Source organism: Crassostrea angulata, chromosome 7, assembly GCF_025612915.1.
Source record: "Crassostrea angulata isolate pt1a10 chromosome 7, ASM2561291v2, whole genome shotgun sequence".
Classification (NCBI taxonomy): Eukaryota; Metazoa; Mollusca; class Bivalvia; order Ostreida; family Ostreidae; genus Magallana; species Magallana angulata.
Genome location: NC_069117.1, coordinates 14,307,464 through 14,451,642, shown reverse-complemented (window position 1 = coordinate 14,451,642; position 144,179 = coordinate 14,307,464). Strand labels below are relative to the sequence as shown.

The following is a 144,179-nucleotide window of genomic DNA, read 5'->3' as shown; positions in this document are numbered from 1 at the left end:
GTTGATCGTAACAATATCAGTTTGTGAAACTCATTGCAACACCCATTGATGACGTAATTAGGGATTTGAGGGGACTAAAATCTTAAATCTTTAATGTGCTGTATATGAAAAAGCAAACACTTTGTTAAGCATTTTAAAGGATATTGACAATTGTATACATTATCTGAAAGGAAGGGGTTAGGGGGAAATTCTGAAATTTCATGGAGTTTTTAATTATATTGTTAAGAAATTGAACGGAAGACCTACTCTTTACTTGTAACGAGATCGTATCTAGTTTCTACTACTTTTTTCTCTCAGCTGTGCTGTATTGTAGAATAATTTGAACTGAACTATGATATGATTTATTTAGGGCAAATGCCTTGCCTTGTTTTATGATGGGATAATTGAATTTGATCTTACTGATCAAGTTGCTGAACAAAATAAATTATAATGGATATTCCCGATGAAGTTTTTAAATTCCTTTGAAATTGTTATTTTCTTTGACATTTATACATTATAAAAGCTAACTGTCATAATTTCATACCTAAAGGGAGTGAAATAAGCATTCAACAAGAATCTTTTGTCAATTATTTACATTCATTACAGAATCTCGCCGATCTCTGTGTCTGGTCCATTATATATCTCTTTGTTCATTACCATAAATGTGCACTCTGGAAATTAAAAAAAGGAGTATATGATTGATAGAATAGATTATGAGGAACAATTGGTTAGATATCTAATTGAGTTTTAATATTAATGGGTTTGGGTTTGCTGAATTTTTACCAGGTACTGTGGTTTCATTAATTTTCAAGGGCATCAATTTTCGTGGATAAAGTGAAAATCACAGTTTCAAGGATACGTAAATTCGTGGCCAATGACCCTATCAATGCAAAATGTTAATAAAAATTGCACTTCAATGAATATTTAATTTCGTGGATCAACTAAACAACGAAATCCATGAAAATTGGTATTCAACGAATATTGATGAAACCACAGTAATTAGTTTAAAGTTTGATCTTCGTTTTAGTTTTTAACATGCATATTAAACATGTATAAGCAAACAATAAATTTCAAAGAAACTCAAGTAGATCTGATTTCAAAACACTACTGCAACACTTTATCAATATTGTTTATCTATATAGATTGTGACAAAATATCTGCATCTATTCAGTGTCATACATGCACGACATATAAAGTGCTATCAAAATGCATGCAATTATCTAATAATTAATCAATTTTCTTTTGCATCAAATTATAAAAATCCCATAAAATGCATTAATTGCTGTTTTATCTTTTAAACTGTAAAAGCAATTTAATTCAATGTATATATTCAAAAGTTTCAAAGCATGATTAATTACTGTCATCTCCAGTTCTTTTGCATTTCATATTCCTCTTCCAAAGACAGAGGTTCAGAAGCTGTTAATCTCTGTAGGTCTTCTGACTTCATCCAGTCATGATATCTGTATGGAAAAAAACATTTCATTTACTATATGGTTTGCCATTATTAAAATTTGATAATTAAGGTCTTCCGTTTCCAAAGGAAGACCTTATAGTGATTGTAAGGTTTTTGAGGTCTTCCGTTTCCAAAGGAAGACCTTATTGTTTTCGAACTGTTTATTATTATTTTTTTTCCAAATTTTGTGCTCGCGATTTTTCGAAACTACTTAACTGATCTCGACAAGTTTTTTACAGATGATGGGACATTATCTGAATTTTATATGTTTTTGAAATTTTTGTCGTCGTCACTTCTGGTCCGGATTTAATGTCGATTTTGTAATTTTTTTGACCAATTTTGTGCAGAGCTGATCTCAAAAACTATGAGAGATGTGACTGAAATTTTCATGATAGATAGAGCATGGTTTGAAGTTGTGCACTATTTAGTTGTTTTGCACCAGTGGCGCTATTCCTTGGAGCTCGCTTAGGCACGAAAATGGGATAAAGATTTCGAATCAAAATGTTCATATGTTTTGATCAGTATTTTTTTATCAGTTGATATTTTGTTAAGACATATAGAACAAAAGTAGTAGAGAGTCAAAAGTTCTGTCCAATAAAATCAAGAAAAGGGACTGCCCCCTTTAATTAGGGACCAAGAGACTCGTAAAGTCTATTACGAATAACTTGAAAACAATAAATATTTTGTTATGCATTATAAAATCAAAGTTGTTGAACTCTACATTATCGGTTTGAAAAAGTCATCGTCAGGCCCATGTTTGACGTCATTAGGGATTTTTATTCATTATTTTCAAATTTGGGGGGGGGGGGGGGGGGGTTAATTTTGAAATTGTATCAATATTTCATGGTATCATTTAAAATAAAATAAAAATCGGACGGAAGACCTACGCGTTACTCGTAACGAAGTCGTATCTAGTGATACCTAGTACTGCACAATCTTCTACAGAAATCGTTATGTGCATGGCATTTAAGAGTGGTAGACAATATGTTAAATAATGTTGTCTGAGGTGGGATTGGAACGCACCTTTGGGTTCGCGCGTACGAATTTCATTGACCATGCAGAGAGTGCTATCAAAAACACTTAATTCATGGACATGAGAGTGTGTTAATGCCACGTTAAGTACATAAATAGAAAGGCCAGGTCTAAATAATGTTAGTAATCGCTTGAACAGTGGGGAACATGTCAGTTTCAAAAGATGCGATCGGAAAGAAAACAGAAAGTAGAAATCGCGGGTTCAGTTTACACCAACGCAAGGAAGTCCATAAACAATTAGTTAATATGAATTCTGCACATGTATTTCTGCCTTTAAAGTTTTTGTCACGTCGTTTACAAGGATAGTCTACTGTTTGAATTAAATGGGATTGATATATGCTTGATAAATGAAGAAATAACGAAACACGTAACGTGAATTTATTTAGTATAAAATCGATGACTGTAATTTTCACAGTTCCAACATTCAGAAAAATGCACATGCTTTCTGAGGTCTAGATTGAACAGAATACAAAAAATATACATGCATCTGAATAGATACATGCATCTGAATTGTTATATGTTTGCTTACATCCCATACACTGTGTACATTTTGATTCCCCGTACAATCACTATGTGCTGTTTGATTTCAGGATTTTAATTATAAATAGTTAATTCTGCTTAAGATTTGGCCGACAATAAGAATGAGGTCCGATGTACATTTACATGAGTTTTTATTAGAATTGAGTGAAAGGATCGGGAGTTCCATTTCTTTCCCCCTACAGAACAAGCCATACACGGCAGTTGAAGATTCAATAGTCATTTTTAGTCCCCTAAAACTCCTAAAAGGTGTCAAAAAGTAACCCCCCAGACCACATTTTTTAAAAAAAATTGTACTATCTCCTCTGTACAATAAACCGAAAAGATTTTAAAAATCAGATGAATAGCATAAAAGTTACAAATTTGAGAGGGGGGGGGGGGGGGGTTCAGCCCCTTCAAAACCCTTAATTTTTGGCAGTTTTATTCCCAAGACCCTTTCTAGGTCTGCGCATTACGTTAATCATTATATAGATGAAATATCAAAAGCTTCACTTTTAAACTGTGCGAGAAAACAAAGAACACGTGATTTCAATATTTTTCCCTATTAAGGTCTTCCGTTTTCAACGGAAGACCTTATTGTTTTCGTACTGTTTATAATTTTTTTTTTTCCAAATTTTGTGCACGCGATTTCTCGAAAACTACTCAACCGATCTCGACAAGTTTTTCACAGATGATGGGACATTATCTGAATTTTATATGTTTTTGAAATTTTTGTCGTCGTTATTTCCGGTCCGGATTAACGGTCGATTTTGTAATTTTTTACGACCAATTTTGTGTAGAGCTGATCTCAGAAACTATAAGAGATATGATATTGAAATTTTTAGGATAGATAGAGCATGGTTTGAAGTTGTGCACTATAATTTAGTTGTTTTGCACCAGTGGCACTATTCCTTGGAGCTCGCTTAGGCACGAAAATGGGATAAAGATTTCGAATCAAAATGTTCATATGTTTTGATCAGTATCTTTTTATCAGTTGATATTTTGATAAGACATATAAAACAAAGTAGTAGAGAATCAAAAGTTCTGTCCAATAAAATCAAGAAAAAGGGACTGCCCCCTTTAATTAGGGACCAAGAGACTCGTAAAGTCTATTACGAATAACTTGAAAACAATAAATATTTTGTTATGCATTATAAAATCAAAGTTGTTGAACTCTACATTATCGGTGTGAAAAAGTCAAAGTCATCGTCAGGCCCATGTTTGAAGTAATTAGGGATTTTTATTCATTATTTTCAAATTGGGGGGGGGGGGTTAATTTTGAAATTGTATTGATATTTCATGGTATCATTTAAAATAAAAAATAAAATTGGACGGAAGACCTATTGTTTCTCATAACAAGATCGTATCTAGTTTATTTTATTTTTTTCTGCCTATATGCTGTTAATTTTAACAGGTAATCAGATAATAACCCCATTCTGTCATTTCTGAAAAAAAATCTTATTGTAAATTTAGAAAAAAAGGATGAGAGAGCAGAACAATTAACCCCCTTTTTTTTGCCTGCTGCAGAAAATTTAGAGGCTTATCTCTATCTGTCATATGAAGATTAATGAAGACCTTTGTCTGCAACTGATGTTTGTTTTGAAGTTGAGGTCAACCCTGGGTGATACAATGTATTTGCATTCACTGAAGGCTTGCATTTTTTAAAACACCTGTTTAAATCTTTTTTAAATACATATTTATTTCGTATAAGACATGAGGTTATCCCTGTTTTATGCAGATACAAGGTTACTATTTAGAGTTTTTGGACATTCAGGAATTATCTTGAAATTTTAAAAATACAGTTGTTACTTATAATTTTCATATTTTTTTTTGAAATGTAACCAAATTAAACTCTCATTCCATGAGCTGCACCCTTGTATTTTTACCCCTCAGTTTAACACTTTATTGTTGGATGAAAATCATATCCAACTACAAATCATGAGATCATGAGTTCTTTACATCTTATGCTGAGCATTTATTATACCCCCCGCAAACGAAGTTTGGGTGGTATATAGGAATCACCTTGTCCGTCCGTCCGTCCGCCCGTCTGTCTGTCTGTGCAATCATGTCCGGTCCATATCTTTCTTATGGAGAAACATTAGAAGTTCTTACTTCACACAAAGATTGCTTATGACCTAAGGGTGTGTCATGACCTTGACCCAAGGTCATTTGGCAAGGTCAAGGTCACTGGCAGAAAAAATACAAAATTCGTGTCCGGTCCATATCTCTCTTATTGAGAATTATTGGAAGTTCTTTCTTCGCACAAAGATTGCTTATCACCTAAGGGTGTGTCATGACCTTGACCCAAGGTCATTTGGGCAAGGTCAAGGTCACTGGCAGAAAAAATGCAAAATTCGTGTCCGGTCATTATCTTTCTTATGGAGAAGCATTGATTGTTCTTACTTCACACAAATATTGCTTAGGACCAACAGTTTTAAAAAAATAGAGCAGTTGATATTTATAGAAAATGGACGGTGAAATTGGCATCCAATATTTTCTATAATTGGAAAATACATGCATTATGATTTTTATCTTCGCGGGGGGTATCACTTGTGAGCTTGCTCACAGTACCTCTAGTTTTTCGTCATTGTTAATATAAAGAGGATGGAATTTTAAGTTTTTTTCACTTCTCTATATTAATTGTCATAGCGGGGCCCTTCCTGACTGGTCAGTTTTCTAGTTCTAATAGAGCTTTAAGAGAAAAAAAAATTTAATGTTTGAACATTTGTAAAAATGGGGGACAAAGGATGACACATGATCTGTAAATATTATATTAATTTAATTCACCTTTACTTATTCTGCAGGTACAAATTTTTGCATCTCTTCCAAAGTCACATGAATAATCTTATGGAAATTCAAAATAAGCTCAGACTAGAACCATAAGTTATTCAATTTAATATTTAGGTTAATCTGATTGACTTAACTCTGATTACATTGAAACTTTTTCGTTTTAGGTTTTCATCGAGATATAGCTGAGGACAATGCATTGATGAATCCAGATTTTTTCAAAGTGAAAGAAATGGTGGACCTGCATACCTTGTTTAAGAACAGGGTGCATTTTGGTCACCACCACGGTTGTAGGCATCCCTTTGTGGTACCCTTTCTCTATGGTGTTCGTCAAAACACAGATATTTTTGATTTGGACAAAACACTACCGCGTCTGCACAATGCTTTGAATTTTATTGCCCACATGGTTTACAGGGGAGGTGTGGTGCTTTTTGTTTCCAGAAATGCACAGACCATGCCATTAGTTGAACACACTGCTCAAAAGTGTGGCGAATATTCTCACTGTCGATTCTGGAAAGGGGGTCTCCTTACGAACATTGACTACCTTTACAAGAATCTTACTAGGTATCCCGATGTTGTGGTGTTCATTCACACTCAGAATAATTTCAGTCATGAACATGCTGCCATAACAGAATGTGCAAAAATGTTAATCCCAACTGTTGGAATAGTGGACTCCAATTGTAACCCAACACTGGTTACCTATCCCGTTCCTGGGAATGATGATTCTCTGGATGCAGTGAAATTGTACTGTAAACTGTTTGAAGAAACCATATTAAGGGCCAAAGAATACAGAAAGAGGGATATTGAAGAACTGAGTGATGATAGTGATGAAAGCTAAGAATTGTGCATCTGGTGCATCCTTTTCCTAATGAGAATGAAATTTAGGCAAAAAGTGTCAGAAACATTTCTTCTATCTTCATCGTATTTTACCTTTGCTGAAAATGAAAATTAAAATGTACATGTTTAAAGTCGGGCTTTGATCATATTGACAAAATATCAGTGGTACATGTACAGCCAAATTGTGATTTTACACATTTTCATGTATTCTTTGTAAAATATGTTTGGTAACTGCAGATTAAAATAATATAAGTGTATGGATGTGTTCATTTAATACACTTTGTAATCAATAGTACTTATGGAAATGTGATATTAGAAAAAACCTAACAGGATTCACAATAAATGTATGAAAATTAGTTGTTTGAATGTCATTAACTTAATGACCAATCAAATGCATGGAAAATTTAAAATATAACAATTTAAGAAATAATTCGAAATACACTATTGATAGCAATAAGCCCAACTCTGTAAGGTAATTTAAAATGGGTCAATAAGGTAATTGACCGCCAGGTGACTTGGGTATTTCATTATCTTGATCAGGTGTAGATTAACTTGACTTAAAATTATAATTGCAAGAATGATCAAAGTTAAATGTAAAATTTATGGAAAGCATGATATAATCACTTAAATAGGCTTATGCCTGATGGGGTGGGGTTTAACTCTGATCAATAAGAATAACGCCTATATACAAGAATTCCATAACATGAATACTGTTTAATTTACTTAATTTCACATTTAAACTTCTATGAAACTGTTGCAGTACATTACGCATTTACTTTAAACAACTTTTCAATTTATCATTTAAGCACAAGGTTTTGTGCTTAAAAAGAACCATTTTAACAAGACCTTAGACCCCTGGTATGATGTAACTATTTTTTTCTTCCATCAAAACAAGTTTAAAAAATGCTGGTTTCCGGTGATATACACATAGATTGCGTAGTCCTTGCTCAATCTTGTTGATTTCAAGAAGCCATGGCTGTATGGCCAGCAATGAAATAGACAGGGCCACGTCACATTACTATTTGACATAACTACCCAAAGTTCAAACTCCTGTTATAATGGTTCTACTTACAATTTCCAGTATTTTTGTCTGTGATTACACTTCGCATAATTGTGTAACATATAGTCCAATACAGTTCACCAATGACGCAAATGACGTACTGTTGGGGCACAAGCGGGGTTTGCATGATGATACGAAATGAATAACGTAAAAAAGTCAATAATTCAATATTTAATTGTACCATTGCCTGAAATTTTATGAATAAGAAATCAGTTATGAATATTATGGGATGATCTGATCTATCATTAAACCCTTTGACCTTTATTGTATTTGACCACGCCCCGGCCATAATGACCACTTCATAATGGTCAATGGACGATTCCTTTAATATTCTTGAAATGAATATAAATACATGTATCTTTACATACTTTTTTAACTTTCTTTTTCAGTCAATTAAAAATGCGTTAACATGTTTATGAAAAATAGTTTTAATATGAAAATCAAAACATAAAACATACAATCATGTTTATTAATATGTTAATTTATGAGACAATGTGATACAAGATAACTATGTGTATATGTATGAATAATACTGACAAATCGAAAGGCTGGTGCACGAACCATTCCATGATGGTTAATGTAATTATTTATCAAAAAACTTAATATACATTGTAATGTATATAAAACAACATCGATCCATGATTCCACAAATTGCATGTATCAATGGTACAAAATATTTGTATGTTTTCAAATGAAATTTTTCCAATTAAATGCCATGTACAAATAATACTGTTTCTTGAGCTGAAAGACTTTGAGTTTACTATAACTTAAGGCATTTACACTGCAGGACAAAGTGATACAAACTGATATATAAATGTATTATATAGGTACGTACAATATAATTTAAAACCATAGGTTTGCATGCAGTATTTCACTTCCTGTAAGAAGTTTTCACACTGCCATCTCCTTTCCACAGATGGGCTTGGTAGTCGCTCCAGAGAGCAAGGTTCCTCCAACTGTAGCAGCGGTAATCCACGTACGAATCACTCTTATAGAAGCGACTTCGTTTGGCACGGCTCGACAGCGTCTCAGTCCGCATCCGGTTTACAATGTTAGGAAGCCTCGTGACCGACAATTTCTGGATCACGAACTGCGGCTGGTATCCGCCGGAAGTGTCCTGTCTTCCGTTAAAGACAATTTTGGTGTTACCGTTGGAAGTGACCACCTTATTGTGAGCTACCTGAGGGGGCGTGGTTTGTACGTTGGTAATAGCAGGTGCTTTTGCCACTGTCGCTGCCATGCTGAATTTTGCGTTTCTGAAAGTATACCGGAAACTCGATACTGTACACATGCAAGTAACGTTAGTTTTTAGTTTACATCTGCCAATAAAGAAATCAGTTAAAAGCGTTAAGATAACATGATCTCTCCTTCATCAGTGGACACAATCACCAAAAAGATATCGAAATTTGATTCTCTCCTCGAGAAATGTCCTCAAGAAATGTCCTCAAACGGAACCCTAAACAATCTCTAAAAAAATTCGGATCATTCAAAGAAAAAGATACATGTAAGCAAACATAGAGAACTCGTGCTGTTATTACCCTTCATCTAATTTTAATTGAATTATTTTTGGTAAGTGGTAAAATGGGGCACTATACCTACTTTCCAGTAAAATTTCTTTTGAAGGCACTAAGGGAAAGACGGGGTAGACTAATTTCTTCCATGGAATAACTACCCCTTTGAATTCTTGTTAAACGGTTTTGTATCGCTACGTTTGCACGAAGCAGTTGGCCTAATTGGGCACATAGGCCGTCCTCCGTCAGAACCACAAAGCTCTATCTCTCCAAGAATCTCAATTGAACATTGATTAGAAGAAAAGCTATGTAGGCTAAGTGTTTTTATAATCGCATGCACGAAAGACCCCCAAGTTATATTATTCAACTCCTGATCACTTTAATATTGATGAATTGAGCGAATGCTTTCGACAAACACATTTAATACATGTACTGGAGAAGAGGTTTTGTCAATTGTACCCATTTCTCTAGAGTGCATTTAGATCTCTGCAATTAAAGTGCCATTGAGAAAAAAAAAAACACCTTTGCAATCGATATTATGGAATTCGGTGTTTATATACATGAGATATAGGTGTATAACGAGATTATACGGAATCAAAAAGAAAGAAGAATTGTGTGTGGGGAATTAAATGAATGTAAATAATAGAATTTTTAATCACACATATATACTAATTTGGCTTGTAGATAGACAACACCTGCCAATGAAACAGGCCCTACTGTCATTAAACTTTTGTGTTCATTTCAAACCCAGTTTGACAGTTTTAAAAGGCCTATAATCGACACATGCATCAAGACTGTCGTGTTAAGCTGGCCAACATTTGGTCACAATATGCAATATATTTGTCTCACAAAACCACAAAACCCTATCAAGGACCGGCATTGTAAGACGAACTCCGTTATGCATTTTATGTTCGGATCCAGAATTTTTTTTCGGGGGGGGGGGGGGGGGGTTCCGATGAATATCTGTAATTGCCGGTGGGAGGGGGGTTAATCAAGGCCTATTTTGGGTAATTTTACTTCGTAAATTTGAGAAATTTGAAATTTACAGGGGTCCCCTTCCCCTGATCCGCGCTTGTATTTATTTCAATTACTTTAACACAGGATTTATTGGAAAACGATTTCTGTATCTCGGTTCCGAAGCTTTTATCTTTCATTCATAATGTATAAACCAGAACCGCTATGAAGACAAGTACCCGTATCTGCAAACCATCAACTAAAGTTTTTTTGTTTTTTTCTCGCAGAATATATTTCTTAAACATTAGAAAACAGGAAATAAAGGTACTGGTAGTTGCATTTGAAATCGTGTCAGATGTTTTTGCCAAAGTGTGTAGAAACATTTTGAACAATGTTTTTTATACATGTATTCATTTATTTTTACGAAATTCGAGCAAAAACTGCAATTCTAAATTTATATCAGCCGACGCCAGATGGCAAATTCACGCTGAAGTTGGTTCTTAGATACATTAATATTCAATTTTTTAAGATTGAAAATACTTACGAAGTTTTATGTTTGCGATAATATCTCTCTCTCTACCATTACAGCTTTAAATCTGATGCCGGCCAATACACAACCCGAGCAATCAAAAACCTTATTTACATGTATGCGCTTTCAATCACAGGATTAACACTGTAAAAATGAAAGCGGATTATTTCAGAGTCGAAATACTACTAAACGTGCAACCAGTTTAGCGCGCTTGGCAACGAAGTATGTAACTTTGTTTTAAATGTATTACTTCTGTAAGTGTACATGTAAAAAACCGCCCATACCTGGGTAAATACCTGGGAAATTCGTTAATTAAATCTGAGGTGTATGGTAGCCTTTGACGTGAATGTTTTGTGTCGGTGAATTATAAATGGGACTCTTTACCACCGCCGTGTTTCAAAAACTTGAACTACTTAGATGGCACAAGCGATAGCTATTTAGAACCGAAGATTGTGCTCATTTTTAAAAGACCGGTGTATATTTTTTACCACACAATTATTTGCACTTTATCTTAACAGTTTATTATTTTGAAAAATGTCAAGTGTAGTTGGCTTTATTAATGTTTAAAGTCACAAATCCGCAAATCGATATCGGGGCACGGGACATGAATGTTCAGAAAATGAGTTTGTTGCATAATAAAAAATCAAGTATGCATCGATTTTATTCATTTGTACGCCGTTTGTGTAGCTGTTAAGTCTCATTCAATCTTCCATTTTATATAAATGTATTGTGAAACCATACGATTTCAATAAAATAAATAAGCCGACTTTCTACGTACTGCCAAAGAGATGGACAACAAAATACGGCGACGGGGTTTCATTTTTAATGAAAATAAGTATAGTTAACTTTTGTTTTCACTTGTCTCCATCTTTTTTTTCATTTGGACAGGGTTTATAACAGAGTCGTTCAAAAAAGTCATTTTAAAACAAGTTAATGTTCTAAAGTTTTGACAGTCTAAGAGAAATCAATAGTTTCGTACCACATATATTATCGTTTTAGTATGTTCAGTTGAAAAATTCTAATTTAATTTACAAAACACTGTCTTCGAGCTATAATATATCTAGTTTTATGTGTAGTGTATACACTAAAGTTAATCATTAATCATAGAGAGTTGACAAGTTTCTGTGAGTTAACTGATCCACCAATCATCAGAATCACGAGAAAAACTATGGTTTCCAAGGTGATTAAAACAAAAGTCATGTAAAAGAACAGTCTGTCTAGCTTCCTAGACACTTCACTCCAAGACAAGCTGGAACTTTCGGGTTCCTGAGAATCACCATCAACCTTTTCAGTCTGGCTTCTTTCCTTGAAGTCTAGGTCATTGTTTTCATTGAAAGCCTGGACGTTACAAGAGGTTTTATTTCTGCTTGCCATTGTACAGTTGCTACATTTGGTCAACCAAGCCGATGGAAAGATGTTGCTTTTAGCGAGCTTTTCCGCCCACCGCGGAAGTGGCTTAGAAGTCTCCTGGAAACTGACGGACATCACAAAGACGGACAAAATACAGGAAACAACGCTGAAGCACAAAGTTATGGCTAGGTACACGGCTGGAAATGAAATAAATAGGTTTTAATATATACCTTTAGTATAATTGATAAGTAAATAAAAAAAAAATAGAGCATTGGAACTATTATATACATGTAGGCCTATATCCGTAAATGGTACAAGAAACCTCACTAAACAGACACACAACCACTGGGCGTTAATTAATTATAAAACATTAAAATCTCAATAAGTGTTTCAACGATAAACATGGGAATTACACTGTGAAAATTTTGATGAGTGTATTTTTCATATGATATAACAAGACTCAATCTGAATGGAATAAGCTTAATGTAATTATACTCCTTAGATCAGGACTATATACTTAAATGACCAAGTGCCGATGGTTGTTTACTTTGTTTAACGTACAAAAATATTTAATTCGAATTAACACAGGTGCAAAATATCAACCTTCAATAAAATTAAACAGATTACAGAGGAGGTAAGTAATAGTCATTGTTCTGCTCCAAATCATTGGTCCACTTTTACAACAACCTTGTCATGTAAAAGTCTGGATGCAGCGACTTGTGAATTGGGTTGTTGAAAAACTCATTTCTTTTGCTTGAATTCATGTAGAAAACCTTTGAAATGTAAATTTAAACCCTGTAGTTGAGTGTATGTGCCTTACACAAGATGGAGACTTCTATGGAGGTTGAGGGGATTTTGTCGGTGATGATGGTCAGCAGTACAGCCAGGGACAGAAGGACGGTCAGGATGAACCCAATCTGAACAGACAGAGGATTATAGATACAAAATTCGATACTGTTACAAACCAAACGTATAAATAAATAGAGCACAAAACCCATTACTGCATGTTGATTGGCTTCTTTCACTGCTTGTATATTAACTGCTCAAACATTTTAAAATATTCCGATTTCCGAGTAACATGAGAAATTCTCCAGGTTAGTATAGTTTCTGTATACTGTAATTGTTTTCGGAGGGCCTTAAAAAACACGCTGCATCTTGATGTGTTTCAGTTTGAGGTGGCCTTCTTCTCATTAATTTGAGCTATTATATTCATAAAACTTCTTAACTCTTATTAATTACTAATATGTTTTCATCATTTCACGTACTTTTTCCCCCGATTCAACAGGCAGAATAAACACAAGTGTGTTGAGGTAGGACAAGAGAAACACGGGCAGCAAGATGCCCGTGACGTAATATGACGTCCTTCTCTGTGTCACAATCGTGAACACAATCTCCCAGTGTTTCGTTATGACGCCATTGGCACCGAGTTCAATCAGCTCATTTTTCTTGGCACTTGTCTGAAGCAAAAGCCACTCGCCATTAGGCCTGTAATAAGGGAGACAATTAAGTATGGAGTTTTAAATGAAAGACAAAAATTGGGTCCTTTCTCTATCCTATACCGGTTTTAAAGCACATTTATAGAGTCAATCTGACTTTAGTCAAGCCATCCTTAAGCATAATTAAAAACAAAATGTTTTGATTTAACCCCATAACTAATAAAATACATATATAAAACAAGAGGCCAATTGGCCTTAACGGTCACCTGAGTAGCATATATCCCATACACAAACTTGTCATGGAGTCTCATATATGCATCTAATTAATTAGGTTTCATACTTGAGTAGAAAAATTATAAATTTGTAATGACGACCACGTTTCAAAAAGAACTGTGAAACCTATTATTTTGGTGAAAAACTAAAAGATTTGGTCTACAAAATCATGAATTCAGTTTTCCTTTCAGGTGTGTGGGAGTAAAGAAAATAATTTTTTAACGTTATATGCATTAACATCTATACATCCATTTTGGCCCTGCCCTAGAGTCAAAACCCATCCTTGAGGGGACATGAAAATTAAAATTTCAGTAGAGGACTTCCTGGTAAACATAATTATTAGTCAGTTTTTTTTATACAGATGTGTGAGAATAGAGAAGAAAATGTTTAAACATTATATGCATTAACACTATATTGCCATATTGCGCCCCCACCTCCCCTTCATGTTTTGAACCCCTGACTCAGGGGCCATGAATTTCACAATTTAGGTCAAGGAGATTGTGGATATCATAACCATGTATTCATTTTTTTTTGCCCGCATGTGTGGGAGTAGAGAAGATTTTTTAAGATTTAAAACATTTTTACTATAAGGCCATATTGGCCCAACCCTAGAGCCTGAACACCTAACAAAGGGGTCATGAATTTCACAATTTAAGTAGAGGCCCTCATGGACATCATAACCATGTATTCAGTTTTTTGCTCACATGTGTGGGAGTAGAGAAGAAGATTTTTTAAGATTTAAATTTTTTTTACTATATGGCCATATTGGCCCCACCCTAGAGCCTGAACCCCTGACCCAGGGGTCATGAATTTCACAATTTTGGAAGAGGGCCTCATGGACATCATAACAATGCATTTAATTTTTAACAAATATATATGGGAGTAGAGAAGAAGATTTTCTAAGATTTAATACATTTTTACTATTTGGCCATATTGGCCCAACCCTAGAGCCTGAACCCCTGACCCAGGGGTCATGAATTTCACAATTTTGGTAGAGGGCTTCATGGACATCATAATCATGCATTTAGTTTTTAACAAATATATATGGGGGTAGAGAAGAAGATTTTCTAAGATTTAATACATTTTTACTATTTGGCCATATTGGCCCAACCCTAGAGCCTGAACCCCTGACCAAGGGGTCTTGAACTTCACAATTAAGGTTGAGGGCTTCATGGACATCATTATCATGCATTTAGTTGTTGACATATATGATAATAGAGATGAAGATTTTCTAAGATTTAATACATTTTTACTATATGGCCATATTGGCCCAACCCTAGAGCCTGAACCCCTGACCCAGGGGTCGTGAATTTCACAATTTAGGTTGAGGGCTTCATGGACATCATAATCATGCATTTAGTTTTTGACAAATGTATATGGTAGTAGAGAAGAAGATTTTCTAAGATTTAATACATTTTTACTATATGGCCATATTGGCCCAACCCTAGAGCCTGAACCCCTGACCCAGGGGTCATGAATTTCACAATTTAGGTTAAGGGCTTCATGGACATCATAATCATGCATTTAGTTTTTGACAAATGTATATGGTAGTAGAGAAGAAGATTTTCTAAGATTAAATACATTTTTACTATATGGCCACATTGGCCCCACCCTAGAGCCAGAACCCCTGACCCAGGGGCCATAAATTTCACAATTTTGGTAGAGGGCTTCATGGACAACATAACCATGCATTTAGTTTTTTCCTCACATGCGTGGGAGTAGAGAAGAAGATTTTTGAAAATTTGGCTTTTTTTGCATATTTGGCCCCGCCCGTGGCACCTCAGGGGTGGTAGAGCCATGAATTTCACAATTTAGATTCTTCTTACCATAGAGATGCTTTACACCAAAAATGGTAACGATTGGCCTGGTAGTTTTCAAGAAGAAGTTAAAAATGTAAAATTGTTAACGCACGACGCACAGACGCACGACGCACAACGCACGACGACGAACGAAGACCAATAGCAATAGGTCACCTGAGTGACTCAGGTGACCTAAAAAAGGGCGAGAGTTTTAAGAAATTATGAAAATAGAGATTTTATACCGAGCGCAGCGAGAGGCGGGCGAAGCCCGCCTCGCGAAGCGAGGATTAATGGTAACACGTATATATATAAGAAAATCAGTGAAAAGTGAAAGTTGAATCAGGGGTACTAAGGCCAAAAAAAATTTCTTCCAGCCCTGGGCGCCGCCATCTTGGCAGCCATTTTGTTTTTAAAAAGTTAGTTCGATCATTGATTGATCGGTACTTATCGATGTTTGTTGCCCCTAAACTCGATTAAATAAGTTCCAGTGTTTCAATAGAAGGTCATTCGAATTAAAAGAAATTAAAAAGGAAACCAGATCATTTTCAATAGTGCTTTAATCAAGAAACACGACTTGTTCTATGTATGTCTTATCAAATTATCAGATGGAAAATAAAATATTAAGGTCAATTAACTGATCTTTTAGATACCGAATAAAGTATTTAATTTTCTTACAGCGGCATTCATATGAATTAAATTGATGAACAATGAAAGAAGAAATAAAATAAAAGTTCGGAATAACGTAACTCTCTTCGGCTATTTCCGAAGACAAAACGAACGTTTTACGTCTAAAATATGACGTCATAATGTAGACTGAGCACGCGACGTTTAGTTAAACTTCGGCTAATGATTTGAATAGGCAAACAGGCGGATCCTACTGTGTGCGTTTCACATAAATTTTATTCTACAAAAATCAAACTGCACTGTGTTAAATCTGCGCTCGGTCTAACGGTCACACCGTTTACATATTATTCAAAACAACATATTCACTGTAATAAAAAAAAAAATAAAGCTTGAAATATTCGTGTGTTATGAAAGTAATTCTATCATGAAGTCCCACGTGAAATTTTGAATTTTATAAAAACTCCGGAGAAAAAAGGTTCTGTGATCTCTTCTAGATGCTACACAATCCTTTTAAACAATGTATATATTGATCATTTTAACTATTCAACTAAGCATAACTCATTTGCTTGTAACACGGGTTTAAAACCATGCACATGTATAATTTATACCGAGCGCAGCGAGAGGCGGGCGAAGCCCGCCTCGCGAAGCGAGGATTAATGGTAACACGTATATATGAGAAAATCATTGAAAAATGAAAGTTGAATCAGGGGTACTAAGGCCAAAAAAAATTTCTTCCAGCCCTGGGCGCCGCCATATTGGCAGCCATTTTGTTTTTTAAAAGTTAGTTCGATCATTGATTGAATGGTACTTATCAATGTTTATTGCCCCTAAACTCGATTAAATAAGTCCAGTGCTTCAATAGAAGGTAATTTGAATTAAAAGAAATTAAAAAGGATTTCAGAAAAGTTCCAATAGTGCTTCAATCAAGAAACACGACTTGTTCTATGTATGTCTTATCAAATTATCAGATGGAAAATAAAAACATTAAACGTCAAGAAACGGATCTTTTAGATTCTGAATAAAGTATTAAATTTTATTACATTGGCATTCATATGAATTAAATTGATGAACAATGAAAGAAGAAATATTAAAAAATTCGGAATCACGTAACTCTCTTCGGCTATTTCCGAAGACAAAACTCGAACGTTTTACGTCTGAAATATGACGTCATAATGTAGACTGAGCACGCGACGTTTAGTTTAACTTTGACGAATGATTTGAGTAGGCAACCATGCTGGCGGATCCTACTTCGTGCGTTTTAAATAGATTTTATTATACAAAAATCAAACTGCACTGTGTTAAATCTGCGCTCGGTCCAACGGTCACACCGTTTACATATTACCGAGCGCAGCGAGAGGCGGGCAAAGCCCGCCTCGCGAAGCGAGGATTAATGGTAACACGTATATATAAGAAAATCAGTGAAAAATGAATGTTGAATCAGGGGTACTAAGGCCAAAAAAAATTCTTCCAGCCCTGGGCGCCGCCATATTGGCAGCCATTTTGTTTTTAAAAAGTTAGTTTGATCATTGATTGACAGGTACTTTTCGATGTTTATTGCCCCTAAACTTGCTTTAAAAGGTCCCAGTGTTTCAATAGAAGTGAATTTGAATTAAAAGGAATTAAAAAGGAAACCAGAGAAGTTTCAATAGTGCTTCAATCAAGAACACGACTTGTTCTATGTATGTCTTATCAAATTATCAGCATAAACGTCAAGGAACTGATCTTTTAGATACTGAACAAAGTATGCAATTTTATTACATTGGCATTCATATGAATACAATTGATGAACAATAAAAGAAGAAATAAAAAAAATTCGGAATCACGTAACTGTCTTCGGCTATTTCCGAAGACAAAACTTGAACGTTTTACGTTTGAAATATGACGTCATAATGTAGACGGAGCACGCGACGTTTAGTTTAACTTGACGAATGGTATGAGTAGGCAACTATGCAGGCGGATCCTATACTGTGTGCGTTTTAAATATATTTTATCATACATAAATCAACCTGCACTGTGTTAAATCTGCGCTCGGTCCAACGGTCACACCGTTTACATATTATATTTTATATCATCCATTAAGTTACTTTCTGCATTGTTTTTTAAACTTACTTAGGACCTACTTACATGTACATGTACCTATTGGAAAATCAAATACATTGTAATCATGATTGACAAAATAAAATGACTGATATTATATAAATAGTGCCTGTTTGGGAGGGTAACAGTTGAAATTGACACCCCGAGAAAACCATTGTCAACCGACGCGAAGCGGAGGTTGACAATGGTTTTCGAGGGGTGTCAATTTCAACTGTTATCCTCCCAAACAGGCACTATTTATTTTGTTATACTGAATGTCTTTTTTAAAATTGTTAAGAAAATTTTACTGCTTTTATATAGGAATAACGTGAATTCTACAGCGAACTGTACGCGCATAATTTTCGCGCATGTAACATTTTTTAATGTTACCCGTTGCCAAGTGCGTTGCTAACGCTGAGGGTAATAGTAAATATTATTAACTGCGTCTTAACCAATCAGATTTCAGTATTTAACATGAAAGTATAACAATTAGTATTATTACCCTCGGCGTTAGCAACATACTTAGCAACGGGTAACACAACGAATTGTTACATGCGCGTAAATTATGCGCGTACGGTTTGCCATATCATTTCTATATAAAACCAGTAAAAAATTCTCTAAAATTAAGACATTCAGTATGATAAAATAGATAGTGCCTATTTGGGAGGATAACAGTTGAAATTGACACCCCTCAAAAACCATTGTCAACCTGCGCTTCGCGTCGGTTGACAATGGTTTTCTCAGGGTGTCAATTTCAACTGCTTCGCGTCGGTTGACAATGGTTTTCTCGGGGTGTCAATTTCAACTGTTACCCTCCAAAACAGGCACTATTTATATACTATTACCCTCAGCGTTAGCAACACACTTGGCAACGGGTAACACAACGAATTGTTACATGCGCGTAAATTATGCGCGTACGGTTCGCTTTAGAAATCACTTCATTTCAATATAAAAAAGCAGTAATATTTATTTCTTTGAAAATAAGACATTAAGTATAATAAAATAAATAGTGCCTGTTTGGGAGGGTAACTGTTGAAATTGACCTCCCAAACAGGCACTATTTATATATTAGTTACCTGCGACTTTTTGCAGTTTTGAAAAAAAAAATCAGCCATAATGTTTTCTAAACACACGTGTTTGAAAAAATGACTGATACATTAAACTACACCTACTCTAAGTCCTCGGTAATGATCCCCGAGAAGGTAGGGTGTAGTTCGATTTCGTCCGTCGAGTAGCCCCAACTGGTGAGTTTAATTTGACAGAGCTGAGTATCAAATGGGTAGTATGTGATGTCGATCCGGCAGTGCGTGGTGAACATCTGGGGCTGTTCCCATTCCACTTCCCCCGTGTGAGTGATCCGGTACAGCAGTTGAGAGTCCGAAATAATATTCAGGTCGGAAACGCTGTGCAAACGAAACCAAAAAACAAGATTCTAATTATCTTTTTACATCATTTTCTCAATGGAGATCATTAATTTTTTTTATGAAATCTCTACGATAGTGAAGATCTATACTTTATCTCCAGCGTGTACAGTTATATTTTATAATTGATTAAGACGTAATAAGTTGTGTCTATATTTATGTTTTTCCGCTTAAAACCGATTTGCTTTAAATATTTTGATAATCTACTGGAGGCCAATTATTATTTTCATTGACACTGTAAACGAATGAGTGTATGTAGGGTAGGGTAAGTTGAAATATCTTTAATCAACACAGAAAAAATATCATCCTCCATTCGCTTGTCTTCTGTTTGTTCGATAAATGAATTTGTTAACAAGCTGCTGGTTGCTACAAGCTACAAAAGTTCAAATGTCTAAAAATTGATATGCAGTTCGTCTTTCCAATTTATTTTACTTTTCAAAGATGTTTCATCTAACTCTTCTGAAAGCTTTCAAAAGAAATGATTCATTTCAATACATCGTACAAAGTAGTTGTAGCTTACGAATTATCTATGAAAAACACTGGACGCCAGACTTCACTCTCGTCTGCAAATACATCAGTGATGTCCGGATATTTAGTAACATCCCATGCTAGCCGATAATCCTCCCAACTCTGCAGAGAAAAGCACCTTTTTTTAAAATTAAAGTAGTCAGACAAATTTCCTCATCCGAGAATTCTTTTTTATTTCTTTTGGTTTAGTTGAATTGTGCTATAATTGATATCTGCCAGAAATACGTACCGCCTCCAGCCATCCCGTGGTAGACAGTACTTGGTTCTTTATGTCCTGTGAAAAATAAACTTTTTTATTTCCTTAATATTTTAACTTGTGCTTACAACAAAAATTTCGATTTTTTTTACCACACAATTTGTTACCAATTACCTACTTTTTCCTTTGCTGATTTCGCGAGAGAGAGAAAGAGAGAGAGAGAGATAGATAGATAGATAAATCAAAATAAACTATATATAAAAAAAGGTCATAGAAGGCTGTAAAAGATTTTCAATTTAAAACTTACTTTGTTTTTTTAAATATGGAAAATAAAACAAGAAACTAGAGAAAAGTATATGAAATTCTTTTAATTCCAAAAGACAGGACAAGTGATCAATGTATATCTTTAGACCAATTCATTGAGGCTTTGATTTTGAACAATTTCGTCAATGTTAAAGAATTTCAATGAAAATTCGGCATAATGAAAATTATTCAAGTTTTTCGCGTTCAGATCCATAATCATTAGCACGTTTACATATATTTGGAATTTCATGTCTACATGTTATATACTCAATAAAAAAAAATACAATGATATACAAAATTACTGTTTATCAACGTCAGAAAATTGACTAGAAATAGAAGTGTAATTAATTTTACTTATCCTATAGAGGCGTTGTTTTTAGAAATTGAGTAGATATTTATCTATACATTACCATATAGTTAATGGTGAGGAGGTTCAGGGCCACACTAACGTTGGTTATCTTTGAGGGACGAACCAGTCGGTCATAATTGCTACTCAGTACTCCATTCTTCCTGATCGCCTGAACGTCAGACGAATTCCAAGCTGATGACAATGGAATTAAAGTAAGAAGAGTAAGACACACATATATTTCTCCCTCCTTGGTGTAAACCATTTCGATTCGCGCACTTGCAGGCGTTTGGCGCTCTCAGATATATGTCCAAAGTGAAGCACAGATTTGATACAGATCATCGTTCAGTCTCTCGCCTCATTGATCTCTGCATCTTAATTTCTTGCTGGGCGTAACAGAAACCCATTCAATTGATTTACTGGATGTGGTCAAAATAATCCAGTTCTGGCCATAATGAGGTTTTTTTATTCTCTCTTATTTTATAATTTTCAGAACATGGTTTCTCTGAACACCAAATCCAACACTTTAAAAAACCTAACCCATTTACTTCATTTTATCTGCGTATGAATTTACAAATGTTCCTTTTGAATCTGAAACAGGATTCTTCAAACACATTATTGAGCAATTCAGTAATTTTAGTGATAACGTTAACTCAAACACCTTCATCAATCGATGATTATATTTCAATGCTCCCCAACCTTTTGCCTGCTCGTAATCACAATTTCAAAAATACATGTATATTTGTTTTAATGAGAGAAAGAGCAATTTATATTGGCAAAGTCACATGAAGATAAAACCTCATATTAAACGGTTTTTTTTATTGTCAAAACGACTTTAAAAATTAAGAAAATGTTTGTGTGACTACGTATAAGTATGATGAAGAAAAACTGAAAGGGTGGATACCTCAATGATGCACGTTGATAAAGTTTCTGTAACTTTTTACTTGATTAAAAACACCTCAACGGATTTATCTCTTATTTCAAAACAAGCTCGAGTTATGGGTGGGTTTTTTTTTTCAGATACCCACACCAAATTGCCAAGTACTGTAATTAGGCAAATCATGTAAAGTTTTTGTATCAACCATCCGATAAATCAAGCATTGATTTATTCACCTTTATATTTCATTTTTTTTTCTTGATGTTCATTCCAACGGAATCTCAGAGAGAATGGTCGGTAACAGAGTATGTTTGAAGTTTACTGACCAGTTCCGGCAAACGAATTCATTGTTTGAAAACTTTTGAGAGAAATTAATCAGTAATTGTTAAATGTTAATTATTACTGGGGTATTACTATTGATTTAAACTAAAAAAACAAGTCCGTTTACTAATTGATTTTAATTGAGACGTGTAATTTTGAACTGACGGAACTATATTGTAAAATGAATACCTGGGGTTTGTTTATTTCAAAGGTGGATGACACACGGTCCAGTCATCCACATCAGAACACAATGTATCAATGTTATCCTGGGACAAGAAGTCTCTGCTCAAATACAATTATATAAATGTGTGCTATGAAATACTCATGAAGGACACCTTTAATTGGAATCACTCTCAGACTATCAATCTTTGGTCGATACGGAACCGATTATATTCTCTAACGCTAGATATCTAAGGGATTTCAAGCTTATAAATAAGATTATTATTGACAATTGAATCCTATATCTTGCGGAAATAATGGGATTTATTTCTCTGCTATTTATCAACGATGGTTTTTTTGTATAGCGCTGATTGATATCAAGACAGATTTAACACTCATCCAACTTGACCACCAACTTTTTCTTGTCCCTTGGGAATATTAGCTGTCCACCAAGGCCAGAAAATTGGATTCTGTTTTCGTCATTTATGTTTTGGTCAATAATTCAAAGTTCATGGAAACGTTGTCAAAGAATAATAAATGGCCAACCTTTTGGGGTTCAAAGTATATTCTAATAGATGAAAGGTACACATAATACAAAAATAAATAAATCAATAAATCGATCATACGGTAACGTATTCATACATGCATCTTTAAATCATATCACCTGATGCGCATCTAAAAAGTGTCATGGCATTTCGTTTGCAATTAAACGATGTCTGAGAGATGCATTATTCCAATATCAATTTCAAATGTACAAACAGTTAAGATTGTTTATCCTTGGATTCCAAAAAGTCAAACTTGGCGACACACACCTCTTTGTTTTTTGTGCCCTTGGCTTCCACTACCAGTTCCGTTCCGCCAAAAGTCATTCCGACCTCAATTTCTCGGTCACTGTTGGATTTCTGCAGTTCAATTGTGAGTTTTCCCAAGTAAGAGCACGAGGAGTCGGTCGTGAATTCGGGTTGTTCTTCTGATGAAATATAGATCGGAATATCAATCGTTTCATCGTCTTTGTGTAACGCCCTGTATCGTTTGGGTGGGAGTGGGGTCCCCACTTCTACGGTTTTATTGACCCCGATGTGGACACTGAAGATTTCTTTACATTTTTCAACATTTCCAACTTTAAACATTTTGTCTGGCGGATCTCCTGGTTTGAAATTTCTGTTGGTTTGAACACCATAGGTCCATTTTGTATTTCTGGAAATAATCATTTTCGGATTGTGGCCAAACAATACGGCGCCTTTAACAATGGCCAAACCTGCATCCGGGGGAATGACCACTCTCTTGTTTGGAAATCTTTTTTTGATTGCTTCCTGAATTATTACGCACTCAGAGAAACCCCCAACCATCAAAATTTTGTCCACATCTTTACAAAACGGATGGGCAAAAAGACTCTCTACATGTTCAACGATGCTTTCGCGGCAATGTTGGAACATTTCACTAATCATTTCCCCGTACATGATCAATTTGTCACCATCCAACTTTAGTTTACCTGTATGTCGAGTTTGTAATATCAACGAGCTCAAGTCTTCCTCGGATTCGGTTTCAAAAAGTTCGACCAGAGATACTGGGATTCGAAAGGTTTCTTTGCTGCTGGTATTAACAGCCCGCTTTTTAGTCTCGAAGCTTTGTACCAGTTCCAAATAATCCTTGGGATATTTTTCTTTGAACTGTTGAAAGACTGGAGCCCCCACGATGCTAATGATCAGTTGAAGGAAGGCCTCGTCGATTTTGGTCCCTCCCCAGGCCCCTCCGCTGGCCTTGTGGAGTTCCTTAAGGGTGTGGTCAGGCAGGACTTCCTGTACGGTGACGTCAACGGTTCCCCCTTAAATTGTAAAAATATCATTTAACCTTGACAAGAGTCATCTTCAAAGAACGCTTAACATCTTGTTAGGGTTTGGTAAACTTGTAAATAAAATTGATATGTGTTTAGACTTCTTATAATGCAAAATAAATATGTAGATTGTTAATTATGTTATTTGTGTACTGATGTTTGATTTCAATATTTTTCACAAAAATTTGTACTTTTTCACATTAAAACACACATAAAAAGATTGGACTTATGAAAAAAAACCCCAGAAGAGTTTGAGTAATGGGTACTTGTCTATTGTCTTACAACACTTTCTGTTTTATATTGTAATACATGCGAATCACCTCCTAAGTCGAGCACCATATAGCGAGTTCCTGGTTTAAGCATGGACAGATTAGTTCCGCTTTCTGTTGTCTGTTTCTCAAGAGGCAGTATCTTACAGAACAAAGCAGCCGCCTCGGGCTCAAGGGCAAGGCTGAGGTTGGTGCTTTTTATTCCTGCCTGTCAAATTATGAACAATTTTATTCTAGGATATTAATTTACATGTGCACTTTGCTCAGCAAAGATGCCATCTGAAATTTACGGCGAAATTCATATCACAAACAAATCAATTTAATTTTAATATTTCTTATTTCTTTAGCAGGGTATGCTTTTTATTATGATATTGAACATCAACATATATATGTAACATTGCAATATAGCTCTAAGTGAAAGTGGACCAACTGATGTTATTCAGCAGCACTTTTTGTTACATCTTGCTGATTTTCTTTGTGCATGCATGTGTAAGCATTTATCTATTAATTTTTAACTTGTTTTATTTCCATTAGTTTTTTATACACTAGTGTGTGTGTGTGTGTTTATATATATATATATATATATATATATATATACAAAGCACAGTATAACAATATATATGTACAACAATACAACAATATATATGTACAACAATATATATATATATATATATATATATATATATATATATATATATATATATATATATATATATATATATATATATATTTGTTATACTTTCATGTTAAATACTGAAATCTGAGTTAGCAACGCACTTGGCAACGGGTAACATTAAAAAATGTTACATGCGCGAAAATTATGCGTGTACGGTTCGCTGTAGAATTCACGTTATTCCTATATAAAAGCAGTAAAATTTTCTTAAAAATTTTAAAAAAGACATTCAGTATAACAAAATAAATAGTGCCTGTTTGGGAGGATAACAGTTGAAATTGACACCCCTCGAAAACCATTGTCAACCTCCGCTTCGCGTCGGTTGACAATGGTTTTCTCGGGGTGTCAATTTCAACTATTACCCTCCCAAACAGGCACTATTTATATATATATATATATAGATGCTTTGAGCAAAATTGAGTATATATAATTAATATGACTCCGTCTCTTATAAATGGATCATTACGTTACTAATTAAACTGAAAAGTGAGCCAATAATTTACATGTAAGTTGTACTTAACCGTTCTGTGTATTTATATGTAATCATAATTGTATCGCATGGCCCATGAGGCCCAAATTTGGAAATAAATTTTATTCTGTTATGTTCATATCACACTACAGACCTACACTATTAGTAAAATTTACCTTTTTCGCAGCCTCTCTCATGAACTGTTTAGCCCTATCATTCCATATCGCGGGAATAGTCAGTACCCAGTGGATATATTCATCACCTTCTCCTCCAATTAAGTTGGCCACACTTTTCTTTTTCAGGTGGTTTAAAAGATGGTTTTTCAGATATCGTATGGAATGGACAAACACATCTAGGGCAGGGAGTTCCTTCCCCTTCTCTCGACTCTCATCGCGGACTTTTGTGTCGCGTGTTAGCTCCTTCAAAAATAATGCCACACATTCTAAAATTGTTATACTTTCATGCTAAATACTGAAATCTGATTGGTTTAGACGCAGTTCATAATCTGTTCTATTACCCTCAGCGTTAGCAACGCACTTAGCAACGGGTAACATTACGAATTGTTACATGCGCGAAAATCATGCGCGTACGGTTCGCCTTAGAATTCACGTTATTCCTATCTAAAAGCAGTGATGTTTTCTTTAAAATTAAGACATTCAGTATAACAAAATAAATACTGCCTGTTTGTGAGGATAACATTTGAAATGGACACCCCTCAACGCTTCGCGTCGGTTGGCAATGGTTTTCTCGGGGTGTCAATTTCAACTGTTACCATCCCAAACAGGCACTATTTATATAATGTAGTTTATAAGGGAATATAAATCTTGGCGCAGGATAACTATAAGTAGAAAAGCGATTTCTTTTTCTTTTTGGTGGTTTAGTGCATGTAGATACTAATTGTACAAAATGAATTAATATAGAAAAGGCTAATGGGATATTAAGAGGGCTGGATGGCCGTAGCTATTTTTGGACTATACTTTCCTTTAGAAGGAGAGGTTTGTATATAAAGATATAGGATAATAGTCAAATTTTAAAGCTTTAAAAATATCTGGACTTTTAAAATCAAATCTAAATGTTAAGGTAGATCTGATGGTTAATTTATTGACCATCTAGCCTCCTAGAAAAAATAAATAGGCCACAAAAAAAAATTTCCATACCATGTTATTATGCAGAAGCATCTTGAACCTGCGGAAGTAGTACCACGAGTGATGCTCATCCTTGTCGACAAGACTTGAATAGTGCTCCTCGGCCTCGAATCCAAACGAGTGAAATGTTTGGTCAGGACGCAGCAGAAGACAAGTCGGGGTTTTCTGGGAGAATAGACTCTTGCTTCCGGTCGTCCACGTCGTGTTAGCAGTAATTTTAGAAGGGTCATCTGTGTAATCAGCCTTGAAGGAAAAGGCATAGCCAGAGTATGTTGTACCAAAGTCTAGGGCAGCCACCAGCACCTTGAACCTCTCGTCTGACGATGCAGCCATCATGAAAACTTTATTTTGCCTGTTACAAACATCCCACCTAGTAGATATCCAAGAAATACAAGTTTATCTTGAAGAAATTTTACAAAATTTCCTAAGAAGCTTAATACAATCTATATAAAACTACCATACAACTCAAGTAATCTTGAACTTTCTTAGAAGATTGCTTAGATACATTGTAGACAAAATTCCTGTTGCTTAATCCATTTTTCCCATTTTCCTAACAATGTGTTGGGTCATTCTGACACGCGGTGTTCTTCTAATATTCTTCTAAAGAACTTTTGAAAATAAATTTACGTGTTTAATCCTATGCTGAACTTTGGCCCTCTATTTTTTTGTAGAGGATGAAATAGTGAACACCGACAACTAAAGACAATGGGAAACTTGATCAGAAGTTTTTAAGGTCATCCGGCATGATGCTATGTTAAATTCTTTGAGTCGGTTCATTTTAGATATACTAATATAGTATTTCTTCTTTAAATTGTGCGAAATAATGAAAATAATTATGTGGTTATTAAAACAACAGGATGTCAAAGGGAAAACAAGTGTGTCATATTTTGAGTTTTATATTTACTTGGTGGGTGTGAATACAAATTGCACAATATAATATTTTACATTAACATCGATTTCAAAATCACAATCATGATACATATATTTGCTTTTATCTTGCAGCGTAGTCAGTGTGTTTGTGTGTGTGTTGGGGGGGGGGGGGGGGCGTTTTAACAAGAACTTGGACTTTTCTGCTGTGGGATGTTATAATTGTCTGTGGTTCGCTCATCAAAACAAGTTGTCAGATATTGACCTTATTTCTTCCAATTCGCTAAGAGAAGCTCTCAATATTCATAGACTGTTCAAATAGGAACTTTTTGGCCAAGATATTGTAAGAGGGCAAAGTATATTTAACATCGGGTTCGAGATTCACATTTACATTTTTTATAAAAGTCAAGATTTGGAAATGAAAAAGTATTTTTGTTTAAATCCTGTCCATGACGCCATTTGTAACACATAAGAATAATTAAACGTTCCTTGTGTTGTTTTACAGTTCTTTTATTCTTAAGTTGATTGTTCAATATTGTTCAATTATAGCACTTATTAGTCTTAATAATGCCATTGTTGAACAGCTATAAACTGACGAATAAGCTTATGTTTCTTTGTTTAACGTTTACCCCACAGTATAGTACTATAAACAATCTGGGGGTAAACTTTATCCAAAACAAGCGCATACATGTGTTATATAAATGTGATTTTTACTTGTTCATAAACTTGAAAACTTACATTAGGAGAATAAGAGCTTCTGGTGGTAGCCATGATCGATTCACAGCAATCTTGGCTACTTTCGTTTTGACGCATGTTTACAAATGGCTTCCCGGGTAGTGACATGCGAGTAATCTATTTAACCATTTTTCTTCTTTGAAACTCTAACATAAGTAAGTAAATGGATTTTTTTATCTTTTACAATATAAGTAACCTTTTCTTGTAGGCCTAGAAAACCGCTTTCATTAACGACGTATAAGCGTAACTATACAGACCAAAACAGAAGTGCATGCATGTTCATTTTTATTGTTTACAATAGTTTAGTAATGCATATCAAATGGTCAACCGAAATTTGAGTGTCAGTCATAGAGTTATAAGCCAGATACAGAGCTCACAATTGTTTGTTATTGTTTCTTGTTTTTGTTTAAATGTTGGATCAACATACCTAAAAAGTTATTTTAAGTCTAAAACCTGGAAATTTTTTGTCAACATGCAAACTGTAAACAAAAATATTACCTAGTAAGCTTTGTGTACATAACAAAGAATTGTGTGCTCTGTATCGCTCATATAACTCGACGACTGACAATAAAATCTTGATCATTGTGATCATTAAAAACAGAAAGATTTTGACACATTACTATGAAATCATCCAGTTACAGAAGGTTCTTAATATTCTAAACATAAAAATATCTGGAGACCACGTCTCCCCCCCCCTTTCGTGATTTCATACAAAAAGGCCATCGCAAGGTTATTTCATAATTTGTTATTTTATATAGTTCAATATAAAAGTTACTGTTTTAGTGATTGTGTTCTGTGAACACGCATAAAATGTAATATTGCATGTGTACATGTTAACAACTCAATAACGACTATGCGCCAACTAAGTAATGAGAGGGGTTCCAAAATCTGTTTTAGAATCAAAAGCCAAAATAAACTCATCTGCATGCGCGGATCCAGAAAATTTTTCAAGGGGGGGGGGGGGGTCCGACGGTTATTTGAGTTTGCGGGGGGTCCGAAGCATATTTTTGGTAATTTCATAATGTAATTTAAAGAAATTTGAATTTAACACGGGGCGGACCCCCTAACCCCCTCTAGATCCGCTCATGGACTGATTTGATTGGTATTTGACGAGTACAGTTCTTAGTATCATTCCGCTAATAAAGGCATTGTAGTACATTTTCTTTATTGGTCAACAGCTATACAGCTCATAGGTAGGAAGTCCCTATGCATACACTAAATACAGCCCTATATGGTTGGCGGTTTACAGTTTCGATTCTTATCTACTGTCTACCACAAAAAACTGACAGTCAGTAATTGTATTCTTTGTTTACATATCACTTGTACCTCGGTTGACAGTAGAACGTGAAAGGGAAAGTGCCAAGTGTCAAACGTGGACCTGGCCTCCAGTCGACAGTATACAATTATTTTATGCTTGACCAGTCAATAGACTAGAATATTTTTCCCCGAGGTGCAGGGAACAGCTCAATATGATCTATTGCCCGAGGCCAACGGCCGAGGGCAATAGATCATACTGAGCTGTTCCCTGCACCAAGGGAAAAAATTCTGGTCTATTGACTGGTCAAGCATTAAATAATTGTTTTATTACCTAATTCCTTTATTAGTTTTCGGGGTTTACAATTTGCATATTGCAGATGGTTTTCGTGCCATTATGCAATATACTAAGTTGTTTTTTTCATCTTTTACATGCACAAAACCTGTTGCATGCATTTCAACATCTCAATTTAATATTAGTTTACACAAAGAAGGGGGAGTCTTCAACCAATTAGATTTTAGATAGTCTTTAACCTTAAATAAAGCTTTAAAACTGTTGATTATTTGATACTCCATTTTGAAAACATTGAATTTGGTTTCACCAAGTACTAACAGCGTCTATGTAAAGGAATATACATTCCCTGAGAACTATCGAAAGGATTAACATGTTATGAAAAGTGTCAACTGTCCAACATGGACCTGTTCCCCGGTCGACAGTAGATTATGTTACGGAAAAGATTTAAGTGTCAACTGTCAAATGTGGACCTGTCCCACAGTCGACAGTAGAACATGCTAGGCGTTTATCGTTTTATCGTATGTACTGCTGATTACAATAATATATATTAAAGAATTTTAATTTTTTGTTGTTACAGAATGGCTTCAAAAGTGTCTCAAATTCAGAAAGCATTGGATTTAGCTAAGAGAAGTAAATGTAATCTAGTTATACAAACATCTGCAGAAAAGGAGTATGCCGAGCTAAAAGGAACAACAGACTATTTAAAAGTTAACAACAATGATAAAGTAAATAATTGAAAATTCAAATAATGGAATATGTGTGATTTTCCTAACGCATATAAACTGTATAATTATGACATTGCATTAATGTTAGATTAATGTACTGTAATCAAAGTGCGATTAATCAAGTAACTTAAAGGTTTAAAAAAAATACTTTTACATTGATTTCAATGTAAAATAACAAGATGAAGAAAATGAAGATGCGTTGAAACATAATTATACAAATTATAACAATTTATTTTCCAGTTTATGCTCTTTAAAAGTCAAACAAGTGCTATTACAAAAACTTCATTCAAACCGAATATGGTAGAAGACTCTTCTATACATCTATACATCATTTTACAACAATTTGGTGAAGGATTTGGAAAAGGGAATGTATGGAGCAGTTATTCGTTGATGTTGAAGTGTAATGAGTTCATAAATAAGGGTCAAATGGACAACGGCGCTAGAAAAATTCAGGTAAGAAAAATCGCTCCGTAGTCACCAACAAATTGTTGAATTTACTGAGAATTGATAAAATATATATGTCTATTCAAATCAAAGCTAAATATGTGTTAATAAAATGTTCGTAAACAATCGTATTTTCAAATATCGTCCCAGAATACTCCCAAATTAAATGGTGATCGAGTTCTTTCACCGCGGCAACCTGACATAAGTACAATTCATCAGAATCATCCAAAATCTAGTGACTGGAAACATATGCAGGAAAGTTACGAGGAGAAGATTCAAAGTTACGAGGAGAAGATCCAAAAACTTAATAAAAAAATTAATAACCTGGGGTCAGAAACAGCTAATCAAAGAAATCAACTAGAGGAGAAGGAAAAGAGAATAGAAGAATTAACGACAAGGTATAGATCTATGTTGTAATTAAGCAGCAATACTTGACTAGCGGTTTATATTTACTGGTACATCCATTGAGTTTTTTCTCAAATATTTCTTTTAAGAATCTTATAAACAATGAATAGATCTTATCACGATCTGACTATATACTTTTCATTCATTCGTCCGTTAGTAATATGCGAGACGCGTTTACTTTTTACAATTGCTTTAAATGCATTATTCAGCTTACTAAATCGCATCCTTTATTCAAATTAAATACACATGATTAATTAAATTATTTCATCGTTCCTTAAATTGATGTCTTGTTTTAAACTTTTGGCATTAATTCGTAAATTAGTTCACGATTGATCGAATTTTAGGCTACATTTATTAATGGCGATCTCTGCTGGCTTCAATATTTTATGAATTTCACTGTTTTACAGCATATGGTACAAATGACTTTTGAATATTCTTGTTCGGTTTTGGTACAATAAAATGATTTTTAAAACTGGTTTTATTATAATGTGAAATATTTATAAACACGTAAAATATGTAAATGCATCCATCTCCTTTATTTTTTGTAATAGGCTGAGTCGGATTGCAAGTCAACAGTTAATACAAGGAAATCCAAACATCACCGATTTGAGCGACGGAAACAGGCCAACAAAGTTAGGAGAGAGGTTTTCTCAGGTCTATGATGACCAGTGGTCTGAAGCGTTTGAAGCCCTGAAGGCGAAAGGAAAACAGGAGAAAGAAACTGTCACAGAATTGTCACACATAGTTCAGGTAACTGTTTAATTTTATATATGCAATGTATGCATACATGTAATCATATTGCTATAACATGTACAAACGGTTATTTGAGCAATCCTTTTTTCGGTTTTCTAGATCTATTCTCTCCTCTCGAGAACACTAGTTATAGCCTGAACCTTTTCCGGGGGGGGGGGGGGGGGTGTAGAACATACACCCATTTTATCTCCTTCCTCTTCCACTTTAGTTTTCGGAATGACTCCGTTAGATTTTGCATTTTGACTAATGAAAACAGTTGTAATTCCATCTTGTTGTTTTCTCATCAATCGCATTAAAAGGAGAACGACCAGCTGAGCTAAATTTTTATTCCATATACATCTAATTACCTAAATAAAATAAAATATACAAATGGTTTTGGAAATGTAAACATTCATTGCTTTTTCCTGCAGAATTTACTTTCCAACAATTAAAATAATTGTAACTCAGCAATGATTATCATGTTATTAGTAGGGTCAGGGCGCATATAATATTAAGTTGTTGAGCTCTTTGAACGTCAAAAGAAAGTGGAGTTGCAACAATCAAAAGATCTCTTAGCAGGAAGGCTATTGTATGGCGGATGTGATAATCGATCTGACATTCAGTCAATTGTTCATACTATAGAGGAAAATAATTGTTCTCAGTTAACCAAGTTTTGTTTTCTTAATGTTGCACTATAATCTAAAATTTGAAAGATTGGTGTGACAATACAGTGTATGTAATATGACGTGAGACTGATGCTTTTAAGCGATGTTTCGACAGCAGAAAATTGTATTATATTTGTTTACCTTTTAGAGTATTTACGGGTTTATGCAGAAGAGTGTTGGAGAACTGATGCAAAAACTAGCAAGTGAAACATCTAAAGTGATTATGTGTCCATTTCAGGTATATATCATGCATACATGTATGTCAAATTTCAACACCCAGTTTAAGGTTAGACCCATTGGAATACTCTTTATGCAATAGTAATACCCTTCATCTAATTACATAAAGTCGACGTCGTTGCAGCCAGCCTCTCATCGGGAAGTACCACTCAATGGAACAGAAGGAATCATTAGAGATTTAGTCAAAACACAGGGGCATCACGCATTAAAATCAGTCCAAAAAGTATGTTCATTAGCATTTCAACATTCAGAATAATATGTTTTACGGTGCTACCGATCTGGCGAGCGCAGCAAGAATTACACATACCTTGCATCATTGTCAACTTATAGTTTTATTTAGGTATCAACGAACGTCAAAGAATTTTTGAGAGAGTATTGCTCTACAATAAGTATGCCAAAGGTACTAATTTTAATGGTTATGATACATAGAGCGCAACCCTCTACCCAGAGAGAGAGAGAGAGAGAGAGAGAGAGAGAGAGAGAGAGAGAGAGAGAGAGACCTGTTTGTAGGTGTGTATTTCCCACATTTAAATATGTGTTTATTTTTTCATTTCATTCCTTTTTATTTAGTTTAAAATGTCCTATTGTTTATTTCCTCCCTACTCATATACTTACCTGCCTACTGTGCATGCATGCACAATTAGCGTAAAATGGATCGATATGACAGTAAAGTATGGCTCTTGCTAGTATATATTTATAAAATCTCTATATTAAAAAAGGATTAAAAACAAATCATCTGTCAATGAGGCAGGTATCGCAGTCTATACTGAAATAGCCAGTACACTCATTACAGATGTTTGATCCACCTCTAAATTTATCGCGGGAAATATAGCGCGAGTGCACTGTGACGTCATCCATGACTTTGTTCGTCTTTGTTTACGTTTCTCGAATCAATATACGAAGGTATGGAAGCATGTAACAAATCTTTTGAGTCTCGCCAAAGCATATGCGATACTCAAAACGTGTCTTCAAACTTAAAGTCACCGTAAATTACGAGTTAAAAGTCGGCCATTTTTGCCATAGCACCACGGGTGAAAACATTAGAGAGCATTATGGGACGTAGACAAAAAAATTTGTTTGATGAACTGTAGGTTTAGCTCGTTCTTTTTCCCGCGCACACTGGTTCTTAGAGCTCGCTTCGCTCGCTGGCGTGCTGCGCTCGCTATAACGTCCTCTGTACGTCTTGTACACTTGAATATAAAAAAAATGCTTTCGTTTTTCAGGAATTAGGTCTTACCAAACGCGGAGGAGATAAAAGAATAGACAAATATATTGAGATTTTGTCTGAACTTATCTGGTATATGGTCATACAAGATCCTCCAATGGTTCTTAAGTTCATCAAGAATGGTGAGAAAATGGATAAAGAAGGTCCCTTCAAACCCTACAGCAAGACGGGTAGTGTGGCTGAAGTGTGTGTGTGGCCCGCACTGCTCCTACACGAGGGAGGGCCATTGATTGCTAAAGGATTTGCTCTTCCTCAGTAAGACATTCGGTTACTTGTTTGTCTTGTCCAAAAACGGACGTGTGCTTGTGAGTGTGAATGTGGTGAACAGGGGGTGAGCATGGTTTTTATTGCAAGAAAAAGAATCGTAATTCACATAGCAACATGTGCTTGTCATAATGCAAAAGAAAACAAGCATTGGTTTGTACATGTTGCATCTTGATTTACCAAAAGAATTGAAATTCTTTTAAAATTATTATTTGTATATTTTATTGTATGGCAATCTTTTTTTGTATATCAATCTTTACTCACCATCTTAATACTTGATATTGAAGAATTCTCAAAAGGCGGTACTTTTGTACAGTCAGAATAATCTCCCGTCTATAAAAGCAGACTTCTGTGTTTGACAATATTTGTATTTTATCTAGCATTGTATAAGACAAAGATACTGTTGTTGTATTGCGTTTTGTGCATTGCACACATTTCCCATCTTCACAAACACTTTGCTGTCTCTGAGTATTTTTCCAGGAGAAATTCGAAAAACCATTTGGAATAAAATAAATGTTTCATTTGTGTAAAATGGCCTTAGGAATCAATTGGCTCCTAACAATCATGCTTGTGGATGATCGATTTGTCTGATGAAGAATTTACAGTAGAATTTAAACAAACTTTGACTGTTTTTCACTCGCCTTGGGATTATAAGAAAATGTATTTTGCAAATCATAATATTGATTTCACAGATATATATAGCCTGGTCTGGGACTTATGTTACTAGTAATCACACTCACTGTGAAATTAAGAAAATTAATAATCATACATGAAGATAAAAAGGAATTAATCAATGTTCGTTGAACAGTTGTGAATGATTTCCGACGTTTTAATACAGTTATCGTCATTATTAAATCCATCTAAGCTTTGTTGTTGTTGTTGTCCTCTGTTGTTGTCTTAAGGATGTATATCAGATTTACAATTACATGTATGTACAATGCAATACTTCAATGAAGACTTCATTAATAGAATCTGGAGCTATTTGTATTATCACCAATCATCATGTTTTAGATACTGTTGTGATTTGAGCAACTATTGTGCACTAGATGTATCTAATACACCAAAGATTAAAGTAGTTATGTTTTTTTATTTCAATTTTGTTAATGTAGTGGATAATCAACATACATTCGTGATTTTCTAGGGCTCTGGAGCCATGTTAATATCACTGTCCTCTCAGTCACAGACTTCACTTACATGTACAGTTTCATTTAGTTAAAATGTCACACATAGTAGATTACCGATATCTGAACGTAAAGTGTATCTTGAACTGATGAAGTATACCTACATGTACTACTGACGTACGACCTTATGTGATAAATAAAGTGCAGACTAGCTGATAGTGTTTAGATAGAAGAGATTAAGTATCAACAAACAAGAGAATTGTAGAAAATCAAGATGGATGCCCATGGACAGGTAGAGTTATTGTGATAAATTATTTCTATATATTTCTCCTTTTACGAGTTTGATAAGCAAAAACCCTAGTTGTCATCGGAGATACTCTTGTTGTTAACGTGTTATACAAATTCCATAAAATTACATTGTAAAATGTGCTATAGACATGGAATTTATATATTTGACACTGATAAAATTTTTACATCTTTGTCTTCTTTGTGATTAAAGTTTAGAAAACTTCACGATCAAACATTATGAAGTGAAGTGTATTGAAGCGTTTTTAATAATTATTGTTCCCACTATAGCAGAGTATGAGAACATAATGTATATGAAGTTATTGAAAAAAATAAATTTATACATATTTGCGGATGATCCACATGCACAAATGTGATTAAATTGGCAGCATTGTAAGTTTGTGACAATAAAGAAAAGGAATGATATGTGCAACTAAAGCATTTTGTTGAAAGTTTGGTCTCTTTAGGAATTAAATTTTGTTTTCCTCAAAGAAAAAACTTTTAAGTATAGCAGACGTTTTCAAAGCCTTTGGAAAGAAAGTGGATGGAAACCATTACCAAAAAGCCCACAAGCAATACAGAACGTTAAGCGATCATGCTCGGTATTTGGCAAAGAGTGATAAGCAAACGGTAAAAAGCACCATAGCATTACAGTGATTAAACATATTGTCAATAGTTGCATGCAGTTTTAACTTTTTCCAATGCCAGATAAATATTTAAAATATATTGGGTTTTTAAAAAAATAATTGTATTAATGTTACTTGTACCAGCACGACGCCCTTATGTCATACTATGAGGAAAATGAACAAATTTACCCAGCATGCCTCAGTGACGATCAGAAACAAATATGTCTTCCTTTGTACGACTTCCTGTGTAGCGCCGGAACCGTGTTTGACCTGACAAACGTCTGGCCGACATATGTGTTCTTGGTGGAAGTCTATAACAGACAACGGACAATTCTTCGGAAAAATGTAGGTCACGCACCTTTTAACATGTGAAATTAAAAAAAAAAATCATGTTTTATAGTACTGTTATGCAAACCTTACTATACTCTGTCCCGAGTTTTTGCTTCCACCACTTTTCACGTGATATTTCGATAATAATAAATACCTTTGTGCTCAAACTACGTTCATCCACTAATATGAAAAATGTCCAGATTATCTGTTTTGAAACGCCCCCTCTTCAATACACATCCCAAAATAGAAAGTCTACGGGGATTTTGCATTGCATCAGCCATTAATAAACCCGGATGGTATCGTTGAAAAATTGCGCGAAGTGTCCCAAGTGCTTCCGAATGGAGAAAAGATGTAAACATTTCCCATTATAAATCTCCATAAGAAAATTGTTTTTGTTCCTGTAAACTTTTATGAGTGAAAAGGGTCAATGTGTCAATGAAGATATCTTGGATATTTTCCATTTCATCGATTTTAACTGTGCTCCTTTCACATGTATGTGAATTTTTATTAAAAATCATCAAAAAGTGATGGAAGCAATTACTTGGGACAGACTACAGACTGCAAAGTGAAAAAAAAATCATTTTTTTATTTTGGAGTACTGTTATGCAAACTTTACTAAGCAGACTGTTTCTTAATTGCTTAAGGATCCGCACTTGAACAAGTCAGGAGATTACATATCTAACATTTTACAATGCATGAAAACTGGAATGGAAGAAGAAATCTTGAAAACGGCCAATACTGAGTATCTAAACCTGCTTGGGGACGAGAGGCAGATGAAACGGAATCCAGATCTGGTACAAAGATAAGCTGATAATACAAGAACAACCATTGTCGGAAACTCAGGGCCAGTGTAGTTTACGTATTAGCGATTGTGGACCAACTGGGCTATTTTAATTTTTTTCTTGAATTATGATTTTTTTTATTCAACCAATAAGAAAGTAAAATTCTATAGTTATTTTGAATATATGAAAATTGAAAATCAAGCAATAAACTATAGTAAATGCACATGTTTAATAAAATGGATGCGTACATGTAAGAATAAACTCAAACACGATTGGTGAAATTTCTTTTTAAGTTTAATCGAAGAAATTGGACATGATTTATTCTTAAAGTGAGTTTGTCTACGTTCAATAGGCGTATGCAAGGATGGCTGTTTGTTACCGACGATCAAATACAACAAAAATGTTAAAGAATTGGACAGACCATACGATGACTTCGGCATATTTATTACAAATTCACCACTGAGTATGTTTATAGGCAAGAGAGAAAGAGCTGTGGGTTTTGAATGGCGACGTTGCAGCCCAGAAATTCCTTGATAACATTGAATATATGGACAGAGCTTTGTATCGTACAATAAAAGAAGCAGTGCTGAGAAACGTCGAAGGAAGCCAAATCGCTTGGTGCCAGTATGGTTCGCTCTTACATTCATCTGAACTACTAAAACGGGATGAACAACAAATGGTGACATGTCATTAATTCTCTTCATTTTTCCGATTTCAGTTTTGTTTTTAATTTTATTGACAATGAACTGGACACCACGACCTTTTTTTATATAAAAAAAATATATAATTTCTCTCATTCCTTAATAGGCTAGACGAAGTGAAAAAGGTATCACTGACTTACAAGAACAATGCGAAGAATTAGAGCGACAGAACGAAATAAAGTCGCGTGAAATTGAAGAACTTTCAAAAAGGTAATTTTTCTTTAATGTTAAACTAAGCTTTGTTTTTAATAAAATATACAAGCACTGTATATATCTATTATGTTCCTTGTACATATATATATCTAATATGTTCCTGGAACGATCGAGGGGTACTATGATGGTTGGTATATATAAAGTAGTTGTTAAAAGAATGGGTATCGAGTATTGTCTTTCACTTGCAATTTTATTTTGATGTTTCAAGGCTATGTGAAGTGGACAAACTCAAAGTGACAGAAAACTCAAGCAATGCAGATGTCAACGATTCGGATGAGGTGAATGATATTGGGAAGAAGTTTTCTGATGTGTATAACAACGAGTGGGCCAAGCTTTTTGACAGTTTGAAATCTGAGATAGAGGACGAGACAGCGAGGATAGAAAAGCTCTGTGGTTGTCTTCTGGTAAGCATTTGTTTTGCTGCAGCGTGATGTTTTTATATTGCATTATATTTGTTTGTCGTGAATTATTTTTCATTGTATTTTATATAATGTCATTTTTTATTAGTTAATATTTCACCTAGATTTTAAGAAAATTAATAAAGTTCTTATAATACTTTGGTTCATAAGTGAACGTTTCTATATTTACTAAGACTAGTGTTTTAACATTCATTTTTCAATTTTATGTCCAATTTGATAGATGGCATTCAAATTTTGCAAGGAAGAGAGTGAGAAACAGATGAATAATCTACAGGTCGCGACAACAAATGTTTTATCATTCAGATCAACTCAGAATGAAGAAAACGAAGTTTGTCAATACTTTATTAATTTCAAAGTTATCAGATAAAAGTATTTATTGTTACTCCCTGAAGCATAGAATTCAATCGAAAGCATTTGTTATTTCGTTAACATGGAATGATGTTCTCTGAAAGTAAAATCGCATCCACAGTTAAACCAGACAAAATTACTGACAACTAGATGATTGATTTTTACATTTCATTAAATCTGTTCTATTTCATGTAGGAAGTGGGGGGCCAAAACAATTCAGTCGCTTTGTCCCAGGAAGCTTGTGTTCACTTACAGAAACTAAGGAAACAGTGTTATTCTCTATCCCTTCCAAAAGTTCGACGGGTAAAGTGATTTTATCTTAGATGATGATGATGATGATGTTGTGTATGTCAATGATGATGATGATGAAATAAGATGTTCTCGTATTTTGTTTAGATGTTTAGGGAGTCGTGCACATCATTGACAACAACCAATGAAGCAATATTGAGGGACTTTGAAGCATACTTGACACGATGTGTCGACACATGCTGGTATATGTGTATTCAGGATCCACCATTGAACATTAAAATTCCAGAGAAAGGAGATACCCTCGACACAAAACAGTTTAATCTGTATAAATCAGAGGGAGATATTGTCGATATTTGTGTGTGGCCAGCACTTCTGTTAGGTGGAGATGACAGTACTGACATTGTATGTAAAGGACAGGTGCTGACAAAACTTAGTTAAACAAATTAAACAGCAAATATTGTTTATTGTGATTGCCTAGCGCCTGTTACCAGTCGATCTTTGAAATCTTGATAATTGTCAAAGTGTTACCATGATCGGTTAAAGTTATAGAGAACGAAATTAATAGTTAATTTTCATAGATCAATAATCTTGAGTTATTGGAAATGGGAAAGAAAATATATACCAATACGATTCTTTTTTTTAATTTAAACAGGTTAAATGTGTCATAAGTCTTAGATATCATTATTGATTTCCCTTTTGAATATTCTCAGATTAAAAATAACAATGAATTAATTATAAATGTTTTATATTTAATTCATTTTATGTTTATTATATGTATCTTGAAATAATGAAATATAGAAATGAGCTACATTAAAAGTTTACGTTTTTATTTAATTAAATATTATATTGCTTTAATGATATAGAGCATATTCCTATATTTTTTGTAAATTGTGTTCAAGGGCAGTAACTCTTAATGTATTTCATGAATAAAAACATAAGCTTTCAATGTAGCTCTTTTGTATATTACATTATTTAAAGATTCATATGATAAACATGAAATATTACTTTGCAACGATCACTTGTTTATGGAACAAGGTTTCACATGCTTAACTGCTGAATATTCTGATTACAGTACTCTCTGTAACTACAAGTATTAAATATGTAACTAACCTTTCACATATTAGAAATAAAATATCATAACTTAGATATCAAGACTATGAATTACTGGGATATTTTATAAAAGACATTCTTTCATAAATAAGATTTATAATATCAAAATACAGAATTAGCCAAATGTAACCGGCAATTGGTCAGAAAGTATCATAAGTATTACATGTAATTAAAGTTCAAGAATACCAAAAATAAAACGCTTGCTATAACTGATTGCTTCCTTATAAATGTTGGACAAATAAATAAATAAGCTAAATTGTCTCTTGAAGAAAACAGGTCTTTCTCGTAAGAATCTTAGCCTTGCATGGTCTGTCATAGCTGCAGGTCTGTAGCTCCCGGTCTGATGTGTCAAAGAGGAAAAATTATAAATTATAAAAAATTATAAAAACATACTATTGACTAGCTGTGTAGTAAACATCATGTCCAAATGCATGAAAGTGACCATACAGGTGAAATGGTTTAAGGCTATATCATATCAGCTCTAAGTTAAATAATGTTTACTTGATAGACACATATTACTGAAAAGGCAGAGAGTTATAGGGATAAATATGTACATGTAAAATATAGATAAATATAGGATGATGATGATGTTGATGATGAAATATAAATGATGCATGAATGTAATTATCATCATAAATTGCACCCTATTTATTTACACACATTCAATATATTTACAATAACATCCATGTAGTGACCGTGGATAATACCGTGAAATTTATTTTTAAAATAAATTGTCTTTAAACCCTTCATTAAGTAATTTTCAATCTATACAAGAAGTGATAAAATGTACAAAAATACATGTTGGTACTATTACTAAATTTAACATATAAGAATGATACATTAAGGAATTACATGATGAAATTTTAATAATCAAACGCAAAAAAGCTGGGTTAACTTATGAACGGCCGATAACTCTGCATATATTAATTTGACACAAGTAACGACAACTCGTACAGTGTATTGTAAATGTGTCTGTCACTTGTTGTCAGCTGCACTGTTTGGTATGTACACAATAAATAAATTGATTGTAGTTGCATTGTTTTACACCATGCAGTTCATCACGTAAGGCAAGTTGAAATTGAATGCGACAACTTTTGTGTATGAAATTCTACTTTCGTTTTCTATGGTATTTATAACGTTAACGTTAGACTAAAACCGATATACAGATCAATCAGTTCAAACGAGATGTCTTCGTAGGAGCATTTCTTTACTGTGTTTTTCATCAAAACGACTCCGAATGTCTTCTCGAAGTCAGACAAAGGTAGAGTTTTCCTGTTTTATCCCCCTGTTTACATGTATATTTCATGTACAAGTAAATACCAGACCTAAGCTACTTGTATATTAATTAGGGCACGCCAAATTCACAAAAATAGCTAAACATAGCACAGGGGCTTGAAACACAAGCCCCTGTGAACATAGTTGTATTGTTGATATACTAGGGTTATTGACTGTTAGCTATAGTTAACGAATCGTAGTTTCCATCTGTAAAACCATGCATATATATAATTAACAGTTGTTAACTATAGTTTACGAATGCTAAAATTTGTCCCATGTTATTATTTCCGACACTTTTTGACAGTTTTTAACCAAAATACACATAACTGTCAAAGAGGTACAATTGAAATCGATATAAGGGAAAAAATCCAATTTTTTTTTCACTTGCACTTTGTTATTTAGAACTAGATGGGACTGTTTAAAAAACTTTGAGATATCCGAGTTTGAGATATTGGGGGTAAAATACTTAAAAAATTAGTGGTTGGGACTTTCAAGTCACCTCGGCATATCCATTGTATTCGAGATATCAGTGTTCAAGATATCGAAGTTCAACTGTATTGAACAAAATATATATGCTTAAATATAACTAAGCAATTTCTCACATCCATGGCACCTTGTTATATGGCATGTTTTACTGTATATTCTTAGGTAGCAAAACAGCAACCTATCAAAAGTCAAAAACAAAATAAAAAATATATATGATATACATGTACCAAACACTTGTTTAATAAAATATATATTTCTAAATTTTCCTATGAGATTAGAAAAATTAATTGATCCACATAGATTTGAGAAATAAAATCAGGAAGTATTTCATTCACTTACCAGTACTCAGTGCTAAAATTATTATACAGATTATATTTAGATATATATCTATGGTACTTAAAAAATGTAAACAGGCAGTACTATATAAGCAAATAAATATAATCCTCTATCATTGGATTATTACTATATTTTATATACTTATATAATTTTAACTGCAAACATGATACATGTGTTTATGTTTTGTTTTTCCAATGAAGCTCCAAACTGTAAAGAAAGCCCTGGACCACTGTGATGGATCAGTGAAAGAGGCCACGGATTTGTATACCACTTTGAATGATTGTGCCCAAAAATTGGATGAAACAGTAAAAGAAAAGGTAACAAATAATAACCAATATTTTTCATATTTTAGGATACATACACTAAAGTAGAAGAAGGATTTAAAGTTATTAATTAAACTTAATTAGGTGAAGACAAAATTTATTTACATGCAGGTTTTTTAAGAAGAGGGATATGCATTATTTTTATTACATGTAGTTACAATTTGAAAAAAGATGGTTTAAATGTTAAACTAACTGAATTAAGGTACATGTATTACCGGTATATTATATAAGAACAGCAAAATCGGCCCTGTTGTCAAAGTTACTGAAATTTTAAATAAAATATCTGGAGAATTAGCCAATTTAAAAACAGCTGGATTTTTGAAGATCAATTTTAAAGTTAGGCCCCCGAAAGTTAATTCTACGTTTAATGTCACCTTCAGAATACTAAATCTATGAGGTATATATATATATATATTAGTTTCTAGTTTCCCATACAGAATACACGTACTTTAGTTAAGAAGCATTTCCCCCCCCCCCCCCCCCAAAAAAAAAAAATGAAATAAAATTTTTAAAAAATTCCATATCTTACATACAGATATAAATACAGTCACATAGAATTATTCTGTAGAAATGTTTTACATGTACTGTTTGGGTTTTTTTTTGGTTTTTTTGGAACATATCTTTTCTGTTGAATCTGTAGCTGTTGAGTAAAACGAAAAATACAACCTCAATCTACCGACTGGCAAGGGAAGATCAAAAGCTTGGAGGGGCCCTTTTTGAAGCTTTAAAGAAGTTAGAGGATAGTAAAAAATTTAATCTGTCTGATGTCTGGCCAAAATACCATTACCTAATTGAAGTTTTGAAGCATGAACAATCATCCAGAGATGTGAGTTGACCACCTAATACATGCGCGGATCCAGAAAATTTTTCCAGGGGGGGTCCGAAGGATAATTGTGTTTGCCAGGGGGGGTCCGAGGCATATTTTCGCGATAATTTTACTATGTAAATTTAATAAATTTTCATTTTCCAAGGGGGGTCGGGACCCCCCGACCCCCCCTCTAGATCCGCGCATGACCTAATATATCATATATATATCATGAATATAATATCTCTCTTTAATGATTATATAATTAGAATTGCAGACCATGCAAGTTTTAATGTGATGATTTTTCTGAAGATATGCTACTTTATTCAATTATGTCATTGTTTAAATTTTGTGTATGTATTGCATATACCTTAACTCTGTCATTCATCATAGATATAGCACTGTAAAGTAATAGTGGAGCTTAAGGTATCAGAGGTTGCTCACTGTTTCTTTCCTTATGTAAAGTTATTGGTGATTGAAATGTTAAGTATGGTTATTTAGAAAAAAAAGTATTTTTTATTTCAAATTCACAGAAATTTGAAAAAGAGAAAGGTGTAGGTATGGAACTAGAAGAGAGACAAATCCTATTAAGCCCTAGTATTATAAAAATATTAGGTGAAACACAAAAACTTAAATCACTGGGAGTTGACTCTAAAAAGCTGGAAAAGGCCAAAGAGCAGTATGATGGTATCAGCCATCAACTGAACAGTAGTCCTGAGGTATGAATTTAACTTGTAATTCTGATTCAGACAAGAAATGAATGATTGATATTTTCTAAACAGCCTATTGTAGAGCATTTTTTCTATAATTTTATACAACTTGCAGTTACATTCCTTGAAAGAAAAGCAAAAGAAAACCATAATTGAACCTCAACACATTAATGCATCACATCGCAAAATAGCACCAGATCTTTCTGAAGTTCTTGAGCTGGCATGGGGACGCCAAGTTGATTTTTCACAGGAAGCAATAAAAGAATTATTTTTCATGTTGGAGACATATCTTCATGTCAAAGAGGTGAATACAATATATGGAATATGTTTATAAATGTGTGTCTATAATGTATTTGAATTAAAAATAATTGAATATACTGCACTATGCATTAGTACTATTTGCTTACACTTTTGATCATACAGAAGATTTAAGAACATGTTTTTAAATACTTAATATTGAAAATTTTGGCCACCATAAGGTGCTATAAACTCTGTTTACAATGATATATAAATTAGTCTAAAATCTTTTATTGTAATTCTACATTTTTCACTTTTCATCCATTGAATTTAAGTACTATAACTATTGTAGTCTATAAAACTATTATATAATTAATTGTCCATGTTTTTAATCGTTTTGAGAAATAAATGAACTATAACTTAACAGATTTGATGATGAATATGTTTTTGCTCCTTTGTTGTTGGCAACATTTCTATATATTTACATCTACCGAGTATGATTCTCTCTTTTTCTTACAGAAACGTATAGTTAAGGTCAGATGCAACTTATCTTCCATATCTCCACAATGTGAAGATTTCTACTTCGTAATTTCATAATTATATTTTTATGTAATATGATTCTTTTTTCATTAGATATCATGTGTTCAATTGAAAATGTATAGTATGACTTTACTTTTAAGCAGTCAAATGCATTTTGCGTGCTATATTAAGGAAAATATTCTAGCTCCAAAATGAGCCTGGTAATGTACTCTGAAATTTGGGTAATTAACAGGTATTAATGTTAATAAATAAGGAGTAAAATATCAAGGAAAATTATTTAAAATTGAGGAATGTCTCGTGTGGCCTTAATTCATAGCTCTATAGAAACAGCCAGAAATTGATTTGTCGAAATCTACAGGGACCTACTGTAAGAAAAATCTTAAACAGCTTGAAATATATTTTAAAATCATGATCTCAGACTCAAATTTTGATAGGAGATGAATTGGCTGTTTCTTTGAGCTATCGTACTGATGTACATTAACAGTAATTTAGTAATTTTACTTACTTTTTATAATCAATTTATTACTTAGTTAAAAGAAAGATGTAAATATGAACAGTAAAATGCTTTTTTTGTTGATTTATGCAGGTTATGAAGGTAGCGATCATTGCAGAAAAATTTAAAATAACCCGCTAACGCGGGTTATGTATATTTTCTGTAATGTGGCCACCTTCATATCCCGCATTAATCACCAAAGAAAGCATTTTATTGTTTCAATAATGTATATAAAGTACAGTAAAACTCGGTTATAGCGAAGTCCTAGGGACCGATGGATTTACTTCATTATATCCGTAATTCGCTATATCTGTATAACGAATTCGTAATAATAACTATAGCGAATTCACTATATACTTGTATTCTTGGACCAGACTATAATATTTGCTAATTGAGGCTTAGAATAAAAATACATTACTTTGATACATTTAATAATTGGATTGTAAGTCGAAAAAATTATATGAAAATGAATTCATTCAAACTATTATGTTAAAGGGTAGTGCAAACTTTTTAAAAATGTAAAGACATTCGTTATAAAAATGTGAAATTTTGTTATAATCCACCACTACGGGACTCAAAATCAGTTCGCTATATCCGTAAATTCGTTATATCCAAATTCGTTTTAACTGTAAATATTTGCAAAGATTTGTTAAGAATTTTACAGGGGACTCAAAAAGACTTCGCTTTATCAGAGAATTCGCTATATCCGTGTTCGTACTAAACGAGTTTTACTGTATACATCTAACTGTGATTACATGAACTCAAATATTATTTTCAGAAAAGTCGTTCTACATCAACTGGTGTCGTGAGTAGTGGGGACTTACATTCATCATCAACAAGTACATCACAGTCATTATGTCTCTCAACAGAAAATATCCATATAGTTCTAAACCAATCTCCTACAAAGTACAAGAAGGACCTCATAGAAAAAGCTGTTAAAGAATTGGAACAACTTGAGACTTATGTTAGAAAGTTTTCCAACAGGGAAGAAAAGGTAATTTTAAAAAAAAATCTCTGCTGTGATAGATTTTTTTTTTACATACATTAACATAATAACTTCTTTTTAGCTCACCGAGACGAAGTCAGGGCAAAGTCGGGGAGCATATGCTATACCCCTGGCGTAAGCGTCTGGACCTGGTTAAAGTTTTTGTTGCAGGTCCTGTATCTAAGTTACTACTTGTCCTATCTTAACCAAACTTGCATGGATGATGCATCTGGACCTACAGGTGTACTTATGGACATATAAGACTTGGATGCTGATTCTGGGCCTTAAATTTCAGATGCTGGAGGAGGTTAAGGTTTTTGAAACAGGTTAAAGTTCTTGGTGCAGGTGCCCTTTGATAGCAATTTCTAAGTAACTACTGGTCCTAACTTCACCAAACTTGCATGGATATTGTGTATTATGATACTGATGCACCAGACAGGCTTGAATGCTGAATCTGAGCCATAGGTTTCGGATGCTGGAGGAGGTTAATGTTTTTAGAGCAGGTTAAAGTTTTTGGAGCAGGTGCCCTCTGATGATTATATCTTAGTTTATACTGGTCGTAACTTCACCAAACTTGCATGGATGTGTCTTATGATACTGATGCTGATCTGAGCCATAGGTTTTGGTTGCTGGAGAAAGTTTAGTTTTTTGGAACAAATCACATGTTTAATAGATAAAAGAACTATTTCAAACTTGCATAGTTGATTTAACTATAATATACAGATAAATAGTGGCAGAGGTAGCTTCAGATGCAGAGCCTGATCTCTATTATCAAGGATGCTAAGAAATATATCCTAGTTATTACTGGTCCTAACTTTACCAAACTTGCATTGGTTATTACTGGTCCTAACTTTACAAAACTTGCATGGATGGTGCGTCTTATGATACTGATGCACCTGGCAGGCATGAATGCTGAATCTGACCTATAGGTTTCGGATGCGGGATGAGGTTAAGTTTTTAGAGCTGGTTAAAGTTTTTAGAGCAGGTGCCCTCTGATGATTATATCTTAGTTACTACTTGTCCTAACTTCACCAAACTTGCATGGATGATACATCTTTTGATACTGATGCACCTGACAGGCGTGAATGCTGAATCTGAGCCATAGGTTTTAGTTGCAGGATGAGGTTAAGTTTTTGGAACAAGTCACACATTTTATAGATAATACATGTAGCTTGCATAATTGATTTAACTATAATGTACATGAATTGCAGAAGTAGCCTCAGATGCAGAGCCTGATCGATATTATCAAAGATGCCAATAAAATCTCCTACCTCACTCAAACCTGCTTGATAGATTTGTTTGTTGTTATTATAATAAATGATATAACATGATTTCTATGATATTGTATTCAATGATATGATACGCTTTTGTTTAATATGATACAATATAATAACATAAATAATATTGTAAAAAGTTAATATGATAAGATATGAAACTGTATAAATTTTTTAAAATAAATTATGATGTGATATTGAATTATGATATTGTAATGTATAGTTTTGTATATTGTTATACTATATTGTAATTATATATTGAAATTATATTGTTTCATATTATATTGCAATATATAATATTGTATCTTATTATATGATATTGTATGATATATAATATCATATCATAAAATATGATATTGTAATATAAAATTATATCACATGAAATTGTATTATATGATTTTGTAATATATAATATTTTATCATATGATATGATTTAGTATAATATGATATTATATAATATGACATTGCATTATATAATATATTACTATATCTCATGATATTGTATTATATAATATGATACAATGTTTTACAAATTATATTGTAACATATGATACAATATCATATAATGTATCAAATATATACAATATCATACAATATTATTCAAATATTGACTGGGGTTGAGGGCAACATTGATTATATTAGCCCCCGAGGGACGAAATATTGCCCGATGCGAAGCGGAGGGCAATATTTTCGTCCCAATGGGGCTAATATAATCAATGTTGCCCGAAAACACAGTCAACATTTGTTTTGTTATATGAAGAAACAAACCAAAATTTAAGAAAGTATTTAAAAACAGATCGCCGTAATTTTCTTAGCTCAACAAAGAATTCACGAATTCAATTTTGTGCAAAGTTCATTTCCAAAATATCCTCAGCATCAAACGGTCACTGCTGATATTCTGCCGACCGTAAGAATTAAAATACAGATGTTCTACCTGATTTTACTTCACAGTAATTCTCAAATCCTTATATCCGTTATCATAGCAAACCGTCGCATTGCGCATCCGTTGTTTACTTGCCTTGACTGACTGTCTATTATGACGTCACCTTGTTTTGGAGTCGCGAAGAGTTATTTACGTCATCGTTTACAATCAACAAATCAGAGGCGATTATTTGAAATAGAGGGAATGTTCTCTAGATACTATTCCTAGCCGGTCAATATCAAAAAAATATTGACCGGTCAATATTTTTCGGACGAGCTAATATTACAGTTATTAAATATTTGTCTATATAGAGTTATATAGTGAGCATATACTACTGAATATAACAATATACAATATAATATTATATGTAACAATATTGTGATGAATTATGTGGTATGATATAGTATCTTATAATGCTACATTGTATCATATATTAAGTATTATGATATTGTATTATGTGATTAAATACAATAATGTATAACATGATACAATGTTATATTATATGTTACAGTATCATATTGCATCATCATTTATTACATTGTGATATTGTATTAAATGATATTTATTGTAAGTATCATCGGATCCAATATCATATTTTATATTATTGTATTGATAAACATTGTATCATATAATACTGTATGAAAAGAACATATGATTATCATACATTTTTTAACATATGATATACAATATTGTGTCAAAACAGTATCCATGAATATCTATGATTTTCATATAATATGATAAAGGTGGTCTTTTAAAGATGATGCCTTAAATGTTGATGCCTTTCTGTAATTACCTATGTTTTTAGTAAATTAAGGTCAGATGTGACCTATCTTCCATTTTTTCTATTTTTACCTATCTCCACAATGTAAAGATTTCCACTTCGTAATTTCATAATTATATTTTTATGTAATATGATTCTTTTTTCATTTAGATATAAAGTGTTCAATTGAAAATGTATAGTATGACTTTACTTATAAGCATTCAAATGCATTTTGCTTGCGAATGCTATTTTAGGGAAAATTCGAAATATTCTAGCTTTGAAACTAGCCTGGTAATGTACTCTGAATTTCTGGGAATTAACAGGTTTAAATGTTAATAAATAAGGAATAAAATATCATGGAAAATTATATAAAATTGAGGAACGTCTTGTCTGTCCTTAAAGCCTCGCTCTGCTGGTGCTCTGTAGTGATCAATCTGTCCCTCCAGCTGTCCGTCTGAGACATCTGGAGCATAATTTTATTTTTCTTCAGGCCCAATCTGGCTCATACTTTACCCACAGAGTGCCTTTAGTCTAAGGCTTTGCAGTTACCTTGAACAAAGTTTCTGCGTCAAGAGTCAAGGCCACATTAAAAATCTTTATCCCTAGCATATATTCTCTTTTCCTAGCCCTATCTGGTCCACACTTCACATAACCAGAGCTTTTGAGTAAAGAGTATGCATTGACCTTGAACCTAGTTTCTATATCAAAAGTGAAGGTCATAGATATCTCAGTTTTAGACCCTTAATTCTTTTTTACCGGGTAATTGACTTAATTGTGCTCAAATTTTTTGTATGCACGAGGTTTGCAATGATATTTTATTGATAGTTTCATGCCAATTGGAAAACATTTTTAGTCATAGGTTAAGGTTAAAGCAAAATCCTCTTAAATGTTTTTCATTCTAATGTCCTTTATTTGATGGAGCTTTTGGTCAACACCTCAACAATGTGTAATATTATGATAATCTTACCTGTAGATGAGAACCAATCATTCCTAAGAATTATATGAAGGCACTTCATTGTTGATAGCTAATTTTCTAAAAAGCTATGTATTTCTGTCAAAATTCGACATTTTTGTGCAAGATCAGGTGACCAATATAGCCAATTTGATTGTGATTTTATAAATTATCAGACATGTATAAATAAATCTTGCAAACCATGAACAATGTATGTAAGTAGTAGCTAAAAGCATCTGGGCCATGATTTGAAACTATAGATGATATATTTTACATTTATTCATTCCATAAGGTTTTCATTTCCCAAAAACAAAAAAGAGAATGGTATGAACAGTGCTTACATGCAACTAAAGACCTGCTGGAATCTGCACCATGTTCAAAAAGACCATTATGCCGTCTGCTTCAGACTGCAAGAGATGATGGAACTCCCAACAGTAACAGAGCACTAAATGAATATTGCTCCCTCCTGCGCCTAGAAATGTTATTTAATGGAATGGAAAATCCAAAGGTACTGGTCAGTCACAATTTAACTGTATAATTGTATTCATTGGTATTATAAAATTTGCAAGAATACAGGTATCAAAGACTTTGCAAGCAAAAGATAAGGAAGTGGAGAAATAACTTCCTAGTATCAAAACATCTTTTATCTTATTTTAAAAATTCAAATTCAGGGTGAGAGTCAGCCAAGGAGGGACACTGCAACTCCAATTGTCCATGTCCCATCAGTGCAAATGAGTATGAAAGACATAATTCACAGCATGGAAAAATATTTTCCCCATGATTTATTAAAGGAAGCTCTGGAAGACTTCAGGAAGCTACAAGACATTGAGGAAAAGATTGCCTATGATGAAAATTTGGTATAAATTCATGCATTGTTTCATACTTTAAAATTCTTTGCACAGGGGTGATTGACTTAATAAGTATTAGCCCAATAGATCATAGGCTTAATTCCATGAATGTACTATATTTATCTAAACTATCTCTAGAAATTTTTTCAAAATCTGATGTCAAGATGTCAAGATTATGTGAAAACATTGATATGGAATTGCCACTTTCGAGTTTATATGAATTATTGAGATGTCACCTGTAACGCACTGTACAAGAACAACTTTTACTGGTATCAGCCAGAATTCATGATGGTTTCTTTAGTTAGTATTGGGTTTGCATTGATTTGGGTTGTTTCTGTCTCTTTGTTATTCTGTATTCTTAGATTTTGTCTGAGTGTGTAACACAAGGTCATATCTTAAATATCCGTTGTGCTTTTTCTATGAAATTTGATATAAATGTATATTGTATCAACAATATAATGATCAGATTTTTATAATGTTTTGAACATGTAACTTTTTCCAACATTTTCAGTACCATATTCTTTTGTGAACATGATTAAAATTTTACTTAAGATGTAATTTTGAAAATATTCATTAATTCTTATTTCACAAAATAATGATTGAAATACATGTACACAATATTGTTGGCATTTTTCTGAACCATGTAGTAAATTTTTAATTTAGAAAATTTGTTTTCAATAGAGGTCAAGAAAAGTTGCATGGAAAGAGAGATCGCGTGGAGGAAGTAAAACATACGTCGATGATAAAACACCAAGCAGGCCTCTTCATGCAGTTCTTCTTCGTGCTCAGAAAGAAGGAATTAATGGAAGTGAATCGGCCCTGATGGAATATGGTTCCATGCTCCATTCAGAGGTGCTTTATGAAAGCAAAGATAACTTTACACAGGTATCGGAATATGATAAGTAACAATGATTTAGAATGTATTAATATTATAGAGAGTTGATGTAAAGTATGTAGTATGATGATAAAGGAAACTATCAATTTATTGTAGATTTCAGCAGAGTCTCTGGAAGTGAATGAAACAATGAATTCCCAATCCAAGCACAAAAGTGTAGTTAATGTTGGAATGGAATCGTGCTCAGTCCCCACAATTAATGAGAGGAAAGAAGAGGAGCTGCGCCGCAAGAGAGAGAGAAAAGTAGAGGCAAAATCAGGTAGTGAAGAAAAACCAGGTGTTCGGGCAGAATTAGGAATTGATCCAAAATCAGGTGGTGATGTAAAAGGGATGCAAGGCAGGGCAGGGTCCCATTACAACAAGGAACAAGACTATGATCTAAGGAGACGTGATTTTGATGAAAGTAAAGAATTTGCTCTACAGCAGGAAATAGACAAGCTCCAGGATCAACTGAGAATCAAGAACTCAGAAATAGAGGACCTGACAACTAGGTATGATATTTTACAGAGAGCAAGCTCATGTCTAATGGAGTTTTAATTTAGCATAATACTTAAAACTCGACAATTCATTTATTTACAGATTGAGTCAAGCTGCAAGTAGAAGTCTAATGCATAACAATCCCAATATAGCTGATCTGAGTGACAAGAATCGTCCAACAAAAATAGGGGAACGTTTTGAACAACTTTTTGACAATGAGTGGTCAGATGCCCATGAAATCTTAAAGTCAACAATTTCAGAAAGGGAAATTTATATTATTCTAATAGAAGTTGTCAAGGTAAGTTATTTGTTTTTAGCATATTTTAGATTTTAATAGATATTGTTTCATTTCAAATGTGTTTCAAATGTGTTTCAAATGTGTTCAATGAATCATTGAAGGAAAAAATGACTACACTGACCAAATAATTTATGTATTGATTTTTTATTCACTACAGTATAAATCATCAACAAAAACATAGAAAATTGTTTTAAAATTGTCTGGCCATCATCTGCAAATTTTAAAGTGTTATATATGTATACTTATTTTAGTAGGATTCAGTTATATAAATTTTGCTTAGCTAAGTTGACATGTAAAATGTAGGCTGTGGAAACTCAGATAAAAATTGAAATCCTTTTCAGCATAAAGTAGTGTTAAACCACCAACTGTTAATATGATATTTAAATAGTGTACATCTATTCTAAAAGTAAAGAATAAGTTCATTGTAAGTTGGAAATAATCTAATGCTATACAATTTCCAACATAAAAGCTAAATCCAAGATGTTTGCAGGTATAGTCTATTTTCCAGATTTAAGATTGCATGTCTCCTAAAACCTTATAATCCAAATGTGAGTATTCTATTTCTGAGTATTGATATACTGTATTGTTTTTTTTAATATCAGGATGTGTACAAGTTTTGTAAAAATGCCCTACAACAACAGATTTTGAATATTAAAGAAAAGCTAGAGAAACAAATCAGGGAACCCAAATTTGAAGAGGACAAAAAGGTATGTTTATATTTATAACAAATTAACATATTTCTGTGTTCGTTCATGTCACTGTTGCCAATTTCGCAATTTCACACTATATGTACTATATTCAGGAATTTGTTGCTGCTGCTCCTGGGGAAAAGGATGACATGTTGAGTTGGATGTGTGAAAAAAGTGCATCTGAGTTTCAGAAAGGAAATGCCATCCATTCAGTTTTAGGATTATCAAAGGTAAGAGTTCAAATATTTTATTTAGCAAACATGCAGATTTGGTTTGAAGCCAATTACACTTTTAACACCACAGAGCTGAACAATTATTTTATTTCAAATGAATCTTTTTCAGTAGATCTAGGTCATAGTCCAGTTAATTATTTCTCTCATTTAAGATCTACAAGGAATATTGTAAGCACAGAGCTTTCCTCCGAAAGGAACTCAGATCTTCAAAACTTGAAAAAATCTACCCTTTTATCGATGCAACTGTTGAACTTTGTTGGCTGATGTGCGCCCAGACTCCACCAATGCAGTTAGTCTTTGCAGAAAATAAAAGTACCGTCAATAAATCATACTTCCGGTGTACTGGGCACACCGGTAACAAAGTCGACGTATGTGCCTGGCCGGCAGTTATACTTCACGACGGGGGACCTGTCGTCACGAGGGGACACGTTTTACCGTCGTAAAAAAAAATTGTTGATATTAACTTTTTTTGAGAGAGAAATGGAGTGTTTACTTTTCAAAAATCTTCATTATTTTCATAGCAGTTCAACTATAATGTCACACTCATGAAAGACAGAAATAACTCATACTATATTCCAAATATACACTTCTATTTAAATTGTCAAGTTGAATTTCATGTTTGCCGTAATTCGAACTTAGATGCTTTTAAAATTACGGATGTAGATACGGATATTTAAACTTTACATTGAATCAATCTTAAAGTGTGTCCTATTTTTTACATTCTTTTTATGGCGGGTTTCCATTGCCTATGAACTTTCATCATGTAGAGTCGGCAGAGCTGTCTTGATGTACTATTTGATGCATTTCTAATATGGGATAAAGATGCCCAAACACAATCACACAGCGGGCACGAAGCATCGTTTTTGAAAGGGGGAAGACTCGACCAAAAAATCTTGACAAGCAAAACAAAAAAACAAAAACAAAAAAAAGGAAAATAGGCCTCTTTCATAAGTCTGAAAATCCTAATCCGGGGGGAGGGGGGGGGGATATCCCAATTTCACAATTTATCTTCAATTTCACTGCTTTCTTCCTTATTTTCAATTCAATTTTTTAATGGCCCCATAAAAGGGCGGGGGGGGGGGGGGGTTGGCATCTCCATGTAAATTGATTTTTTATCTGTAAATTTCAGATGCTACGTGCCTGCACAGATATGATAAACCCTTTTAGGAAGCCATTGTCTTTGCCATTTATACTTGTATAACATTGATGTCTATTTATTTCTTATTTGGTCTACAGTATATATAAGTAACTTTACAGGACAATCTGTAAATTTTCATGTGCTATGAGTAGTTTCTTCGATCTTCTTTCTTACCGTCCATATAAAAGTGTAAGACTACTTTGGTCAACAAAAGTTGTTTTATTATCATTTTGGATTGCTGTAGACATGGTGATGAAATTATTACGTATTGGTTTCTGCCTGTACTATTTACTCTGTAGACAATCGTAGCTGGCCTAAGTGTCATTTGATCTGGTCTCTAAGACTCCGTTATAATATGTAGGTAACATTGTATTATATGCATTGATTTTTCATTGTACAAAATGAAAAACAATTTAAATTTCCTTTCTAACTAATCTATGTATTTTCATATCACTACTTCTATTACCAATTAACTTACGTAAAAGTAGATATAATTTAAATGATATATCTTGGACAAATAGACTTAAACATTCAAAGCCTTTGTATGTATTGGTTGTTAATTGTAGATGGTAGACAGATGGACACACTGAGTTGTTAATTAATTGTAGATGACATAAAATATTAGAAAAATATTGGAAAAATGTACGCGTAAACATGTTGTTGCCTGTAAATATAATTACCATCTAGACATTTTACATAGCGTTCTGTAGATTCAAATTTCATTTCAAATGACATTTGTAAGTAGAGCAAAGATACTGTAGCAGTTCATTTATGTATATATTTATTTCATTTTTTTTTATTTAGAAGAGATATCTGGTATTTCAAACCTAGAACCAAACCTGTGTGTGTATGGGTGTACAAAACAAAAGACACAGTTGTTTGACAGTATATTGGGTGATGAATTAATGTTTACCAAAGCCTGCCGAGCACGACCATGTATCGTGTTTACGTTTAGTGCTCCTTAATTATGAAACTGTCTGACATCTTTAGTCTGACTTCAGTCCTTAAATTTGCACTTTTATAAAAAATCTTACGATTGCTCTTGTAAGGGTTCGATGGTCTTGGCCATTTTTGGACTGTATTGTCCCTCTTAGAAGAATTCTGTGTAAAAATATAGAAAAAATACCCAAATTCAAAAGATTAAATATGTGAATTTTTTCTTTTCTTAACAAAAGTGTATAGCTTAACAATCCATATCCAAAAATTTTAAGTAGATGTGATAATTAATATGTGGACCAGCCAGCCTCCTTAAAGAGGGTTACAGAAAAAAAATATTAGCTTTTAAGATTGCTACATGTATCAGGCAGACTTAATGATGAAGATTCTTACAAAGTAAGTTTAAAATGACAACACTCTAAGTTTTCGCTAAAATTTCTTAGTAATCTTAGCTAAGTTTAGATCTTATGATTAAGTCTGGGATTACAGACTTAAGATGGTTTCATGATCACGGAGCCAGACTCATTATAGCACAACATCACTAACGTCATTCATTAGTTATTTTTATAGGCCTGTCTATTAGGTAGTTTCCTCTATTTCTGAAAAAACCCCTGATGTAATTCATATAAAAACTGACAAAACTGAAATCTGTGCGATCCAGAGAATTGACCCGCCTCTGTGTCTCTGTATGAATATAGGCATAATCATTCCTTAACTTTAAAAGACTGTTTTACTTTAAAATGTTTCGTGCTCATTGAATGTCAAACTGTAAATTCAAGTAGTCTTAATAAATAATGTTTACAATATTCAATGATATCTTTTTTGTTCATTTTTTTTGATTTATGAAAACTTAGTTACATAGAGAGCTAGAACTCCATAGACGGACTTTCTGATCTTAAACTTCCAAGTAAAATTCTAGTAAGCATCTCAACCCTATCATGCATTGAAATATTGTCCTTTCTTTCTGATCGACGAAAATGATAATTAAAGTTAACATTAACTCATTGTTATGGATCTCTGTCTATTACATTGAAAAATCACAATCGTTGCAAGAAAATTAACATTTTTAAGCAATGCTAGCTACCTCCACTCCCGCATGAAACGCTAATAAAAGCATTTTATTGTTACAATAGTAATCTCAATCTTGGCGTATATATTGCATATATTGCAACATCTGTACTGCATAGTTAATTTGATGATGTTTGAAGACATCTGATAGTGAGATTTTGCACGTCTTTCACGTTATTGATATTATCGATCTTTATTACATAAAATACATTAAAACTAAAAATTATATGTCAAGTTTAATTCATCATTACATTCTGATGCAGACAATTTAGGACACTTATGTTTGATAACTATTTTTGCAGTTCTAAAATGTTGACGATCTTGCTAAACCACTTGCACCACCCTTACTGAGCAAAGTCACTAACTATGGAACTCTGATTTCGAAGGTTGCGAATTGCTCCTTATATCGCTTCTTAAGCTTGTCGGTGTAGGGTTCATTCCAAAAACACAGCAAACATTTCATCTGATAAATTGCCTCTTGAAATCTCAGAATGTACAAAAAAGGATTAACGGCACTGTTCAGGATTAGAAGACTTAGCAATACAGTGTGTGCGATTTTACCATTCTGCGTTTTATAATCCAACAATGGAAATAATGTACATGTAGTTAACACATACGGAAGGTAGGAAAGGATGAAGTAGCCCGTTATCAGGGACACTTTTCCTAATAGCCTAATAGTTGATTTGACGGCGCTAAAATTAAATTCTTGCGACTGGTTGTGCCATACACACGAATGAAGCGATTTCGAATGTATACGACGAAATAAAAATACGTCGCCAGATTGACAGCAAGGATGAGTGCTATTGTCCACTTCGTGATTCTGTCACAACATTGTTTTCTGTGGCGAATACGGGTTTGCATGAAATTGCCCAGGGCGTTGTCGAGTCATAGAAACGGCAGTAAGTAATGACAATGGCCAAAATCCAGACCACAGTAAAGAACATTAATAGACACTTTCTATTGATGTATCTGTCTCTACTTGACTCCAAAATACAAGACACATCCCCTGTCCACATTGAACATCGTGATTATCAGTAGAGTCACGTGTGTGAACAAAGCTGTGAAGTATTTTCTTATGATACAAGTGCCTCCGATGCTTACAGATTTCACGGATATGGAAAGAAGTAGTCCCACTGACAAGTCCGAAAGGCACAAATTGATATTTAGAAATCTTATTTGTGAATTTAGTCGGTTACAACGTAATAATGTGATAAAAGAAATACAATTCTCCACGACAATGAAAATGCCCATGGGAATGAGAAATTCGTCCGAAATCAGAGGCTTTGGGACTCCAAAAGTCCGATTGTTGCTTAAACTTTCATTCATCCTTTTTTCTGATTATTTCAATTTCGTTTCAAAAGAACGTCATTCTTTAATTGTTTAAGGTACCGAACGTTCAGATCAACTAAGTGGTTCCTGGGTCACTCTGAGCTGTTAAATCAAACGACGTGAAATATATACGCAAGTAATATAAATGGACACACCTGGCGTTCATTTTGTCCAACAAAACAATCAATAATGGATTAATCAAGAGACAACTACAATCTTAAAGTAACATGAGTAACCCATCTAATCACTTTAATTGATAGGGAATTCGTGAATAATGGAGGAAATCAGTTATTGATTGATGAAGACCTCAGATAGAGAGACCTATTTGTAGAATGCAATGGAATTTTTTGTAGCAATATTAAATGGTAATTGTCTTTTTGATGATACTTACTATTAACTGTGTACAAATTTCAACTTTTGATAATTATAATGGTTGATAATTTGTTTTTGTTTGATTTTACTTTCGGTATAATATACTGCAATTTGTAGTTTACGGTACATTATAGGTTAAACGAATAAAAAATTATTGAAGTTCGAATTTCTTTCTTTCTGTAATAGATTAAATACTAGTAACTCTATATTATCTGTAATAAAAACTGTTTTTTTCGGAATGAAAATGGTCTTTATTTTTTTATTTGTCAAGTCACGTTAATCTGTTTACGTGTTGTCTGTCTGCAGAGTACTTTTTGGAACCAAATATCTTCGCACGTGGACAAAAACATTGATCTTTTTAATGTTAACCGCGATATTGTACTCTATTACAAGCTCTCTCTCTCTCTCTCTCTCTCTCTCTTTCTCTCTCTCTCCACGTGGGCGTATCACCATCGCTATTATAGGTTTCATATATCATTCTCGGACGCAAAAGTGTATGCTACACATGCTAACACATTTAGACAAACTGTGCTAAAATCCATCATCATTTACTAAATTTTAATTTTGAGAAAAGCACAAAGTTTGATAAAATGCTGTCTCATAGATATATTCACTTAAGTATGATCATTAAAATGTACATATTATTACAAAAGCTAAAAGGCCATTCGATCGATACAAACACCTCCCATAACGTCAATAGGTTCATCGCCTTGATCAACAACTACGTCCTTGCAGAATTATATCTCATTCGTTTTCAACACCCACGTGACTATATAATTATATATTATCAAAACCAGTTGACATTAGTACCCCCATTAGCAGAAAGGATGGTTAGTGGAAAAGAAGAAGAGGCTTATACTCTACCTTTTTAAAACGTTTTTATGATAGGTTACAACTTCAGAGTGTAGACTTGTAAAAATGGAAAATATTTCCATCTCCAATACTGCCAACAAATCTCAGCCAATTCTGAAGGATGGTATGTTGATACCCATTGGCGGAATAATTGTTCTTGAAAATATTTTAGCAATTGTAATTTTATATCGTTGTAAAAAGCTTAACTTTCAGGTGAAGATTCTTTCAATGAATCTAGTTCTGTCAGATATTTCCACTGGGCTCATTTTGTGTTTGCCTCTTTCCTTTTATCAGTATGGAAATAACTGCGAGTTCAAGAAGTATTTGGCGTTTGTTTTTTTAAATGTCTCTTTGCTGACAGTAAGTATGTATGACCTGGACATTTGCTGTGTGTTTGCTCTTAATATGAAGTATCATAAATATGTAACCCAACGTCGTCTTGTCATTCTTTGCCTCTTGTTTTGGACTTTCGGAACAATGGCGTCATACTTGATGTTTTACAGTGAAGAACAACCATACGGAATTGGCTGTGGCTTTATGTACGAGTTGAAAAAGAACTATGTAAGTCAGTGCACTAAATTCTTCTTGTTGATGATTATAATTTCTAACATTCTGATGTATATTTACGTGCTTCGTTGCATTATGAAAAGTTTACGCCAGGTTGGAAACATCTCACATCATCCTTCTGGAATCACAAAGGAACAAGTTGGAATGGCCAAGAAAATTTCGGTTATAACGGCTTGCTTTTTGGGTATAGCCACGCCGTTTTACGTTACTCTAACCTTTCCAATACTGGACTATGAGACTGATTGGGGGAAGGCGATTCACAACATCAGCGCAATGCTGCTGTGTTTGAACAGTGCTATGAACCCGGTCTTCTACATCTGGAGGTTAAAGGAGCCGCGATACCACATGAAACTGTTACTTATGTTCTGGAATAAGTCATACTGTGAAGAACTGAGACAACAATTCAACGTTGATTCTGCAACGTTCAGCATGGAAAGTTATAAGAACTGAAACATAGAACTAACCTGGCAAGAACGTCTTATCGAAAGGTTGGACTCTTTGAAATAATTGCTCTGTGTAGTTTTTTTAATACTGTACGTATAATTTTACTTATGAACAAGACAAACAGGCACGTAGCATTGGAGGGGTAGAGGAGAGGGGGCACTTTTTCTTGCAGCAAATATTTTTCTTAACTTTACATAAAAAAAGTAAGATAACTTGGAGCTGCACCCCCCTTCTTTTTTGGAGCATGTAAAAACGAAGTGAATTGAAATAAATGAACAGTGAAATTAAAAGTAAATTGAAGTTTAACGTATAGTATGCTATCCCCCCCCCCCCCCCCCCCCCCCCAAGAAAAAGATTAGGGTTTTCACAATTTGGAGAAGACTTTTTCTTTTTTTTGTCGAGAATTTTTTGATAAGTCTCCCCCCTCCTACTTTCAAAAACGATGCTACGTGCATGAAAAAAGATGTATATTGTCTACTAATATTTTTTTATTAACTTAATATGAATGGTTTATATGTCCATTAAAACAGAATTGAATAAAGTACATCTCATTGATTTTGGTTCCGTGCTTATAGTAAACATGTTGTTAAAATCAAAATAAGACCTTTTGTTCTCTATTTAATATTAAGACATTACAAGTCGACTTAAAAGTCAGACAAGTCTGACACTATCTGATAGGTGTTGGCAGAACTCCACAAGCAGATTTGGTATTTAATTAATATTTTTTTAATCTGACATTCTAAAAAGAGACGAAGTGACAAAACTATTAGAAAGATTGAAAAAAGATGGGGGAATAAGACGGCGCAACTGCCCATTTAAGTCGTAAAATACAATTTCAAATTATTTAGTTTACAAAAGGGTGATTTCTAACTATATTCAGTTAGAAATATTTAAAAAAAACGATAAGGAAAAAAAATATCCTAAAGTTTTGGTGGTATCGAAACCACAACATAAAAACCCAAGTTCTATAAAGTTACCTAATGTCTGATGCTCTAACCACTGGGCCATTTCATTCACAACATAGTGGGTTGTTTAAATGCTATATGAGACGTTGGCAACGAATTTACGGACTTGTATTATTTTTCTAATACGTTCAATTGTTGGGCTACAAAATGACATTTTTGAAGTATAGTGGGTCATCTCTCCACATTTTTGTTGATTAAAATCGGTGTAAATTCCATTTAACCGCGTTAAGAATATGACAAAAATATGGAGCTCAGACCCACTCTATTAAAGAAAAGGCATTGGAGTTATAAAAATTACACTATTTGGCGGTTTTGACACGCATACGCCAGTTTAAATCAACCTACTTCAAGTATTTAAAATATTTAAGGGTTACAACCGATTTTACGTTAAATATACATTGTTTTTAATTTTTTAAAATTAAAATTATCAGATTTAATGATATTTTACTTTTGCAGTATTTTTAAAATCATTCCTCATATGGGCATTTTACACGCCTTATTCACCCATCTTCTTGTACTGGTCTTCATCCTAGCATTTATTTAAACAATAAAATGCTCACTTTGGTGATTCATTTGGGATATGAAGGTAGTGACATTGCAGAAAAAATACATTTTTTCTGCAATGATCGCTACCTTCATAACCCACATGAATCACCAAAGTTAGCATTTCATTGTTTATATTAACATCTTTATTTTAACTAATTAATAAATTGAGCTTAAAAAGTAAGTAAAATTCACTAAATTACTGTTAATGTACATAAGTACGTTAGCTAAAAGAAACAGCCAAATTGTCTCCAGTGAGACTTTGAGTCTGACATCATCATGGTTAGTTTGTGCAGTCCGTGATTTTTCTTAGGTAGTTGTAGGTCTCTACCAATCGATAAACAGGGCGTGTCAAATTCAATCCTGTCACTTTCTTGTCAGTTTTAACCGCCGTAGATTTCGACCAATCGATAAACGGGGCGTGTAGATTTCAGTCTGGCTGTTTCTATAGAGCTATGAATTAACTATAAGTTTCCGCAAGAAATAGAGGGAATAATATTTGGTGGATGTGAATATATTTACCGGTATATTTATATTACAACTTGTCAGATACATGAAACTTCTATGTCAAAAATCGTGATGGGAAAAACAAGGAAAATTACACAAAACCTAGCTCTCATATAACAGTACGAAAGTTGTTTGAGGAACACTTTTGCAAACACATTGCTGTGAATTCTGACAAAATTCTATGATTTACAATCGATTCGGGTTTCCACGATGTTCTGTGGTGCAATATGATCTGTATTGACTCGTCAAGCTAATTTTGAAACACGACGTTGTTCTTAATTTGCAGGCTCTCTTGGAAATGTACATTCCAAATGGTGTTTTCAAAGAAATATTATTAGAAAACCGTACGTATAAAAGTTCACTTGACAGCTATCGGAATCATAACCATATGAATCTGTATGAAATTTAAGAAAAAAAACCTAAGTTGCCGTCCTTTAAATATGGACTGCAATATGTGGACCATATATGCATGTGTTTCTGACGGAAACGTGAAAGCCTTAAAATTTTCACAGATTCCATCGACTCTAGCCCCCTGCTTTTCTATCAAGACATCTACAGAGGAGACCTGTAATTGCAAATGTGTTATGATCCATATTATATTAGGAAGCCTGGATTTAGTGCCTTTAATAACTAAATTTGTACATTGTTTCACGTATAGCAATGTCCCTTAATCTTAGAATTAAACATTATTATGAACTATATTAATGAAGATTGCATTTAATATAGTATCGGGCATTCTGCGAATTCATTATTTGCACACACCTTCGTGTAAACTGATTTCATATTTTGATGCATTTCTCTTGAAATGTAAACTTTTATACAGAAATACACAAGCTATTTCGGAAAACAACAAAATATCGTGATTTATGCTATAGTTTTGGCTTAACATAAACGTATTCCATGAGCCTGACAATTCATATCACATGCCGATCATGTCTTTAAAAGGAATACTTTGAAACTGCTTCTGAATAATTTGAAAATCCTTCCCTGTGGGATAAGAGGGGGGGGGGGGGTTACTGTACCTTTAACTTCAATTTCACTGTTTATTTCATCCATTTCTAATTTTTACATGGTTCCAAAAACTTTGGAGGTTGGGGGGGGGGGGGGAAGCACTACTTCATGTCAGTTCCCTGTTTTATTTGTGAATTCATTTTTCATATTAGTGGATGAACGTAGTTTTAGCACAAAGGTATTTATGATTATCGAAATATCATGCAAAAAGTGGTGGAAGCAAAAACTCGGGACAGAGTATAGTAGTTTCGGCCTTATAAGCTCGGCCCACGAAACAATATAAGGCCAAAACCACTACTAGGCCCGAAAGGCCGAACAAACATGTAACTATAATAAAGCTGAAACACAAGAAATCATTTTCTGTTATTTGATCCCAAAAAGACGTCAACCGATGTGAAATTTTGCAAGTATTTAAGACTCCCAAAACGGAGTCTGACTGACTGTGCTTTCACACCTGAATATAATAAAAGAAATTATTTTGCAAAGTACTGCATGTGTTGACAGACTTTTAATATGTTTAAATAGACCCCGATATAATTTACTTTCAATGCTTTTCTTGTACTCGCAATGATGAAGTAAAAATCCATATATACTAAATGATAGACCTTTGCCTAAAAAGTATAATACAATTTTTTGCTCACCGAGACGAAGTGGGGAGCTTATGCTATACCGCCGGCGTCGGCGTCCGGTGTCGTATAATTTAAGGTCCACCCTGTAAAATGGTCCGGCCGGACCTTTAATGTTAACATTTAGGGTCCGGCTTTCATCTATAAGAAAAGGTCCTACCCGTAGTCACTTCTTAAAAGTTCTCTTAAAGTATTTCTTCATTTTGCTCATGTACATGTATCTTAAAGATTTCTTTGTTTATGTAATCAAATCGAACATTTGCGTATCGTACAATATGACCGTATTACTAATTGAATTACTTTTGGAATATTAAATTATATTGATAGCGGGTTCGATTTTGACCAATTGTTTAAGAATCTGAAAAAATGAAAACCAGGAGTATTCTGACAATAATTTGCACACACTATTAAGTCCCTTTGTTTTTAAACCTCTTCCGGTGTATATGTATTAACAGAGGGTTTCACGGCAGGTGAACACGGGTAAAAGAAGCCCTGCAGGCATTCACACATGTATCAGAACACACCCCTGCACTGTGAAAAGAAAAAATATCTCCGCTGTAGTGTTCTACACAACTTAAATTGTCTTTTTAGCTCGTGCTTTTGATTATATACTTATAATTTATACGTCTCTAGGTAGATTTATCTTTAGTGTAAGATAAATAACTAGAGCAGAGCTCGTGGTAGAGCCACGAGTAGGTCTTCCGTTGTCGCTGCGGGTTAAAAATATATGTGATATGGTGTCAAACGATTATAATGACTGGACTTTCAGTTCTGCTTTTGTTATAAAAACGTGTTGTGATTGAAAGCCTGTATATAAAACGTGTCTAGAAAAAGAAAGGAAGAAAATGTTTTAGGAAAACTATTTGTCGAACAGTTTGTGTAATCGTTTCAAAAATTCTTTAAAAAATGAGATGTTTAATGGCGAGTTAAATTTTCAAAGGGTAGCAAGCATTGCTATAAACAGTATGTACTCATGATTCATATCAGGAATTGTATTATTTTTTTTTTAAACCCCAAACCCGCCTACAAAACACGTAACTTTTTCTATATATGGGATAACTTCTTTATTTAAATCTTTATAATTTTTTGAAGACTATGTGCAAGTTAAGACAAAATTTAGTAATTAGTCAAAATTGATGGCTTCTCTGAACTTTTCTACAGGGGAATGTGTGTCGTCTGATATTATTTAATGATACGAGTAGACTTGGACATTCAAAATAATATATAATCAGCTAAAAAAAAAAAAAAAAGCGGGAGAATTTATGCAAAAGCGAGCATCTAAATTTTACACCAGATGGTGCTGTTTCATAGAGACACCGCTATGTAACGTGAATTAAATAACCTTATTTACAGAAATGAATATAACTTCTCTCGACAATGTAATAATATGCAAAATCCTTATTTTTATGTCATTGAAAAAAAACTTCAATTGCGCTTGCGGAAATTGGAATTCTGGGAAGGAATTAGACAGTCCGTGTTAGAGAAATTAGAAGAAGTTATGAAACTGGTCACTTTCTAGATCAAACTGCGCATTGATGTATTAAAGGACTATCATGGGTATCGTCTGTACCCACGGTCCGAAATCCGTATGTGCAGTCATACATTGTATGTACATCGATACACCTTTACCTCCCCACCTACAGCCATACAAATCAGGGTGCAACCTTCATATACACATGCAAACTATTATAGTTCTGGAAACTATTCATCTTGTATTTTAATATATTGGATATTCATTGTTCAGCTTAAATTAGTATTCCTCTGGCTGTAGCTAACCTTGTAAATAAATTAAGCTGCATTAATTAGCCATAAATTAAATCCCCAATAACGCACATCTATCTCACTTAAGTGTAACTTTAAGAAGCGCATATATTTTTGGGTTGGAGGCAGATATGTCGCTATATGTCTGCAGGTCAAGTGAATTATTATGGTCTTTCAAAAAATTAAGAAATCTGTCGACACTTGCAGTACTTTGATGATTTCTATGCCGACTGCGATCGACTGCATTGCATAATGTAGTCGTATTTCCCAAGAACAAAATTTCCTTTGACTTCAAACTTTTAATTATAATACATTATGAATTATTCTGTTCATAACTATAGAAGTTTAGCGTGTTTAACAGGTTAATTTATTAGCCACATTCTCAGGTTACGATTTCACATCTTCAATGTGAAGATGATTGACTTCGAATAATAGTCTTATTGTTTATATAAGCACCCTTCCAACTGTTACTCAATTACATATGTTCTGAGAAGCGACACAAGATTTTCGGTCGCACGTGGCGATTGAATTAACACAGACTGACCGAATAAACAAACGGGTGGGAAAACGAAACATGCTGAGGAGAAAATGTTACACAGAAGGAGAAGTCACTAAAAATGATTTTCGACAGATCTGGATATCTTTTCGCCAACTTAAAAAAAATCCAGCGCGAGCACTTGTCAGCGGGGCGGGAGGAGGGGGGGGGGCAGCAATGAGTTCGCTCCCACACTGAAACGAACAACCATGTAGAAAAAGTTAAACTACACAGTGATTAATATGTGGCCGATAGAACCTTATCTTAAGTTGTTTAAAACTCATGTGAATATTCTTTAAAATAATCATCAAATGCCTCAATTCAGGACAAATCGTGCTAGCACCTACCGCAAACATGTAACATGGAACTTTGATTATAATTTGATTTGATTTTTAAACTACCATGTACGCTATCGTATAATTAAATTAATGCTTAATGAACTGTAAAAGTAAAATAAATTTATCTTTTCATCTTAAACCTATATAATAGTTGAAAACATAATAAAATATAGTTCTGTCCGTGCAAAATATGAAACATGAACACGTGATAAGGTATATGTAGAAGATCACGAGCCGACCGCGGATCACTTGTCCACTCACGCTGGATCTCCTCGGCCATGTGCGAGGGATGATCATCATTTAATATTTGTGGGGGGGGGGGGGGGGGTTAACATTTTTAAGATATACAAACCAACCATTAATTCATGTCTGACGATGTTTCCGATTTGGAGTAATATCTTTCATTAATATTCACTTAAACTTAAATTTTTAATAAAATAAATACAAGATGGACAAATTTTTATAACATAAATTTAAAACAGTTCTTGTATTTACGGCTATATAAACTCAAACACGTTCATATTCATCTAAGTGTGCGTCGCGGTGTGCGAAACTTGTTTGTTAGATGGGTCATTATCAAAATATGCAGACTTTTAAATATGTAAAACATGAGAAAATTATTGGTGAAAAAATTACTTCGATTGCAAAAAACACATTTAACAAACAATGAAGTATAACATCTAAAAATTTGCAAACATTGGAATCTACCATTTGGTTGATAATTAAACTAAAATTAAATGAACTGTGAAAATTTTGTCAGTGGTGTAACAGGCATATAGTATAGGAAAAAATTCTTAAATAAAATTAAATAATTCTTTCAAAATGATGGACATAAAGTTTATATCAACAAACTTCATTTAAAGTTATTAGAATTAGATAACAGAAAATACTTGACACATTTACATAGTGACCAACATTACATTTGAGACAAAGTCTTGATGTTACTCAACAAATTTTTAATTTGAGCATTAAAAAGAACACAACTGGATTTTTCTTTTAATGGAGCATAAAAAAGACATTATTGTAAATGCACTGGTGTTTTCAAATATACATGAATCATTGTCAGTTAATTTTATTTGGAGAAAAATGTACACGTTACACCACTGATTATTATGTTTTACCACTGACTAAAAGTTACACCACTGACCTAGCGATAATAGATAAGAGATAAGCGTGTTAAATTTTGTAAAATAAACTAATTTCTTTTTTTGATTGCATTTAAAACATGATAAATTTGATCTTAAATAAAAGTTTCCGTGCCTCCTTCTTTCATAATCTGAAGATAGACACACTGTTACACCACTTATAATCAGTGTTACACCACTGACACAAAAATGGCATGTAGATGTTTTTTTTACATGAATTCACTCATTCTTTGATGTTATATTTTTTACTATTGGCATCCACACACTTTTATCCACCTAGTACCGAGTTCGAACTTTCTTCGGCTCATCAATCTCACAAACAACATCTTCAATACTATACCAGCTCATATTAATCATACACTTTGGATAATAAAATTGAAATTTCTCCAATTTTCTCCAAAATCTATGCATACAATGCATATACACTTCCTCTTTGTCTATATATGTTTTTTGAAGCTCAGCTAGCATTTGTTACCTTTAAGTATTTGAAAGATTTTAGTATAACATAATAGGGAATGTGAAATGTCAGTGGAATAACATATATTATTGTACACTATAAGTCATTAAAAAATTTGATTTTTTAAAAAAAATATGATGTGGATAATTTCATTTCTTTATTAGAATAAATTTGTTTTTACTTTTATCTTTTAATCAAGTATTTAAATGGGTAAAACATAATTAGAGCATACAAAATGTCAATGGTGTTTCAAATAATGTCAATGGTGTAACAGGTCTCATTTTCCAGATTAAGAAAACACAATTGCAATTAAATAGTCAAGCTTTCTTTATTGTGACAGTGTCTAACTTGTAAAATTGATAAATAACAATTGTTCAAAATGCTCAAAATATAAATGAAATGGAAGAAAAAGTAAAATAATTAAATAATGTCATGTGGTGTAACAGTTTTTTTCAGTGGTGTAACAACAATTTTTGGTTACACCACTGACCGTTATACCACTGATGTATCCATAGTAAATGTAGCAGTATGACCCAAGAGAACAGATACTACACGAAGCTACATAGCCTATGTTATAATGTGATAAACATTCATCATTTATGTGAAAATTTTTTTTGTTCTTTCATAACAGAAAACCTTAAATAGCACGTTATCCCACTGACACAGTTTACATTGTATTTTTTGGAGCATACTAACATTTTCTGCCATATTTTCTATCACAATGATGTCATCACTATTACATTTATCTTTTTAGTAGCAGGGAATGATGTCACTATGATCTGGGGGATTCCAACTGTAGTACAATATTATTTACTTGATGTATTTTAAGATATTTTTATATAATTTGCCTTGTAACACCAATGACAAAAATTTTTTGTACAAGCATATATCTCATCAAATTCATTGTTTTTAAAAGAGAACTTGTTAAGGAGCATAGCAGAAATTAAAATATGAATGTTGTTTTGAAAATTAACGGCGATTTTTGGAATAAAACATCAATATTATTGAAGATATTGTAGGTTGAAGACGTTGGAAAAATTTAATGACAACATAAATTCTCTGAAATCTCATAACAAATAATATTTTTTTTATACTTTAAGCAGTAAAATTGTCGATTTATTTGTTCAACAATATGGGTTTAAGTTTCTAAAATCCAATGGTACTGTATATATTCCCCAGAACATTATTTTTCCCCCTTTAAATTGACACTGACACAAAAGGCTGCATATTTTGATAATGACCCAGATCTATAACCGCTTACCGCTATGTAGTGCAGCCGAGGCTGATCTCCTCGGCCGTGGACGAAGGATAGATTACGTAAAGGTACAACGCACAAACACGCACAGCTCAGAATCCAGGAAGATTTGAAAAGTTTGCAGTATAATGACCATATTCTGTCAAATAGAAGTTCTTTATTTTAAACTTGAAACCCACAATTGATCGGTACTGATATTGCTTTCATTAATTAACTGAACGATTTTTTAATTGACACCTAATCGTTTAGTCCATAAACTTTTATGTGTACTCAAAACTAAAACAATTCTTGAGTTTGTGGCTAAATAAACTCATATTTGAGAGACGCAACTCTCGTGTATTAGATAACCGCTGACCGCTAGGTAGCCCTGCCGCGACCATGGTGACCGATTTTCTCGGCCACGGGCGAAGGAGAGTTTCGTTAACTTGGCCAAATTGCCGCGAGAACTGGTCAACACGTATTACTTTTTACCCTCATATAATGCAATACCTGAACACAAAAAACAGTTTTATGAGATCAATAAAGTCACAAACAATATTTTTGCAGCGACGCCCATATCGAAAAATTTACCGTTTTAGAGTTATGAGGCAAAGACTTTTAAGGGATCTAGACCCCTCATTTTAGGGGCTAACTCCTACTTTTATGGTATCAAATGAAAGCTCTTAATATTCTGCACAACTTTTGTTCTATGTGTGACTAGAAAAAAATTACAACTAAAAAGTTATTGAGCAAATATAAGCAAAATTTAACATTTTTTTAAACATAAATTTCGATGTAATTTTTCAAGAAGTAAACGTGGGTAAATCAAACATGTAAAACAAGGAGGACAACGTTCAAGATGTCTACATTAAAAATTTGTAAATCAAAACTACTTGCTACTGATCAACTCGGAGCCTTTGCAGGTACACGAGACCCACTAAAAAAATATTCAAAGGGGAAAAACCGGAAGTAGCGATTTCACAATATTTTGTGCTATAGTAAGCTATTGTCATTTCCAATAATCCCTGAAAATTTGAATAAAATCTAATGACAAACAAGCGAGATATTACAGTTTAAAGAAACGTCTAGAAGAAAAAGAAGATGAACTAGAGCAAAGCTCGTTGCACAGCAACGAGTGGGTCTTCCGTTAATGTCGGAAGTAAAGCTGGAAGTTCCTGTAGGAAGCAGAGCTCCTAAACCAATAACAAGAGTAACTTGAATAAAAAGATGAAAAAAATCGAATTATTCCTGGTACGACTTAACAAAATCCGAATTATTTTAATTACGAATTAACAAAAACCTTTTTAATTTCAAGAACGACTTAACAAAAAAAAATCCGAATGTGTTCAAGTACGACTTAACAATTAGTTTTGGTACGAGTTAATTTTACTTTGAACATTACGCTATTTTTTAAACCAAGGACGCGGAATCAAAATTTCCGGAAAAATCAATTTTTAAACCCCAATATCTCTGTAGTGCATCGTCCGATTTTTAAACGGTTTTCAGTATTAGATTCAGCTTAATAAGCTCTACAAAACACATATTCATTTTTGATTTGATCAGAAAATTCATTTTTTCGAAAAATTTGTTTCACTTCCGGTTTCGACCTGAAAGGACAGATTTTCATTTCGAGCCTTATTACAGAGGTAAATCGATTAAATCATAACCATTGAAAATTTCAAGCCTCTACCTTAAAGGTTTTTTAAGAAACGCCGCGGACAAAATGACTTTTTGAAAATTTTAAAAATGACGTAACGTAAAAGCGGAAGTGACGTTTTCGAAGAAACTTCACAAACTTTGAGGTATTATAGTTGCACACAACCTCTAAAAATTTCATCAAAATCGGATGTAAACTTTTTGAGTTATAAAGCCGAAAAGGAGTCAGAAAAAAAAATAAAAAGAATAATAATAATAATAGAAAGAAACCGAAGAATAACAAGAGGGTCTTCCGTTGGAAACGGAAGACCCTAAAAATAAAAATGAAGAATTTCCAACAGAATCAGTACAAGGTCTTCCGTTGGAAACGGAAGACCTTAATAAGAGGCCGCATATATGGATTACCTGAACAAAAGGGATATACGTTGACAGTATACGTAACTGTGGTAACTATAAGGGCGTGAAAAAACAAAAGGAAATTAATTAGAAGATACATGTACAGAGTGTACCCATTATTATAAAGCATGATTTGATTGACTACAGGTACATATAAAGTGTTCATTCATTCATTCTTTATTCACTTTACTAGGCTTTACAGCCCATTCGTAATCATATACATATAACATACAAGCAAGCAAGTGGAACAGAAGAATAGACAATATACTTAAATTATGGCAACAATTCATTTCGTAATTTTAAACTATTATCTACATACTTTACAAGGTTATTCATAATTTATAAATTTTCTCATCTTAAAAGTTGCACAAATTTGAACATAGAAGATCTCCAAATATATGGTTTGGTATATTTTTTATGAACAAGATCATACGAATGACACACCAATAGAAAATTAAATTCATCTTCCACACACTAAATATTACAATATATACAATGTACATTATCTTCGAATTCTGAGTGTTCTATTCAATCGACCAGTTTAAAAAAGTAAAAAAACGTCTGATAGTGTTTAAATAATCTCTCTCTCTCTCTCTCTCTCTCTCTCTCTCTCTCTCTCTCTCTCTCTCTCTCTCTCTCTCTCTAATCTGTGATATGTTACAAAGTGTTTTGATGCAGAAATATAAATCTCATTATAAACTGCCTAAAAAATAACATCCTTGCTAATTTCAGAAAAATATTTATCCCCTTGAAGTAAAAAATTGACGTCCTTACTAAAAGAGACAAAGAAGAGCACTCTCTCTCTCTCTCTCTCTCTCTCTCTCTCTCTCTCTCTCTCTCTCTCTCTCTCTCTGACTTTTATGTTGGAAAGGGGCCTAATTTCACATCCCAAAATGAGATCTGCCCCGATGAAATATGATTTTTAATTTAAGAGTAGAATCTGATATTAAGACTCAAGAAAAGAACTGGTCATACATGGATGTAGATTAATATTCATTCGATTCTTGTTGTGATATTTTTTAATTGATCTTCTTAGTGTTGGAGTGGACATGAAATTGACTTCAGGGAAGTTTTTTTTATTTATTCAGAGTAGTTATTATTTATAATAGTATTTAAATAATTGATTTTCAAGATATATTATTTTAAGATAATTCGATTAAAGGAATGAGGCCCGGTACATGTATATATAAATGTATTGTGTCCCTATAAAGATCGTAAAATTAATGTAATATGCATGTTAAGTAAGAGAATTTACTGTAGTAAAACATATTTATAATTGAGTTTTATCCGACGACTTTTTAAAAATGTGACAAAGGCCTGCACTCCATTGCAACGATTGTCCGTCTCGTTGAAATAATCTTAAAATATTAAGCAATGTTTGTATGGGCAGCGGAAAGGGCAAAAAATACATTTTTACAAAATCAACGATAAACTAAGTTCAGCAATCTAAAATCATATTATCAATGACCATAAATGCAAAACCAACAGTCTTCTTTGCAAACTAAATGTACATAAAAATCAACCAAAGATATTTAAATACAAATCAAACACAAAAAGTAAAACCAACAGACATAAATGTAAAACGAACATACATCAACATGAAACAAGCGGACGCACAAATAAACGCCAGGTGGCGTTTTTTGGGAAGCAATATACGTCATCGATTATTGGAATCCGGGATGGTTCGCACCTATTTTGTTTCGCCCTGAGATGTTTCGCACCTGCCTCGGAGCGAAACATCTCACTGTATTTAGATATTTTTCTCGTATTATCATTCCTCTGAAATTAATTATTACCTATACAAGAATTGAAATATGTTTTTTTAAAAACTATTGAAACAGTGCTTGTCTTTATGCGTGCACGGCCAAGAGAGCGTTCTTGCTTGATTAGGATTTTTATTTACTAATTTTATTAAGCCATGTCGTTTTATATGGTTCAGAACAAGAGGTGTGAACTGTGTTGTAATAACATTTATAGCCTGTCATTCACTTGAGAATTACCTGTATTTTTAAAATGAAAATTTGGGAATGTTAATTACAAATGTAAATTATTATATTGTTAGCATAGCTCTGTTTTGGGGATCATTTAATTACATAAATTATCAGCTTGAACTTTACATTACCCACCCCCTCCCTAGCTGTATCTATTTTTTAAACTACGCCTATTACCAGTCTTATTCTTATGGCAAAAGTCAAACTCGTTAAAAAAATTATTTCTATCCGACTTTTTTTTATTCTATAAATTGTTTATTTACCGGATGGCAGTAAATACAAAATTTACAAAGATGTCAAGTTGTAAATTTTGCATTACTTCCACCCGGTAAAATTAAAGTGATACGAAATGCAATAAATGACTGACAAATTTTACGTGAATAGAGGCGTGAACATTTGGTTTGCTATAATTATCTATATAGATGTGCCTTAGCCTGACGGAAACGGAAAGTCATAAAATAAACATTTTGTTTAAATTGTTATCATCAAAATATGCATTAATTAATGCATACAATGTTTTCTATAACGAAGTTTGATTTATTTTCCTACAGTCTTATGTATTGCCTGTACAAGTAGTTTGAAGAAAATTTTAGGCATGGCAGTATTCATGTCGCACTGGCGTCGGAAGCAAATTGAAAGTGGGGGGGGGGGGGATGGGGGGCTAGACTGATGCTCAGAAATATTGAGAGAAAAAAACCTAATTCCCAAAATCATAAAAATCCTAATCCGTGGGGGGGGGGGGGGGGGGTGAGGGGGGGGGGGGGGAGTAAACCTATACTTCCAAAAGAAAAAATCTAACCTACATTAAGAATTATTTTCCCCCAACCCAAATCATGAAAATGTTAATCCGTGGTGGGGGTGGGGGGAGGGGGGGGGGGGGGCTAGTATGCTTAAGACTCTAAATTCTCAATCTTTCAAGGTACATTAAGGAACAATTATATTTCCTGCGAGAAAAAGTGGGGGGGGGGGCTGAACCGTGTATTCTGCTTTGTGCCTATGGTTAGGTCTAACTTTGCAAAAAGCCCCCCCCCCCCCCCCCCCCCCCCCCCCGGGTTCCGAAGCCTATGTGTCGATAAGCTTGAAGTATTCTGATACATGCACTTAATTTTAATCCACAATGTACATGTATGTCTTGTAGCATTTTAAAAATGTTTTTTTTTCCAGATATTTGTATATCATCATGTTTATGGGTAACAAATAAATGACTTTTTTTTTTTATATAAGACTGTACAATAATTGATAATACATATGTTTTCATCCGAATAGGAAATTTGGAACAAATGTACGAGTATAAAACAGGTCATTAAAATATTATTTATAATTTTAAATAAATCATAATAAATAAATGGGAATGGAAATAATATTTAACCCCACGTTTGCTATAAGAATAAGACTGGTAAAAATCGTTGTTAAATAGTTGATGCAGTTGGGTAATGTAAAGTTCAAGCAGATACCGGTAATTTATGTAATTAAATGGTCCCCAAAATAGATCTATGCTAACTATATATACATGTACATTTCTAATTTCATCAACACTCCATTACATTACATTACAATACAGTCAGATGTTTTGCTCCGAGGCAGGTGCGAAACATTGAGGTGGGAAACATCTCAGGGCGAAACAGAATAGGTGCGAACCATCCCGGATTCCAATAATCGATGACGTATATTGCTTCCCAAAAAACGCCACCTGGCGTTTATTTGTGCGTCCGCTTGTTTCATGTTGATGTATGTTCGTTTTACATTTATGTCTGTTGGTTTTACTTTTTGTGTTTGATTTGTATTTAAATACCTTTGGTTGATTTTTATGTACATTTATTTTGCAAAGAAGACTGTTGGTTTTGCATTTATGGTCATTGATAATATTATTTTAGATTGCTGAATTTAGTTTATCGTTGATTTTGTAAAAATGTATTTTTTGCCCTTTCCGCTGCCCATATGTTTGGGCTATTTGTCTGACGGTATTGATTTTCATCTAATGGCCTTTTTATTCTTTTTATTGGGGGAGGGGCCAAGAAATGCATTTCATAATGTTTATATGATACTTGTGAAAAAAAATAATGCTATATGTTAATATAGCAGGCAGGAATCTAGAATAAGATTTTACCGGGGTGTCAACATTTGCCTTTTTCACACAAATATTTCTTTTAAGAAAAAAGAACCCCCTTAAACTCTATTAAGATACAAAATGCTAAGACAGATGAAGGATGCTCATGGTTGAAAAGATTGATTAAAGGTAAAAAGTCATGGATAGATATTTTTGAAGCTATTAATGGTGTACAAATTGTTAACAAATTACTTGATTTTGGTGATGCATTCATATCAGAATGTGTAATTCCAAAAAATAATGTTTTTTGGCAAGATGTTTTCAATTCTTTTCTCTGTGTTATAAAATCTTTTAATGGGAGTTTCGTCAAAGAAAACCTCCCTAGTATTCCTGTTTGGTATAACACAAACATTAAAGTGGGTATGAAAACACTATTTATAAAAAGCTGGTATGAAAAGGGTGTCAAAATAATTAGTGATTTTCTTGATGTGGATGGAAATCTTTTACCACATGATATTTTTCAACATAGATTCAATATGAATGTCTGCATTATGCAGTATAACAGTGTAGTAAGTGCCATATCAAGATATCTTAAATCTTTTCTTACAAAAAATTCATACCAAAGGTTTATTACTCCATACATTCCAATATATTATAAATCTTTGTTGTTGTATAATAAATGTACTAATGTAGTGTATAGACAATTAAACTCTTGTAATGTAATTCCTACTTCCATATCCAAGTGGGAATCAGAGTTAGTTCAATATGGAGCCAAAATATGTGTTAATGATGCTTTTAATGTATGCTTTAAAACAACCAAAGACACTCAGCTACAATGGTTACAATTTAGATTACTTCATAGAATTCTACCTGTGAATCATTACTTAAAAAAAATTAAGGTGGTGTCCTCTGACTGTTGCTCATTTTGTAAACATGAAGTTGAGACAATTCAGCATGTCTTCATAAACTGTGAAAAAGTATCCACAATATGGAGCAACCTAAGATTGCATATTTACCATGCAACTTCCTTAAGACTTGGTTTTAATGTAGTTAATATTTTGTTTGGTGAACTTCCAATGTCTAAAAACAACAAAGTTATTAATTTAATTATTTTATGTTCGAAACAATATTTGTTTACTTGTTTAAAAAAAGGCAAACTGCCATGCCTTTCTGGACTTTTATCTTATTTATTTAACAAATACAAGGTTGAAAAATATATAGCTTGTAAAAATTTTGAAATGCAAAAATTTGTCAATACCTGGCAACCCTGGTATTCTATCTTTGACACTATGATTCAATCTTAGTCATGTTATTTGGCTTAACTAACACTTTGTTCATTAATTACCAATTTATGTGCTTTCATCCGTTCTAATATTCTTACTCTTTATATTTACCATATGATGTTTTTGTTTTTCTTTTGTTTTTTGTTTTTTTGTTTTTTGGTTTAATTCTTTTGGTATTTTTTCAATTTAAGCAGCCTCTACCAATTAGATTGAGTGTGAGAGAGTGAGCATGCGTGAAAGAATATTTAAAAAACTGTATTGAATTTATTTACTATGTTTCTTGAGAGTAAAATAAAATACAAAAAAAAAAAAAAAAAAAAAAAAAAAAAAAAGACAGATGAAGGAATGTGGCTCTTTACTAATCTTACATGTGTTTAATTTCTTATAAGCAACTTTTGGTGGAGTAATCGTCCTGGAAAATTTCATGACAATGCTTATTCTATACCGTTGTGAAAAGCTAAACTTTCAGTTGAAGATTCTCTCAATAAATCTAGTACTGTCCGATATTTCACTTGGCTTCATTATGTGCCTGCCTCTCTCCGTTTTTGAGTATGGTGATAACTGTGAATTCAAGAAGTATTTATTGTTTCTGTTCGTAAATGTGTCTTTGCTTACAGTAAGTATGTACAATCTGAATATTTGCTTTGTGTTTGCTCTGGATATAAAGTACTACAACTACATGACTCGGCGTCGATTTGTAATTCTTTGCCCGATATTTTGGATTTTTATGGAACAGCGTTGTCGTAATTTATGTTCTACAGCAAAGATAACCCATTAAAAAATGGCTGTAATTATCTATATATTTAAAAAAAGAATATTGTTAGTCAATGCACTTAATTTTTGCTTTTGTGTAAGAGGGTGGAGTTTGAATAATTATTTTATTTTGATTTTTATTGAACGTTTATAAAAAACAAAAAAAAAGTGTCTGTGGTGTTGGGAGATTGAACCGGGTGCCTTTGGTGTGTGGGCTTGTGATTTATACCACTAGGCTAAGTCAGATTTATATTTTTAGTAAGCCTAACATATTATCTTTATTTAGGTTTTTGGTTTCGTGATGTCATAGAAAGAATAGCATTCTGGGTAATTCTTGCCTAGCTCACATTCATTGTCCAAGAGAAACGCAGAGAGAGAAAATGTAACGTTGTGTCAGTGTCAAGAAATTTAACATTCGCAGTGTGTCCTTGCTTAGGTATGTGTATTTGTTAATTTCTTTGCTTATTGCAATGATTGTGGGTGTATAAAAAAATTTTATTATCTATTTAATATTGAGATATATAATTTTGTAAAGTTTTTGAATGAGAATAGACAAACCTGTACTTACATGTATTAGACAAAGGAAAAGGGTAATACTATAGATGAGTGAATAATAAAGAGCATTGGGAGTACATGTATAATTCAGATATTTACATTGTTTATTACAAGTGTGATAAATAGATTTTATTTAAATTTTTAGGATCTGTCAACATTTATGTATATAAGGAAATAAAGAACCTCAACACAATATTCAGAGTGTTACATTTGTTAATTATATAATCAAGCATACTGATGTTGATACACGTTCTACGTTGCATTATGAAACGTTTAAAAAATGATAGAAACCTCTCGCATTGCCTTTCTGGAATCACAAAGGAACAAGTAAGAATGGTCAAGAAAATTTCAGTTATAACGGCTTGCTTTTCGAGTATAGCCACGCCGTTTTACGTAACTCTCACTTTTCCAATACTGGACTATGAGACTGAATGGGGGAAGGCGATTCATAACATCAGCTCAATGCTGCTGTGTTTGAAGAGTGCAATGAACCCGGTCTTCTACATCTGGAGGTTAAAGGAGCCGCGATACCACATGAAACTGTTACTTATATTCTGGAATAAGTCGTACTGTGAGAAACTGAGGCAACAATACAACGTTGATTCTGCAACGTTCAGCATGGATTGAAACCATAATTGAAACATCTTCTGTACGTCTCGTTGGAACCATTCCGATGCACAGGTCTACACAATTATTTAAAAAATTCTTATCCTTTAATATCCGATAATTCAACTAGCTTTGCAAAATATTCTCTAAAGTTGTTGTACATGTATCCTTGTATTTCATTTGTTGTCCATACTTCGTATTATTGATTAACAATTTGTTTTAATATAAAAAAACCACTATCTTTGTAGACAGACAAAGTATCGAATATTGTTGTATTAGTGATCTATGTTAGATGAATTATTCAAATTGTATCACTGTGATCTGTTCAATAAATCAGAGAGCAGAAGTTGATTTGCGTCCACTTGAACTTTGGCAGCACGTTTAAAAACAACAACAACGACAGTCAAAAACGCACCGAGTTCAAAAGAATATGACATTTGATAGAAAAATTATCTAATGGTGTTTGACAGTTTATTATCTTTATACAACTCTGTTAGTTCTAAAGAAAACATACATCCATTGAATAAAAGTCATTTACCAGCACAAACCATGAACTATCCTGTATAAATCCTGCTTACTCGCTGAAAAAAAATCGACAGGAACTTCATTGCTGGATAATTGTTGAAATCGAATCGTATAAAAGTCTCTGTCTTACATTTTGTGTTGATTCATAAATTTCACTTTTAAGACTTCAATCATCCACCCATTATTCGACTCTGCCATACCTGAAAAGTTGAATTCAAAATTAATCTTGCGTTTATGAACTAAATTTAGGATAAAAATTGAAATTTTTATCGAATGAAAATTACTTATTTTACAACAAAACTGACCAAACAAAATGTGGTTTATAAACTTGTTTCCTCAACCACAGAATTTGTTGAAAAATCCATATAATAGTATTAATACATAATTGTACAATAATACTAATAATATTAGTACATTTTTATAACTGGTTTGTTAAATATTCTTTCGCAGTAAAATATGTCTTCCAATTAAATAAACAGATTTAAATAGATCTTATTAATAAGAAAAGTTAAAGTTACATGTACATGTAAATGCATCGTATTAGCCTTCGGCTCGGCGAATAGTGTATTTCTTGGGTAGCTAAATCATTATATTTACATCCACCAAGTATTATTCCCTGTATTTCTTACGGAAACTTATAGTTAATTCATAGCTCTATAGAAACAGCCAGACTGAAATCTACACGCCCCATTTATCGATTGGTCGAAATCAACAGCGGCTGAAACTGACAAGAAAATGACAGGACAGATATCGACACGCCCTGTTCATCAATTGGTCCAAACCTATAGCGACCTAGAAAAAATCACGGACTTCACGAAATAATCATGACGATGTCGGACTCAAAGTCTCACAAGACACAAGTTGGCTGTTTCATTTAGCTAACTTACTTAAGTACATCAACAGTAATTTAGTGAATATTACTTACTTTTCCTTATCAATATATCGATTAGCTTAAAGAAAGATGTTAATATAAACAATAAAATGCTTTCTTTGATGATTCATTCGGGTTATGAAGGTAGTGATCATTGCAGAAAATTTTTTACATAACCCGCGTTGATTAAGAAAAGTAAGTAAAATTCACCAAATCACTGTTAATGTACATAAGTACGTTAGCTAAAAGAAACAGCCAAATCATCTCCTGTGAGACTTTGAGTCTGACAATATCATGATTATTTCGTGCGGTCCGTGATATTTCTTAGGTCGTTGTAGGTTTCGACCAATCGATAAACAGGGCGTGTCAATTTCAGTCCTGTCACTTTCTTATCAGTTTCAGCCGCTGTAGATTTTGTATTTTTTCTGCAATGTCACTACCTTCATATCCCGAATGAATCACCAAAGAAAGCATTTTATTGTTTAAATATTTACATCTACCAAGTATTATTCCCTCTATTTCTTAGGAAACTTATAGTTTATTCATAGCTCTATAGAAAGAGCCAAACTGAAATCTACACGCCCCGTTTATCGATTGGTCGAAATCTACAGCGGCTGAAACTGATAAGAAAGTGACAGGACTGAAATTGACACGCCCTGTTTATCGATTGGTCGAAACCCCCTCCACCCGGAATAGATTTCTTGATCCGCGTATAAAATGATTAACAATGTAATGCAATGATCAGAATTTTCTGAACATACATTATTTTTACTTTTTACCACTGATCTGCGTTACTATTGTAAAAAAAAAAACAATTGTAAAGATAATCTTTATCTTGTCATGGAATTTATTCTACAGGGTATGAATTACTTCAAGCTGGAAAGTAATATCTTTTATACAGGACCTGCTCTAAAACTTTCACCAGGTTCGGACGCCGATGCTGCTGGTAAAGCATAACAACCAACAACCCCCCCCCCCCCCCCCCCCCACTCGGCTTCGTCTCAGTGAGCCAAAATTCAAACCACGTACATTCATCAGGAACGTATACGTTCCTGATTCATGATATATAAGAAATTTTAGGATTAAAAAGGGTATCCATTGCATCCGGATTTTTTTTTTATGAAAGTAAGCCTTATTGTTGAGAAAAAAGTATATAATGGGCATGTTTCTATATTGTAAGCCTACTTCACGATAATTTTTTTTAAATTCCTTTTTTCACCTTTTTCATTGGTTCTGTAATATTCTCAGCCCAAAGTAATTTCTATAAACTACATGGAAAATAAACGATTAAGTCTAACCATGCAAGTAATCATCAGTTTATTTAAAAATAAAAATGTGTAGTAATTAATTTAAGCACTCAAAGATTTTTTTTACCGGCTTGATCCTCTTATTTCCTATATAAACAAGATATCTGTGAGCCAATGCTCACTAGTGATACCCCCGCTCTGATGTGAATATGCAAAATAAGCAAAGTCGACATTTAACAGAAAGCTGGCATCCGATTGGTACAGAAATATATCCCACAATATGGCATGCCTAAACAAATTCTGTGTTAAAATTTCAATCATCTACAATAAATAGCTGCTGAGAAATCTTTGAGGAAAATTTGTTTGAAAATTTTGGCTAAAATAAACAAAGTACTCATTTAACAGAAGATATCCCACGATATGGCATGCGCCTAAACAAACACTGTGTAAAAATTTCAAGCATCTGCGATAAATAGCTGCTAAGAAATCTTTGACGAAAATTTGTTTGAAAATTTTGGCTAAAAATAAACAAAGTCAATATTTAACAGGAAGTTGACGTCCGATTGATACAAAAATACATCCCACAATATGGCATGCCAAAACAAATAGTGTGTTAAAATTTCAAGCATCAGCGATAAATAGTTGCTGAGAAATCTTTGACGGAAATTTGTTTGAAAATTTTGGCTAAAAATAAACAAAGTACTCATTAAACAGGAAGTTGACGTCCAATTGGTACAAAAATACATCCCACGATATAGCATGCCTATACAAATACTGATAAAAATTTAAGCATCTGCAATAAACAGTTGCTGAGAATTCTTTGACAATAATTTGTTTGAAAATTTTTGCTAAAAATTAATAAAGTCATCATTTAACAGGAAGATGACGTCTGATTGGTACAAACATACCTCCCACGATATGGCATGCCTATACAAATATTGTGTAAAAATTTCAAGCATCTGCGATAAATAGTTGCTGAGAAATCTTTGACGAAAATTTGTTTGAAAATTTTGGTTAAAAAATAAGCAAAGTCGTCATTTAACAGGAAGTTGACGTCCGATTGGTACAAAAATATATCCCACGATATGGCATGCCTTAACAAACACCCTGTTAAAATTTCAAGCATCTGTGATAAATAGTTGCTGAGATAAATGCTACAGAAATTTTTGTTATGGACGGACAGACAGACAGACAGACAGACAGACACACCAGGGTAAAACAGTATACCCCCTCTCCTTCCGAACGGGGGTATAATAAGGAAATTCTATGCATTTACGAGTGCAATAAATGGGCTTTTTTATGTAGAAAATATAGTTGTATATCTCTATTCATCACTCGAATTAGTCTTAAATTATGTTAGGATTCTTAAAGCAACACACTGATATTTACTTTGATAGCTGCTCTGTGAACAATCGTGTGACGCAATGCAAGCATGTTGATGTCTTTATCGTAGCCTCCTCCGATCACCGTGGCGACTGGAATCCCACGTGACACGCACAAATTGATTACATAAAAGTCTCTTTGAAATAACCCTAAACAAAAAGAAAAAAATATACCAAAAAATAGGATTTTTAAGACTGGCGACAAGTTTTTGCTTTTATTTGAAAATGATGATTTCATTAAAACAAATGAATATTCTTTTGGTGATTCATGTGGGTATGAAGGTAGTAAACATTGCAAAAATAATTCATAACCCGTTTCTTTTCCAATTTGATGGCTTTCTTATAGCCCACATGAATCATCAAATTTTTCATATATCTTAAACTACCAGCAATGCATAACCACATGTAAAACTAAATAGAGCATTACTCTATATAAATGACTCCCCGCCAAGGGACGGTTTGTTTTTCTGTTTTTTAAAAGCAAATAAACAAATTCATAACATGTATCTAATTAAGAGCAAGTATTCCAATCGCTTTCTTAAGATCGATATTCATCATTTATAATTGAGCTTTCATTTATGACTAAGAAAATGTATGATTACCTGTTTCATATAAACATACACTAAATTCTGGAGCTAGAAAATTTGATACTGTGGTTTCATCAATATTCATAGAATACCAATTTTCGGGGATTTTATTGTTAAGTTAATCCATGAAATAAAATGTTCATTGAAGTGCAATTTCTATTAACATTTAGTATTGATAGGGTCACTGGCCACGAATTAATCCTCGAAACTGTGATTTTCACTTTATCCACGAAAATTAATACCCTCGAATATTAATGAAACCACAATATTATAACTAGAATCAAATGAATTATGAGGAATGACAAGGTATTACCATAATAGGATGTTATGGATAATTTGAGTTGTTTTTAATGCCATATTGATGCAGGCACAGTATGAAATAAAACCCAGAGTGAATATCCCTATAAAACATCTTTAACCAGTCCTAAAAAATAATCTCTCTTTTTTTAATTCAATACATGTAATTATCTTATCATGAATCTTATCAAAACACTACTGCTATTAATTCTAATCATGCAATTAAAGTTCTTTTATAAATTAAAGTTCTTTTATACATACATGTACACACACACACTATGAATTCTGGAAAGATTTTGATTCAAATTTCTCGTTAAAATAATAATTTTAGTACGTATTTTTGGACAAAAATTTATATTTTTCAAATTATTTCATAAGAAAGGCATTGTCTGTGAAACACTTACTGAAATAAGACCTCTTACCATTAATCTGTGAGGTTAAGTTTACCCAGCTCATCTTTTTCGTGTGGGTCCACCCCGGCGTCGTAGAGGACAATGTCTGGTCTGAAACTTTCCAACAACCAAGGAAGGTAGGAATGTAGGTGAGCTAAGTAGTCCTTGTCCTGTCAATAAAGAATTTAGGCCAAATAAAATGGTCCTAAAGGGACTGTTACATTCCATCCACATAACCTTCCCAAAAAGCAAAATTTGTCGCAACCATTGCAAAAAAAACCCCGTATCTTTTTTAAAGCATTTGGTATTCCTTTTGTGTTTAGAAATTTAAGTATGGGATTCATTTTATCTAAGCACTTTATTGTTCTTACCAGTAATTCTTAATGCCAAAAGAAGGAAGAATATGTATGACAAATTCAGTATAAAAGCACTCAAAAATCCAACTTTTAACATTTTTACACATCAAGCATACATTTCTTCCAATATCTCTTCAACAAGCTGCGACAGAGGATATCAAGGGTTTTTATTTGGTGGGGGGGGGGGGGGGGATTATGGTTGCAAAATGTGTCATTTTTTTTTTAACATTAACTGGTAAAAGTATTTGGCACTCATTTTACATTTATGTCATTATATATGTAATATCATCTTCTGGAAAAGGTGCTATATATCACCAATTTGAACTGAAAATCAAAGTGATATCACCAATTCAAATAACTGATAAGACCCCTCATGACAATAACAGCTCCAAATATGTAAAGACCTTTAAGTTAATATAAACAAACTATTAAGATTTTGCTCATATTAGGCTAACAAAATTTGAGAAAAAATAAGTTGTTTTTTTTTTGAAAAGTCAAGAGCTTCAAATAGGTAGTAATGACAAAATATTATAATGTTAATTATGTTTTATATATACAGGTAACTGTTAAAAAAACTGAATCATTATCTAAAGCAATCTGTCTGCATATGAGTAAACATGTCAACAGGTTATGTATGTTTGCATTACCAAATACCTTCATACCCAACGGCATATGAATCCCCACCAAAAAATTTTATTGTTGTATACACAACTTGTAATTTGTAATTACAACAGGAAACATACTTATAACATACTTACAATTTTGAACTTGTTTAAAAATCTTTTGTAACTTCTGGTAATTATACACTAATTATACACTATAAATTTTGTTTACTTCATAACATACACATAGTACGGTTTACAATATGTACAAAATCTAATAAGACATCTTTGAGATGTCAACCATCTCAAAGGCCCTGCTTTAATAATGGACATTGGGATGAAAAGCATTTCAGGGACTTTTGCTTTGACCTTAACCTCTGACTTGGAATTTTCCAGTAAGTTAGAACTTTAATTTGAGCTCCTTGTGCACCCCTTATGTACAGGCATTCTTTTGGTTTAATCTGAGCAAGATTAAGCCAATGGGAAATAATGTAAATGTTTGGACTACCGGTATATTACTTCAACTGGATTTTAAACAAATCTGTATTTCCTTAAAACGTGATTCAAGGTCACTGCACACTCTCTACCCAAAAGCTCTGTTTATGTGAAGTATGAGCAAGTTAGGGCTAAAGTGAGAGTGTATATGTTCTGATTTAAGACTTTGTTTAGTTTTCTGTTATGAACTTGACCCTTGACCTATAAACTTAATTTAAGGCCACTGCACACTTGTAAACCATTAAGACACTCTGTGAGAGAAGTTTGAACCAAGGGGAGAGAATATATAATACAGACTGGATTTTTCACATAATTCTGCTATGACCTTAACCTTCGACCTAGAAACTTGGTTTCATGTCACCGCACGCCCTTCACCCAAAGGCACTCTGCGATTGAAGTATGAGCCAATTTGGGTCAAGAGAAGATATGCTCCAGACAAGTGATCCCGAATGGACAGACAGATGGACGGACTGATTACAATAGGGTGCCCACAGAGAGAGGGCCCTAATTATGACTGCATGGTTTCATTTGCTTACTTGGCATTTTTACTCCAAGATTGTACTTTAATTGCATTTTGTTTCTACCAAATTGAATGTGATACATGGAATGGAATTTATGTGGTACTCACAGTTATTCCAGTGACAAGACCAACATCCATATCACTCATCTGCTTCTTGAGGGGATAATTTTTCTCGCAGTGCATAGAAAATGTGAAGACTGCACAGTTGTCGCTGAATATGCAGGCTGTCCCATCACCCTGTTAAAAATAATTCGAATGACAAGAGACAGAGTTGTACAATCAAGTTCCTTATAGTTTAAAGCAATATGAGCTGCATTTTTCATGTTTAATTTTTTTTTTTAACTAAAATGTTCTTTTCTACTAAAATGACCAAAATATCATGGTTTTTAAATTTCTGTTAGCCATATTTTTGTGGAAAAGGCCGTAAAGAAGCCTTATTTGGAGCAAAATTGAATTATTGTTGTCCTGTACAAAAATTGATTTGCTATATATTCCTTAGAAGAGAAATATTTCCTTTGACAAAAATTAATGATTTTTTCAAATCATTCTTATCATAAAAGTTTAAATTATATGCAGACTTATCGTACTAGCAGGTTTTTGCAGCAAAATAAAATTCTAAAAAATACAGCTCATATTGCTTTAATATGAAAGTAAGATGTTTAGCAATGGGAGGGATTCTCTTCAATTATACTTTTTCTCCTCCCCGTCCCGACTCAGTTGGAATAATGTGCAGAATAGTTATGACAGTGTCACTTTGGCATTTTTGCACTATAGATTGATGTATAGTTTCCTTAAATCCAATTAAATGGAATTTCATTTGATAAACTGTTGCTTAGAGAATATAAAATTATTTTTTTGTTTATATTGTGTCTCATCTGTGAAGTGAGAGTTTTAACTTAAAAATTTGCATCCAATCTCATAGGTGCTTGAGGACAGGACCCCCTCCCCCTCTTTCGGTTTAGACCCATGGGGTAGATGAATTTCCTTACAATAGAAATTCCTATGATGTAAAATATCTGAAGATTAAAGGAAATAATCTCTGTAAGCAGTCAGTGAGTTACAAAACAATAACTCTACATTTTTAAGGAATGAGATCAAATGAACAATGTCTGCTTAAAAAGTAATCTCATATACATGCATGTACATGTAGATTGGAAAAGGTGTAAATTTTAATAATGCTGACTGCACAATAAGCTGGATTTTAATAATGAAACCTCATTTGGATAGCTTATTATTAGATAAAACACAACATTTTGCAAAAGAACTACACTTCAGCTTTGAGGTCCTCCTTTTTATCCCACATGGACTTAAATGCTCATTCTCCACATGACCACCAATCATATTGTGATCAATGATATATGCCCATTTTGTTAGTGGGAAAATTGAAGAGGAGCTGAGGAAGACTTAAGATTGAAAATAATTATTTTTAGTATATAAACAAATGTAATTTGTAAACAAATACATAAACACAAAACACCTGATGAACATCCAGATCTACGATGAGGACCTTTTTGACTTGGCATTCTTTGAACAATACTGCAGCTGTTACTGCAAGGTCATTAAGAAGACAGTACCCAGCCCCGTGACTGGGGAAGGCGTGGTGGGTTCCTCCCCCTGTGCTGCAAGCTATCCCATGCTCCATTGCTAACTGACCTGCCAGCAGGGTCCCTCCTAAATAACCAAATTTAAAAGCAACTTGAAATGTTCTACAATTTATGCTCCCTGCAGATTCTTATTTATACAGTTGTGCAATAACTGACGTCATTAAGGTATACACTTATAACCAATGAAGTCATAAAACTCAAGGGGAGATCATTTATCTTGTACTGACTGTGTATGAAATATACATGTTTCTTATATTAAATTAGCAGGAGGTAAGATATCTGTATAAACCTGTTTCAAGCCCGCATCGTGATGCAATTCCAGTACTCCACTGAAAGCCTGTAAGCCTCTGTTCCTCAACAGACGTGTTTCCACTGAGGAAGCGTTCTACATAATCAGGAGTGTGTACCAGTTTCAGAAAAACAGGATCTATAGCAGACGGCTCTAGGACTTGTTTCATGGATATAACGTTGTCAGTCTTCAAAAATCTCAAAACTCCATGAAATTTCCTCATGGCGAATCTATGCTTCATGGGGAATTCACAAACATAGCCATCATGGTGGATAATAGGAAGCCCATTTATCTCCATCCTTTTTACCTTAATTATAAAAGCATAATTGAAGTATGTGCTAGGCATTAGCATCATTTTTGAAAGGGGCGCAGACTCCTTAAAAAAAATCTTCACAAGCCAAAAAAATTAAAAGGGGGGGGGGGGGGGGGGGGACTTCCCAAAATCATGATAAACTTCAATTTCACTGTTAATTCATTTCCTTATTTTTACTTCTATTTTTTACATGCTCCCAAAAGGGGGGGGGGGGGGCAACTTTATGATCATTCAATGTTTTACAATGTACGTAAATTTAAAATGGTACTTGTTGCAACAAAAAGCCAGCCCCCCTCCCCCCCCCCCCCCCCTTTATTGATGCTACATGTCTGCGAACTGTAAATCAGAATTAATTTAAAAACAGGATGAAGTCCACTCCAATTAAAAATGAGAATAAACTAGCTTCCATACAACATAATCAATGTGTAGAAAACATTTCGTATCGGATAAGCCATTAACAACATTTTGGAAATAATAGCTAAAAGTTCTTAAACTCAGATTATCAAATATCCATGCATGCACTCTGACAAGGACATTCAAATTTGACTGCATGCATGTATATATTTGATTATTTGATGGATTTACCTTTAAAGAAGCGTGACATCATACTAACTTTTGAAAGAGTGTCCTTGCTGTCTATAAAGCTGTCAAGATTAGCAGTACATAATCTCCTTTCCACTGCACAAGAATTATTGCAAGCTAGTACTCTTGGAAGTCTTTTAAACATCTTAAATAACATCTTAAATAAATCCTCATCTTTTCATTCTCCACAAAGCATTTGGAAATCTCAAATCATTACATAAAAGTTTATCTACAATCAATATTAGTTTTGCGATTGTCATATAGGCTTAGTGTTAAACAGGTAAAATGATGAATCAGGGGTCTATAACCGTACATCAACCACTTATATAAGCCTAACGTTATTCTTTCAATTAAGCATGCACTAGTTAAAATGTCAAACGATGCTTTTGTCCTGATGATGGGTATAATAATTCGTAAAGATTGTCTTTACAACAAAAAGCAGTTTGCAACACATGTCATTAAGGAAAAGCATAGAAATCATCAACATTAACAAGTCAAGTGTGATGTGGTTACTTTGGTTTGTTTATATTTTGGCGTACAAAATAGCTCGTACCTAGTTACAGTTCACAATGTAAATATTATGGATGAAAAAGCAATAAAACTTTTCCAATCTATATTTTTATCATATCGACTAAGTCCTATTCATTTACTGATAAGAATTATATTTGATTTACTTGAAAGATTCCGTACTTACGAAATATTTAGTGAACAACCTACCAATAAAAGGCAAACTTGTAGGTAGACATAAGACAATCTGAAAAAAAGTCACTTGTCATAAAGAGAATTAATGCTGTTGTCTGAGCTTGGAACGTTATGATGATTTGACGCTATAACATATACCTTTAATAACTTATGAACCATATTTCATGGACAACGTTTTGCAGTAAGTTTTAGCATGATAATATTTATAGCCTCGGTCAACCGGGCCAAGGAAAGAACAGTTGTTAACATCCGATTGCTTACATGTTTCTGAAAGTTGAGGTGCAGGTTGTTTTGAGGTAGACTACTCTTCTTTTATTTTTGGATTTCAAGTTTGTTACATTCGAACAAATGTTTTTTTTTAAAAGACCATTTGTAAATTTACCCCTCCATTTCGGCTTTCACTGTTCAGTGACCAATGAAATTGCAGGATTTGATCACACCTACCAAAACAGCTGATGTCGAATTTTGCATGTTTTCCCTAAATTCTTTTTTTTCTTTTTTTTTTCAATTTTAATTGATTTCATTATCTATTATTTTACATACTGTTATGATTTGTTAATTTTCAATTTTTTATTTTCCCCAATTTGTAACTGCGTGTTTTAACATATTTAATGTATGAAAGTGTTGCAATTACATTGTGTTTACCAAATTGAATGAAGCTCTTTTATTACTATAATGTTTATGCTGTCTTTATAAGAATTAATAATTGAAGTATTTGTGTATGTGTGGTAAAAATAAATAGAGAGGTTGGTTTGGCTCTAAATTTGCTTAAAATTTATATCAGAGGAAGATGAAGATGGTCCCAGTTTTTAATGTTTGAAATATTAATTAGTACTTTACTGGCAAATGACCAATTCTCGCCAAGGACCATTTTCGTAAGTGCTTTGTTACATCATTTTTCGTATTTAATTTTATGTGTTGACAGAATGACATAACAGTGCACTGGCGAGAAATGGTCCTTGGCAAGAATTGGTCATATGCCAGTACAACTTTAAGTATTCAACTTTTAAATTTTTTTCTTAAATTTTTATACTGTGATAATTGCAGGTCATGTTATTAAAGCTTATTCTTCATGATGGAAAGTTATTGCTACAAAAACGTCTACTACAATATCCTGCAAATTTGCACAGAAAACAACAGCATCATTTATTGACTGGTTCATGGAATAGAGCAGGTAAAAATGCAATATTTTATATTATGTCATCGTTTGTTATATTTATAAATGTTACAGAGTTGGTTATATGGCAATCCTACTCTGGCTGGCTGTGCCTAGTGGTTTTCTCTTTAGCTCGATTGGTAGAGAACTGGGCTGCATTTTACAAAAGAACTTACAACAAAGTCGTAAATATTTAATTACTTTCTCGTAAAATGATCTTTAGCGAACAAAATTGACATAAAACCATTTGTTTAAAAGTATTTTAATTCCCACAATTATATTTTCCAGCCATAAGAATAAATCATTGATTAGTTGATGATTAATTAGCAATTATTAATTTGGTCTTAAGTCGTAAGTTCTTTTGTCAAACGCAGCCCTGGATAATCATACCAGAGGACCCAGGCTCAAACCCTAGTAGAGGCAATGTGTTTATGTTACGTAAAGTGTATATATGTAGAAAAAAAAAATTCATAAATTAGACTTCGCATTTAAGATCTACCTTGGGTTCCCGTCATTCATTTACCGGTATCTTACAAACAATATGATCTGCATGCACATCATTCTATTTTCCTGAAAAATGTGCTGTTTTGATGTTTCTACTTGTACTGGTAGCTAAACTTTCTCACAGATAAGACATAGAGTGCTGGATTTTATATAATACAGGTGTTATATTCATTATTACCCATTACATGTATTACCCTTTAGTTATTTAATTTTGCTTTAACAGGACCTCTAGATGTGCACTTTGATCACACACAAACACCCTTTTTTTTTTACAGCTGAACAGACCAGCTTTAGGAAATGGCATTCCTTTTTATACAATCCCAATAGTTGTTTATTGGATCTAGTCAAGCCATGCATCTCTTGTTGTGAAAGACACATATCTAGTTCTAGCAAAAAGGGGGATGATGCTGTTTTTCGTCAAGCAGGTATGTTTGGTTTCGAATAAGGATAAAAATCACTGAGACATTAAATGAATATTGTGTTTCTATATATTCTATTAATGAGTTGTCAGGCTTCTCTGGGTTTTTTTTTTCAGAATGTGAATTGATGAGTAGATTAGACTGGTAAGTGATTATTAATGTTGACATTGTCTACATGGAAATATTCATCCCATTTACCTATCATTGCCCTCATAGTCATTTGGCATATTTAAACATCCACACTGATTACTGATTGTAAAGGGTATATTATATCATTTCATTTGGAACTTTGTTATGGCAGATATAAAATTGGGATTGAGTGAAAATAATACAAGATGAAAATAAATACAGTATGCACTGCACTGATATGAAAATTTTATTTATAGTTGGTAAAAGCCCCCCCCCCCCTTCCTCATTTGATACTTAATTATAATTAATTATGTTAAAAATGATAAGTTAATAGTAGTTATTTTGTTGTAACATGCAGGCAATTTATGGCCAAGAGATTACAGCATGATGGAAAAGCAAAGACACCAAAGGATGAGGGGGTTTATCTATTTAAAAGAGAGCCTATCTATGGTATGAAGAAGTAGTGTTTTGTTATTAAGATATTAACTTTTAAATATTTTATATTATATATCTGCTCAAGTTTCCTACATTAGAAAACTAGATGATCTTTGACGTTTTAAAGGCGTTTTTGTATTCTCACACAGGCATATATCATTTTCTTAAAAACTTTAGTTGATCATTATGAAGAGTTGTAGAGCAAAAATGAAATTACAAAGCAAATGTAGGCCTTTGTAGCATAGAACCAAGAATATGTCTGTAAAAGTACATTTAAGAACATTTCCCAAAAGCAATTTTGTTGATATTTTAGTTTAAAAATGAGTTTTTCTGCTATTGTGTTAAATAATATTTTCACATTCTGGTAATTAAGGATGTAGACATATATGTACTTGTTTTAGTTTGTTTTTCTTTTCTTTTTTTTCAGAAAAAATGGAGAATACTATCATCTATGAAGAGGATCTGTACAGAGAATATGGATTGACACAAAAGTATGCATGTTTGTAGCTTTGGACAAGTCTCTAATCTTGTCTTTGTGTTTTGCACACAAAAATCCAGCTTTTGAGATTTTGAACCATAGTTTCTGCAATAGATCGAGAGCCATCTTTTTTAAATTATGATCATAGGAAACATTGACAGCATTACCTTCAAATTCAATTTTCTCAAACCCAGACATACAACTGTCATCATTATTGCATTTTCATCGTAGCTCCTTCACAAGATTCTTGTGTATAATATGTGGAAGTATTTATTTATACTTGTGTGTTTATTTGAGAAATAAACAGCATATTAAAAATTTCGACCGGAAATGAACTTGGTTGGTCACGTGATCAAATTCTGTGAAGCCCAAAGGGTTTCTCAGAAGATTTGATCACACATGCCAACCAAGTTCATATTTTGGTGAATTTTTTACCGTCGCTATTCATTACTTACATGTACATTCAAAAAAAGCAAATTGTTCAGAATTGTTAAAATTACAGAGATTTTATGTTTACAATAATCTAAGCGATAAGAGCGTGCTATGTTCATTGTGACATCATGGATTTTATGTTTACAATAATCTAAGCGATAAGCGCGTGCTATGATCATTGTGACATCATGAAAAAGATCATACAGAATTGAACGTTTTTATTATTCTATAGGTTCATATAAGGAAAAAAACATGTATTTGCATATGTAAATATAGATAAATGTACATGTATATAAAACAGTAGGAACAGTAAAAGATATATATAGTTAAAGTGAACAAAGTTAAAACTTAAAAATGAATTCATGCTTTCAATTAATAATGTCAGTTTACATAACTGTAGAATCCTTGTTTTACGCGGGAACTTAATTTTACGATTCACCTGTTTTCTACTAAACCGTGAGAACATAAAATCGTGTATGCCGAATTGTGATCAAATTTTCATGTAGTTTACATATGCCTGAAAAATAAAAGGGAGATTTTAAAATTAGTGAGATGTGCTTCTCGTGATTTTATGCGGATATTAATTTCTTGCTTTTAATTAGGAATCTACAGGATATAAAAATATAACTTGATAAATATTTGTATGATTTCCAGAGATGTTGAAAACTTACCTAGAGAGAAGATGAGGAGTGGATGGTCCTTAAATCAAACAGAGGACATCAAATATGGCTATCGAAAACATCTTGTGCACTCTGCGTAATATTTTTTGCTCTTATTTGCTTGTAATTTTTCTTTCCACTCTTCTAAGGGAAATACATGTACATCCTTATTTACTTGTATGAAGTTTTACTACACCTTGCAAACTAAGTTTGGGGGTGTATTGTAATCACCTTGTCCATTAACTTGTCCATCCAACCATCTGTCTCTGGAAGCAATCTTGACCAAATCATATCATATTCTAATAGAGAGACATTGAAAGTTTTTTCTTCACACAGTTCACTCTATATCACTGAGTTAATTTAAATTCCTTTCAGCAGAGATATATATACCCGTTCTTTCCTGCCGTGAACATATTTTGATTGGAAGCTAATAGTTTACTCAAAGATCAAATTATATCTGATCTAATAATGTGCTGTGGTCTTGATTCAAGGTTTAACATCAGGGAATACTGATAAATTGTTTTGCTGCATCATCAGACTACTTTAATGTTTATGATTGAAAATATTATTGTTCAGCTTGAATTTTTGTATCTACAGTGCATTACAAAAATGGGGTTCAGAAGAGGCCATCAAATTACGAAGACTGATCATAAAAATAGAAATGGATAAAAAAGGTAGGAATATCTGAATCTCATTAAATGCAAAGAATTTTGTTTAAGACTGTATGCTTTTGAAATGTTAAAATGAAATATGAAATCTGACAATGAATTGCCTCAGAATACTAGAATATCTAAGTATAGTTTTAAAACATGCATGAACAATATTGTTATTGGGGTAGTAGATTTAAGCTTTCAATGTATTAATAGATTTTTATTATGCCAAGCTTAAGATTAGATCTAAATTTTTTTTTTCTCAGATAAAGAAAAAGTGCCGTAACTCTGAAATTTTGTACTTTAAATACTGGTGTTTTACTGCGTGGATAGACATAGTTACATGTAAATAGCATAAAAATGTCAAATATGTGAAATACTAGTATAGAAATCACATGGATTTGATAATATTCAGAATAATTGGTAAATTCTAACTCATTGGATTATTCTTTTGCAGAGGAGTTTGAAAATGAACAAAAGGTATTTTTTAAATGTTAAATTGTCTAGATTTTGATTGCATATAATCTTTTTGATAAATGGATTTTTAAGCCTTTGTATTATGTGTTTGATTAAATGCTCAACTTGGAACTACAACATTGAAGTTTATTTATGGTGAAAATACTTTATGGTTTATTTACAAAATTTCCCAAGTAATTCATTTTTTTATTTCCTTTTTTTCAGAACTATGATATATTTTCTTTTGGATTCAAAGACAGACAAGGAAGAGTCATTTCCATAGCTCTTGTTGTGTAAGTCATTTTTTCGCATTGATTATCATTGTGTTACGAGATATGGGAGAAATAATGATGGACCAGACCAGAATTCGAACCCAGGTCCCCTGAATCTCTAGTTATGTACTCTATCATCTATTTGGTGCCAGCGATTGAACATGTCTGACCATGCATATACCTCAAAATCCCTATATTATCCTGTGGGTAAGCTTAAATTAATGAAAGAGCCATTGTAACAGCCACAATCATGAACTTTGATTTTCGCTTGCGACGTTGAATTTAAACAGCATTCAATGTTTGTGACATCATAACAATACTCATCATTTTACCTTTCAGTACCCTGTGTGTGTTACAGTGTTATAACTGCATTAGCTTTCCACACACTTTTACATGCAAAAAATATGTGGAATGTAAATATTTACTATTATTAAAGAGTGTATTGTTATAAAATGCTTAACACAAATCTACAGTTTAATTGATTTAGTTTTCTCCTGATGATAGGAATTTCACTGTGTGCATGATGAAGATGGTAGTCTATGCTGTTTCCATGTCTCCCAGCATGCTCGCTGAGTTTCTTCACTCAATGCTGGACACTGCTAACCAGGTAGGTACATGTAGTAAATACATATAAATGCAGTTTTAGTCATTGGGTGTTCTAATTTTTGATGGAGATGGACACATAGCAACTATTTAATGGACTTATTTAAAACTTGTTTTGTGACAGGGAATGATTTACTGGGGCCTGTATGTTTCAAAGAAAGCACCAGATAAGCATCACCCGTAAGTACAATAACAGTCTATGTACATGTACATGCTTTTCGCCCTATTTCCCCCCTGAGATGCTATAGATTAATAAGTCAAGTAAGTACATGCATAACAAAGAATAAAAAAAGACGCATATTTTGATATCAACATGTAGATTTTTTTTATGGAAGAAGGAAAATTAATTCATAAGTTAAAAAACATGAAGTTCAAAACTTGAGGTGTTAAAAATTTTAAAGATCTTGGTATAACTTGATCTACAAGAAAAAAAAAGCTGAACTCTTAGCTGTTCTGCAACAATGACAAACATCTGTTTTATAAATAGCATAAAAATTATGTAGACGAATATACAAGTAGTTAACAATACATGTACTTTCATTGTTTATTTCAGGTATGGCTATGCCAGCTTTCAGAATATTACTTCCCTTTGTAGTGGATTCTCTTTCTTTGTCTTTGGATTTCTTCTCTCTTCTATTATGAATTTTTATTTTTTCTTTGGAGCTGAAACAACACTATCACTTGTAAGTCCAAATTTTTAATGATGAATAATTTAACTTTAGAATTCAGTTGAAAGAAAAACCTCTTTTCTGTGCAGAAATTGAAGGTTGTATGGGACAACAGTAGATATTGATGTGGATATTAGTACATTATAATTAAAATACTTTCACTGGTTTAGAATTTTAAAATTTTACAATATTTGACCAAAAAAATATGTTTAAAAATTTTTTTTTGTATGGTAAAAGTTATAAAAGCCCCAGCAGGATTCAAACTCATGACTTACAAATTCATAGGTAACATTCTAACCCATTGCACTATGGTGTTAAAATTACAGTATACCTGATTTTAATGTTTATTTCGATAAGAAGTACGTCATGATATGGAAGTGTCACATACCACCTTAAATGTAGCAGATTTTAATTGTAATCCATTATAATCGATTGTCATTCTTTTCAGAGTCATCTAGGAGTAATGTATATAACTTTTCTAATGGAAGGAGGTAATGAGAAGAATTTTTTTAGTGCAAAATTTTATGATTTGGCTGGTGCATTTCATCAATAATAAATACTAGAGACCAAATTTGCTATTTTTATTGTAGCTTCCTTGTATTTTGCTACCAGAGAACTCAAGAGAAAAGCTAAGGAAAGGAATATGAAACTGTTTCCATATAGTAAGTTTTTTGTTTTGTTTGATAACAGAAAAGATCGGATTCAGAAGTATTGTACATAAGCATGGTTTTGGAAAAAGTTACTTTAATTGGTATTTGCCCATCATCTTTAAAGTCATTTATTTGCAATAGTATACTTTCATTGAAAGTAAATTAAATTAGAACTTGCTGGTGTTATTAACCATGTTTTCCAGAGGAAAAATCCTGTTATTGAAATGGTGAAACTGGAGTTTTGCAGGCGGCTGCCAAAAGGGTACCCCTATTTTGTGGATAACTCCTCTTAAAGTTTACAAGATTTTTGTTATGCATATCAATTGTACATGTATCAAAGATGTGCATATTACATGAATTTTAATTTTTATTAGCTTTTGTTGTTGAACATAGTCTTTTTTGGAAAATATTGCTTATAAAATACCCTATTTCTCTGTATAGGTAGTATTTATCAATTCATGGTTGCCAACTATATTATGGATATTGTTCACACAAAAGAAAACCCATTTTGCTGTCACGTGGACAGCTTTTCTCTTGATTTTACAATTTTATAATTGAAATGCACATTTTTTGTTTAACTTTCAACAAGGAGAAAATAGATTTTTAAATGAATGTTCTCTTTAAAACAAAACCGGATCTTCCACGTCCATTTCCACAGTTTGAAGTTGGAAACATATTTTTGTTAAATTATTATACCTCTGCTTATTTTTCAATATTTAAGAGTTATTCGATATATTTCACTGATTACCTGAAAATCACTGTAAACAGACTGATTCCCTGCAAAGAGGTGTGTCAGTTTGATGAACTGATACACACATACCATATTCTTAGTAATTCGTTTTAATCAAAGGAAAAATTCTGTTATGGTCCGAATAAAATCATGAATATTCATTATCATATAATTTAATTCTTGTTGCAACATCTTTTTCATTGGCTATACTAATTCATCTAAATTGTATAACATAACTTGCCTATTTCACAATACGACGCTTGTGCAATATGATATATTGACATTATAACATGAATACATGAAGAATTAATATTATATTAATTTGAACCTTTTCTGATTGATTGTTTGTATCAGTATAATAAAACAGTTAATGTTTACCATTAAGGGAGTCATCAAGATTTCAGATCCCCTCAAGAAAGCTATTTCCCTCGGCTTCAGTGCAGGAAACAAACTTGTTTTCGGGGAACTGGAATCTTGCTGACTCCCTCGATGGTATGCCGTAATTGTACATTTGTGTATAATGAAGTTCTAGATAGAATAATACTAGATTTTCCATTCTGTCTTTCACACAGTAAGGAGAGGGTTTGACCCTAACGTTGTGGTTGTGTTTATGGAGGATATGGCAGCGGTGACTGGGGTCCTTATTGCCTCCGCGGGGATGACCCTGTCACACCTCTATGCCCAGCCATTCTGGGACACGGCAGCTTCAGGCTGTGTAGCAGGTCTGATGGGAATTGTAGCTGCCTACCTTATCAAATCCAATATTCCATCTCTGGTTGGAAAGTAAGTGACACTTTGGGGAGAGAGAGATATATGAATGTTTCATTTGTACAAAATGATTGTATTGTTGCATGGGGCATGAAAATAATGATTGAAAGGTATTCACTTGCACAATTTTGTAATATATTTGTTTGATTGTTTAAGTCTTTTGGCTTGGCAAGGCCTTTTTAAGACTCATTATTTTATCAAATTTAAGATACCGTTTATTTAAATTTTTAATGTTGAAAATTCTTATCCTTACAGATGCCAATTATTTATGAAAACTTAAAACTATTAATACATTTATATAAATAAATAACTTTGACCTCTTTTTTTAATCAGGTCAATTCCAGAGGAGGAAAGAAAAGATATGGCTGACTTTTTGCAGAGAGATAGAATCGTCAAGTAAGCTGATGCATATTAGATTTACATGTACATAAAGCCCTTAAAAATTTTTTTGAATGAATTAATCATTAGAATTGGTATTTTCTGTATTAAGGAAATGTAGATCCTGAAGGTTTTATGAGTAATCAACTTTTCATAGCAATGCAATGAAATCTGCATGAAAAGAACAGTAGTTTAAATTCTTTCACTGCATTCCATCTGTCATTAAAGTATATTTCACTGACCGACATCTGACCACATGTCAATTCAGAGACATAAAAAACACCTTCCTAAGGCAGGTGATTTAACAGATTTCACTTTGCATTGTAATACCATATCTATCATTCTTTACATGTATGCTATTACAAGTGTCCTCCTCAAGTTACCAGAGTCAGACAGTGATTAATTGTACATTCAATACTTCTTGAAATTTTTAATGAAAATAAATGTAATTTAGAGACTATTGCTATATCACTGCTATGTGTTTTTGATGACATAAGGCATTAGACCGGTAACAAAGCATTCTGTTAATTCTGTTCTGTAATTGATACAGGTATGTGTCTGATGTTAAAGCTGTTGAGATTGGGCATGAAGTGCGCTTTAAGGCTGAGGTAGCTTTTGATGGAAAGGAACTGGCCCAGCTTTTATTTGAATCCAAGGAGGGCATGGACATTTTAAAGGTGGGCAAATAAATAAAATTTATATTTAAAATGAAGTAACTTTTAATTTGATAGGTGCAGGCTTTAATATGATTCTTCATTTTGTTGAAATGTGGAAATTTGAGAAGTTGTAAGATTCTCTTTTGATATATCATACTCTTTTATTCCAGTTTTATGTACCCCTTTTTTCTAAAACTCATGTCCATATCAGTGTAGTATTTTTATTAGAATTAAAAATTCAAGTCTCAGATAGTGGACGTTTCTAATGCATTGTTATTTAATATTTTGTGCACCGATATGCTTTTATATTGTTGTCTGTAATTGATGTTCTGCAATTTAAAACCTCTTTGCACCCTATGATCTGTATCATGTTTAATTGAATAATGAACTTTAAATGCTGCTTAAAATACCTGTATGTTTTATAGTTTGATTGTACCTGACATTTTATTACATAAAGTGCTTGTCAATGAATGACTATCTAATAAGACAGGAGATTTACTGGGTTTAACCCTACCTGAATTACTATATACAGGGAAATGTTCTCCCCCGTTTTATTTTTGCCCCCTTTGTCTTCGTTGTCAGGGGGTGAATTTAAGACTAGGCGAATTATAATGTCTCATATTATCTCTCTTTAAATACAACTGTATCTGGGCGAATTCAATACGGGACGATATTGTTTGCAAGTGTAGAAGGGCGAAAATTACCCTGTATACAGTACTCATATTGTCTGACACTATCTCATTTTATCTGTCTATGTGCATGAAAATATTACAACATATTTAAAAGCTTCTTTCCAAAAAAAATTTTTCACTAAAAACAATTTTAATTTGTAAACTCATTACTTTAAAAAACATGTAAACACTGGTATTGTAGGGTTTCCAGAATGTTAAAAAGGAGCCAGAAGCTATTGAGTATATGAAAAAATTTGCAGATGAACTTCAAAATATACAAGGCAGAGAAGTGGATCGGATAGAGAGACAAATGAGGGTAGGTTTAAAGAGGAATTTTGTGTATGAGAATGCTTGATAATGCCACGCAACTGAGCAGTATATTTATTGAACAGGCACATGTATGTTTCAACTTTCTGTTACTTTATACATGGATATATGACATTTTTAATCCAATGGATTGAAAACAGTTGTGTTTATTATATGTATATATCTATGCAATGCATATCGTTCCGATCCTGTCAAATTGTCATTTAACTGTATTCCACCTGCTTCTCAAACAACTGTGTAGTAGGCAACCAGTGCACTAGTTCCGTTAGTCATCAAAAGCAAGATTTTTGTCTAGCCCAGTGGTTGCTCATTGCTAGGGGAGGCTTGGAGTTCAAGTCCCGGCCAGGGTGGAGGTGGAGCTCAAATAAAGCGAATTTCCCTGTGGTTTAAATATCTATAATGTATATAAATCTTATTTCAGGCTGAATTTGAAGCAAAATACCACATAAGACTAAGACATGTAGATTTGGAGCCCCTTTGATTAAAGAAACTGGGATATAGAAAAGTCTCAACATGTTACAACATCTAGTCAATGAAGAAAAAAGTGAAGATTGCATGACATCAATTCCAATGGTTTACCAGATTCCAAATGAAACTTAACCAGGATATGTACCAAGGATCCCAAATTCCCTCAAGACGGTGCCATTTATGAGATATTCCAGTTTTGTGATCCTTTTTGTACTATGCATCTCTTCATTTAGACCTTTTTATTTTGCTATGTTTTTGTTCGATTGGTACTATTTACATTTGACAGGACTTTAGATGTCAGGAGAGTTGTGACAGCAGATTCTTTTTATGCAGATGTACAAGAGTTTTTTTTAGCTCACCTGAGCCGAAGGCTTAAGTTTGCTTTTCTGATCGAGATTTGTCCGTTGTCTGTCATTGTCAGTTTTCAGGTTTTCATTTTCTTCTCTAGAACCACAGGGCCAATTTCAATTAAACTTGCCACAAAGCATCACTTGGTGATGGGAATTCAAGTTTGTTCAAATGAAGGACCATGCCCTCTTTATAGGGGAGATAATTTAGAATAAAAATTTGTTGGTATTTTTCAAAAATCTTTCTCTCAAAAACAATATGGCCGGGAAAGCTGGAACTTGTGTGAAAACATCCTCAGGTAGTGGAGTTTCAAGTTTGTTGAAATCATGGTCCTCATGAATAGGGTGGGGTCACATGGGGGGATCAACTTTAAATTAGAATCCATAGAGAAAATCTCTAAAAATCTTATTCTAAAAAACCATTAGACCAGAAATGCTGTAACTTGTGTGGAAGCATCCTCATGTAGTGTAGATTCAATTTTGTTCAAATCATGATCCTGGTGGATAGGTTGGGGCCACAGTGGATGGATCAAGTTTTACATACGAATACATACAGAAAATCTTTGAAAATCTTCTCAAAACCCATTTGGCCAGAAAAGCTCAAACTTATATGGAGGCATCCTCAGATAGTGTAGATGCAGGTTTGTTCAAATTATGATCCCCAGGGGTAGGATGTGACCACAATTGAGGAGGGTGTTAAATTTTTACGTATGAGGATTTAAAGAAAAATCTTCCAGAAAAGGATGTAGCCAAAAAAGCTCAATCTTAGGTAGAAGCACAGGTTGTGAAGATTAAAATTTGATCAAACCATGATTCCCAGGAGAAAAGTGGGGCCACAAGGGGAGATTTGAGAAATATTCTCATGAATACTGAAGCAACATAAGGGGGATTGGTATTTACCATAAATATATACATATGTGGATAAAAAGCGGCAGATTTTGTAACTTTTTGTGTACTTGGTTGTCAAGATATTTTAATTTTGAAACAGTAATGCTGATTTGATTAGCATTGTTGCTCATGTGAGCGATGTGGCCCCTGTGCCTCTTGTTAATTTATAGCTCCAAGTATTTGGTTTGTGACACATTAACATGTACATTATGTTTTACTGACATGCAGAGTGGCAGATTCATTGCATTAAATTAAAAAAAGAAGCAATCTTCTTTAAAGTCTTCTATTTCATGGAACTGTCATGATATCCCTTTACACATATATCTGTATAATTTACAATGTAGATACAGCAGAGCTTTTTCGGTTGAACATGATAGAGAAACATAATTGATGAAAATAATTTTAACCCTCCAGGGTAATAAAACATGGACAATGTTACCTGGCAGAAGGTGTTATTACCAAAAATTGCTGCCTTTGCATAATTGATTTAACAGGATGAAGGGGAGCAAAGGGAGCTAGTTCTAAAGCAATTTTGATCCATTAGGCGTTTTAGTGTACATAAGATGACATTTAACGTTTCAGTTATGTAACGTAATATATGAGACTAAGTAAATTTATGCTTATTATGCTATGTATATGTTATTTTTTGCTGTTTTTCCTGATTTTCTTACTGCTTTTTGGTCAGAGATCCTCTGTCATGCATACCTTGTCATTTCAAAGGGAAGATGTAAAGAAAAAGAGTGAAAATTTAAAACAAAATCCTGAACCTCTTTGGCAGTACATGTATTGCATGTTTCAGATATACAGCATACACTGTGCTGTAATACAGAAACTCAGGCTAAGCAACAAAAAATTGAGGTGGGGGGGGGGGTCCAAATGATTTGTAGCAACTATCATTTTGTTGTTAAAGGCTAATCGTTCCTCTTTCCTTATACTTTTATTAACTTTAATGGTTTAATAGAAATGCAGACGGTTTCAAGTATATATACTATATACCTTGCTTAGTAATAGGCCCTATTTGAAAGATATAAAGAAATAAACAATAAAAATATCCAGGTCTTATTCAAAAGACCTTTCAATCTACTTAGTAACATGCAGGTGCCAAAGAATGTTAAATGACTATTTAACAGTCACAACAGCCACAAATTTATAGGTGGTGGGGTTTTGGAAGAGGAATCGGACAGTATCCACCTAATCAGTTAATATTTAATCGGAGAAAAAATTGGGTCGAAGGAGGCTATCTAAAAGCAGAGAGGGTCATAGTTCGCTTAACTCATTTAAATTAAATTTCTGTACCATCTTCGATATTCTTCTACGCTACCCATGAACTCCAATTGTGGCCATAACCTGATCTGGCATGGAATGGTAATTATTAGAATTATCAATTACGAAGCCATCCCCTTTTAATTTTATACAATCTTTATCCCCATAACAATTTTTCTGGATCTTTCTAAATAACCAAAAAAGTACTTCTCAACTCTAATAAAGCTCCATAAATCGTCTGATAATCATGAACAATATATAAATAGTGCCTGTTTGGGAGGGTAACTGTTGAAATTGACACCCCGAGAAAACCATTGTCGACCGACGCGAAGCGGAGGGTGACAATGGTTTTCGAGGGGTGTCAATTTCAACAGTTACCCTCCCAAACAGGCACTATTTATTTTAGTATACGGAATGTCTTAATTTTAAAGAAAATTTTACTGCTTTTATATAGAAATGAAGAGAATTCGACGGCGAACCATAAGCGCATAATTTACGCGCATGTAACAATTTTTTGAGTTACCCGTTGCCATGTATGTTGCTAACGCTGAGGGTAATAAAACGGATTATTATACTTTCATGTTAAATACTGAAATCTGATTGGTTCAGACATAGTTGATAATCCGTTCTATTACCCTCAGCGTTAGCAACACACTTAGCAACGGGTAACACAACGAATTGTTACATGCGCGTAAATTATGCGGTTTGGCGTAGAATTCACGTCAATTCTATATGAAAGCAGTAAAAAAAAATTCTCTAATATTTAGACATTCAGTATAATAAAATAAATAGGATAACAGTTGAAATTGACACCTCTCGAAAACCATTGTCAACCTCCGCTTTGCGTCGGTTTCAACTGTCACCCTCCCAAACAGGCATTATTTATATATTACCAACTGCGTTTAAACTAATCAGATTTCAGTATTTAACATCAAAGTATTATAATATTAAATATTCTCTAAAGCCGCATGCGTATGTATACACGTACAATTGTATCGTTTTCGTTCTTGAGAGGATTGTTCCATATGTACACAATTTTCTTTGCTTAAATTCGCGTTTTCCTTGTCTCAATTTTTGGTTCAGGGGTCAAAGTTGCATTGGTTTTTAAAAATTGAATTAATAAAAATATTAGTACCTACATTAATTTAAAACAAAATTATAGCGATGAAATTCTTAGACAGAAGATATTTGAGCTTACTTTGAACTGGATCAGTTTTGGGATCCCTGAGGTGTGAAGGGACCCGTTACGTCTACTTATGGTATTTAAAGTAAAAAATTTTAGTGTCTGTGTGATATTCCTACGAATCGATTTTGTAATGTACAGTCCAATAAAATTCTAATGACGTATTGTTGGATAATCATGGATTAATTTGCATAATTATCTAAAAGTTATCTTCGGTCATGTCTTGGAATAACATTTCTGCTTATATGAAGACACTTGCTTTGTCCAGCAGCCCAAATCTGCGTATCAATAAAGTAGTGAAACTAACCCAGTCGTTTACAGGGCCCCTAACAAAGCGTAATCTAAACTTTAGAATAAGTACATTCAAACGGTACATGCGCAGGGTAAATTCACTAATCCCATTTTCCGGATACAAATACTCACGGCTATATATATGCCGTATTAAACAGAATTTTTGCAATATCGGAAACCGACCAAAATATTATGGCTGTTCAAAGTCGGTAGAATTTTTATGCATATTTTTCAGACATCACGTGATACTGAATAATTTAAAATTGGGCGTTTACTAACTGACTCGAAGAATTAAATTAATAATTAAATAGATTATGTAATAAAGATGGATTCAATAGTTTTTGCAGTATAGAGGAGCAAAGTTCAGAATGCTTAATTCTTTAGGAAAGGTTTTGGTATTCACGCAAAGGGTTTTTGAATTTTGCTATGAAAAAATACCAAAAATATTTGCAAGTACGTGTTAGCAGCTAGTACTACAATGTTGCAACGCCACTGATTTCCAAACCTTATCATATGCCCTGATAATGATGATCATTATTATTCATTACATTCAAAACACTTCATCGTTTCTGTCATCCAATTACATGTATTTATTTTCAAGAACTAAAATTTTCTATATATGATACGGTGAGAAAACTCCACCCTTTTCAAATTTTCATATCATACTTTTTTGTTCAATTTACTTTCAACGTAGTTTGTGTTATGAAATACGACACTTTAATATAAAATACAATACATGTATTATGATATAGTTTTATCAAGGTGGAAGTAAGATACCCAAGGTCACATTTGGAATCATTGGGTAAATGTCCGTCCTTTTATACATGTCGAGTGGCACGTACGTACTTGTGTACACGTCACAATGAAAGGGCGTCATATTACCACTTCCCGAGAAATAAGGGTTGTCCTTATACCTAAATACATTACAGGTATCTGTGCATTGAAATTCCGATTCTGTTGATAAGTTTATTGTAAAAATGCATACCATTGATTACCATTACACCAGACGCATGTCTGGGCTCATATTTCTTTGACACATCCTGAATATTTGTAGAGTTTTATTATCTGGTTTGACTAGACGAATTTGAAATTCAAATTAGTATTTTTCTTCCATGATATTTTTCACTTACAGTATTACAATCATATGTTTTTCTATTATTTTCTACATTTGAGAATCGATCCATTAATAAGACAATATGTCATTTGATAGGCCTTGTCTGTGGAAACTTTGCACTTTACATTGTTTTTCTGGTGTGAATGGGTTTTTTTTCTCTAAATTTAAAATTATAACTTCTACAACCGACTGTGTTAAAAATAATAATACCGGTGTATTGACATTTTTAATCTTGATTCATCAAATGACACAATTGATATGATATACATGTATATATATACATGACGGTTTCATTTTTTTAAATAAAAAGTTAATTTGTCGAGGAGTTTTTCAGCACTTGCACTTAGGTACTAAGCACCTGTCGAAAAGTTATCAAACACTTAAAAAAAATAATGCATCTCTGATCCATAGTGATGCTGATATCAAATACAATGAACTGTACGTAACTATATACATGTGAAAATACACCAGCTTAACAAATTTTACTTTCTCAAGTACAAGGAACTGATGTATATTTTTCAAGAATATAAATATGAATGATGGAAATTAGAAATTCTCGAAAGATAAGTGAACTTAGACGGCGGGCATGCGTCGCTTCCAAGCGCTCTTCCAAATGTTAGACAAACACACGGTGGAGTGAAACCGGAAGAAGATGGTCAGAGGAACTGATAGGTGATTGAAAATTGTCCACGCTACGGGTCCAAAGAACTCCAGCTGTACTGGGTTAGCATGAGATCGCTGAATTTCAAAAGTGTTCAAGCCCCACATGGCGATGTTACTGACCAGAAGAAATGTGACGTATTCCCGCCCCGGCTTCTGTCTCTCTTGCTCCCGTCGCCATGATGATTTGCGCATTCCACTCAAAAGGAAGACCGTTTGTAATGATCCTTGGAACACACGGAACACACTGGATAAAACGACTAAATAATCCAACGGTCCCTCCTTTAATGTGGCAGAAATAATACTGAGAAAGGCATACACATACAAGCCCCCTAACCCCAAGAGAAGTAGCGACTCCTCCAAGTCTATTTCTCTGTCCGAATTTACTCGTAACATCTGCATTCTGTGGAACGCAAGCACTACGGCTATTGACGTCACCACGTAGATCACTACGGCGGATAAATGTTCCAGTTTGACCGCCGTGGACAGGTAGGTATCGGACCGTATCAAAACAAAGAACGTTATCATGGTGATCACTGTCCCCACCAGAATGAAGATCCCCAGGAAGAGGCCACGACTAGAGCGGGAACAGTCCACCGTCATCCGCTGAGATTTGGCCTTGCTTTCCTCCTCGTTTGCTACTTCCTCGGGCACCTGCCCACGTTTTCCAATATTTCTCCACATCACGTACAGAATCCCTATACGAGAAGATTTATAATTTACTGATCAAATGTAGTTACTGTCAGGAACAAGGGAAATAGCTTTCAGATAAATCTTGCTTTCATTTTTTGCGGCCTTTTTTAGACCGTTTGGTATTAATTTTATTTACCTGCACAAATGAGACTGTATTCTATGGTACATGGGTATAGATAGGAACTGGAAGTTTCCACAACGTCAGACATCAAAGAATTCATGTGACATCCGAGACGGTATCTTGTGATATTGCTTGATGAAACTAAGCCTTTTAGGATAGAGTGAGAATGAGCAAGTTAATCAAAAGTATGTTTTGAAAATTGAACAGAGGAAAAACTAGGGTAATTCAATAATTTCTTTTAGGTTCAAGATAAAATTAGAGTAAATTAGTGTACATATTCTTTCCCCGACTACGATAGGTTTACAACGTAAATGACATCGAACATATTGTAAAGGATCGAGGTGTTACTGTACAGGGGATCTGAATGAACCCTTTGTTGTATAGATTATAACAGATGTCGGGTTAGGCGGGTTTCGCTATAAATAAATGTGTTGAATTGATCGCTACTGTGTTCTTTCTCCACTTACTTATCTCTTTATCGGAGCTCTCGTTGCTTCCTCTGTCGGGCTGGTGCAGATGTCTTATTTCACGTAGGGTCTCCTGGACAATATTCTGGGTCCACACACAAAGGTTTGTAGCCACCATATGCATCATCCCGAATCTCGCTATAGTTTTATACCGGTGTACGCACATCTGAAAATATATAGCATGAAAACGCTGCTCTAACCTTGTAACGCATGCAATTAAGACTTAAGTGGGATATATATAAACGTGAGTCATTCACAAACCTACATGGTTTTTAGAATTATAAAATAATACGGCTTATTAAGTTATCTTCAAAACTCAATAATTAAGACCCCTTATACAGTAAATTGTTTTATCTAATATTCAAAACTAATACTAATTTTATAAAATTAATAAAAAAAAATAATTAGTCTGTTTCTATTCGAGTTTATAATGTTCTTTTAATCGTTTGATCGCAAATAATCGAGTAGCCTATGATCAAATATTTAGTGAAAATTAAAAACACGTCTTGGTCGAAGTTAGTTTAACCCCTGTGATGCTCCCCCCGATACTTTAGGGATCTAAAGCTTTGATGTTGCTTTCTCCAGACAGGTAACAGAATGGCCGTGTTATCGCCAGATGGTTTGTCTAACTGTCGGTATAAATGTACCGATGCCATGTTAACAGAAATGCCACGGCATCGGGTGTGATTTACTAGATATCTCAACAACACCTTACAAAAAAGATAGGCCTCTTCAGTAAATAATATATCATATATGATCTTGTCTAGGGGTGTGGGACAGAGTGGCAGTTTATCTCAGAAGAAGCGAACAGCGGCAGTTGTGTGAGTACAGGTGGTTGGACACACCCAATGAAACTCGCTCTCTATTCATTGAGGATATGACTTTTTATTACTTTATTTTAATGATACTTGTACTTGTTTTATTCTTAAATATTTACAAACAGGAAAATGCAAGAATGTGTTGTTTTTGTATTGAAGTTTGTTTTGCTTACTGTTTTGTTTGTTGTTTTTTTAAGGGGGTGATAATCAAGAACTGTACAAAAGAATCGGTCCCTAAATCAAACTAAGTCGCATTGTTGTTCAGATATTTATTTACACAACTTGAATATGCTTTTAAAAAATAAAACAGTCGTCGTTATAAAAATATAAAATAAGGTTCCTATGAAATACAATACAGTTTGTGAATATGTAGATACATTGAAAATCAATAACATTCCACAGACACTTTCGCGCTGTGAACCATATTTACCACATAAATTACAGAAGAAAAGTAATATGATTATACAAAACCCGTATACATGTATACTTTACATTAATATCTTTAAAATCATTTGAAAGATAAATGGTTTTACCTTCGAATTCAAGAAGACAAAATAAAGCTGCACAAAAGTAAAGATGAGACGGATGATGGGCCTTGCCCCCTGGGCGATGCTTTTACAGGGGTGGGTCAGGGGGTCGGTATCCGTGTCAAATACCTCCCCAAACTGAAGACCACTCTGAATCATACTTCCGATTCCAAAACCTTAAGTAAATTTTGAAATTAGTAAATAAACCAATAAAAAATCTTACTAATATCGAAATACATAAAATACAATGTAAAACTACGCAAATAAATTAAAAAGTAATGTCAAAATACTTTATTTTTCTGACATAATATCATTTGTTTGCAAACCAAAATATCCGTAAATGTATCTGCCTACCTACGGCACCTAATCTCAGATAAAAGCTTCCGGTATGATAGGTCCGGGAATCATCAAAGGAGTACTTCCGTTTTAAGTTGCTTCGAGAACCGGAAGATGGTGAGCTGTAGTGATTCCTGCGAAGGTTGCGTCGAAGTTTGAGGGATTTGTTTCGAAGGAGGTAGACATACGCATAAATGAGGAAAATAATACTGACTGTGTGAATGTAGATGTAAAATCCCTGCAAAAAATCAATGAAAAACTTATTAGGTAAATAAATTTCATATCAACGATAAATAAAAGCATATGACCGTACTGTTTTGCTGTAATGTTAACTGAATACTTGCAAGATTGTACCATTACCAGTATTCATTTATTTATACAGTTCGTATACTTCTTTCAATACAGAACACCCCCCCCCCCCTCAACCGATTTGGGAACATTGAAAAATATGTTATCAAGCTTCTCACGGAGATAAAACAAACAATTAATCAATTCATTTTCAACGTGCTTTCACTGAAGTCTATAACGCAGAGTGCTTTTATAGATAGAATTAATTTTTGTTATTAAAGATGAATGCAATAAAACTAAGTATCCACCGAACGAGTGATGAATAAATCGTAATGAACACAGACGTACATCAAAGAGGAAGGAGAAGTTGAAAGCTTCGCTGGAGAAGATCTGTGATACTGGAATAACGCAGCCCAGGACCACGATCGCCATGGCGTAAAGGCCGCTGATGCTCGTGAACATACTGTCCCTGAGAAACAGTGAGATATTCGATATTATAATTATAAATTATTATCCTTATTGCACTGTTATATTAAAGAAGGTTATAACAATTACCAAAAGGCAGATTATTTCAATTACTGAAATTTCCAATCACATTAAGAATTCTACTAAATTGTCATATTTTCAATAGTAATTTACCTGTAAGAGACTGAGTGTTCAATACTAGTAGTTGGTCCATACGGTAAACTTCAAACATAAGTGTTCACTTATAACATTATTCATTGTCGATTAACTTTTACAATATATACTAGTATTTCGAAGATTAAAGAGAATTATAAGGTGATCAAATCCGACCGGGCGTGATCAAATCTATCATAAAGTCATTCGGTTATTGTAGAATTAAATATTAAGATAGTCGTTTATCAAATGTATTGGACAATACACTGTACATTACAAAATCGATTCGATGTGTAATCACAGACAAAGGCACTGGAAAATGTAGATATAGTGTTATAATTCGTAGGACTTTTTTCTGTGGGGTAGAAAATTACAATAAAATGACCAAAAGCCCAGAGACCCTGCATTTTGTTGTTTGTAAAATTGTTTATGAACACATTAAATCAGTTTATCTTGTTTCAACAAATTATTTTGTCAAAGAAATGGTACTTTCTTTACTTTACATTATTTGTAAACAAATATAAGACTCGAGCTTTGTTTACATAACAAAGACTTCTTCCCCGTGTATCTCGCTTGTAACATGACTTCCAAAATTCAAATTTTGGTAAATAATTCAAAATACACAAGTAAACTATTTTTTGCATTAAAATCAAAAATAAATTTTTCATCTGAAGTCGTGTCTAGGTACCTCTAAGGTAGTATTGGACTGACAATTTTGAATCTACCGCGCAACTCCGAATGAAGTATAAACCAATTTTATTTTGTTGCAAAATCCTGCTTTTGTTTGAAATTAAGGTATTCAATGTATAATGAAGGGATATTGAACAATTTTGAATCATTTTAAATTGTAAAATATTTATTAAAGGGACCTAGGCATGATTTAAGCTGAATATTTTCACATTTTATTTTTTTTTTCGTTTTTATTATCTGGAATGATTAAAGCAATATGAGCTGCAATTTTCATGTTGAATTTTTTTTTTTTTACGAAAAGTTATTTTCTACTTAAATGACAAAAAATATCATGGTTTTTAAATTTCTGTAAGCCATATTTTTATGCGAAAAGCCGTTAAGAACCCTTAATTGGAGCAAAATTGAATTATTGTCGTCCTGTGCAAAACTTGATCTGCTATATATATACCTTAGAAGGGAAATCTTTCCTCTGACAAAAATTAATGATTTGTTTAAATATAATTTATCATAAAAGTTAGCAGGGTTTTGCAGCAAAATAAAATTCTAAAAAATACAAATCATACTGCTTTAATATGGGTATGTTTAATGCCTCGTCAAAATTTGAAAGTCCAAAATCGATTAACATGTAGAGTACAGAGTTTGAAAATTCAATGTTTTTGTAAACAAAACTGCAGTCTTGTTATTGTCTACACATATACTGTAATGGTATAAGTTTTAATCAAGTGTTGCTTTCTTTTGTTGATAATATTATTTATGAACGCATTGAATCAGAGTGGCAATAATGATGTAATTTTGCCTAAACCAGGGCCTCTAAAAAGATTTTCCCTTGAATTTATGAGTAATAAAAGTTTAGTGGTAAACCATAGCTTTTTTGTATTTTAGAAGTTGATTATACATGTAATTAAATACGTGAACAAAATAAAATTCCAACGTGAAAATTGCAGTTCATGTAGCTTTTAAAAGAGGTTTGTAAGATTAGATTTATTTTTAGAAAAAATATTTTCAAGAATCAGTTTGTATCAGTTCGTAATCGTCTAAATATTTACATGAGAGTGGAGTCAACTGGAATATTGACGTCATTATATCGGCCATTTTTCTTCTTCAGAATTGACCATGATGCATTAGATGGCGAGTCCGGATAAAAGAGTTCCTCCGAGGTTGAATGGACATCATGGCCGAGTCCTGTAATTACAAATTGGGGATTTTGACACAAATGATAAATAATAGACAATCTTCAAGAAGTGATGTATAAGATCATAAGCGGATTGCGTTTAATTATTGGATTTAGAAACCAGACTAGATTAATGTTTATAAATGATAGTAAAACAGTGGAAACTAATGAGTCGCTTGACACATTTTTCAAAGATATAAAGATCGTCTTGCGTGAGAAATATCAGTTGATATCCGATGTTACCAGATGGATGATAATCAATGTGACAATGAAAATTGTTTACAGATACATTATTGGCAAATACAAATTGCTTTTATTTATGCGTTTACTTAAAAAATATTATTATCATTATTATCATCATCATCATCATTTGTTTATTTATTTATTTATTTATCTATTTAATATAATACAATATCAAAAAGAAGCCAAATCAATAATAAAGAAAGATACTTCCTTTGTGCAGAAACATTTCATGATCACCGACCTCTTAGTGACTATGGAGAAGAATCGTGCGCATTTTTAGGCCAGTGTATGAAGTCTGAAAATCCATTTAGTATTATGTTTCAAAATAATTTGTGTAGGCCGTTTGGTTTCTTATGGTTACTAGTAGTTGGTTTTCACGATGTACAATAGCTGGACACGGAGTATTTGATTTCTTGTGTAGATTAAGACGAATATGTTTGTTTTCTGTGATATCAGGAATTAGGTTTAATAGCACTTATATTTTGTGTCAATTTTTGTTATAAAGCCAGATAGTGTCTCAATTTGTGCAATATATAATATTAAGTACATTTAGTTTTTTGTTTGTTTGTTTTGGGGTTTTTTTTTGTTTTTTGGGGTTTTTTTTTTTGGGGGGGGGGGGTCTTTTTAAATGTGCCATAATTTACAAGTAGAGTTGACAAAAGAAAAGATGAATGCAAATCATTCAATCATTTGATTTTAAATGTAAAACACAATCATGGTTATTTTTCTGAAATCTATTCTTTTCTATTTGTTTGTTGTTTTGTTGATTTTATTTTAGTTTAAGGCTAACCCGGAGTGGTAGCCACTTAAACGCCATCTGCACTGATCAAGGTATATCTTTTACACCATTTGTTTTGAATTGTTTTGAATTATAACAAATCCAGACTTCTTTGACTTCAAACTTTTAACGTAACAAAAAATATTTAATAAGTGTATTCAATTGCCAGTGTAGCTATGGATATTTTAGAAACATAATTTCAAGCTTTAGTGTCTTCCAGATCAACTTTACAAACAACAAGTTTCCATGGTGTATTCACTGTCATCCGTCAACTCTAACAACATAACACGCCTTTTTTACAATTAGAACAATATTCAATATCAACGTTTCAATTTCTTTCTTAAATCATAAAATATATCCCTACCTTCACCATAGGAATCAATATTCCCATGGTTAGAGCCATCCATGTCTATTCTAATATTTAAGTTCATTTTCATAACTTTTTAATTCACATAAAATCCATTTTGCGTCTGTAACTTTTCTGACAATAGGAATAATTCCTGCTTTTTCACAAAACGGCGTACGTGCAGTTTTCATACTCGTTAAATCGCCAGGTAGATATTCTAATACAGTGACATTTAATGTTTATAAAAAGAGAGGTATACGAAAATCTATGTCTCTATGTCAGTATTTCAGGGTGTCAAACACATGACACCCCCAGGAGATGTTTGGGGTGATATCATTGATATCGTTAATCGCCATTGTACATGGCTTTAGACCGGGTGTATTAATCTACGGTCGACTGAAGGTCAATCTGTACCCGAGTTTTCCTCCAATGACTCACTCGATCCTATTTCAATCCAAAACTATTTATATTAACAGCCTAGCTTTTATTTTTTCCTTAAAAAAAATACGGTCATGCTTTAACCATAAGTGAACTAGAAAGCAGACAAAGTCGTATATATGAAGAATTATACATACATTTTGATATGAAATGCATATAACGCATCAATCTCTTAACAGTAAAAACTTTAATTTTATAATAAAGATGGAATAATGAAATTGCGATAAGTACATAATATTAATGTGATTAAAATATACATGCAAATAAGCAGCATGTACATGTACTTCAATTTATTATCTATAGTCTGTCCCAAGTTATTGCTTCCATCACTTTTTGATGATTTTTGATAAAAATAGACATACCTGTGAAAAAAGTACAGTTGAAATCGATGAAATGGAAAATATCCAAGATATCTTCTTTAAAAAATTATCCCTTTTCACTCGTAAAAGTTTATAGGAACGAAAACAAATTTCTTACGGAGATTTATAATGGGAAATGCATGTTTACATCTTTTCTTCATTCGGAAGTACTCGGGACATCTCGCGTAATTTTTCAACGTTATCATCCGGGCTTATTAATGGCTGATGCAATGCAAAATCCCCGTAGACTTTCTATTTTGGGATGTGTGTTGAAACCTGAATCGGTAGAGGGGGCGTTTCAAAACTGATAATCTGGACATTTTTCATATTAGTGGATGAACGTAGTTTGAGCACAAAGGTATTTATGATTATCTAAATATCAAGCGAAAAGTAGTGGAAGCAAAAACTCGGGACAGAGTACAGGAAAAGAATTCTCGAGTTGCTCTTACTTGTTCCTTTTCCTTTACATTCACATTCAAGACTAACGATTTACGTTAGAAGTGATGTTTTGTTTTATAGGATAATTTTTTTATGTTAAACCTAAAAAAAATACATTGTAGTACTTTTTCTTGACGAAATATAACAGCTTATGACTTAGGATATCAGAGAGATATAATTCTCATGTATATCTGATGTGTTATTTGTTGAGCATTATTAAACTTCTTTTTAATAAAATAGAACATAATTATTTAAGGGTACCTGAATCTCCGTTGGGGTGAGTTTCAATCACTATAGTTTCGGTGTTTCCGGTTCTAGGATTATGACGCAGCAGGCTGATATTTCGGGACGACCTCCTCTGGATCTGACATTCTACGTCACTCGGAAGTTCGTGCCAAGAGTGGCTCCGGTCCCGACCAATGTTCGCCTCGTCGCCGGTGCCCGCTAGTGACGTCACAACTGACGCGTTTCCAGACGAGGACACTTCCCGCGAGGAATACCTGGGTATTGTATTATTCCTGTGGCTTGGACTCTGCACGCGACTGTCGCTAGCGTTTGAGCTGGTCAGGCTGGGGAGAGGGGGCGTTGAGACGCTACCACTGGTTCGAGTCCTGTTCCCTACCCATCTGAAACAACGAGAAAAATTATACCAGTGAAAAGCAAGCTGAAAAGTTTGACATACTAGTAATTGAAATTTGGATAAAACTGAAGGTTGTGAAAATAATATCACAATGGGATAGTAACCTGTTTGAAAGATCCGTTCGTATAATCTTAATCGACATAACTGTACAAAAGGTACATAGAGATATGAATCATGTTAGTACATGGTATACACAGTTAAAGTTATATAACTCTGTCATAAAATGGAAACGGCAGTATCGATATCGATTTGAAGCCGATTGTCTTCTTCATAGAACTAAGTCAAGCGCTCCTCAATACTTGTATGAATAATAAAGGCTTTGTATGAACTTCTACATATGGCTTCATGCAACAGATTTATATACGAATACTGTCAAAATTATTACAAGAGGTACACTAGGGAAGTCGCTCTAACGAAAGATAAATTTATACACCAATTCTAACAGTCTTACGAAGATCACCCGGCCCATTCAATTATCACACGTTTCCATGTGTTTCCAAGCATAGAGTCACGAATGGATTTCGGAAACACCCTATATACAAATACAAAATTTGGATATGATACAATATATCAAATACTTTGACATCGAATAACTTTTTGAGAAACTTTTCTCACATCTTAATTTTTACAAAAACACGAAACAAAATTTGCTAACATCTTTAAAACTAAAAATCATTCAAACTAAAATAAATAAATAAAAAAATGCCTTTTGCCGAAAACTGAGATATTTTAATGAAGCTTTTCGAGAGTGGGGACAAACCAGGAAAAAAGTATCATTTGTCCCCAAATGTCAATTTAAAACAATTATAAACCAGCATCTGTATTCCATAAGTACATGTACTTGTATTCTGTTATGGTGCCCTGTCTCAAATTCAAGATTGTCAGACGATATTCTTAAAGCGACTTATTCTAAAAAAGTTACTTTATATAATATGTTAAATCAGATAGGTACACACAATTTAACAAATCAAACATTTTGTTAAAAAAAGCAAAGAGTATGATGCAACCTTTTCCATGGTTTTAGCTCAAACCTTTTGGCCATGTTAAGGAATTCCTTGCCAAACAAGTTGTGAAAAAGTCATTTGAGGAAGAAATGGTGGTACCCTGAGTTAGTACATGTAGTGAAAAAAAATTAATCAAATTTCCCACGGAGTTCCCCAAACAGATGTCAAAGCTAAAATGTATGTCACAAAATCTCGGCTGGAAATCACTGGGCCAAGTTTCAGGTTCCTGCAGCAAGGTCTTTTCAATGACATGATTAAACAAGCAGACCCCAAAACGAGTTGTAGGATTGGATGCGATAAAAGAAAATCATAATTGAAAAAACAATCACGGGTCTAGAGTGAAATAAGCTTGAAATACTAATAATAAAATACAACTCATTGTCTGAATTGGTAAACTTGAAAATCTCGTCATTTAACATTTTAAACTACTAAAATATTGATAATCCATTGAACTGAACGTATTTAACAAAAACCATCGTAAAACCATGTAATTTTTTCATATTCAAAACATAAGTTATTTGATGCACCGAGAACAATCTTAACATTAACATCGAGTTTCCTAAATGAACTGTCCACTATGTTTAATATTTCTTGTCAGAACTATAAAACTCTTCACTCAATCATATTATAAGTCAATAATCTTCAATTTTGTCACAAAATGCAGTGAATTAATCTAGTGAGTGCTATCGACCGAGGTATCCGCCGGGATTTTCTTCGCCACCTCTATGTCTGGTCCCTTCGTTCTGTCAGGAGTTCACACCGGGAGGTGAGGATGACATACCGTAAAAGCCCTGGGCTACGACACAGAATCCGCCGTGATAATGGATAGCGTCGAAGAGTTTTCTGCGATTCCACACCTCGACTAAAATGCGTGCAGTTGCGAATTACTGGGCAGAATAACGGAACTTTGAATCTGAACTCTCTCTCTCTCTCTCTCTCTCTCTCTCTCTCTCTCTCTCTCTCTCTCTCTCTCTCATATCAATTTAAATAAAAGGGGGCTATTTTCCTTAACTTTACTGCTACTTTTCAATCAGGGTTTGGACGGGCCCTAACAATAGCGACCGATGGTTTCTGCGGACACAATGACTTCTGCCCTCCGTCGGGATTTCTCAAATTCACCATCCTTCGCAGACAAAACCAGAGAAAGCTTTTCTGGGTAATTGCCCTAAAATACCGAATCAATTAGTGTCGTAACGCAACCAACATAAAACAAAACGAGATAACCCTCAATCAACATTAACATTTAATTGTACCGAATCCATTTCACTAAAACATTTGTTGTTACGAACTCATTGCATTCCAAGTATTTGAATCATTTTGGTAGCACTTTCTCCTCCCGAGAGCGCGTTCTTAGTTAGAGCCAACATCTGTTCATCGTTTGTTATTCTTGTTTTAATGTTTTTATGAATACATGTTCATTAAAACTACATCGTAAATAAATTCACTCATGTTTGAAGAGAGTGTTTGATGCAACTTTACGCAACTTATCACATGAGGTGCGAACAAATCAATTTATCTTTTTTTTAGGAAGATTTTTTTTCTCAAAAATACTGAAACCAATGCTTACAGAAAATTCATTTTACAGTCCCGATGAACTTTATACTCTTGTGTATGAAAATAGTTACAAACAATATTTGCGCTTAATCGTTTTATATTAAAACACATCTTGACAGAGTTAGTAAACCATTAGCGTTGAATTTGTAAGCCTTTGAAAAATCTTGTAAACCAATTTTCTTTGCGTTTGACCCTTCTACTTACATCTGTGTCTCATCAGATTCCGAGGACGTGCTGGTTTCGTCTGTCGTCTGCCCGCCGCGGTCCAAGATAAACTCTCCCTCCGTACAGCTATCCGAGTCACTACTGATCACACTGCTTACTATGTTCAGGTTATTCAACAAGCACCTGTCGGCTGCCCGGGGGACGGGCGGGGACGGGGGGTCCCCCTCATCCTGGGTGTTGCTGACGTCAGTGTCCACGTTGTCGCTGTAATGTCTGTAGGTATTCTCCGAGTCATCGCCGCTGTCCGACTCGGGTATACCCAAATTACAGTCGTTTTTGTGAAGTCCAATTTTTGGTTCCTGTTTATTAATGTTAATTGCCTTTGTGGAGTCCTTATTGTTGGTCACTGTCGTGTATCCGTTCATGATGACCCTATTCAATGATAAAATCGCCGATTCTTATGCGAAAATTATCTGTTGGTCTTTGATGAAGTACACAGGCAATCCATTACTAGAGCAGTTTTGTCAAAAGACGTCTGCATCGCGGTTCGCGCTTCTCCTCTGCATTCATTAGCCCAGCGGTTTGCTGATTTTCACTAGTGCTGCCCCGCATCAAAAGCAATCTGGGATTTTTCTTTTCTCCTTTGTCATAACAATATTCCATACAAAGATCACACTGTGATATTCAAGTTACTGTTTACTTGCGGAGGATACCGAAAATCCCTCTCTTCATAACTCCCTACAAAATGAAATACATGTACTGACTGAACGTTATAGAAACGATAGAATGAGAGCGATAAATCTGTTAGTAAATATATACAGCCAATATTATGCAATCTGTATCAAAGATGAGTAAAACAATAACCTAATTAACATCTCGTTCCTCAGAACAGCGAAATTGTATAGTTAGCATTGAGTGTTTATCTGTAGATGGGGTCTGTTATAGATGAGTAAGCAACTATTGATTTTCGATAACTTTGGGGTTTCCTAACAAATGATTCATGAAAAATAGTGGGTGGTCTGTGAACTAGCCCCCCCCCCCCCCCCCTTCCACCTCCCCCTCCTTCTCTTGGTGCTACTTCACATCTTTCTAATAACATGCTTTGAAGTTTACGAATGATAAAAATTTATAGGTAATTTCTTTTGGCTATCAATTTAAATAATAAAATTTATGTACATGCGCGATTTAACAGGAGGGGAGGTTCAGGTGATCGCCACCTCCTGGACATTCAATCTCATTACATTTACATAGCAAAGATACCGAAAAAGGCATTTAACATGAAATCCCCTAAAAAAATATTCTCTCGGAACCCCCAACCCCTCAGGGAAAAATTTTCTGGATCCGTGCACGATGTAAAATGAATTTTTCGTATCAAGAACTGGAGTGTTTCACATCAAAATTATTTTTTTAATATTTCAATTGAAATTCATATTTATGTATAAGTTATTGATGACCACGATTTTGAAACTGATAATATACGCATCGGTGTCATCTCAGTTCATTTAAGGTATTAATTTGATTATTTAACTCAAGAAATCGAAATTTTATTATTTTACGGCAGTAATTACTGTTTGATATCAGTCTTTTATAATTTGATTTTACGTAATAATTTTAATTCTGGCGATGAAAACATCATATGCGCGGATCTAGAGGCCAAACCTCCTACCCTTTGTAAATTCAAATTTCTTTAAATTTACAAAAATATGCCTCAGGACCCCCCCCCCCTCCCCCTAACGGCAAACTCACCTCCCCCCCCCCCCCCCCCCAAAAAAATCAATTCTGGATCCGCGCATGCAGTGAAAACGATTTTGAAATAACGTCGGGTTCGGTTTCCGAAATATATAAAATGGACCTGGATGCTGTGAGTACCTTTGTTCAGATTCTCTTCGCATATTTATCATTTACGAGATGTGCATTCGTTGTTTCATATTTTCTAATTGTTTCTAGAGCCCCGATCATCATGGAGGGCCAAGAAGTGGGAGATACATGGTGAAACGAAGAGTAAACAGAGAGCACAACACCAACTTCAATGCCGGCTACATCAACATCGATGAGCAGTATCTCCACAGAACGGGGGTCAGAGGTCGCAGGGCTTATCTTCTGTATTGCCTAGTCGTCATACTCATTGTGTTGGCACTGCTCAATATTCTGGTATTTTATTAATTTTATTTCTGTACTCATGCAATGATATGAATTCCATAGTGCAAATTTGAGTAAAGATTTTTGTAAAATGTTATAATCAGTAAGTAAGTTTTATGGTCTAAGACAAATTCTCACCAAGTACCATTTCTTGCCAGTGCATGTGCATTGTTAAGTCATTTTTCGTAAATGATTTTATGTGCTGATAAATGGAACTAAGTGGCAAGATTTGGTCTTAGGCCCTTATAGATGTTTAAAAAAAAAATAGCAAGTTTATTGTCCTCATACAGCAACTACCATTCTAAATGGCACAAATTGCTTAACTAAATAATGCAACTTATGTGTGGAATTTTAGGAAAACCCTTCTAAATGTATGTGTCTGCAGGCCTGGTGTCTGTGGAAAAAAGAGTGTAAATGCTGTTTATATAAGATGTTGCTACTTGTAATTTCCATTTGAATACTATTCAATACTTAAATCAAACTTGTATCATTTGTAAAGTTGATAGGCCAGAAAAAAAAATAAAGAAGGTGTCAATTTTGTGTTGGAAGCTGATTTGCTATAGAAAAATATTTGGTTATTTTAGCATATGTTACTTTGTAGCTGAACTGACATACAATGTAGTATTAAGAATAAAAAAAAAATAAATCTCCATTTTTTTTAGATGACAGCAGGGATTCTATACATGCTGAAAGTGACCACAGCAGGATTGGAGATGTTGGAGTTTATCCCTGCAGACAGTAATTTACTACGATTCCTAGCAGGCACCACTCTGCCTTCGGTGAAAGTGTTTCAAGGAGGAGTTGGCAGCAGGCACTCCTCATCAATACAGCTTGATTCTGATAAACAGGTACATCAGTAATCATAGTAAATATTACATAAATATGTTTAAGGCTAAAGCATCACTTTCTTGAAATTTGTTAAACTTTTTGAGACCACCTATGTACTTGAAAGACAGTCCAGCAACTTTAAGTTATTTTGCAGCAGGTGACACCAGCAAAATTATACCATTACCAGCCAAAAATTATTATTATTCAAAAATTGATTATCTTGCCAGCTTTTTTCTGTGGTCAGTAATATTAGGTACCAGTAGGGTAACTGTATTTGCTGAATTGAAAGGTGAAATACATATAACATTAATATACCCGGTATACATTCTAAACAATGCACAGGTTTACTTTAAAACCAATGAATTGCATGCTTTGAAAAATTATCTTTCAAATAGTTTCTTAAGGCCAAAGCAAGACACCTGTATCATATAATATTTTCTTTCTTTTGATTATACAGATTGTATTTAATACATCATCTATCAAGAAAAAGGATGTTGAAGGTAAGAGTTTTTAGAAGCTTTTGTGAATGGACATGAATTAAATTTTTGTGGACTAGTCTTTGTCTTATGCACGTAGAAAACAAGTATGATTTTAGTGATGATAAATGTTAACAAATTTACAAATGATCCAATTAAACTTATGTTTTAGGTTTAATTGGACCAAATAAGATTCAGTTTCAGTCTTTGGATGAATTTATTCTAGAAGATTTGGAGTCAAAATCAACATTGTTCTCAACCAAATCACAAACATGGACCAATGTTCAAAATCCGGGTATAAACCTCCACGTTCCATCCCTCACTACGGCTCACGTAAGTTGACGACCTGAACAGGAAACTCTGTCCTCTAAACTTGGTCAGATCAAATAACATAAATTGATGCGGCTATTAACCCTAAACTGGCCTACAAGAGAATGCTGACCTTGATTTATTACAGGCAAGATGTCTTGGGGAAGGGGGTGTTATAGATTTTGTTTTCCATTTGGGTCCATGGCCTTTTTTTTTTGGCTTCCCCCAATAGATTCAGGCATGGATATAGAGTTGTACATGTATAATGTTTACCTTTGATAATTTTTATCCAGTTGGTGTACTAAGTAAGTAACTAAATATGGTATTAAAAAGATGAGACGTACACAGTATTCCTGTGGTATGTGTTTCTATGCACATTTAATGGTCTTATTTAAAGAGAGAGTAAATATCATCACTGTAGAGCAATTGATTGTACATGTAGTTACTTTTGAGATATTTCTGTATCATAAATAAAATGTATTGAATTATGTAAATAAGTCAAATGATACCTAATTTGATTGTTGTTGTCTGCGGTTTTTCATTTAGATACAAAGTAAAACTGGAGTGGAAAGACTTGTGATGGAAGCAGACAAAATGTACCTGACAGGATTTGAGGGAGTAGTGATGACATCAGAGAGGGAGTATTTCCATGCTGATCTAGGTCGGCATCTTTATATACAGTCCAAGGTAGGTAACTTCAATAAGGTACATAATGCATTTCCTATGTGTCGTCTGTGTCTATAAACTTATAAATTTACAATTACCTAAATTTAATAGAGCATCACTTTAATATTTGCTTATATGTATTGCTTAAATCAAAATTGTTCACTTTATGTAATATGTAAATGGGGGGGGGGGGGGGGTGCTTTGTCAATAGATTCATAGCACATTCATATTTTATAGCAAAGAAAACTGGATATGTAATATTTTATTTCAACAGCATGATTTATGCCTTTAATTTTTATTTTCTTGGTACATTTTTGTTTAACATATTTGGGAGTTGATTTTTAATCAACTCTCCTATGCAGTCACGCGGACAAACCGAAAGTGAAACAGTGTTTGGACCTCAGCACAAATCATTGCTCCTGGCAAGACTTAGTTCTTGAAAATAATTGATGAATTCGATGTAATGTATGCTAAAGCATTGTTTTTCAAGGAAACTTATTTACAAATACCTTAAAAATAGTCAGATTTTAAATGGTACGAACAATTTAAATATTTTTTGTAGTCGTATGTATTCCTACGCCAGAGTTCAACATAGTCTCGTTCAACTCGACGCTCGGCTGTCTCCGTAAACCCTTGTCGGAGATTTACGGTGTCAGCCGAGCGTTTGGTTGAACGAGACTAGAGTTCAATATTGCTTTGATCCATACAATTTTCGAGCAATATTTCTACCACTGATACATAGTTTGATTGAATTAATTTTATCTTTAAATATTATTTAACATGATTCATATGGAGGTTTCTCGACATTCTAGTCGAAAAAATTCACAAATTCATATTATAAAATATGCGTAATTCAAATTAGAAACTACGTATACATGTACTTGTCATGCAAAATAACATCATTGATTTTAAAATAAACAGGTCTAGGCAACCTCCGTTTTTGGAGGATAGATTTTATCCTCCAAAATTGGAGGATAGATGTTTGCGCCCCCTGGTGGATCTTTTCAGATGAAGGGCATTAACTCTGTTTTTACAAAGGGAGTTAACTATGAATAAAATATAATTATTAGACAATAAAAATATCATCTTATTTAGCTATTAATAATTATATTTATTGATAATATTTAATAAATATTTAAGTTTAAATAATTGCAGGGCTGATTTTAAAGAAAATATTTTATGTGATCAGAAGACTCTCACATTTTTTTCAATATTCAGGATAATTGATATCTATAAATGGTATCATTTTGATTAATAAAATTTTACAATGTCTTTTTGTGTGAAGGGGGTTAAATTTAAATGATACTTAATAACCTGTGAATTAATTAGAATAAGAGCTACAAAGTTCCTAAAGTATATGCAAACATTTACTTTGTACATGTACAATATAGCAGATCAAGATATCTATTATGTGTCTCTAAATGTGAATGAAGTCATTAATGTTTTAATGAGGAATAAACATCACTATTTTGTGATTTTGAGTAAATGAGACAGATGTAAATAGTCTATGTCATTTGTAAAACTGAACACAGGAAGTACAAACTTTCAATGCATATTGTGAAAATACTATACATAGAATTTCAAATCGCTGCATACAATCATTAGTTTATTCCCTTAACTTTATCTCCCATATGGTCTGGTGCTTGCATTTTTTCATTAAAGATATGCACGAAGACTTTGAAATATACCCATGCTATCCTCCAAAAATGGAGGATAATGTTACCCACAATGCAAAGTGACTTTCCATATATGGTAAAAATCAGCAGCCATCTTGAAATTGAGCTATCCTCCAAAAACGGAGGTTGCCTAGACCTGATAAATAAACGTCGACAAAATCAACTCCCGTCAGTTCTTCAGTACTTTGATTATATCATGTTGCAAAGAATTTTTAAATAGTAAACTAAATATGCGCATGCATGTAGTTTTTTAGTTGCATGCACAGTGTCATTAATTCTGATTAAATAAGTTTAAATAGTTAGTTATAGCTTTATCACGGTTTTATTAAAGAATAGATGACAAATGTTGAATCTGAATTTTTAGGATGGAGATATCAATATTGAAGCAACAAACCATACGTTCATCAACAAGAATATCCCAAATAGCAGTCAGTTTTCACCAGTGACCAACATCACAGTATATAAAGTGTGCCTCTGTATACCAAGCGGTAGATTGTTCATAGTGGAACCACTGTCAAATTGCACAACAAATAATGTGAATGACTGTCTGTAAAGAAGCAATAGTATTTGAGTACTTGGTACTTAATTAATAAGTATGCATTTGTTTAGTTATTAACCTAAATGCTGGAAACATTTGAAATCTATGCAAAGTTTGTATTTCTATATACATGTAGTTGCAAATGTATTACTTTTATTATATATGTGTCGTTCTTACAGAAACTTGGTGCTAAAGTAAATATTTTTTGTATTTATTACCATATATTTATGAACTGGTATGTATATTGAGAGGCAGGTACTTAATTTTTTTATGTGCGGGGGTTTGAGACTTGCATGAGCATATCTTTTTAAGAATTAAGAGGACTCGATGGTTATGGCCATTTTTACACTGTATTGATCTCCTTTAGATGAAGAGCTCTGTATAAAAATACTAGAAAATGCCTTAATTTAAATGTTAAAGCATATGGATTTTTTCTGTAGTAAATAGTAGTAAATTACTTATCCATATCTTAAAATTTTTGGAAGATCTGATAGTTAAATTGTTGACGATTCAGCCCCCTTATTTGTAACTTTATTTGTACGTGAACATGAATTTGTTTACAATAAAAAAAAATTGCTTTAAAATTTGTTTAAAAATTCTTTTTAAGGATAAAATAAAAAGAATAAAAGAAAATCCGACGGAATGAAAGAAGAGTTTGTTTTGACAACATTAAAAGTGTTATAAATCATAAAAACAGATTAGTGTTTTCATTTAATAACATCGGGTTCACTATTCAAAATTAAGGCGGCGTGTTAAAAATAACCACCAATGAAAACGAGGGTCTTATATTACATACCTCAACAGGTGAAGTTTTAATTACAGGTAAGACTTTTATAATATGTTTTGATAAAACCAATTATCATGTTAGTTCATATTTTGCAATTGAAGTATAAATGCACGGAAGATGTCTTGCGTAACAGCATTATTTTGGCAATTTGCTCGCCATATGGTTTGCAACGCAATATATTTTAGCGTCCGTATGAATTCCAACCCCTCCAACCAAAACATGGCCGAAAAACAGGAAGTGATTTTGATGTAAACTTGCACAATTGTGTACATTTAAGTACGTGAATATACCAATGCTGTCGGTATTGATTGATTGATGTTAGCAAGCCTATATATTTCTACCTTCTCGTAGTATACACGTATATCTTGATCGCGATCGATGTCAATAGTATAGATTCTGAGTACCTAAATAATATTTTTATCATGTAATTCTTATAAGAACTTAATACTTTATATCGCAAGAAAATTAAAGCCCCCAAAACTCGTTATAATGCATCTAAATGTTAGTGAAAATCTCCCTTTTCAGGACTTCATTACTGAATTAAAATGCCAGCGGCCACACGAGAAGCCCAGGATTCGGGCTTAGGTAAGATTGAACCAAATACTATGTTAATCATGAAACCAGAAAAATGTTCAGCTAATTATTAAAGGTTTTGTGCACAACAGAATCTTGATATGCGAGCAGATTAATGATTTTATATTATATTTGGGTTTTTGTGTGTCGGATTAAAAAATCAATTCATCCTTAATCACGTCAAGGGCTATACTTTTACATCAACACATGTAAAAAAAAAAAATGATGTACAACGGATGTTTTTTAAGCAGTACTTTGTACTTTCAGGGACTGATATACATCCCTGGTTTTGCATATTGATAATTACAATTTATGGCAAATTTTAATTAAAGTATGAAATAATGTTTGATGTTTGTTCAGTGTATGACAGTTCAGTTGGCAGGGTCATTGATGAAAAATAGCCTTTAGATTGAATGAACCATGTACCAAATAATCTTTCATAAATATTTTTCTGTATTTCAGTGTCCCTTCACAAATTAAAAACTAATCTGAATGAAATAGGAGATATTGTGGAGGCTGACCAAGATGATTTGGACTTTCTGAAGAATTTCTTAAATAACCCAGCATTAAAAAGCATATTACAGGTAAGAATTTGTGTATTGACATGGATTAAGACACAACTTTACTCCTAATTATGTAATCAAACTCCCAGTTAGATATATTGGACAAATGTTTTGGCCTGGGTCTCGCTAATACATTAAATCTGTATATTAGTCATCGCAGCTGAGTCAGGTGTGATGAATAGAAATATACCTCTGAGTAGGATATAGCATGTCAATCAAGCATTTTAAAAACATGATTATTACACTACATACCTTAGGGTAAGCTGCTAGGCTGTTAATGATGCAATGTTGATTGAATCTTGTAGTGGTATACTATAGTCATGGGTGCCCTGACCTGGTCAATTATAAGTCATCTGTGTATTCAGTGAATACCTTAAAGGCCGAACATTTTACAAACGCCCCCTTTTTTACCTGTACAAACTTCAAAAAGATGCCGCTTGTCAATCAAGTTTGAAACAATAGCACCCAGTTTGATTGATGTGATCGTCCGAGCGTGATCTTGCCAGGTCCGCGGATTTCTGTTTACTAGCAATTAACAACGTTATCTTTGATATCTTCCGTCCTGTATTAAAAGGGGGATTAAAAATTGAATTTTTAACATTACAAGTATTAACATTGTTTATGAAAAATAATTATTCAGTAATTAAAAATACGCAATTTATATTTCAATCATGTCGAATGCATGTGCTCTAATAAATTCTACGAAGATGCATGAGCAGCTCGAAAGCACATACACTCTTCTGAGCTACTAAAGCTGTATTTACTGGTAATACACTCAACTGGAACTTGTTGCATGAAAACGTCACTCCATGGAAAACGAACTCCATTTACCGTGTACTGGCTGCCTTTACATTCCACATTCCAACTGATCGTATGGTTTTCTTATACAATTATATTTATTGAAATTACCTTCCTAAACAATGTCAAGGGCTAAACATAATGTACCGACTTATATTTTTAAAGCAGAATTAATTTACTGAATTTTTTTTCAATAGATTAGAACAATAACATATTCAAACTAAGACCAATTCTGACTGAAGATGTTTTTCACTTTGTGTCAAAATGCCCACTTTACAATTCACTAAGATCAAGATACATTAAGAATTATTATGTTAAAAAACCATCTGTGTTCAAACTTGTTCAGTTATTAAGTTCAAACAATACCAAAGAGTTATGTAACCTTGGTAAATATCTTCACTATGCAACTATGTTCAGAAATTCATTGCTCTAGTTAAAATTATACAATTTTTTTCTATTACAATTGGTAAATCATAATTTCAGTATTATATATATTTATTGTATCTCTCAATATCTTATATGAAGTAAACATATATGAAAGCTGTATGTTGTTCTCCATAGCGAGAGTGCACGCTCTGCAGAGACTCTGAAGCCAACTGGCTTTGCATTTTGCGTGCCTCACATATGTTTATAAATGTTATTATGTTTAATGCTGATGTGCTTATTGCTCAAAGTTGAAATAAATAAAAATAATAACTAATTATTTCCTGTGTATTAATTTGCTTCCTGTGTATTGTGATTAGCAGCGTTCACGACCACAGGTAGACTGCAAGCCCCGGAGGCTTTCACACCTCTAGAAATTAAGCCCCGCCCTCACCTGAGATTTACCACCCGGTTAAAAATGTTCGGCCTTTAAGCAGTCTACTAAACTCCACAGTTCACTGTTAATATTGTAATGATAAAAAACTAAGGAAGTAGTGAATGAGTTTTATTACACAGATGCTTACATTAATTTTAAAATGTTTTCAAAAGATATCAATTTCAAGCCATTGGATAAAATAATATAAAGATGACATTTTATGATATATTGGTACATGTATATATATCTAGAGATAGCTTTGGCTAGTTTGATTTGTTACTTGATATTAATAAGGCCTAAACCCTTGTTATGGTATTCAGAACCAAATTTTGAATTTGGTTAATGTCATTGTGTTTAATGTACTGTCATTAAACTATCATAATTAAAATTTAAGATGTCACAGTATAAAAAAAAAATCCTATTCATTATTGACAAAGATGTTTAAATTCATTAATGTGAAACAAAGTTAAAGTAAATCCACCCTCCTGTGACGTCAGACATTTTACATAAACCATGAATTCATTAAAATTCTTGCAAGTAGATTTGTAATTTCTAAGTTATTATAGGTGCACATCAAAACTCAAATCAGTGTTTACTTGGAGATATTTTATAAGCGTTTTTCATCCTTATATTCGACATAATTCAATAATGACAAAGGGAAATAACTCTTTTCTATTTTTCTCTAAGTGATATTTCTAAATGCTATAATTTTTCTAATGTAAACAATTTTTTTGTTTTTTTTTAATTAATTTTAGTTTTCTGGCATGGTAAGCAATAAAATTTAAATATATAAACAAGTATCCATCCGCTTTTATTTAATTTTTAAACAAGAAAAAGTGGGATTTTCAGATGATAATTTCAGCCTTTGGTTTTTATTACCTTACATCTAAAATAGTATGGATACATATATATTTTATTTATTTTTTGATGAAATTCAAGTCCAATAAGTTAAAAAAAAGTTAAGTTTTTTAACTTTGAACCCATAATTTTATAGGTACGGAGTAATCTTAAGAGGTTTAAATAAAAGTTTGTGACTTCTTCTCTATTCAATCTTATAATTCATAAATTCCCATTTAGACCAAAGATACACTAGAAGATGACAATCCTCTAGAGCCAGTGACAGAGGAGAGTGCAGGAAAGCTGGCGTCTGATGCAGTGAACGCCCTCGGGCCCTCATTGGATGACAATGAACAGGCTCAGGAACTGGAGGACATCTTGTCCAATCCTCATATTGGGGTGAGAGTTGAATTAGAAAACTTCTTAGAGATGTAGATACTCGTCATTCTATTTTTTAGAGAGAAAAGAATCTTTACACGTAGGCTGATAATCATATACACACATGTCGCTGATTAATTTAAATATTGGTTGCAGGCATTACTGAGGGCACACGATGACGTTGCTGACCGTAACTATGGGGATGAAACTGAGGAAGACTCCCAGCTGTTCTCTCCCCCACCCCCACTTTCCATGTTCAGTAACATGCCTGACCAGGTTCGACTTGTTGGCATTAGAAGGGAGAAAAATGCTCCACTGGTAAGTCATAAACTTACTGTATTGACTGGGGTTGAGGGCAATATCATTGATTTCATTAGCCCTTGAGGAATGAAATATTGCCCGACATGAAGCCAAGGGCAATATATTCGTCCCAAGGGGGCTAATACGATCAATGTCGCCCGAAAACACAGTCAACATTTGTTTTGTTATATGAGGAATGAAACCAAAATTCAAGAAAGGATTTAAAAACAGATCACCGTAATTTTCTCAGCTCAACATAGAATTCACAAATTCAATATTACACAAAGTTCATTTCCAAAATATCGTCAGCAATGGTGATATTCCGCTTCTTGGAGGAATATAGTTTCAGATGTTCTACCTGATATTACTTCACAGTAGTTCGCTAATCCTTATATCCGTTACGGTAGCAAACGGTCGCATTGCGCATCGGTTGTTTACCGGTACTTGCCTTGACTGGTTGCCTATTATAAAGTCATCTTGTTTTGGAGTTCCAAAGAGTTATTTACGTCACCATTTACAAATCAAATAATCAAAGGCGATCAATTGAAATAAAGGGAATATCCTCTAAATATTATTCCTAGTCAGTCAATATTTTAAAAATATTAAACCGGTCAATATTTTTTGGATGAGCTTATATTACAATTATTGACTAATAGAGTTATATTGTGAGAATAAACTACAAAATATAACAATGTTAAATATTCAACCAATTATGAATATCTAGCTTAGAACTTAAATATGAATGAGATTTAATGCAAGGAACTTTTGAATGTTGGTTTTAACTGTACCATTGAATAACCCAAATTAAGTACAAGTTCATTTGATATTGACAACCAGAATTTTGATATATCGTAATTCATAAGAATAAGACCAAAAATTATAAAATGTGCTTTTTTCAGGGAATAACAGTGAAGATAGATGAGAGAGCAGAGTTGGTAATTGCCCGTATCTTATCAGGCAGCCAGATTGATAAACAAGGTATTGTTATTATTTAATCAAAGCTGATCAATTGAATAACCTCAGAAAAATTTGTTCAAAATCTACTTTTATGTACAGGTATGTGTTATTAACACTATTTATCAGTCTTGGTCAATATTTTGCTGAAAAAAACTTGTTGTTTGTACATAAACATGTAATTAAAGGAATTTTTAGAAATGTGCTACCAGTGTATGTACATGTAATGAAAGGCTAATTTCAAACAACCAACTCCTTTAGATGTGGCAGAAAGATGGGACAATTTGTTTAAAAGATGTTATTGATTTTTGAAGGACTTTTGCATGTGGGAGATGTGATAAAAGAGGTGAATGGAATCCCTGTGTCGACCCCTGAACAGCTGATGGACATCATACGCAGCACTGACCAAGGAATCACCCTCAAGATTGTCCAGAACTTCGCCGAACACCAACCCCAAGCCCAGGTATCCCAGTCACTCCCACTTAGATACTAAAATACTTTGAAGAGAAAGGGAGAGTCATTTAACTTGTATCTTTATAATATATATGTATGAATGCTGTACAAAGCATGTATTAATGCTGATTTCTTGCCCCTTTTTTGTGCTGACTTGGAATATCCTTGACAGTTTCATGTAGGTTATGATTGTTGTATATTGTACAGATAATGTTCTAATTTTTCTTGTGTGATTTTTTTGTTTGGGGTCAAAATACATAATTTTTTCGTTATGCTTATGATTGCATGTTAGACAGTGTTCAGGTGATACATGTAAATGGATTTAGTTTTCTATTTTTCATCATTATCATTTTTCTTCCTCTCTTATCATTTGAAATAAAAATTCTTTTTATAGAAATATGTGAAGGCACATTTTAACTATGATCCTCAAAGAGACCGTCTGATACCTTGTAAAGACGCTGGTCTGCCCTTCAAAGATGGAGACATACTGCACATCATGAGCACTGAGGATCCAAACTGGTGGCAGGTAGGAAGAATGGATCTTACCTGTTTATTTTATCCTTAGAAATTTAGTTCAAGTGTCTAGTTTTAGAGGGCTACCAGGAAGACTGTATTTATGTTTTTGTATTAGAGGGTTTTATTTTTAGGGGAGACATTTTTTGAATTTTTAGAAAAAAAAATTTGTCTGATATTTTTTTAGGCTCTGGTAAGAATTCATTTGCCGTAGTTGAAATGTTGAAATTATCATTTGATAGACACCGTGATATGACTTATGCTCATAGTTTCTTGATTTTGTAGGCAAAGATAGTGAATGAGGAAGGTGATGGACCCACCGGACTAATCCCCGCTCAGCAGCTAGAGGAGAAACGTCAGGCATATGTCCAGCCTGATTATGATTATTCCAAAAGCAGTCTTTGTAAGTATTGCTAGATTTACACGTATGCAAATATATACACACATGTATAAGCTACTATTGTCTTATCTTTATTGAGATTTAGGCAGTGTAGTTGAAACAATAAGAATGGTTTTTTTAAACCAATAATATAGTATGTTACAAACATAATTAAATTTGAAATACCCAGTTCTGGCATATATTAAATTCTGGTTTGTTGAGCCCTGAGACTATAGATATTCTGTTGGTTTTGTAGTCTGTGGATTAAAGAAGAGGAAGAAGAGAACGATTAAATATACAACAAGGAACCACAAAGGTAAGTCATTGGATTCTTCACAATTTTTCTTGCTTTATTCTCTGTTTTTATACTGTTTATTAAAAAAAAAAAAGGTTAACAGAATGATATGATTAATGATCTAGCTATTTATGCTTTCAGATTTTGATAAGTGTAACATTACAATATATGAGGAGGTAACAAGGATGCCACCTTTCCAGCGCAAAACCCTGGTCCTAGTGGGAGCTAACCATGTGGGCAGAAGGTCCATGAAGGAACGATTAATCCGGGACGACCCGAGGAGATTTGGTGCTGTCATGCCTCGTTAGTGTCTCAATCTTGAACACTTTATGATAGATATAGATTTATTTTTCACCTTTATTATTCTATAACACCAGTGACAAAGCCCACCTTTATAAAAAAAAAAAATTTGCACTCCTTAGATTCTTTTAAGTATGAGTTAGTTAAGTAGAAAATTATTTTGTTTTTAAAGTTTAAAAAAAATTAGGGAAAGATTTGAAGGCAGCTAATTTCAAAAATATGTTACTTTATTTACATGTATGATTTTTTTCCCATTTTAAGATACTTCAAGAACCCCGCGTCAAGGCGAGGAACATGGAAAGGGTTACTTTTTTGATACCCGTGAAAACATGGAGGCAGACATTAAGGCTGGGAAATATTTGGAGTTTGGAGAATTTAATGGAAACCTTTATGGAACAAAGCTTGAATCCATTCACTACACTGTTCAGCAGGGAAAGATGTGTGTCCTGGATGTAAACCCAACAGTAAGTCTAACATGTTAGTTTGGTCATTCCAGTTGCTGATGGTTGTATAAAATCCATCATCAAAGGCAAGGAAAAAGATATGAAATTCAGCAATATATACGGTATACAATTCCTGCATTTAGGTCACACACAATTTAAAATAAGTTTTCATATCACTGCCACGTTGGGTTAATTGCTACTGGGTTGATCAGTTTATTGCAGTATTATAAAAGTTCATTTTCTTGCAGCGGTCTACAAGGGTTGGGGCATAAGTGTTTCACAAACATCTCTTGTTTTCTTTAAACTGCAGTTAATAGTCATGCAAAAGAGATAACTCTTGCACCTACTTTAATTTTTCTTTTATAATTTTTAACAAATATTCTATTTGTGGTACAAAGGAATGTAATTTCCCTTTCAGCAATTGTGTTTAACACTACTATTTTTTTCATTTCTAGTCACTTAAAGTCTTAAAGAATGCTGAGTACATGCCTTACATAGTTTTTTTGGCTGCCCCCAGTGCAGATGTCCAGAGAATTATGTGGGAGGAGGGAAGGAGGAAAGGTGTGGCCGGAAAAAAAGGGGTAAGGATTAATTCTAGTATCCAATCCAGGGGAGATAAAGTACCAGTTATCCAAAATGTGTTATATAGATCTAAGGATTGATGATTTTAATACATGTACTAAATAATAATAATACAATGAGTTAGATCTATAGTTTAAAGGCGACTTTACACTGTAGAAGAGAATACATACATATATAAGCATTATTACTATTTAACCTTTTTTGCATTTTTTTTTTGTAGCATGGAACAGTTGAAATGAGAAGTGTAAGTATTCTTTGTGTAAATCCAAATAAAATTAGATACATGTACAATTTATGACATTACACATTGTAATTTTTGCAATAAATAAGTTTGCATATGTGTACATTGTAAAATCTATAAAAATTATCACATATTTTACGGTATATGTACTGATGAATCAGTTCCAGATTTGCATTATCTAATATTTGCTATTGTGTATTTTCTTTTATTTAACAGGAAAAAGACTTTTTGAGAACAGTGGAAGAAAGTGCCCAAATAGAGCGTGTGTACAAACAGTACTTTGACTTGACTTTGGTGAATGATGATTTTGAGGAGACCTACCGGGAACTTAAGAAGGCCTTGTCAGACCTCAGTGCAGCCACTCAGTGGGTGCCTGTGGATTGGGTGTATTGAAATTATTGTTCTGCCATAATACCTTCATCTAACACCCATCATTTTCTATGCAGAGTTTCATTACAATATCATTAGGAAGTATAGTTTGTCCACGTCTACTTATTATCCTGAAATCCGCCACTGCTAGGAAGGGTCATTGCTAGGAAGGGTATGTGCACACTTTGAGATGAATAGAGCTAAAATTGTTGAGCACAGCTGCACTAAATCTAAAGCACGAAGACTAAAACTATGACAAATGTTCTAAGTTAAACGATGAAATCAAGTTTAGACACCTTCTTGCAACTTTACATGTACTGGCACTAGAATCAAAAGGTTTTTTATTGCCAGAAAAGTGTTTTGTTATCAGGAGTTCTGATTTTACTCAATGAATTTGATTAATTGGATTTGGAACAAGATTAATGTAACCCAGTTTGTATGAATCATATTTCAGAGGTTGTATTAGCAGAATTGATTGTAAAATTAACACAGAATACAGAACAGAATATTTTGTGAACATGTATGTATATTTTTTCGGATGTGCTATTTTTGTTGATGAAATTTATATCCATATACATCATACCATGTACATTTATTTGCATTGTATATTTATAATTTCTACAAATGTTATTTCATTTATTACTAGGGTATTTTAATTTGTATAACCAATTTTGCATGCAGTAGAGTTTTCTTATGGAAAAGATTCTGGTTGTGAGTCTTAAGATTGTGTTTTTAACGTAACACTTGTATAGTTTGAAGGTTGTAACCACCCATTATACAATTTTTCATGTTGATTGCTTAGAACACAGCTTGGTTACTAAATCTGCATTTATGAATTTTATGAAAAAAATCCACAGGATGAATTTAAGGTACTGAGAAATTTGTATGCAACTTCACTGTAAGACTTACAGAATCTCATACTCAAATAATCACCACAGTGACCTGGTCGTCTTGCTTTGTGAGTCCCTATCATTCATATCAATTTAAAACATTTACAGAGGTTTCAAAAGAAGAGTGTTGGTGCCTTGAATTCACACTTACAATATTCAATGCAAATTTTATATATATAAAAAAAAAACCTGCTATGAAATTCATTCCATGTAATTGTATGCAGTAGTGGTTAGTGCAAAATCGGGAACAATGGTGTCAGGTGATAGTTTTATTTATTGTAGAGTCAAGTGACCAATATTTTCAGGGTTTAACTTTAAGATGCAGATTTCTTCCATTCCTTTTTTTCCCTGGAAAGAAAGACAATTTGATATTTTATTGAATCATGTCTTACATTCCTTTGAAATTTCTGAAGATTTTGTATGAACTTTTTTAAAAGTTGTCATTTATACCACACAAACACATTCCATACATGGAGGACACATTCAGTAAGAATTTACAGCTGTGTACAATCCTTAATCTTGAAAAAAAAATGTTGGCAGTGCATATTTTATATGATGTGCAATGTTCTACAGCATTCAATTTATTGTTTACAATAGTGATTATTTTATTATAATAAATACTGGAAATGTACATGTTTTTTATAAGTTTTGTTATTTTATCTCAAGTATTAACAGAGTGTCCATTACATTTTTTGCTCCCTTTCTTCCTATGATGAGGAACAGTATATAATTTAGCCAAAGTATCTGTCGGCAGCGACATTATGTGCCCATTTGCTACCCATGTGGTGTTGGGTGCCTTTGGAGATGTACAAAATTATAGAAAAGAATTTACATGTGGGGTCTGCGTTCATGCTTTACCTCTTTTATAAATTTTTAAAAAAAAAAGCTAAAGCAGTATTCTTGCGTCATATGCTTTACAAGCTTTGTTTTGTGTATCAGACTACTTAAAATTGGTTAAGGAATAAATAACAGTGTTGACGTTTAAGTAACAGATATGACACCACACTCCTCCCTTCTAACTTACCAGTCATAATGGATTGCGATTTTGAAGATCATGAAAGTACGGGGTTTTTTTTTAGCTCGCCTCACCTGAACCAGAGGTTCAAGTGTGCTTTTCTGATCATCTGTTGTTCATTGTCCGTCTGGCCATCTGTCTGTAAACTTTTTACATTTTTTACTTCTTCTCTAGAAACACTAGGCCAAATTTAATGAAGAGAGATTCCTTATTTTTATTTATTATTCCCTTGCCCTATTACATATTTTTTTCCTGTCCTTCTACAATGTGAGTAACTTTCCATTTAAACAAGCTTAGTTTTAAAAAAAAAACGATAAGGAAGATAAAGCGCATTTTGCTGTAAATAATAACAGGAAAAGTTAATTAAGAAATTTTTATCATCCTACCTAATATATATATAACTGATTCTTGGCTTAGCTTTCCTGAGTTTTTAACTACTATACACTGTACAAAATCATTAAATTATCACAGAAAGTAAAATAAAAAGTATGTTCGTACCGGAGCTCTGCATAGAAATACAGAGAAAGCTTTAACGTACTCAGTTACATGTAATGTACGTCTGCTTGACAAAGTCCATATTTCAGGTGAGGCGAAGTAAATTTTGATCGATGACCAAAACCTTTTGTCTGTATATAAAACGTGTATTAATTAACTTTCTTATAAAGCAAAATTAAAAAAAAGTTTTGGTCATATTGTTGTCCGAACCATCCAGAAATAAAGAAGGCGATTACCAGAATTTTTTGGTCTCCGACAAAATAAAGAAAAGTGTGAGATGGTGTCATCTGGCAACAATCGTGTTGCGCGATTCATACACGGACAGTGCGACATCTTTTTTTTTTTTAAATTGCAAAAACAAAGCTGTTGCTGTGTCACATGGCACGGGGTGGGATAAAACTAAAGCAAGCGTACACTGCAAGATGACAAACATACAAATTGGCTAGAGCAAGGGTGCATATTTCCCGGAATTCCTACTCATAATTCTAAGCATGCGCAATTCCAGCAAAAAAACAAAAACAAAAAGAAACAAAGAAACACACCAAAAAAAACCTCATAACCAACGTAGATGCTCATACGCTAGCGACACTTGGTGTCAATTTGTATAAATCTTTGCAACATGGCCACATATGTACAATGTAGCCAAACACACATAATGCTAATATGTTTTGTACATTTAGTTGCCATTTCTGCAGAAGAAAAAAGTCGCATGTCGCGCTCACATTTGAAATATTCCGAATACAGGATTTCTGTATAAAAATTACAGACAGGGCAATCATAAAATTTTTGCAAGAAAGTGACATTGATATGAAAACACGTTTGATATTTTATTAAACTACCGGTATTCGATTTGTTATGCACAGGTTTTTTAAAACTCGTGCAATTCCATTCCACGGAGATCGGCGAAATCCTTTTTAGTTTAATTTGGCTTTGGTAATAGAATGAAAGACAACACGAATGAAACAATAATTTTATTAAGCTCAATACAAACAAAATATAAAACGGAATAAAAATTAAAAAACAACAACCTACTGAAAGCATCTTAGAGAATCGCGCCGAATCTTGTAATCAATTACTGAGCAGTCCGAAAAAGACGAAGGGTTTTTCTCTTTATCTTGTCGATGGTTTCCTTATAGACGGGCAGTCGTATCATTGCGATGATTGGGTTGGCAATGAAATTGGAAAACATTGCTAGGCGCAAAATTGCAACAATTTCGTAGAAAAGGTCTGGCTGAAGTGTCTTAGGAAAAAGGATTTGCAAAGTCATTGCAACATAGAATGGACCAGAAAGCAGAACAAATACTAAGACAAAAACGGCCAGAGTAAGGTTTCCCTTCATTGGTCTGTATTTTCGCAGTCGTCGTTTTCGATCAGTCGATTGTAAGTCGCTATTTTGTGCCCCGTTTAGACTACTTTTCGTCGATGTTGAATTGTTCTTCGTAACGCAGAAAATTTTGGATTGCCTAACTCGTCGAGAAAAGCTATCTTCACGCTTCATCAAACCTCCAGATGCTGAAGAGACGCTAGTTTCGGTAGAAAGTTCTTTATTGGTGCGTTCACATCGTGTCCAGCTGAACCGACTTGAGAGGATTTCGCATTTCTGTGCCTGGCTTTGATAAGATGCAACAAGAGGGGTTATCGTGTTGTTTTCAGTGGAAGTCTGGGATATCTTCGACATTGTTATACAATTTTGGTTGAGACCCGGTGTCTTTAGTTCTTCCAAGTAGTTGTTTGACTTCGGTGGCCAGTCGTTCCGTGTTGAATACCTTTTCGATGCTCTGGAATCACCGTCTCTTCTACATGTGGCCGAAGACAGACTGGAGAGAGAAGAGGACCTTGCCATAACAAATGACTTGGCCCTAGGTCTTGGCGAGCTTTCAACAACATAAATATTGCGGACGTGCTCTTGTATTGTCTCGGTTTCGCTATTATTATTGTTACTGTTATTGTTTTTAATGGAAAGTCTATTTTCTTCTGTAAGGGATATTCGGCCGATGAACATGGGAGCTACTGATGCGCTGATCTTCTTCAAACGGCGCCAATAAGTAGTAACTGTTGAAGAATTGGATGGTCTAGACTCCTTGGTTGAACTCTCCCTTGCTAGAGCCCCCCACGCGTGCCTCTCTCGTCTCTCTACCGCCTTCACCATAGACAAAGTATTGATGGTCACGAGCAGAACTAGTTGAAGCCAAAAAGCAATAGCCATGATGTGTTTCTCGTTGTTAAAAAGGTACTGAAAATGTACCTTCCAACTGATAATCCAGAAAGTATCCTTGATATGGGACCACTTTTGAGGCAAAGTCAACGCAAAGCTTAAAACAATCACAAGCATCCAGGTCGCCATGCATGTCGTCACCACAAAAGAAATTGTAATACTTTTGGTGTGTTTTACCGGAAACCACACCGAGTGGAACTGGACAAATGATATGAGCACCAGCATAAAGTACGAGATGTTAATCGACGCGAAGAAAACGTATTCCGCGGAAACTATCGCTCTTCCCCCTACGTGCATGTTGTGAAGGTTCAAAAGACGTATTGCACACTGCAAGAGAATGGAGACACCCACCAGCAAATCAGCAGAGGAATAGCACAGGTGATAAAGAAAACGGGGGTCTTTCAGGATACATTTGCTGTAAATTGTGATAGATATCACCCCTGAGTTTAGGAATACAATGAAGAATCCAATAGTATCGGAACAGATTAAGGTGTAAAAGGCGAAACTCTCATTCTGAAAGCCGCCATGATCGCTGTCGGATACATTGGTTGCGTTGGAGAAACTTTCAAAGTAGACGGGGAGAGAGGACTCCATTTCTGCTGATATTCATGAACATATTACTCAGGAGAAGGGAAAAATAGTTTATAAACAAAAGGAATTATCACTTAATATCGCAATGTAGTTATAGCAATTGATGCCATTATCGCTCTTCACACATCATCCCCTAATATTACCCCAAATGAACGATAAAAATCCAAGTTAATAAATGTCAACAGCAAATTCGGGGTCTTAGAGATAGCGTTGTTACCCTTTTACCAAAGTCCACATGTTTCATCTGACAGTGGCAATGTATCCAAAAGATGCATTAATATGATATTATTAAAACATAAGTAAAACACGTCACAAAATCTATTTCGGGGGGGGGGGGTGTATAGAAAATCAAATACCTTTTATGCGGAATTCTATGATGCTGTATGAAAAATCAAAGTCAAAATTAATAAGAAATAAAAAAAATCACCAAGCAGATGTAAATATATGTAATTGGAAACAGCTTTTCCTTAATGGTAACAATGCATTATCATACCCTTGCTTTGTAAAGAATTTTTGTATTGCAACGAAATCATAAATTCTTCACAAAATTATATCAACTAAATGTGTGACATGATCAATATGGATGCAAGATAAGCACCTTAGATATGACATATTATCGGATTCCTACAAATTATATTTATTTAGGAGAGTCTGTTGGGAGGTGGATAATGCAGGTAAATCAGTAATTGATGGTACGTGAAGTCATAGCTGTGACGTCTTGTGGCCAAAGGCACGAACACGCGTAATATGCAGTCTCTGTTTGTATGGAAAATTTTCCAAGGTTATCGCATGCAGCGAATAACGAGCCGAGTTTTTTAGGGAAACGAACGAAGACTTCGGCGGGCTTTCGAATAATAATATTTGATGATTGCGGAAAACACAGGACACATCAATACATGGATTGAATGTTCGCTTAATAATATTGCTCAAGTTAGAAAATTGTGACCATGCTCCTTTACATGTTTCCAGTTCACGGCGATTTTTTTTTATTGAAAACCCTATTTTTACCTCAAAATTCCTTCAATATTTGTTGTCAAAGTTTAAAATCATTTGATCATATTCAGTCCTTTCATTTAAGATCATAACAAATTGACAATGTTTTGATTTTATTCAGTTATGAAATTTTGTTATATTTCTGCAATTTTTAAAATGAAAACCCGTTTTTTCACCCCAAAAATTCTTCAATATATTTGATAAAAATTGTTAAATCGGTTGCACATATTTAATCCTATCTTTTAGTCCAGCATAAAGTGATACCCATTTGATTCAATTTATAATTTAGTTATGAAATTTTTTCCAGATTTTTGGAATTTTTCTTTAAAAATCCTATTTTTAGCCCAAAAATTTCTTACAATATTTGTCAAAGTTTTTAAATCAGTTGTGTATATAAAATCCTTTTATTACATACTTAGTAATAAATACAGGGGTTTTTTTTTGGCAAATGATACAGATGACATCACAAAACTCGTATCGGCCTCCGGGGCTGATACGGATCCGTAGCACACCCCTTGCGGAACTCCTCTGCCTTCTTTCGTTTCGGCATTTGTGCATGTTTATAAACGAAAAATAAAACACTTGTTACAGTCGACATTCTCAAGTGCAATTTAATACTACAAATGCTAGCAACTGTTTTGGAGCAGTTAATTTGAAAACATAGGGAAATTCTTGTTCTGTAGCTATATGATAAAATCTCAAATTTTGATTTAATACATGTACAGACTACTTTCAAATGATATTTAAAATCAATTTGTTCAATCTGTGGTTTTATTTTATTACTAAGAATGTAATAAATATAATAATAGATACCCTTTTTCCATATCAAAGCTTCTATCAGCCCTCGAACAATATCATATATGAAGATGCTTAGATTTCATATGTAAGAGAGAGAGAGAGAGAGAGAGAGAGAGAGAGAGAGAGAGAGAGAGAGAGAGAGAGAGATAGATCAAACATTAGGATGACAGAGTGTGAATGTTATATGTACATGCGCTACATTTCTCATAAATGCATTGTGATTCTTGTTCAATTTATCATTCGTTGCATGCAGCCATATTTTTGATAAATGATAACATACGAAGGACTATTGACGAAATATTTATTTTCAGGAATATGTGATGTTGAAAGTATTATTTAGATCAGATATATATGAAGTCCCTGAAGTGCCCTGCAAAGTTTTCATATGAATTCGGTCATTTCTAAGACCATCATTGAGTCCTTCATTCAACATAAAATGACGCATTTGTAACAGAATCAGGCGCTTGTTTCCAAAAGGGTATGGCCATCACATTCCTCACCCTTCAATGATCTCCTCCATCAAAGATACAGTTAACCTGTATTTGGGATTGATATGGCACGCTAGTTTCTCAAAAATGAGCTTAAAAATACTTTCACAGTTGATACATTAGGTTTATCGACTGCACATTAACTGTAAACTACATGTGTAGTTAACGATTTGTTAACTATAGTTTTCATCTGTAAAAGTTGTAAGCTATAGTTTACGCGAATGATAATCTAAGTTTATCTGTCTGCAAATAACGTTAACAATAGATTTTGCTGATAAATATAGATTCACATCTGTAAACTATAATCTACATTAGTTAACTATAGGTAATATTGTTAAACATAGTTTCGCAATCGTGTAGCTATATTTATTAGATAAACTTTGTTTTGCTACAGTAATGGTTTTTTAAATTGTAAATTTTAGTTTTAGACTTCTGAAACATTGATGATCGCGTTAACTATGATTTACAGATGTGAAATATAGATTAACCTTGATAACTTCAGTTTTCTGTCCGTAAACTATGCATGTAGTTTACAACCGTTAAAACTAGGTTATTCACAGTTCATCGACTGTGAAATAATGGTAGGTCATTTTTGTGAATTGGGTTTGCCTTAGTTTGACACAGCATCAACTGTTACAGTATGGAAGAAAAAATGACGGACGTGAGCGGGATTTTGAACCCGGTCCCCCTAATCTTTAAACCCATTTGCTCTACCCACTGGGCTATCTGGCACCGGTATTGGAAAGGGTCTGACTATCATCCCTTTTAATGATCTTCTCCACGATCAGGCTTTGTATCTGAATCTAGCCTTATGTTACATAACTATAATTGCACAAAACATGCAAAGCAGCAACTAAAGTCTGTCCCAGTGTATCGATCACTGTTGATTTTCTTTAAAAAAAAATAACTTCTGAGAAAAGCAAATATTTACATTTTCCAGTGTCTTTGCCGATAATAACACTACGTATCGATTTTGTACTATATAACTTCATAACTTCAAATGAAACCAAATTGAGGCGCCAGCGGGGTTTGCTTATTTATATTAAAATATTTAATCGTACGATGGTTTAAAATTATATAAGTAATAAGGAATCATTCTTTGAATATTATGAGGTGATAATTTCGGTCGTGGCATGATCAAATCTATCATAAAGCCCTTCGGGCTTAATTGGATTTGACCACGCCCCTACCAAAATTATAACCTCATAATACTCAAAGAATGATTCCTTATTCCTTAATTAAAATCAATATATGACCAACATTTAAAAAATTGTTTCTTTTACATATTCCTTCTTCATACCCGTAGAAAATTCACAGAAACAAAAATGTGTTTATTACAGGGA

General features: G+C 33.4%; 11 protein-coding genes across 17 annotated transcripts in view; 6 read left to right on the top strand and 5 right to left on the bottom strand.

Moving 5' to 3' along the window:
- Positions 1 to 6,861, top strand: part of LOC128156158 (28S ribosomal protein S2, mitochondrial-like) — a 21,678-nt gene extending 14,817 nt beyond the window's left edge. The window contains exon 3 of the mRNA XM_052818192.1: positions 5,935 to 6,861. Coding sequence (XP_052674152.1) covers positions 5,935 to 6,605 — 671 coding nt within the window. The 3' untranslated portion in view covers positions 6,606 to 6,861. The remainder of the gene's footprint in view (positions 1 to 5,934) is intronic.
- Positions 6,862 to 8,072: 1,211 nt separating this feature from the next.
- LOC128155207 (uncharacterized) lies at positions 8,073 to 10,986 on the bottom strand. Of its 3 annotated transcripts, none has more exons than XM_052816807.1 (2): positions 9,264 to 9,406; positions 8,073 to 8,920 (listed from the first exon to the last, which is right to left on the bottom strand). In XM_052816807.1, the coding sequence occupies exons 1-2, from the start codon at positions 9,323 to 9,325 to the stop codon at positions 8,536 to 8,538; spliced, it is 447 nt and encodes a 148-aa protein (XP_052672767.1). In that variant the 5' UTR covers positions 9,326 to 9,406; the 3' UTR covers positions 8,073 to 8,535. The 3 variants fall into 3 exon arrangements, 1 of the variants encoding a protein (XP_052672767.1); XR_008239578.1 differs by lacking the exon at positions 9,264 to 9,406 and adding an exon at positions 10,674 to 10,986 and having other exon boundaries at positions 8,781 to 8,920; XR_008239579.1 differs by having other exon boundaries at positions 8,782 to 8,920; positions 9,260 to 9,938.
- A 333-nt stretch (positions 10,987 to 11,319) lies between these two features.
- On the bottom strand, positions 11,320 to 21,920 carry LOC128192911 (neuronal acetylcholine receptor subunit alpha-3-like). The gene is made up of 7 exons (XM_052865964.1): positions 21,075 to 21,920; positions 20,395 to 20,439; positions 20,158 to 20,267; positions 19,389 to 19,619; positions 13,274 to 13,493; positions 12,829 to 12,925; positions 11,320 to 12,205 (listed from the first exon to the last, which is right to left on the bottom strand). Exons 1-7 carry the CDS (start codon positions 21,273 to 21,275, stop codon positions 11,760 to 11,762), a joined length of 1,350 nt encoding a protein of 449 aa, XP_052721924.1. The 5' UTR covers positions 21,276 to 21,920; the 3' UTR covers positions 11,320 to 11,759.
- Positions 21,921 to 22,902: 982 nt separating this feature from the next.
- On the bottom strand, positions 22,903 to 28,480 carry LOC128192909 (heat shock 70 kDa protein 12B-like). Its single transcript, XM_052865961.1, has 5 exons — positions 28,363 to 28,480; positions 26,770 to 27,127; positions 25,789 to 26,031; positions 24,522 to 24,678; positions 22,903 to 24,192 (listed from the first exon to the last, which is right to left on the bottom strand). Coding segments are annotated over exons 1-5 (1,824 nt in total). The 5' UTR covers positions 28,365 to 28,480; the 3' UTR covers positions 22,903 to 23,128.
- Positions 28,377 to 35,680, top strand: LOC128192912 (uncharacterized). 2 transcript variants are annotated; one of them, XM_052865966.1, is made up of 8 exons: positions 28,377 to 28,514; positions 30,486 to 30,633; positions 30,874 to 31,086; positions 31,228 to 31,475; positions 32,034 to 32,232; positions 33,028 to 33,117; positions 33,241 to 33,339; positions 34,340 to 35,680. In XM_052865966.1, the coding sequence occupies exons 2-8, from the start codon at positions 30,487 to 30,489 to the stop codon at positions 34,598 to 34,600; spliced, it is 1,257 nt and encodes a 418-aa protein (XP_052721926.1). In that variant the 5' UTR covers positions 28,377 to 28,514; position 30,486; the 3' UTR covers positions 34,601 to 35,680. The 2 variants fall into 2 exon arrangements, with proteins under 2 accessions (XP_052721926.1, XP_052721925.1); XM_052865965.1 differs by having other exon boundaries at positions 33,226 to 33,339.
- A 147-nt stretch (positions 35,681 to 35,827) lies between these two features.
- LOC128192910 (uncharacterized) lies at positions 35,828 to 40,986 on the top strand. Its single transcript, XM_052865963.1, has 10 exons — positions 35,828 to 36,018; positions 36,504 to 36,641; positions 36,782 to 36,982; positions 37,612 to 37,761; positions 38,225 to 38,428; positions 38,557 to 38,660; positions 38,872 to 39,067; positions 39,303 to 39,410; positions 39,626 to 39,733; positions 39,827 to 40,986. Exons 1-10 carry the CDS (start codon positions 36,001 to 36,003, stop codon positions 40,115 to 40,117), a joined length of 1,518 nt encoding a protein of 505 aa, XP_052721923.1. The 5' UTR covers positions 35,828 to 36,000; the 3' UTR covers positions 40,118 to 40,986.
- Positions 40,987 to 41,700: 714 nt separating this feature from the next.
- Positions 41,701 to 57,212, top strand: LOC128193003 (uncharacterized). 3 transcript variants are annotated; one of them, XM_052866159.1, is made up of 14 exons: positions 41,902 to 42,050; positions 43,087 to 43,203; positions 43,850 to 44,035; positions 44,548 to 44,733; positions 44,840 to 45,028; positions 46,773 to 46,988; positions 51,180 to 51,395; positions 51,559 to 51,744; positions 52,417 to 52,620; positions 52,727 to 53,121; positions 53,210 to 53,405; positions 54,008 to 54,112; positions 54,208 to 54,324; positions 54,480 to 57,212. In XM_052866159.1, exons 1-14 carry the CDS (start codon positions 42,027 to 42,029, stop codon positions 54,768 to 54,770), a joined length of 2,628 nt encoding a protein of 875 aa, XP_052722119.1. In that variant the 5' UTR covers positions 41,902 to 42,026; the 3' UTR covers positions 54,771 to 57,212. The 3 variants fall into 3 exon arrangements, with proteins under 3 accessions (XP_052722121.1, XP_052722119.1, XP_052722120.1); XM_052866161.1 differs by lacking the exons at positions 41,902 to 42,050; positions 43,850 to 44,035 and adding an exon at positions 41,701 to 41,790; XM_052866160.1 differs by lacking the exon at positions 43,850 to 44,035.
- A 20,652-nt stretch (positions 57,213 to 77,864) lies between these two features.
- On the bottom strand, positions 77,865 to 90,061 carry LOC128192874 (uncharacterized protein SYNPCC7002_A1628-like). Its single transcript, XM_052865897.1, is given in 8 exon segments — positions 77,865 to 80,167; positions 83,475 to 83,622; positions 84,780 to 84,913; positions 86,825 to 86,953; positions 88,194 to 88,387; positions 88,610 to 88,916; positions 89,536 to 89,651; positions 89,654 to 90,061. Coding segments are annotated over 8 exon segments (1,083 nt in total). The 5' UTR covers positions 89,679 to 90,061; the 3' UTR covers positions 77,865 to 80,137.
- A 166-nt stretch (positions 90,062 to 90,227) lies between these two features.
- Positions 90,228 to 103,221, top strand: LOC128192871 (zinc transporter 9-like). Of its 2 annotated transcripts, none has more exons than XM_052865895.1 (20): positions 90,228 to 90,387; positions 91,254 to 91,380; positions 92,142 to 92,291; positions 92,402 to 92,429; positions 92,773 to 92,864; positions 93,277 to 93,340; positions 94,414 to 94,515; positions 95,016 to 95,092; positions 95,526 to 95,548; positions 95,750 to 95,817; positions 96,301 to 96,403; positions 96,524 to 96,579; positions 96,953 to 97,082; positions 97,516 to 97,558; positions 97,658 to 97,729; positions 99,020 to 99,230; positions 99,549 to 99,611; positions 100,144 to 100,270; positions 101,123 to 101,236; positions 101,669 to 103,221. In XM_052865895.1, exons 2-20 carry the CDS (start codon positions 91,257 to 91,259, stop codon positions 101,726 to 101,728), a joined length of 1,707 nt encoding a protein of 568 aa, XP_052721855.1. In that variant the 5' UTR covers positions 90,228 to 90,387; positions 91,254 to 91,256; the 3' UTR covers positions 101,729 to 103,221. The 2 variants fall into 2 exon arrangements, with proteins under 2 accessions (XP_052721855.1, XP_052721856.1); XM_052865896.1 differs by having other exon boundaries at positions 90,228 to 90,502.
- A 3,787-nt stretch (positions 103,222 to 107,008) lies between these two features.
- Positions 107,009 to 119,894, bottom strand: LOC128157290 (proton channel OtopLc-like). The gene is made up of 9 exons (XM_052819767.1): positions 119,195 to 119,894; positions 116,054 to 116,418; positions 113,066 to 113,201; positions 111,060 to 111,180; positions 110,442 to 110,661; positions 110,094 to 110,263; positions 108,743 to 108,908; positions 108,291 to 108,422; positions 107,009 to 108,159 (listed from the first exon to the last, which is right to left on the bottom strand). The coding sequence occupies exons 1-9, from the start codon at positions 119,578 to 119,580 to the stop codon at positions 107,375 to 107,377; spliced, it is 2,481 nt and encodes an 826-aa protein (XP_052675727.1). The 5' UTR covers positions 119,581 to 119,894; the 3' UTR covers positions 107,009 to 107,374.
- Positions 119,895 to 120,947: 1,053 nt separating this feature from the next.
- On the top strand, positions 120,948 to 136,872 carry LOC128193179 (protein PALS2-like). Its single transcript, XM_052866490.1, has 20 exons — positions 120,948 to 121,016; positions 121,103 to 121,306; positions 121,957 to 122,142; positions 122,580 to 122,622; positions 122,771 to 122,931; positions 123,454 to 123,594; positions 125,614 to 125,737; positions 127,610 to 127,731; positions 130,385 to 130,543; positions 130,679 to 130,840; positions 131,722 to 131,800; positions 132,091 to 132,239; positions 132,624 to 132,755; positions 133,028 to 133,145; positions 133,378 to 133,437; positions 133,558 to 133,719; positions 133,978 to 134,180; positions 134,615 to 134,740; positions 134,962 to 134,985; positions 135,199 to 136,872. The coding sequence occupies exons 1-20, from the start codon at positions 121,002 to 121,004 to the stop codon at positions 135,373 to 135,375; spliced, it is 2,547 nt and encodes an 848-aa protein (XP_052722450.1). The 5' UTR covers positions 120,948 to 121,001; the 3' UTR covers positions 135,376 to 136,872.
- The last annotated feature ends 7,307 nt before the right edge of the window (positions 136,873 to 144,179 follow it).

What these genes read in the sequence shown, in the direction of transcription:
- LOC128192910 (XM_052865963.1), top strand. An exon ending in ATTGAAGAACTTTCAAAAAG is followed by an intron (nt 38,661 to 38,871) that starts GTAATTTTTCTT and finishes TGATGTTTCAAG; the next exon opens with GCTATGTGAAGTGGACAAAC. An exon ending in CCCTTCCAAAAGTTCGACGG is followed by an intron (nt 39,734 to 39,826) that starts GTAAAGTGATTT and finishes TATTTTGTTTAG; the next exon opens with ATGTTTAGGGAGTCGTGCAC.
- LOC128193003 (XM_052866159.1), top strand. Translation starts at nt 42,027, where the DNA reads ATGTCTTCTCGAAGTCAGACAAAG. An exon ending in ATGAAACAGTAAAAGAAAAG is followed by an intron (nt 43,204 to 43,849) that starts GTAACAAATAAT and finishes TTGAATCTGTAG; the next exon opens with CTGTTGAGTAAAACGAAAAA. An exon ending in ATGAACAATCATCCAGAGAT is followed by an intron (nt 44,036 to 44,547) that starts GTGAGTTGACCA and finishes TCAAATTCACAG; the next exon opens with AAATTTGAAAAAGAGAAAGG.
- LOC128192909 (XM_052865961.1), bottom strand. An exon ending in TGAGAGAGGCTGCGAAAAAG is followed by an intron (nt 24,679 to 25,788) that starts GTAAATTTTACT and finishes ATAATTTGACAG; the next exon opens with GCAGGAATAAAAAGCACCAA. An exon ending in TATGGTGCTCGACTTAGGAG is followed by an intron (nt 24,193 to 24,521) that starts GTGATTCGCATG and finishes TTACAATTTAAG; the next exon opens with GGGGAACCGTTGACGTCACC.
- LOC128192871 (XM_052865895.1), top strand. Translation starts at nt 91,257, where the DNA reads ATGTTATTAAAGCTTATTCTTCATGATGGAAAGTTATTGCTACAAAAA. An exon ending in TTGATGAGTAGATTAGACTG is followed by an intron (nt 92,430 to 92,772) that starts GTAAGTGATTAT and finishes TGTAACATGCAG; the next exon opens with GCAATTTATGGCCAAGAGAT. An exon ending in TAAAAGAGAGCCTATCTATG is followed by an intron (nt 92,865 to 93,276) that starts GTATGAAGAAGT and finishes CTTTTTTTTCAG; the next exon opens with AAAAAATGGAGAATACTATC.
- LOC128157290 (XM_052819767.1), bottom strand. Translation starts at nt 119,580, where the DNA reads ATGAACGGATACACGACAGTGACCAACAATAAGGACTCCACAAAGGCA. An exon ending in TCACCCCAACGGAGATTCAG is followed by an intron (nt 113,202 to 116,053) that starts GTACCCTTAAAT and finishes TTGTAATTACAG; the next exon opens with GACTCGGCCATGATGTCCAT. An exon ending in GAGCTCCGATAAAGAGATAA is followed by an intron (nt 108,423 to 108,742) that starts GTAAGTGGAGAA and finishes CTATCCTAAAAG; the next exon opens with GCTTAGTTTCATCAAGCAAT.
- LOC128192911 (XM_052865964.1), bottom strand. Translation starts at nt 21,275, where the DNA reads ATGGTTTACACCAAGGAGGGAGAAATATATGTGTGTCTTACTCTTCTT. An exon ending in TCCTCACCATTAACTATATG is followed by an intron (nt 20,440 to 21,074) that starts GTAATGTATAGA and finishes TATTTTTCACAG; the next exon opens with GACATAAAGAACCAAGTACT. An exon ending in CCACGGGATGGCTGGAGGCG is followed by an intron (nt 20,268 to 20,394) that starts GTACGTATTTCT and finishes TTTTCTCTGCAG; the next exon opens with AGTTGGGAGGATTATCGGCT.
- LOC128193179 (XM_052866490.1), top strand. An exon ending in CATCCCTCACTACGGCTCAC is followed by an intron (nt 122,932 to 123,453) that starts GTAAGTTGACGA and finishes TTTTTCATTTAG; the next exon opens with ATACAAAGTAAAACTGGAGT. An exon ending in ATCTTTATATACAGTCCAAG is followed by an intron (nt 123,595 to 125,613) that starts GTAGGTAACTTC and finishes CTGAATTTTTAG; the next exon opens with GATGGAGATATCAATATTGA.
- LOC128155207 (XM_052816807.1), bottom strand. Translation starts at nt 9,325, where the DNA reads ATGGAAGAAATTAGTCTACCCCGTCTTTCCCTTAGTGCCTTCAAAAGA. An exon ending in AAAAGAAATTTTACTGGAAA is followed by an intron (nt 8,921 to 9,263) that starts GTAGGTATAGTG and finishes GTATACTTTCAG; the next exon opens with AAACGCAAAATTCAGCATGG.
- LOC128192912 (XM_052865965.1), top strand. Translation starts at nt 30,487, where the DNA reads ATGGCTTCAAAAGTGTCTCAAATTCAGAAAGCATTGGATTTAGCTAAG. An exon ending in ACGGCGCTAGAAAAATTCAG is followed by an intron (nt 31,087 to 31,227) that starts GTAAGAAAAATC and finishes ATATCGTCCCAG; the next exon opens with AATACTCCCAAATTAAATGG. An exon ending in ATAGAAGAATTAACGACAAG is followed by an intron (nt 31,476 to 32,033) that starts GTATAGATCTAT and finishes TTTTTGTAATAG; the next exon opens with GCTGAGTCGGATTGCAAGTC.